Below are 138,687 nucleotides of genomic sequence, written 5' to 3'. Positions count from 1 at the left end.
GTCTCGTATGAAAAAGCTGCACCACAGCCATATTTGGGGCTCTTCCGTACACGACCACTACAAAGACCATGCTCCAAATATTACAGGGGCTCCCAAGTGCTGAGACATGAAATCTAGCATGAAAAAGCTGCACCACAGCCAGATCGGGGGCTCCTCCATATACGACCACTACAAAGACCATGCTCCAAATATTATAGGGGCTCCCCAGTGCCAAGCCATGAAGTCCAGCATGAAAAAAGCCTCAGAACTAGCAGATCAAGGGCTCTTCCGGGACTCCCCAGTGCTAAGACATGACGTCCAGCATGAAAAAGCTGCACCCCAGCCAGATTAGGGGCTCTTCCGTATACGACCACTACAAAGGCCATGCTCAAAATATTAGAGGAGCTCCAAAGTGCTAAGATATGAAGTCCAGCATGAAAAAGCTGCACACCAACCAGATCGGGGGCTCTTGCGTATACGACCACTACAAAGGCCATGCTCCAAATATTACAGGGGCTCTCCAGTGCCAAGACATGAAGTCCAGCATGAAAAAGTGCACCACAGCCAGATCGGGGGCTCTTCCGTATACGACCACTACAAAGACCATGCTCCAAATATTATAGGGGCTCCCCAGTGCTGAGACATGAAGTCCAGCATGAAAAAGCTGCACCCCAGCCAGATCAGGGGCTCTTCAGTATATGACCACTACAAAGACCATGCTCCAAATATTATAGGGGCTCTGCAGTGCTGAGACATGAAGTCCAGCATGAAAAAGCTGCACCCCAGCCAGATCAGGGGCTCTTCAGTATATGACCACTACAAAGACCGTGCTCCAAATATTAGAGGGGCTCCCCAGTGCTAGGACGTGAAGTCCAGCATGAAAAAAGCTGCACCCCCACCAAATCAGGGGCTCCCCATGTATGTCCCTTAACAAGACCACGCTACCACCATTTGGGGGGCTTCCCAGTGCAAAGACATGAAGTCCAGCATCAGAAAGCCACACAACCATCAAATCAGGGGTTCCCCAGTATACAGCTACTAAGAAGGCCATGCTCCCACAATTTGGGGGAATCCTCAGTGCAGAGACGTGAAGTCCGGCAAGGGAAAGTCCAATCCCAGCTCTAGAAGGGGCCACTGAGTGGATAGACACTCAATCCATCCTTTTTAGTCCACCTCCTTCTCAAATCAGGGGCATCCAGTCCATCATGAAGCAGCCAGGCTCCAGGTAGATCAGCCTCTACTCAGGGATACAGAGCCGAGGGAAAGCCAGCAATGAGGCCATCCAACACATAGAAGCAGACTCTCCCCTTTTCTTCTCTCAAGCTTCTTGAAAGCCAGTCTTCTCCGCTTACTTCTTCCCCCTTCATGTCTCCTGTTGTGCCTTTCTCTTCCTCCTCCTGCTGCACTTCTTTCTTCTGTCTTTTCTCTCCCTTGCCTTCTAAAGCATGGAAAAAGATTCTTTGAGATCTTTACTTTTCCCCCCCTTTAGAAGGGCTGCTTGAGGACCAGGGCTGTTCATCCAAGAGCCCAACCCAAGCAGAATGAGACCGGAAAGCTTCAGGCCGCGTCTCCTTGCCTGGCCAGAGTCCACTCACCGTCTGCCTTCGAGCCAGCAGAGCCTGCTCAGCACACCATGCTGCTTGAAGAGGTCGGGGAGGCCGCACTTCTCCGTGGGCAGGGCAGACCAAGCGGGTGGTCTGGGCAGGTCGGAGATGCCTCCTCAACACCACTCAGAGTACGAAGGGCAGAGTCAGGCAGCAAGGATTGGAGATACACACCCCCTGGCCAAATGAGGGGCTTCTCAGAGCAAAGACGTGAAGCTCGGCGCGAGGAAGCAATGCCCCCCAGCCCCCACTGGGGCGGCTCAGCGCACAGACGTAAAGCCTGGCACGAAAAAGCAACGCTCCCAGCCCCAGCCAGGGGTGGCTCAGCGCACATACCTAAGGCTCGGCGCGAGAAAGCAATGCCCTCAGCCCCAGTCGGGGATGGCTCAGGGCACAGACATGAAGCTCGGCGTGAGAAAGCAACACCCCCAGGCCAGCCCAGCCAGAGGCAGCTCAGCGCACATACATCAAGCAGTGGCACGAGAAAGCAATGCCTCCAGCACCAACCAGGGGCAACTCAGCACACATACTTCAGGTCCAGCATGAGAAAGCCACCTCCCACCCAATGGAGGGGGTCTCTGTGCAGAGATGCTTCACAGCCGGTGAAGTCCAGCATGAAAAAATCTGCACCCCAGCCAGATCAGGGGCTCCCCAGTATTTGATTATTATGAAGGTCGTGCTCCAACAATTTGGGGGGCTCCCCAGTGCAAAGACATTAAGTCCTGAATGGGAAAGCAACACCCCAGGCAAATCATGGGCTCCCCAGTGCAAAGACATAAAGTCCAGCATGAAAAACCTGCACCCCAGCCAAATCAGGAGCTATTCACTGTATGGCTACTAGTAAGGCCATGCTCCCACAATTTTGGGGGCTCCCCATTGCAAAGACGTGAAGTCCTGCATGAGAAAGCCACACCCCAGCCAAATCAGGGGCTCCCCAGTGTATGGCCACTATGAAGGTTATGCTCCCACAATTTTAGGGCTCCCCAGTGCAACAATGTGAAGTCCAGCATGAAAAAACCCCACCTCAGCCAAATAAGGGGCTGCCCCATGTACAGCCATTAACTAGACCACGCTCCCACAGTTTTAGCCCCACCCCCAGTGCAAAGACATTGATATACTCAGAAAACCAATTTCATACTGAGAGGTTTAAAACACACTATATGATAAGAACTTAATTAAAGGTTATCTCTGGAATTTCCTCTCTAGCCCCAACTGTTATCTCTGAGACTTCCTCTGTAGCTCAACCGTTATCATCGGAATCTCCTCAGCAATTTCTATTGTTATTATTTACCTACAAGTGAGATAATGTAATCATTATGTAATTACTTGCCTACGTGATCTGTAAAGTATAAAAGTCTGTTGTAAATGATGCTCGGGGTTCTGGAATTTAGACAATAGCCGACCAGAACCTTTGCTTCTGCAGAGCAAATAATAAAGCCTTTTAAACTTCTCCGCTGGTGATGTTCTTTGGCTCGCTGACCCAGTAAAAGAACCATTTGGATGGTATAGCAACATGAAGTCCAGCATGGGAAAGCCACACCCCAGCCCATTTAGGGGCTCCCCAGGGGCATAGCTAGGGGAGAGGGGGCCGTGTTCATCCCTCTCTCTGGTGGCCCCCCAGAGTGAGGGAGATAATGAAGAAGATAGGGAGGGGTGGAGCTGGAGGGCCCTCAGGAGCTGGGGGCCCATGTTCTTTGAACCATTTCACTCAATTATAGCTACGCCCCTGTGACTCCCGCATGTATGGCCACCAAGAAGGCCACGTCCCCACGTTTTTAGGGGTCCTTCAGTGCAGGGACATTAAGCTCAGCACAAGAAAGCCAGGCTCCAGGAACTCAATAGTGATACCTGGCAGGGAGAAAATCAGCAATGAAGCCATCCAATGTATAGAAGCAGAACCTTTCTGTTTCTTCTGTGAAGCATCTTGAAAAATAATCATTCCTACCTCTTCCCTTTTCATGTCTCCTGTTGCTCCTTTCTGCTTGTTCTTCTTCCTCCTCCTGCACTACTTTGTCTTTTCTCCCCTTCGCCTCCTAAACAAAGGAAAAAGCTTCATAAGTTTCAAGACCTTTACTCTTTACTCTCTACTCTCTTTTGAATGGCTTATTAAAGTCCATCGCTGTTCATTAAGGAGTCCAAGCCAAGAATTAGACCCATTTGGACGGGGCAGTATATAAATGTAATAAATAAATAAATAAGGAGAACCAGACCTGAAATCTTAAGCCTCCAGGACATACAGTATTTCCTTGCCTCATCACCATGTGCCTTCAGCCAGCCGAGCCTGCTCAGCACACCACGCTGCTTGAAGAGGTCAAGGATGCTGCTTTTCCACTGTCCTTGCTTTCTCTGTGGGCAGGGCAGACCAAGCTGATTATCTGGGCTGGTTGGAGATGCCACACTTCCACCATCCATCTTTTCCTCCACGGGCAGGGCAGACCAAGCTGACTGTCTGGGCAAGTCGGATATGCCATTTCACCACTACTCAGAGCGTACCTACTAGATGAGAGGCCATGTAGAGCAATGAGATACAGTCTAGAATGAGAAAGCTATCCTCTGACTAAATCAAGGGTTATTCAAAGCAAAAACATGGAGTCCATATAAGAAAGTAATCCTCTAGCTCCTTTGCAGGCTGCTCTGAGTAATATCTAACCTGCTTTGAAAATGCCTCACACTATTTTTTGTCAACTTTCCCTGTTAATGACCTATATTTCCTTTATTATACTGCACTAGCTCATTGGGGTTTTTTTTAGATTTTATCCTATTATTTTAGCTTTTAACCTATTTTTTTTATTTTATCCTATTTAAAGCCTATTTATTTTAGTTTTTACAAATATTTTAAGTTTGTATTTAAACAATATTCCAAGCAGCATACAGCGATAACAGGTGGGGGAAGCCATCCATAATCAAACCCTAGAAACACCCAAGCTCTTTTGAGGGAGTCACCGCCCTCCAGACAGAGGAGCCTCCTCACAGGGCTGGGCGGGGGAGATTTACAGGCTACTAAGTTGCCACTGAAGCACCAAGGGGCTCTTTTGAGGCAGCCCCTCTTCTCTCCCAGCCAGGGGCGTAACTATAGGGGGGCGGGGGGGCATGTGCACCTGGCGCCACCCCGGCGGGCCATGTGGGGGCGCGCCAAAAAGTGGCTTCCCTCCACACACCCCTGGATCGCCCGCCGAGTGTGGCGGAGAGCGTGCGGCGGCGTTGGCGATGGCCTGTAGCGGGCCGAGCGGCAGCACGGCAGATCGCCCGCCGAGGACTACTGCAGAGTGGCGCCGAGCCTGCCTGCTGGCCCGGTGCGCGTAATTGGGAAGCGGCGTGGGGCCAGCAGGCAGGCTTGGCGCCGCTCTGCAGTAGTCCTCGGCGGGCGACCCGCCGCGCTGCCGCTCGGCCCACTACAGGCCATCGCCAATGCCGCTGCACGACCGCCACTGAATCGCCGCCGAATCGCTGCCACCGCCAGCGATCTGCCGGCTGGGGGGGCACTGCGCCTCCGCCAGGTATGTGGGGGCCGAGGGGGTGGCGCCATTTCAGGGCCGGCCAGCCCTGGGCACCGTTTCCCCCCCCCCCCCGATACGCCACTGCTCCCAGCCGAAGTTGCCTCTCTCAGAGCTGTGAGGGGAGCGCTAGAAACCCTCACAGCAACCCCCCTTCCAGCATGCACGGCTCTCGAGGGGTTCCTTGCTCGTCCTCTCAGGGCCGCTTCGCGCGAGGCTGAAATGAGAGAGTGAGGAAAAAGAAGACACGCCATGAGGTCGGGGGATGGGACACGAATGCATTGCAATGGAGCCTTGAGCTAGCTAGCTGGCTGGCTGGCTGGCCGGCCGCCTTGGCTTCCCTCCCCTCGCAGCGGCGGCGCCCCCTGCTTGCGCCTTTCCTCCTCCTGAGGCAGGACTCCCCTCCCCACCAAGGCATCCTTCTCCTTCAGGCGCCTAAACTCAAATGCGAAGAAATGAGCGTAGAACCCGTCGAGTTGCCTGGGCGGAGCCAGCAGCCGGCCAATCAACGGCGAGAAGGCGGCCTCGTGCTTTCAAGTCCCTGAGAGCGTGGCCAGCAGCCAGCCAATCAACGACCATGACCAAAGTTTGCGCGCGGAGACTAGAGCGGGAAAGAAAAAAAGAGGCTGCGTGCAGCTGAGGGGGGATGGGTGGGGGGAGGGGGAATGGCCGCGACTGTGGCTTTCCCCGGCTTTATTCGCCCCCCCCCCCAGGGATACACTGAATGACTGAGCCAAGTTTCCAAGACTTGATGCCCATAGAAAGGAAACGAGGGTATCTAGTTAAGTTCCCTAGCAAGGCGCACCAAGCTTGCCAATTCTGACAGAAACTGATCCTGGAGATTATTCCCCTTCCCAACATTTCTCCACAATGTCCATTCAGCTCTCCAAGCTCCCTGGTTAGGAAACACACACCAGAGTTACCAGTTCTTTCTGATATGAATTGTTCCTGGAGATTTTGTTTCCTCCAATATTTCTCCACAGTATCCATTCAGATCTCTCCAAGCTCCCTAGCTGGGAAGCAGACACCAGAGTTAGCAACTCTTTTCTGACAGGAAGTGATCCTGGAGACTTTTCTCTCTCCAATATTTCTCCATAAGATCCATTCAGATCTCTCCAGGCTCCCTACCTACAAGGCACACACACCAGAGTTAGCTATTCTTTCTAACAGGAATTGTTCCTGGAGATTTTATTTCCTCCAATATTTCTCCACAGTACCAATTCCTAGAGACTCCAGGGGCTGGAGTGGGCAACCCTACTCTAGCAGCCTGACTGGAAGGATTTTGGGGTGGCTGAGGAGAAAAAGAGCTCCCACATATACTGGGGGGCTCTTTTGCCCAATCTAGCCACTCCACAAGGGAACAGGGGGACCCCTGCATCTGAAGAAATCTTTATTTTGATGTGTTTCGATAGTATATATTTTCCAAGGGATGTTTTCACTCGACTGAGAGAGATGTGTTCTTGACACATTTCTCTCAGGCAGTTGTTAAGAGATTCCTTGAAAAAGATGTGTCCTCAAAATGTCTTGGGATAGATATTGCTTCAGCAACTGCTCTTGTACTGTTTTTGAGGCCATCTCAGCTAATACTGATCTTCTATTTTGAATCCCTGCATCTCTGTCACGAAGAGATGCTTGAACTGCCATTTCCACTGCTAGGAACTTATTATTATTATTTTGCATTTATATCCCGCTCTTCATCCAAGGAGCCCAGAGTACTACATACTTAAGTTTCTCCTCACAACAACCCTGTGAAGTAGGTTAGGCTGAGAGAGAAGTGACTGGCCCAGAGTCACCCAGCTAGTATCATGGCTGAATTTGGATTTGAACTCGGGTCTCCCCAGTCCAGCCCTCTAACCACTACACAACGCTGGCTCCCTAACTTATGGAAATTATTGGTTTATATTATTATTAATTAAAAAATAATATGTGTTTTCCACACACAGGAATGTTCTCAAAGCAATGTGCAAAAAGTATGAGAAAATTGTTCCCTGCCCCCAAAGAGCTTACAATGTGGTGGGGGGGGGAGATGGAGACAGCAACAATAGCTGCTGAAGACATGCTATACTGGGCTGAAAGGGGACAATCACTTCCACCTGCTTAACATCAGAGCACCACAACTTTAAAAATGTGCCCCTTTGCTGCGTTCGTAGGCAGAACAGTTCCCCCTTTTGCCCTCTGGGCTTTTAAAAATATGCCACCAGACACAAAACGTGGTTTCAAACAAGCAAACAAAAGGAGTAGTTCTAAAAGAACATTTGTGTATTTCAAAAACTGAAGCCATGCACAAATTATATTATGTTAGATGGTGTGTAAAGAAGTGGCTGGTAAGAACGAGAAAAGTCAAGTTCCTGCCAGGCACCTCTCAAGCCCTGGCCCACGTTTCCACCAGAAATGTTTCCTGCAAGCTGCACGGTTACTCTCCACAGAATCTTCACCAAAGACTAAACACTCATTTGCAACAGTGTATCAGAAGTTTAGTTCTGAGGGGATCTCCCCCCACTCTGTGTAGGCTTCTAAACGTGGTGCAATAGGCTACTCAGCCTATGTGTACAGAGAAGGAAAAGGCACAGGGCCACATCACGCCCCCTTTCCCGTGCAAAGCAATTGTTTGATCCCAATGCAAATCTTTAAGCACATAAGAAAAGCCCTGCTGGGTCAGGCACAACTTGGCCCAAATAGTCCAGCATCCTGTTTCACACAGTGGCCCACCAGATGCCTCTGAGAAGCCCACAGGCAGGAGTTGAAAGGGGCCTGCCCTCTCTCCTGCAATTGCTCCCCTGCAACTCGTATTGAGAGGCATCATGTCTCTGAGGCTGGAGGTGGCCCACAGCCACCAGATTGGTAGTCTGGTGGGCCACCAATGTACATTGGTAAAAATACTGAAGTATGTTTAAATTAAAAACAAACTCACATGTATTCTTCTAAAATACATTCTTTTTAAAAACAACACCTGTTTTCACTCTTTCATTTAAAGCACATAAAACAATAGACAATGCATCAGATAAAACTAGCACACAAAATAGAACACAATTCAGCACTGCTGCTGAAAAGGGCACAGGAGCAATACTTCTTAATAAAAGAGGATTATATCTCTTTTAATTTTAATCCATGTTGTTTAGCTAGTAATTATGTTTTTTACTGTCTTGTTCTCTAATCTGCTTTTCTTTAAGCATGATGTATTAGCTATTATGTTATTTATGCTTTAATATGTGTGTTATAGCCTGTGGTGTACAACAATAAACTTATTTAACTTAACAATCAGTCAAAGTCTAAATATATAAATGGCAGCGGATAAAAGTAAAGTGGTGCAGTCAAGTGGAATGATTATAGCAATGATATTTCCTGTAAAGCATGGGCAGGTGATAGGCGTGGGAGGACAAATACAGCTTCACATGATGGTGGAAGGCCGTCAAAGAGGGGCTGAGTCATATCTGCCCCACCACTGCAGGGAGGAAGTTCCAAAGTATCTAACTATCAGGCAGTATACAAATACTTTTCAGTCCTCCGGTACAGAGCCTGATTGCAGGGATAAGTTATATATTTTAGAAAGGAGGTTTTCTAGCTATGCCCCTGGCTGGGGATGATGTTATTTGTAGTCCAACACCATCGGGGGTCCAAGTTTGAGAACTCTTGACTGAGAAACTTTCATACAGCTGTGATGAAACGGGGGTGACTCTCTGCTTTCCTGGGATCTACCCTCAGTAGAGAGATTGCTCTGAGCCCAAATCTAGGAGCACGCCGCTCCTTCAGGGTAGGCTGCCACCAGCTGAAGACTGATCTAAAGCCACTGACCAGGCTTAGACACGTCTTCAACAACCCAGAACTGTCCACCTTTGGACTTAGAGGCACTGTACAGCCAGAGTCCACACAACCCAGCTCTAGACAACAAGATAGTATTCTGAAAACAGCTCAACAATAGCGAATGACCTTATGAGGCACATGGCGACGGGTTTTGCAAGTAACCCTCCAGAACCTGTTAAATCAGACTGGAGCCACTTCTAAGTAAGGTAAAAGTAAAGTGTGCAAAGGTAAAGTGTAAAGTGTGCAAGGTAAAAGTAAAGTCGATTTCGACTCCTGGCACCCACAGAGCCCTGTGGTTGTCTTTGGTAGAATACAGGAGGGGTTTACCATTGCCTCCTCCTGTGCCATTTGAAATTATGCCTTTCATCTTCCTATCTCGCTGCTGCCTGATATAGTACCAGCAGGGATTTGAACCGGCAACCTTCTGCTTGTTAGTCAAGCATTTCCCCGCTGCACCACTTATGGTATATATGAACTTTATTAAAAAACAAGGGAATAAGGAATTGGGGGAAAGTAAAGAAAGGCACACAGGAATTCAAAAGAAAATACAAAAACCATTTACTAACTGACTAGCACTGAGTTTTACCTTAGTCTATCGGTAGGCAGGTCCTTGGCTGAGAGAGCGTTAATCTCTACACGTGGAACACCCATTTGCAGATGGAAAGGCATGAACACTGGCCAGGCCTTTGTCTAGCTTTAAAGCCATGGGCGGGGGGTGAGCTCAGTGGGTCTCACACCCGTCCGTAGTTCAAATAATTTCCGCCCCTCTGAGTGGTGAGATGCAAAGTGGCCCTATCTCCTGTGTCAGATACGATTAAGGAATTGGTGCAGCGAGGGTGGGTCCGTTAGACTTTGTGGAGTGATGCTCAAGATGATGGAGGTCTGCAGTTGTCACAACAGTTCTGAGAGCTTCAGTCTTCCAAGAGCACAAGGCACAGTGGATTATTGCCATCCAAAAACATAGCATTGTTTGATTTTATTTTTGCTCTGAACATGCTGAACTCTGCAAGTAGTCTTCCTGTATTTGATAGAATATACAAAGTAGGTCAAACAATATATTTCCTACCTTGGGCCAGCATAATAGGCATAAAGTATGCAAGCTTTTGGGTTTTCCAGAAATGTTCAGCAGGCAGAATGGAAAAATAGCAAAATCTCAGCGGTGGGGGGGGAGTGCACACTGTTGGCTAACATATTTGCTGCAACTGGGCTACTAAGCTGGGCTGAAAACATGAACTCATATTTTCAACAGGCTTTTTGCAAGATATGTCTGAACTTCTTTTTGAATTACAACATATTTGGTTGGTACGTGTGGTATCGGTTGCAATACCACAGAAACCTTAAGTCTAGGTTAAGGCTATTTTCTATTATACTCAGCAAGGTAATCTAATTACTAGGAATTAAATCTGCATGTGGATGATGTGTTGCATAGCTTTCCTTTCCAAAGAAGAACAGAGAGATTAAAAAAGGGAGAGGTTCTGGTATTTCCAGGAATAACAAACTGCCAGATTGTCTGAGAAACTTGTATGGTAAGATTATTATGGACTAAAATGGTTTCTTCAGTCACTTGTGTTTTCTCTATAGCCGATATGCCAGTACATTTTCATTCTGCCTGACAAAGAGTTCTGTGAAACCCCCAAACGTGTATACTGTTACACTTCCCTAAACTGGCACATTAAAATTACATCCCCTCATTTGCTCTATGTCGCAGTGTCAAGTGATGTCAGATGCAGGCCATATAGCTTCTCTAAGGATGTGCTTACATCCTCAGTAATAGCCAATGTTTATTAACAGGGCTTTCACCAGATTAAAGAAACCTTAGTTAAATTAATTTTAAACCATTAATTAAGCCTGTATATATTTGCATAGGACTAGAAGAGTAAATATGAGCAAAATAGGGCAGTAGCATCATCATTAACAAATGAAATATTAGAACTTTCTGTTATAGGCTGAAGCTGGATCACTTTTGGCGACAGAAGATTGAAGACAGAAGAAGATGCTACCATCTCTGACAGCTTTTTAAAACTGTAAAGTCTGTAAAGTCTGTTTGCCCAGGCTTTTAATTAATATTGTTTTAATTGTTTTAATGTTGTTTTAGAATATTGTTTAAAAATTTAAATTGTTGTTTTAAATTTCTTGTTTGTGTTTTTAACTAATGTTTTATTTTCTGTTTTGTTTTGTTTTTGTAAACTGCCCAGAGATGTGAGTTTTGGGCGGTATAAACATATGTAAAATAAAATAAAATAAATAAAATAAAATAAGTCGGTGTCGACTCCTGGCGCCCACAGAGCCCTGTGGTTCTTTGGTAGAATACAGGAGGGGTTGACCATTGCTTCCTCCCGTGCAGTATGAGACGATGCCTTTCAGCATCTTCCTCCTATATCACTGATGCCTGATATAGGCATTTCCCACAGTCTGGGAACGCGGAGATTCAAATAGTATTAGTATGTAAATATTATTTCGCCATTCTTCTTTTCTCTGGTCTGTGATCGAAATCAAGATTCATTCATTCATTCGGAACACCTTTGGACTCTTCTTCCTTGTTCCTTTCATTTCCTAAGCTAAGGTGTGTCTGCTCAGCAATAAAGAAGCTTGACAGGTGCTTTCCTTGCGGAGACACTGACTCAACCTCAGTCTGTAAACAAAATGAAGCCGTTCTCGTGGCAGGAGCAGCTTGGGAGGCCAGAGCTGACCCAAGCAACCTGTGTTGTCTGGGCCACTGGGAGGCCTCCGGACCCAGCTGCTGCAGACCTGTGTCGCACAGATCTGCCACTACCCAGACAAAAAGTGAGGCTGGAGGGGAAAGGAGTCCGTCCGACCTTGCTTTTTGGTAGCCTGCAGCACCGCTGTTCGGAAAACGGCTGCCGGGAGCAGCAGCCCTGCAGTCCAAAGGACAGCGCAGCCAGGGAGAGGAGCTCTGCCGCCTTGGCGTGGGCTACCCCTCTGCTGCTCATGCGGTGCATTGTGGGATGTGGGAGGACTTCCTTCTCCCAATCCCACTTTGGGAGGCCGCCACCATACTGGTTGTGTGGCTGCACGAGCAGCAGAGTCCCGAGGAGGCTTTGATAATTTGGGGGAATCCTGCCTCCCCTCCCCTGGATCGGTCATGTATCGGTGTATCAGTGGTGCCGCCAATATCTATCTTATTTATTTATTACATATCTATCCCACTCTTCCTTCAAGGAGCCCAAAGTGACGTACAGGATTATGTTTATCCTCACAACAACCCTGTGAGGTAGGTTAGGCCGAGACAGAAGTCAGTGGCCTAGAGTCATCCAGTGAGTTTAACGCCGGCTGAGTGGGGGTCTCCCTGGCTCAGCACTCGTAACCACTACAAACTGAACCAGAATATATGGAGGTGGCTATATCAGTAACATGACACAACCGTGAGAGTGACCTGCTCACCATGAGGCTTCGGTAATAGAAGGGAGATTCTGTAGTGTAAGTTTTACTTTTGTTGTAGCCATATAATTGGAATTAAGATCTTCACGACTGGTTAAATTGTATCAGGTCATCAAAACTAGTAGCAGGTGTCAGCCGGGTTCTCCAAGAACGTGTCCGATCCCCCTTTTGAAACCATCTGAGCGAATAGCTGCTACCACCACCACATCCTGTGTCAACACGTTCTATAGACAAATTATTTGCTGTATGAGCAATTACTTCCTTTTGTTTGTCCTATATTTCCTGCAGTCACTTTCATTGGAATGGCTCTAGAGTTACCAGACAGAGAAAACTCTCGCTCTCTGCTTTCTTCATTGCAGGCATAATGTTAGAAACCTCAATCAAGTCTCCTCTTACCTACCCACCTTTTTTCTAAACGAAAAAGCCCCAAATCTTGTAGCTTTCCCTCATTCCTCATTCCTTTCGTCTTGTGGGCTCTTCTTATGTTCTGAGAAGAGAAGAGAAGATTCCCAGTTCCTAAACGGCTCACAATCTAAAGGAAACATAAGATAGTCACCTGCAACAGCCATGTGGGATAAATGCTGAGCTGCAGCTGAATAGGGCCAGTTGCTCTCCCCCTGCTAAATATTAGAGAACCACCACTTTGAAAGGTGCCCAGAGTCAGAGAGCGATTCCAAAATGGTGTGTCCAAGAGGGCCTGAAGATGGTTTCCTGTCCCAAAGGAGTCACAGGCTAAAGAGAAACAGGAGAGAGAGAAGTCCAGCACTGCCCCTGGAGGGATGCTGTGCTGGGCATGGAGAGGGCCAGTTGCTCCCCCCTTGCTCAAACGAAGTGCACCTCCGCTTGGAAAGGTGCCTCTTTTGCCCGCTTGGGTCTGGAGATCCGCTTCCGAGGAGCCAGCGCAGGAGAGCGGGTGGAGTTTTGCCTTCGACCCGGCCTCTGCGAGGAAATTCCAGGCTGGGATGGTTGAGCCCCGCTCCAGCAGCTGCCAGTGGAGTTTCCAGGCATGGATCCTGCCAAGTGGGGCGGGAGCGAGGGAGGGCCGGAGGCGGCGGCGTTGTCCTCTGGGAGCCGAGAGCCGCTGGGAGCTCGCCGCCCGCCACTCGGCGCATGGCAGAGCGGCAGCAAGAAGAGGCGCAGCTCCGGCGCGGCTCTCTCTCATGAAGTGGCCCAGGAGGCGGCGGCGGCGGCGGCTGTGGACGGATGATCATGCCGGACGGAGACGCGGCGCTGGGGCTGCTGCTGGCATCGCTGGTGGCGCTGAACTGGGCTGCTGCTGCTGCTGCTGCGGGCGGAGGTAGGGGCTGTGCTGGGCGACGCCGTGTCTCTGCTCTGGAGGGACCCAACGGGTGGAAGGGACCCCCTCCCAAGGAAGCGCCCCTGGCCGGTGTGTGTGGGGGGGGCGCTCGGTGGGACTTACTCGCGAGTAGACCCGAGTGGGGAGGCCGCAGGGAGAGGCAGACCGAGAACGGCCGTAGGGGCGCGATCCGCTGGTGCGAGTCGCGAGAGTGGTCAGGGGCACGATCCGGAAGAGTCCCTGGGCGCTCGGCAGCACTGGGACTTACTCGCGAGTAAGCACGCGTAGAGTGCAGAAAGACAGAGTGTTGCCACAGGGGCGCGATCCGTTGGGTGCGAGAGTGACCAGGGGCCTCGATCCGGAAGTTTCATGGGGGTACTAGGACCTACTTGCGAGGAGTTAAGTAAGCCTGGGGGTTGCAGCAGAGACGGATAGAATTGCCACAGGAGCACGATCCATTGCGTGCGAGAGTGGCCAGGGGCTCGATCCGGGGAGTCTCCCAGATGCACTGGGACTTACTCGCCAGTCAGCCTGCCTGCCTAGGATTGCAACAGAGACGGACAGAATTGCCACAGGAGCAGGATCCACTTGGTAGAAAGCCCGGGAAACCACCTGTTGTTCTCAGAGGTGTGGAGCTGGTCTGGGCCAAATATTTACACTGGGGTTTGCCACCTTTCCCCCCTGGCCCTGCTCCTCTGCCTTTGATGCCAGCCTCCGCAGGAGAAACCTAGCTGGGAGAATCCCATCCCTTGTCAGGAGAAGCATCTCCTCCTAGATTTCTGCATGTTGGACTGCTGTTGAAAGCACAGGAGCTGGGCTGGACAAAGAGGTGGCAACCCTAGGATACACCGAGGACCACCTCAAGTGTCTACATCTGTTTGCCACTTTATCTCCTCTAGTTCTGAGGACAGTTTGCAAGGTTCGGACACATCAGCTCAACATAACACCAATATATAGTTTGATATACTTTGACATCCTATAATATTTAATTTACTTTTGGCTAATGTTTCATAAACAAATCCAAGTCATGCCTTGCACTCCTTGACTGTGGAAGGTGGGGAGTGATTTTTTTTTGCAAATTAAGTAACTGGGTAGAAAAGTGACTTGCACGCTTTCTCTTGCCTCTCCAGAAGCAGACAGTCAACCGAGGCCTTGCCGTGGGTGGCCATATTTCTTGCTCATTTATCTGGCGCAGAGCTGCTCAACTTCGGCCCTCCTGCACATGTTGTCCTACAACTCCCATCATCCCTGGCCATTGGCCACTGTGGCTGGGGATTATGGGCATAGTAGTTCAAAAGCAGCTGGGGGGTGGGCTAAGTTGAGCAGGCCTGATCTGGCCAGTGTTGAGCTGGGGGTGATGGTCTGATATTAACCTTTTAAAGTGGAGGTTCTCAAACTTGGGTCCCTGGGATGTTGTTGGACTACAACTCCCATCATCCCCAGCCATGATGGGTGTTGTAGTCCAACAACATCCGGGGACTTGCCCAAGTTTGCAAACCCCTGTCTTAAAGGGTGCGTGGGTGAGGAGAGCTGAACCCTCTCCCGCCTGTCACTTGGAGTTCTTTTCTCTCAGCCTGGCTCTGGTACATAGATTGCAAAACTGAGAGGGAAATGCAGGGGACAGCGTGGGGCTAAAAGGTGAGGCGAGGCAGGAGAGAGGGTTCAGCTCTCCTCACCTGAGGGACCCCTTTGAGAAATTTAGAAGCTCCCCATCCAGGCTTTCTACATGAACGGAGGTTGCAGGGCTCAGGGCAGTGGAAAAGGTGCTGCAGGATCCTGGTGAGAAACAGCAGTGCAGAGACATGGGGCCACATCCTGCCTAGAATCTCCCCTCTCCCGATTCAGCCCATGCCCCATGGTGCGCCCGCACCAGGTACAGGGAGATTCCAGGCTGGAATCTCTCCCTCTCCCCCACCGCTGGTGAGGGGCTGGTGGTGGTGGGGCGCTCAGGGCGATCCCTCTGTTTGCCCACCCCTAAGGATGGCCCTGAATGGGACAGACGCACAAATCAAAATGAAAAATGAACGATGGCTCCCCCATCGCCAACAGAGGGTCCTTGCTTTCCTTCTATAACTGGAAAGTGAATCCCATGGGGAAGGGGTCTGCAAACGAAGACGCTAGAAGGCCTGGGCCCACACAGACATTCCCCTTTGGCTTCTGACCCAGGCTGAAGGCTGACTGTGGCCGCTCAAGGCCCTTCCACAAGCCGACACCAGGGTGAATATGTGCTTATCACTGTGCATGCCCGCTGGACAGGGGGACGCAGCCAGGTCCAGCTCCTTGTAGAGAGAGCTCCATGTGCCTCTGTGGCGGGAGACACACTGTCTGCGCATGGAGTCCTGTGGCAGGTACCAAGTGGGACATTTTATGTGGACCCATAAAGATGCAATGCATGAAGCAGCTCTTCTGACTGAGAAAAAGACGTAGGGAGCTGCCGTCTACTGAGTCAGGCCCTTGGTCCACCTAGCTCAGTATTGTCTACACAGACTGGCAGCAGCTCTCCAAGGTTTCAGGCAGGGGTCTTTCCCAGCCCTACACCCTGCAGATGCTGAAGGGCCCTCTCCCGAACATCATGAATTCATATCGCTCAGAGGTATTGACTTGATTGGCCAGGAAGACCAGGGTTCAAATCCATTTCTTTCTTTCTTTCTTTCTTTCTTTCTTTCTTTCTTTCTTTCTTTCTTTCTTTCTTTCTTTCTTTCTTTTATTTAAGCAATTTATATGCCACCATTCTTCATGTATGGATGGATACATGGTGGCTTACAACAAGATTCTTTTTTTTAAAAAACCACAATACAACACAATAGTTTCTAAAATCATAAAAGCTCAGGATAAAAGAGAGTCATTAAAACAGGACAGTCAGAGAGAAGTATGGATATTATTAGGGGAAGGCTTGCTGAAAGGTGTAAGTCTTCAACTTTTGGTTAAAATTAAACAGGGAGGGAGCGAAACTCATATCAAGGGGCAGGGAGTTCCAGAGGGCCGGGATCACTGCTGAGAAGGCTTGCCTACCCATCACCAACAATTGTGCTTCAGAAAGTGGTGGAAAACAGTTGCCCCTGTTTTTGCTTCTGGTAAACATGTTTTGCAGATGTTACAAAACTTGTTTGGCTGGAGGCAAAAGAGAGCTGTGCATACCTGATGGAAAATGAAAGCTCTTGCGAGTAGCTTTTGACTCCCTGTCCATCCTTCTGGTTAACCTATGTCACAGAGCATAAAATGTGATCAGGGCTTTTGCAGTTTAGCAGTTCCGTTTGAGTCCTCCGTGGTTTAAATCTTGCCTCTGCTACAAATTCACTAGGGCAGGGGTTCTCAAATCTGGGTCCCACCAACTCCCCTCATCCATTGCCACAATGGCCAGTGTGGCACGGGATGATGGGGGTTGTAGTCCAACAACATCTGGGGCTCCAAGGTGGAGCATTGGAAAAGTAGTGACTGGCAGGAATTCTGGGTTGTCATTGTTGAGTAAATGTGTGTGAAACTCTGGCCAAAGCGGAATGCTCTGCACAGTCCCCCGGCACCATCTGGAGGTGACCATTCCCACTGTGCTGTGCTGCACTTTGCCTTTTTCCTTTAATGGAAACAGAGCACTCTTGATTGAGCTCCGGCACCATCTCGGAAGGTATGCACAGAGTGCTGGGAAGCATAGCCCTCCCAGCCCTGATAAAAGCATGATACAATACAGAGGTCAGCACAGTGGACAATACCTCCCACACTGAAGTGTGTGTGTGTGCCAAAGTTGGTAAACCATGATTACTTGGAAAATAACGAAGATCACTGTTGAAGCCTGTCCTGTCTCAGAGGCTCCTGTTGGATCACACTAGTTAAAAACAAGTTGTCCTAGGAAGAACTAACCTGCATACTTTCCGTTCACTATCTCTACAACGGGACTGAATTTGGTTCAAATTGAGGTCCACAAGTTAGCTCTCTTGCACTTAAACTGTTCATGTGTCCGCCATCTTGGATTGGGGTGGATGACATCATTACAAACTACACCATTGGGGCATCCCTATGTGAGGAGGTGCACCTAGATAATTTTGGAGCCTGGACCTAAAGGCTTTGGAGCCCCCCCCCTGCAAATTAAGCATCATCATGCTCGGCCAGGCGACCACACCACCCAGGACAGACTAAAGAGGATTTGGGGGCCCCCAGGGGCTGTGGAGGCCCTGGACTTGGGCCCCGAAGTCCAGGGATAAGAGCACTTCTGCCTATGTGTCCCAACAGCGGTAGCAAATTTGATTCCAATCAGTTAAGTAGTTCACAAGTTAGCCCTCAAAAGTTTACGTGTCCGCCATCTTGAATCGGGTTGGATGACATCATCATAAACGATGCCGTTGAGGTGTCCCTACTGGGTGGTAGAGCCCACCCAGCTCTACCTGATGAATCGCCAGCCTGCAGGCAGCACAGCTCTTGTTAATTCCAGGGCAGGGGGAAAGAGAGGGGCAAATGGAGCTGCCGGGAACCAGACAGCTGTGTTTAATTGGATGTCCCCTCCCCGGCTCGTTAGGGCGAGCTGCTTCCAATTTAATGTCCTGACTATTTTGACCAGCAAACAAAACAGATTTCAGGGTGGCCTGTGCATAGCAAAAAGAACTGATGTCAAATAGAATATCAAGAAAGAAATTCAAGAGGGAAAGCATGAGATTTTGATGGTTTTAAAAAATGGGATAAAGAGGAGATTAGCTGCATATCATACGCCTTGTAGCGGATTAGTTGGCTGATCTCTCAAGTAACTGTAAATAAATGTGTGGATTGATTCCCAGACCCTCAGAATAGGTGTCTTGTTGAGCTACTGAACAATGGGAAACAATGCCCCCTCTGTCGCCGGAAAGGAAAGCGGCTCCCACCATTTGGCTTCTATTCCTCATAAGAGGAACATCCCAGAATCAACAGGAAAATAAGCCTGTCCTTAATCCACAGCCCCACCAGTTAGCCTTTCCCCTCCCCCCACCACAAAAATAGGTCTTGCTGATTAATCAGCTAACTACTGTTGAGAAATGCACCAGTTGGGCTGCTGAAAGCTTGCAGCCCTAATAAAAAGAAAGATACCCTCTCAGAGGGACCTCTCTTTAAGTCCTTGTCGCCTGTCCTGATTGTTTGAAATTAAGCCAAGATATGCAGGTAGAGCAGTGATCTCCACTATTTTTTGAAGCAGCAAATAAATAAAATAAAATAAAATAAACCCTTCAGTTTGGGAGCTCTTCCCCACTGTGCTGAGTTCTTCTCAGTGCTGGGGAGGGCCCTTGAAAAGAGACAGAGCGGCCCTCATCTTAAATGGCACAGTGGGGAAATGCTTGACTAACAAGCAGAAGGTTGCCGGTTCGAATCCCTGCTGGTATGTTTCCCAGACTAAACAGCTATATCAGGCAGCAGCGATATAGGAAGATGCTGAACGGCATCATCTCATACTGCGCGGGAGATGGCAATGGTCAATCCCTCCTGTAGTCTACCAAAGACAACCACCGGGCTCTGTGGGCGCCAGGAGTCTAAATTGACTTGATGGCACACTTTAGCTGGGAAGGGCTACACTTCCCAGAAGTCTCAGTGCGCCTTCCAGGACGGTGCAGGGGCTCAAGAGGGCTCTGTTTTCCTTAAAGGAGCACCCAAGCACTGGAAAAAGTGAAGCACTGCATGGTGGGAACAGCAGTCCCCACTTCGGCCAAAGCTTTTCATAGACCCAATAAACAACCAGATAGCCGCCACTGGCCTCTAGGGATGTGTATGGAACCGCGGCGGGGCAGTTTGAAGGTGGCAGGGGTCTCCCTTTAAGAGCAGGGGGGAGGGTGCACTTACCCTTCCCGCTCTTAAAGGGAGACCCCCGCTTCCCTCGAACCGCCCCGCTGCGGTTCTGTGCACATCCTTAGAGGCCAGTGGGGGACCGATGCCAGCGGGGGGAAAGTGGTGGGAGGGGTAAGTACACCCTCCCCCCGCTCTTAAAGGGAGACCCCCCGCTGCCTTTGAACCAGTTCAGAGGCCCATAAAGGGCCTCTGAACTGGTTCTGTGCACATCCCTACTGGCCTCTGAGCCTCACAATGAAGAACGCTGAGCTCAAGCATCTGGAAGAGCTGAAGCCCGCAACCAAACAGTGGCATGAAGCATTCATGGAGAGCTGCGTCATGTGGAAGCATCTCCCAAGTGGAGACCTGCTCAGTTAGCAGGTCGCCTGCTAACTGCGTGAAGAGGCACCTTTTAAAAGTGGCGGTTCTCTTGACTGAGCAGGGGGAGAGCAACTGGCCCTCTCCATCCCCAGCACAGCATCCCTCCAGTGGCTGTTGCTGGGGTCTTGCTTATGTTTCTTTTTTAGACTGTGAGCCCTTTGGGGACAGGGAGCTACTTTTTTTATTTATATATATCTAGGTAAACCGCTTTGGGAACTTGGGTTGAAAAGCGGGATATCAATATCTGTCCTATTCGTATGGGGTTCAGCTCTTTGTGTCCAGTGCCTTACACATGTCTCGTTGATTTTCACCATGTGGCCACAAATTGCCCCTCTGCGGTTTGCTATGGCCTGATCAAAATAATAGTCTCTGTGGGGTGAGTGGTTGAACACCCAGGCAGATTTTATTTATTTTATTTATTTATTTTTGCATTTATATACCGCCTTTCGTTAAAAAGTTAACCCCAGATGACCACAGTGCAGCCTCAAGATGGTTTCAGTTCTGCCTGGCTGAGTGTTCCTGTTTTCTTTTTCACATGAATCGGGACAAAGGGCCTCTTTCATACATGATTTCTTAACGTGTTCACCTAATCACATAAAGTCTGCATACGGCAGGCAGGTGTTTGCAAATACAGGTATCATACCCGTCCGCCCACCAGAGCGTTGGGACTGGCTGTGTCTTTCTATTGAGGGCACACTCAGTAAACCTGGGTTTGTTGACAGCAAACCTGGGTATATTGTTACGTAATGTGTGAAACGAACATAAGTGCAGGAGAGCTGGTCTTGTGGCCGCAAGCATGAATTGCCCCCTTTGCTAAGCAGGGTCCACGCTGGTTTGCATTTGAGTGGGAGACTCCATTCAGCCATGAAACTCACTGGGCGGTTCTGGGCCAGTCACCTATCTCTCAGCCTAAGCTGCCTCACAGGGTTGTTGTGAGGATAAACATAACCATGTACACTGTTCTGGGCTCTATATCTGGGCTCAGGATATAAATGTAAAAATAAATAAATAAATGTGTGAGCACAGTACGCTATTTCCCATAGGGGATGAGCCGAGGCTGCTCTGGAAAGAGCACCTAGGTTCCAAGTTCCCTCCCTGGCAGCATCTCCAAGATAGGGCTGGGAGAGATTCCTGCCTGCAACCTTGGAGAAGCTGCTGCCAGTCTGTGAAGACAATACTGAGGTAGATGGACCAACAGTCTGACTCAATAAGGCAGCTTCGTATGTGGATGTTACAGCCAAAAGCAATTCCTATTTCAGATCACCAGCAGATGACACCAGACAGCAGATTTAGGCCTTGATTTGTAAATGTTTGTTGGCAAATGTCGAGTTAGGTCTCTTTTGTAAGGATGAATTGAGCGATGGGTCCGGAAAGAGCTTTTCTCTCCCTTTCACCCTAAAGCAATGATGGAAGCCTGTTGGAGAAGGAGCACAGCCATGCTGGATCTGTTCCCTGAACGCAAGATGCAGTAGGCTTTTTAACATGACCGTTTGCATGCTTCTGTGTCATGCTTCTGGCCATTAACGTGACCGTGTGCGTTTACGCACTCTCGGTTTTAAATTGTGTGCTTGTTACAAGCCAGGTAGGAGGTGGGGAGAGTGATCGTCCATTAAGCTTCAGCTGGGCAGGATATTTCCCACCTCGTTCAGAAGCTGGAGATGGCATTTGGGTAGCGTCACACTTCCTGTCTCCTCCCTTACCTTTTTCTCGCACACAGCCGGGAATGGGAAGGGAAGCATGCCCAGCCCCGCAAACTAGGTAGGCTGCGTGTGTGAGTAAGACTAGCCTTTAGTTGTGTGGAATAAATGCCAGGGTTCGTTTAACTGTTGTGCAACTTTGCTTTTTAATGTATGCACTCCAGATTTCCTGCTGCGGGGCCTTTGCAGGCTGCTGATCCTCACGGAAAGCCACAAAGCTCTGTGGTGGTTTGGGGCTTGTCCTGGAATTAAGTCCGGGTGATTTAATCGGGATCAGTCTATCTCAGGCAGTGTCTCTCTTTCCACACAGCTGCTTCCTGCCCCCTGCTGCCCCCCCCGCCCCCCCCGCAAGGTGGCACCGCTTTGTTTAGCAGCGTCTGAAGTTCAGGCTTGGCGGAGTAAGGACATTTTCTGCTCTTCTGCCGGCCACGGCTGAGTTAATTTAAAGTTTGGAGGGGGCTCTTTTTGTGCCGGCTCAGAGAAGAAAGCCGTCGCCAGTTCCACATTACCAGGGAGAAGTACAGTTTTGCTCCCACCCTGACCCAATTCCCTTCTCTTTCCTCTGGGGCAACCCTTTTGAGGCTTGCCTCCTGCTTTTCTCTGTAGAGAGGAGTTTCCTGGCAGGAAATGCAGCGGTGTCTCTCTGGGGCCAGAGAATCTCTGTGACGACGAGGAGGCAAAATCTCCCTGGCAGCTAAAGCCTGGTGTAGTCCAGATGTAGTTCTGAAGTTGCTGAACTACAGTTGCCATAACCCCCTGCCACAAAATCCCCATTGTGGCAGGGGATGATGGGAGCTGTAGTCCAGCCACGTCCAGGGACCCAGGTTTGAGGTGCTCTGGAGCCGCATTGTGCTTTTTGGGAAATGGCCTTTGGCCATTGTGGCAGGGGATGATGAGGGTTGTAGTCCATCAACATCCGGGGACTCAAGCTTGAGAATCTCTGATCTGGAGCCTCATTGTGCTTTTGGGGGAATGGCAGGGGATGCTGGGAGCTGTAGTCCTCCAACATCTGGGGACACAAGTTTGAGAATGGCAAGGAATCCTGTGCAAGGGAATTGGGCTTGGAGGCTGCCTGCCCAAAGAAGCATGTCCTCTGAGGCTAATTTTCATTATTGCCCTTTTGGGTTTTGCAGCTGGTAGCTATTGCACTTCCGTGCCGCTCTCTGCAACTAGGACCCCATAACAGCTCTTGGACTCTGGGTCATTTTGGAGGGGGCTTTTGAGGGGGGAGGCGGAGGGTTGTGTTTTTAAAAATGCACACAATTTTTCTGCAATCCTGTTGTGTCCCCCAGCTATACAGATAGCAGGAGGGCTATCTACTAAGATCTGCATGCACCTCATTCTATATGCAGGACCTCTTCCTCTATATTGTTACAGTAAGTGATGAGAGATGTTTATTCAGTATATATGCCCTGAAAAAGTGGACATTGTCTTCTAATGTATTCTCCTTTAGACCGCTGCTAATTGGGCAAAAAAGGCACCTTTGAAAGTGGTCTCTCTCTGACTTTTAGCAGGGGGAGAGCAACTGTCCATATCCAGCCCCAGCACAGCATCCCTCCAGTGGCTGTTGCTGGTGTCTACCTTGTGTTTCAGTCTAGAGTGTGAGCTCTTTTAGGACCTCTTATTTATTTTTCTCTGTAAGCAGGTCTGATAACCTTTTGGTTTAAAAGGGCCATATAAATATTCTTATTTAATTAATAATAAAGTATGTGTGAAATTGGAGTTTACATAAGAAGCTGCCTTAAACATAGGAAACATAGGAAACTGCCATATCTTGAGTCAGACTATTGGTCTATCTAGCTCAGTATTGTCTTCACAGACTGGCAGCGGCTTCTCCAAGGTTGCAGGCAGGAATCTCTCTCAGCCCGATCTTGGAGATGCTGCCAGGGAGGGAACATGAAGCCTTCTGCTCTTCCCAGAGCGGCTTCATCCCTTGAGGGGAATATCTTGCAGTGCTCACACATCAAGTCTTCACATCAAGTTCATATGCAACCAGGGCAGACCCTGCTTAGCTATGGGGACAAGTCATGCTTGCTACCACAAGACCAGCTCTCCTCTCCTTCTATTGAGTCAGTCTGCTGCTCCATTTAGCTTGACACTGGCTAGCAGCAGCTTTCCAGGGTTTTAGGCAAGGGTCTTTCCCATCCCTGTATGGAGATACTAGGGATTGAACCTGAGGCCTTCTGCATGCACAATAGAGTCATTTCCTGTCATTTCAAACTGGCTTCTGGGCAGGTTATGGGGTGGAGACTGCGTTGGTTGGCCTGGTGGATGATCTTCAATTGAGAATTGACAGAAGGAGTGTGACTCTGTAGGTCCTTTTGGATCTTTCAATACTATTGTCCATAGTATCCTTCTGGAACATCTGAGGGGACTGGGGGTGGGAGGCATTGCTTTGCAGTGGTGCCACTCCTACCTCATGGGCAGATGGTGTCTCTTGGAGACTGTTGTTCTTCAAAATCTGGACTTTCCTGTGATGTCCCTCAGGGCTCCATATTGTCTCAGATGCTGTTTAACATCTACATGAAACCGTTGGGAGAGATCATCAGGAGATTTGGTGCAGGGTGTTATCCTAATGATGACACCCAAATCTATTTGTCATCATTGGGAGAAGGCATAACCTCCCTAAATGCCTGCCTGGAAGCAGTAATGGGCTGGATAACAAACTGAGGCTGAATCCAGATAAGATGGAGGTACTTATTGTGCAGGGTCGGAACTCTGGAGATGATTTTGATCTGGTTCTGGATGGGGTCATGCTCCCCTGAAAGGAACAGATACACAGTCTGGGGGTGCTTCTGGATCCGAACCTCTCCCTGGTATCCCAGATTGAGGTGGTTGCCAGAGGTGCTTTTTATTGGCTTTGGCTGATACGCCAGCTGCGTCCATTTCTTGAGATGAACGATCTCAAAATAGTGGTACATATGCTGGATTACTGCAGTGGTACCTCTAGGCTGGATTACTGCAGTGCGTTCTATGTGGGGCTGCCTTTGTATGTAGTCCGGAAACTGCAGTTGGTTCAGAATGCAACAGCCAGGTTGGTCTCTGAGTCATCTAGGAGAGACTATATTACTCCTGTGTTGAAAGACTGGCTGCCGAAACATTTCCAGGCAAAATACAAAGTGCTGGTTATTACCTAAAAAGCCCTAAACAGTTTAGTCCCTGGGTATTTAAGAGAACATCTTCTTTGTCACGAGCCCCACACCTGTTAAGATAATCTGGAGAGGTTGGTCTGCGGATACCGTTCCCGGGGAACGGGCCTTCTCCATTGCAGCCCCTGGACTTCAAAATGTGCTCCCTGTTGAGATAAGAGCCTCCCCATCTCTGATAACTTTAAAAAAGGCACTGAAGATGCATTTATTCACCCTGGCTTTTAATTAGATCTATGGTTCTTTAAAAAAAAAATACTGGGTTTTAAATGTTTTTAAATGTTTAATGTTTTAAATGATTTTAATTGTTAAGTGATTTGATGTTTTGAATTGTTTTGATTGTGATGTGCCCAGACATTTGGGCAGTGTAGAAATGTAATAAAAACATAAATAAAAATGAAATAAATAAATTTCCTGTGCTCTTGTTTTAGTGACTGAGCACAGGGGTTCCCATCTAAATAAATTGTAGCAGGGATGATGTGAGTTGTAGTTGTTATTATTATTATTATTATTATTTACATTTATATCCCACTCTTCCTCCAAGGAGCCCAGATCGGTGTACTACATACTTGAGTTTCTCTTTCACAACAACCCTGTGAAGTAGGTTAGGCTGAGAGAGAAGCGACTGGCCCAGAGTCACCCAGCTAGTTTCATGGCTGAATGGGGATTTGAACTCGGGTCTCCCCGGTCCTAGTCCAGCACTCTAACCACTACACCACGCTGGCCCTGTCACCCTGTAGTTGAGTATTTATTTTATTTATTTAAAATATTTATACCCTGCCCCTCCAGTGCACTACTGTAACATCTGGAGTTCCACGGGTTGGGACCCTCCAACTTAGCAAATCTCTGCAAGTTCAGGAAGTAGTAGCAAGAAAAGAAAATTACTGCATTGGAGGATGGTTGGTACATTTCCCCACCGTGTAGATTCTGCCTACAACATCCTGGTGATTCATTTGTTTTGCCCTGCAGGCTACCCCAAAGCCAGTTTCACTTTGCATGTGTGGTGTGGATGTTCGACTTTCACTTCTGCTGCTTTGTGCTGTGTATATTGGTGATGCCATGCATAAATGATGATAGGTGATCCATTCTGTGTGGGCTGAGTATGTGAATGGGGCCTCCAGGGACAGCATAAAAAGGGCCAAACTGAGTTGGTTTCACTGCTTATCGGACTGAGCCGGAGGACAGATTCCACGAGGGTGAATCTGCAAAATATTTGGGCCCCCAGCTCTTCAGAATTGCAGGGAAAGGTGGAATAACTCAGCGTGGGAGAGGCTGGTGTCATATACCCAGTTAACAGTTTGGCTGTCCCTTTCTCCTCCTTTTGTGTAATCCCAGGGAGTGGGAGGAGGGTATTTCCTAAGGCGCAGGAAAAATGCAAGACTCTGGAAGCTGAAGCCCTTTGTTCTTTTAAAGAGGGTGCGCCTTAGATTAACTGATAGCCCAGAAGCTGAGAGCTGGGGCCAGCCCAGTAGTCAAATATAGAAATCTTGATAAAGCACACCTGCCTGGAAGACAGAAAATGCTGCTGCTCTTCCTTCAACCTCTTTTCCTGTTTAGAATAGACGCCCAGCCTTGAGTCCCCAGATGCTGTTGGACTACAGCTCCCATCATCCCCTGCCACAGTGGCCAAAGAGGGTGATGGAACCCAAGCTTGAAAACCCTTGGAATATACCACAGGTATGCTGCTCTGTGTATATTCTCAGTAAGCTCACGAGGTACATGTATTCATGCTTCCAACCCGTATAAAGGGTTTTCAACCAGTCTCTGCAGTTGTGCCTTCAACAGAGGGGCTTTATCGGCCGGAAGTAGAAGCTTTTCGTGGCATTGGGAGAAATGTTAGCGCCCCACAGCTGCAGAGCAGGCTGCTGTTAAAGCTACCACTGCAGGGACCAGTTGAAAAGCTGGATGTTCATGGCATGCACTAGCCCTTGGATCTCTTCTCACCATCCCTGGCATGGATTAGAATGGCCACTTGACACCCTCAAATCCATTGTGAGTGTGGATAAAACCTGTTTTCCTTTTGGGGTGTTGTGGGATGGGAAAGAAGTGGTAGCAAACTCTTCTCAGAATTTGGGTCCCTACTGTGGACAGGAGGCTCTTCTGGTGTGTGTGTGTGTGTGTGTGTGTGTGTGTGTGTGTGTGTGTGTGTGTGAGAGAGAGAGAGAGAGAGAGATGGGGGAGAGAAAGGAAAGAAGGAAAGAGGAAAGGAAAAGTGTGTGTGTGGGGGGGGGAGAAGTGCACAAACCATACTGTAAACTTGCAGAATTATTTTTTGTTGTTTGAACTAAGCAGTGATACTTCTCTGAGGATTTCTCGTTTGTCTTCATCCTCTGGGAGTCGGAGAACAGTGCCCACTTTAACCACACATTCCAAAATGGCACATCACAGAAGCACCTAATCCTGTTTGCCATAGATGATGCGGCTTCAGTCATGCGCTTGGGCATAAGAGCCCTTTGCTGGGAATCCTGGGAGTTGCTATTGTCTGTCAGCGGACGCCGGCTTCGGCTTGCTAGTAGGGACAGGAACGGCTGTTTGCTTGGAAATGGCTCATCAGAGGCACACAGCAGGAGAAACAAGGCAGGGTTGTGCAATCCCCGCTCACACTGGCACAGTTGTCATCTTCTCTGTATGACTTGCTTTTCAGATGCCAAAACTGGAGGCCCATTTTGCATGAGCAAAACTTGAGCAGCCTTGGGGTTGTGCAATCAGGGCCTGTTTTGAATTTTAAAAATATATATATTTGGTATAACCACCCACCCCCTGGACATTTTTGGCTAAGGTGGGGAATGTAGCCATGGTTTCACTTGCAACAGCCATAGTTCAGTTGCTCATGTCCAGAGTTGGGCTCATCATGTGACTCCCTCCCCACTCCTTCCCTCCCTTCTTGGCTAGCTCAAATTATAATCAGCCATGATATCCGAACTGGGCAAACCAAAGAATTGAAAACCACTTTCAAACCCTAGTTTTTGATTCTAGTTTGCAGACAAAATGTGGTTTTGCATAGCTTAGATGTAGCAGTGAACAGGGGTGGGTTGTTCAGCAGCGACGTAGGCACAAATTCAGAAGTGCAGGTGCTCTGCATGACAATCCCCATAGCCACACCCCAAGGCCACGCCTATCTCTATGGCCACACCCCTCACTTAGATAGAAGCAACCATTGGCGGGGGTGAGGTGTTGGTTACAAGAAGTCAAGAGTCATGTAGCGTCTTGGGAATGTACGAGAATGAATGACAGGGAATGCCCGCTGAAATGCGCTGCTTTCTTCCAAATGGCCATGGAATGAATGCGTGGAATTTCCGAATGGCCATTCAATGCATTCCATGACCATTTGGATGGAACCAGCGCATTCCAGCGGGCATTCCCTGTCATTCATTTTTAGGATGTCCTGACACTAGTCCACCAGGGTCCCAGGTTCAATCACTGACAGCATCTCTAGGAAGGACTGGGAGAGACTCCTGCCTGAAACCTTGGAGAGCTGCTGCCCGTCAGAGTGTAGGCAGTACTGAGCTAGATGGACCAAGGGCCTGACTCAGTACAAGGCAGCTTTCTATGTCCCCAAGGCAGGTCGGAGCAATGGTGGCGTGACTAACCGTGTTCCCTGTAACAGGGATTTCCAGATTATATTGACTACAAGTCTCATCATCCCCGGCTGCAACAGCCTTTGGCTGAGGATGATGGGAGTTGTAGTCAACAACATCTGGTAATCCCTGTTACAGGGCGCATGAGTGGCTGCTAGTTTTGATGACTATGGGTTCCCTCCCGGCTCAGAGGCAGATTGCCTCCACAGGAGACAGCAGGAGAGGGGCCAGCCTTCATCTCCTGGCTGTGGGCTCCTCCCGGAAGCATCTGGTGGGCCACTGCAGGAAACTGGGTGCAGGACTAAATAGGCCGTGGGCCCGATCCAGCAGGGCCGTTATGTTCTTATGCCCTGCTGGTGCCTTAGTAATCTGCCAGTGGAGGCATCTGCTTCACCGTGCCTCATCAAAGGGCTGTCCCTGGCGACCGCCAGTCAGTGTAGAGACAATACTGACTGGATAGATCAGTAGTCTGATGCAGTATTTAACAGCTTCTTGTGTTCAAACCAGGCGTCAGTCAAACCAGGAAGAAAACTGGAGTGTGCAAGGGGAGGAGGGAGCACACAAGCCCAAGCCTTGATGTGGACAATCAAACCCTATGCTCTGAGCTGCTTTAGATTATTATTATTTATTATTATTTACATTTTATATCCCGCTCTTCCTCCAAGGAGCCCAGAGCGGTGTTCTACATACTTGAGTTCCTCCTCACAACAACCCTGTGAAGTAGGTTAGGCTGAGAGAGAAGTGACTGGCCCAGAGTCACCCGGCTCGTATCATGGCTGAATGGGGATTTGAACTTGGGTCTCCCCGGTCCTAGTCCAGCACTCTAACCACTACACCACACTGGCTCTCTTATGTGAGTTCAGCCCTGCCTGGGTGCCTCCACAGCCCCCCACTCTGCATGTGCACATAGTGATCACTCCCCCACCCAGGGCATGGTCTATGGCAGGGGTGGGGAAACCTGGCCCTCCTGCGGTTGCTGAACTACAACTCCCATCTCCCCCAGGCACAAGGAGGGTGTTGCCGTTCAGGTCCATCTGGAGTACTACAGGTGGGGAGCCCCTGGTCTAAGGGCACACGACATAGCCACCATTCTGAAGCTAAGCAGGTCTTGGTGCGGTCAGTGCCTGGATGGGAGACCCATGCATGCCACCTTTGGGGATGGGGCTGTAGCTCAGAGGTAGAACATCTGCTTGGCATGCAGGAGGTCCCAGGTAGCCAGTAGTGAGCTAGATGGACCAGTGGTCTAACCTGATATAAAGTAGCTTCCTAGGCCCCTACATTCACACCTTTCACCACTGCCATGCTGTCAACTAGATAAATTAGATAAGAATTGTTGAGCATTCTGCATATTTCACAATGTCACGGAGAAATAGGCAATTTGTGTCTGGCTCAAGACCACGAGCAACTGCAAAACCATACACGGACACCATCAATTTTTTCCAGCTCCAATATGCTGTATGCATCATAAAACCAACCAGTGGTGTGTCCTGCTTTGCATTGAGGATGCCTCTTGGCTGTCCTGTAAGCAAAAGTAACTGCCATGGGCACAGTTGCCATATTCCTGTTAGCGGTTTTAATTGTAAACCGCTCTGAGCCATTTTGGAAGGGTGGTATAAAAATCAAGTAAGTAAGTAAGTAGCACTTTGGTCTTCCAATGAACTGGGGAATGGTCCTTTCTTAATGATAGAGATGATTCATCATCACCAGGAGGGTAATTTCCAGGCTGTGTCATGGAAGGCAGATGAGGTCGTTGCAAGAGGGGTGGATGGATCCCTTGACAAATCAAGTTTTTGTGGAGGCAGACTTTGTGCAGCAGCATCAATTTTGGGCTTTCCCCCACCCACACTCCTTCTGCCAGTGTATGGGCGATAAACCCGTCCCATCAGAGGGAGTCCAACTGCACCAAAATTCCCTGATGAAACAGCTGATGGTGGAGGAGGAATCACAGAAGCACAATCCCACCCCTGAACCCCAAAGGGGAAATGAAGACAATGCTGATTAGGCTGTCTCTGGAAGCCGATCGAGGGTAGATTGTAGAGTGATGAGTGAAGCCGTCCTTCTTCAAAATCCAGAAATGCCATCCTGGATATTAATTTGGCAAACACTGCACTAGAAAAATGCTCGTGTGTGTGTGTGTGTGTGTGTGTGCGCGCATGCGTGTGTGCATGGAGTGAGGGTCTACATTGCAGAAACTGCACAGTCCTTTCCACCCAGCCCAGCGTCCTACCAGTGGTGGTTGCTGGTGTTTACCTTGTGTTTCTTTTTAGACTGTGAGCCCTTTGGGGGCAGAGAACCATCTTATTTAAGTATGTTTATGTTTATGTTATTTTCATTTTCATTTATTTGTATGTAAGCCACTTTGAGAACTCATTTTGTAAGGCGCTATTTAAAGATTTGTATTGGCGCTTGCTGCAACCCTCTGCATGATCTGGCACGTGGTCAACTTTTGCGTTCCCTCTCCTAGTGCCCCTGAAGGCAACACCTGGCATTTCTGCAGAACTGAGTAGCTGACATTGACTTAATATTAACACTGACAATGTGGAGCAAGTGGGGAGAGAGGGATGTCTCTCTCTCTTTCAACACTGGAACCAGGGGTCATCCCATGAAACTGATTTGAAATGCAACTGCCTTAATGTTTTATAAACTTCTAATGACGATGCTAAATCCTGAGCCAAAGATTAAAATACAGGAAATGAGAACCATTTTAGTTACCTTTTAATCTGTCCATCCCTTCCTGCATTGGTAGCCTTTGCAGTTTTTATTGTATTCATACAGTTAATCTCTTCATTTTGGTCTCTTCAGCGTTGGGTTTGGAATGATCCCCACAGAATATAGCCGTAGGTAGCCCTGACTCCATGCACAAGAGTTATCCTTGTATCAGAGGTACTGTTAACCAGAGAAAGGGGAGGACTCTCCCTGCTGGGTTCTAGTGCTTAATATCACATGAGAATCCCACAAACCGTTCTGCAATATAGAACCATGGATATAGATACTCACTATTATCTGAACTAATTTCCCTGGCTCAAAACCCTTGAAAATACTCTCTCAATCGTTCTGGGCACAATCCACCTAAAGTTAAGGATCAAGTGTCATTGATTTTAGTGGGAAAGCGAATCTTGTGCTTAACTTCCTCCTGCTGAAATAAATTGGAATTACAAGCTGCAATCTTCTGGACACACTTACTTGGGAGCAAGTCTCATTCAATTAGGTGGGAGTTACTTCCAAGTAAATATGCATAAAGTTAGACTGAAAAGTGCTGTTGGGAAAGTTAACAGTGTAAGGAGAGGGTATTGAAATGTCAGCTCCAACATTAATTTACTGGATAGCTACAATCTCTCAACAAACTCCTCCCCACCTGAAAATATGGAGATAGTACTACTACTATGTTTGTGTGCATGTTTTATATATGATGTATACTAGATCGAAATGTTAAGGGGCCCCGCGCCCCCATAGGGACAGCCCTGCCTGTCACTTTTCAAAATGTTGGAAAGGCGCCATCCAAAGGCACAAACTGGGAGCATGATTTTACCAGGATGCATCAGAAGTAAAAGGGACAATTGGAGGATACGCACTCAACCAGCATTTTTGTAAATAAAGGAATATGACAGTGTGTGGGACTTCCCCTCTTGAAATAGCCCTAAAGTTTCCTACCATCGGCTGTCAACTGCAAAACCAAACAAGGAACAGCACAGGTATCTTTGCCAATTGCTCCAGAATAAAGGAATGTGGCCCCCAGGAATGAGACTCTGGCAAAACATGAGTTTAACGGAAACCCCCTAGTTTGGAACCCCCCACTCCAATGGAATGATGAAAGGCTTTCAGTGCCAAAGGCACGGTCCTCAAACAAAGGGCTCGGGATGTTTTCTAATGTTCACAATGGAGGTATTTATTAAAAGTTTTGCTTTCACATTTGTTTTCCCAGAACTTGCCCTGTGCCTGAGATTGTTCTAGAAGTGTCTGCCTCATTCTACCAATAATTATCTTTCCGAGTTCTAACTTGTTGCCACACTTTTATTTGCCAGGGTTGTCACTCTATTAAAGATGAACTAATTTCACTTTTGAATGAGTCGCTGTTGAGTTATATGACAAATACTTGGCTGGGGTGGCAGGACAAGGCCTTAGGGCTCTTGAGGTGGGGCATCGAATGCTGCTTTGCCCCACAACTCTGCTGGGGGGCAGCCCCCTTTCAAGCCAGTTTTGAAAGCGGCGTCAGGGTAGGAAGAAAGGAAGGTTGCTTGCAGCCTCTTTTTCACTCCTTTTGCTTCTTGCCAACTGAGGAAAGTGGGCACGGGCCAGATTTTGGTCCCAAGAAGCAACTCTGATGGCAGTGGCAGCAGCAAAGGGCATTTTGCCACCCTGCTGGCACCACAGTAATCTGCCACTTGAGGTGGCTATCTCACCTTGCCTCATAGGAACAGAGGAAGCTGCCTTCTACTGAGTCAGACCCTGGGTCCATCTAGCTCGGTATTTTCTGCAGCAGCTAAGAACATAAGAACAGCCCTGCTGAATCAGGCCCAAGGCCCATCTAGTCGAGCATCCTGTTTCGCACAGTGGCCCACCAGATGCCTCTGGGAGCCCACAGACAGGAATTGAGGGCGTGCCCTCTCTCCTGCCATTACTCCCCTGCAACTGGTACTATTGGCAGCAGCTCTCTCAGGGTCACCTGGAAATGTCAGGGAGTCAGCCTGGAACCTCAGATGCTCCTCCATTGAGCTTTGGTTCCATCCCCTCAGGGGAGTATCTTAGAGCTCATGTGCAGTCTCCCATCTAAATGCAAACCAAGGCAGACCTTGCTTAGCAAAGGGGACAACCCAGGCTCGCTACCACAAGACCAGCTCCCCTCCTCATGGAAGGACCACCCCAGGCTTGATTACTGAAGCAACTCAGAAAGGGCATTTCCCTGCCACCATGGATCCTGAAACAGTTTGTGTTAAATATGAGAACATTAAAAACAAAGAAGGAAAGGAAAGGTGCAATGATTTAATGGTTACTATCAGATCATCTTAAGTGGCATGTCAAGCTGCAATTCTGTGCTGGGATACAGAGATGGCAGCCAGGACGTAGCAAGGGTGGAGGCAATCCTGGGGCAAAATTTAAGGTCCCCCCCTCCCGACACACACCTTGCACCTGCCAGACCACCTTCATGGCCACTGCCCTTACCTGCTTCATGCCAGCTGAGCCTGATGACATCACCAAACTGGCCGTCTTTGGCCTGATCCAGCAGGGCTCTTCTTATGTTTATATCCTAGGTCAGGACAGCACAACTTTGGCCCCTGCTGATGCTGGACTACAACTCCCATCATCCCTCACTATTGGCCATGATGGCTGGGGTTGATGGGAGTTGTAGTCCCAAACAGTTGGAGAGCTGCCGTTGGGTAGCTCTGTTCTTGGTCTTCCTGGAAGGCTGGCCAGGCCCTGTTGGGTGCCACCATCACGGCACACGGCCGGAGACCAGGACTGTGCGTTGCACTGGGCTGAGGATTGGGACCCATGAGGAGATGCATACATCAATATCCACTGGGAAATGGCATTGTTTGGGTTCTGTGAAGGGGAAAGGTTGGGAGGATGAGAGTTCAAAATGTAGAAAGCTAAAATCGCTGTACTGTTTTCTCGCCTTAGGTCCTGCTGCAACCAAGATTTGTTCTGCAGAGTGCACCCAACTTGCCAAAAATCGTGTTCCCAATAAATATCTGCAAAAATATGAAAAGACCATATGCGGGAAAGCCGCTGTGATGTAAGTGCCTTTCTGTTGTTCATCCAAGACCAGCTTTGGTGGGATGCTTTACCCCAAGGGTTTCCCAGCCTTAGGTTCCCAGTGGGGGCGCAGAGACGGGCAGAGACACCGTCCTGGTACTTAACTTTCCCCCCTCCAGGGTCTCAGCAGGGATGCAAAGCCGTTGGCTTTTTACACGGAAATAACCTGCTGCTCTTGCTATTCCAAGTTTGCGACATCACTGAATATTGGATTACAACTCATTTGATTACCCTTTTTCTTGTATTAGGAAGCTGACTCATATCAAGTCAGACCTTTGGTCCGTCTAGCTCAGTATTTTCTACTCTGATTGGCAGTGGCTCTCCATGGTTTGGGGCAGGAGTCTTTCCCAGGCCTACCTGGAAATGCTGCCAGGGATTGAACTTGGGGTCATCAACATGTAACTGGGAAGCTGCCTTCTTCAGACCCTTGGTCCATCTAGCTCGGTATTGTCTTCACAGACTGGCAGCGACTTCTCCAAAGTTGCAGGCAGGAGTCTCTCTCAGCCCTCTCTTGGAGATGCTGCCAGGGAGGGAACTTGGAACCTTCTGCATGCAAGCAGGCAGCTGCTCTTCCCAGAGCAGTCCCATCCCCCAAGGGGAATATCTTATAGTACTCACATGTAGTCTCCCATTTCAATGCAAACCAGGGCAGATCCTACTTAGCAAAGAGGACAATTCATGCTTGCTACCACAAGATCGTCTCTCCTCTTAGACCAGCTGTCCTCTTAAGTTCTAGCAGGGGAGCATTCCCTTTCCTATAGGACTGTCACACCAGCAGAGGCAGAGTGATGTTTACTTGCACGCAAAAGCCTCAACAAAGCACACCCAGTGGAAGGCGCTGCCTAGTTACCTTAGAGAGCACCTTCTTCTGCACGATCCCCACCACATTTTAAGGTCATCTGAGGAGGTCCGTCTCCAGTTACCACCGGTATGTCTGGTGGCGACTCAAAGGCGGGCCTTCTCTGTAGCTGCTCCTGGGCTGTGGAATGCACTCCCGGCAGAAATCCTTAGTCTGAATTCATTGTTGGCCTTCAGGAGAGCCCTTAAGACCTACTTGTTTGGCCTGGCCTTCCAGGGTTTTTAAACTGTTTTAAATGTTTTAATTGTTAATGGTTGTTTTGTACTGATTGTTTCAAAATGGGCGATTTGTGGGTTTTGTTTTTGCTGCTGTTCACACAGAGCCATTTGGATGGGGCAGTATAGAAATGTAATAACTAACTAATAAAGAAATAATAGCCATGGGCCTTGTTTTAACTGTGGTCCAGCCATTGTCAAACACTTTGAAGCGCCTTTGATTCCAATGGGCAAAACACCCAGCACAATCTCCTAGTCCATAAGCCTCCACATCTCTGTCCATCCCACCTTTCTTCTCTTCTCTTCTTGCCTGTTATTCCCCTCCCTGCACCCTTTGCTCCTCCAACTGTCTACATTAAATAGGGCAGTTCATGTGGCCATAAACTAAGTTGGGGATGAGTCCTATCCAGTTACAGTCCTACCCAGCTGGGCACACCCATTTGGCTGAGGCAGCTTGTGCGCCCCTGTGGGAAACAGGATGTCCGATAGGGATGTGCATGAGCTGGTTCGGCATTTCCTTTTTATACCACCAGACCGGCTCGAATGCCAGCGTTTGAGCCGACTTGATGGGCAGGGAGGGGTACCTTTAAAATGCAGGTAAGAAGCTCCTTACCTGCTTTCTCTCCACTGGCACCCATTACAAACAGCTATGCTGGGCTGCAGTGCTGCTTCTTATGTTCTCTTAGCCTTCCTCCTCAACTTGAAAGCAAAGTTTGTATTAGGGATGTGCAAACCGGCTCGAGGTCGAGCCAGTTTGCTGTGGAACTGGGCTAGTTCAAGGGTTCACCCTTGAGCTGTATCGGGCCCAGTTCGGCTCGACCTTGAGCCGAACCCCCTGAGCTGGCTTGGAGCCAGTCCAGGATTTAAAACTTTTTTTTTTAACTCACTGCCAGGCCTGGGTCGTTCTGCTGCCTCCGGAGGGTGCTGCCACGGCCAGGGGTGTGTGTGTGTGTATCTGAAGCTTCCCCTCCCCCCGCTCCCTGGTCTTTTCTGGGCCAGTTTGGCCTGTTTGGGGGCCTTTCTGACCCTCTCCCAGCTCATGGTGGCCATTTTGAAAGCCGTTGCATATGCACACATTGCAAAATGGCTGCCACAAGATGGGAGAGGACTGGAAAGGCCCGGAAATGGACCAAACAGGCCCAGAAAAGACCGGGGGGCAGTGGTGGGAGGGGAAAGCTTCAGAGACACCCCCTGCAATCACAGAAGCACCCCAAGAAGGTGGCAGAACAACCAGGGTGTGAGTTTAAAACAATTTCTTTTTAACATTTCAAACCCCTGATTGGCTCAAATTCAAGCCGAGCTGTGGGGTGTTTGGAGTGTGCAAAACCGAAAATGTCCCGTCCAGTTTGAGTTCAGTCCGGACTCGAACCGAACCAGGCAAACCAGTTTTGTGCATACCCCTAGTTTGTATATGCACTTGCTGGCATTCATCCCATTTATCTCTGCCTTTGTTGTCTCTTTCAACCTACTTCTGAAACATAGATTGTAGCCACCTCAGAACAGGGGCCTGATCTCTTGCTTATTGTATTCTGTAAATCACTGGTAGTGTTATCATGGGCTGTCTTTTGCCACATGAGTACCTTGCATGCCGGGGTCATCTAAGGAGGCCCCGCTCTGTGCTCCCCTTCCATTGGAGGTGGTGGCACTGAGGCTTTGGGGATTGTTCCCAGGGAGCCTCAGCTTTCTCCTCCTTTATTCATTTTCAGACATTAGGTGACTGTAGTTTTTTCCAGTCGGCTTTTGAATTGGTGTTAACTGCTGGCATTTTTGTTGGGTTCTTGGTTTTTATTGTTTAAACTTGTTTTATTGCTTATTGTTGACAATATATTTTGATTTTTATGTAAGCTGCTTTTTGGACATATTTGGGTCCACAAGCAGAGTAACAAGAAATAAATTAAATAATAAAACATGTACCTACATCTATTTCACTGAAACTTAATGAGATTTAAAAGTGCGTGACTTAGGTGCATTTGTGCCCCTTGGTTAACTTTTTCATTGTAATTCTCCACCACACCCCTTTTCTCTTTCAGATTTACTACCAAGAAACATCTACGCATCTGTGCCAATCCAGAGCACAACTGGGTGAAGGAAGCCATGGAATACCTGGACAAAAAGAATGCACCTCCAAATGTGTCAGAAGTGTCAACGATCTTTTACAAACATGTCACTCTGTCAACTCAAACTGGGGGTCCACCTCACCCTGCTGGAACATTTACCACTCCATCCTTTGGAAGTACAACTTTGTCAGTAGTAAATGTTGTGACAGCTGGGCCAGAGATGGAAAAGTCTTCTACAGAAGCCACCCCCAAGTCGAAAGTGGTTGTTACTGGAATGACCCTTCCATCTGAAACTCTTGGGAATGGGAGCACGGTTGCTAATACCACCAGTGAGCCAAAGACATTTGGGGAACGTCTCATGCCAGTTAGTCAAGGCCCAGGGAATGTCACAGAATCTATGAATGATTTGGTGGCATCTTCTACAACTCCAGGCCCTCCTGCAACAAGCAGACTTGATTCTGGGAAGCCCATGGGATCTACACAATCAACATCCCATCTGTCCAGCACTTCTTTCACTGGGTCTACTGCAGATTCCACAGTAAACGGCATGAAGTCCACCACATCATCTGACAGGCTCCTGAATTCTGTTGATCTGCAGGGTTCAGTTCTGAGAAGCTCTGCTGCAGAAACCAGGCCAACTGTTAGCCTCACAACTGTGACCCCAGGACTGAATGTCACTGGTCAATCCAGCACACCCTCCAGTTCTGAGGAAAGCAAAACAAACTCTCCCATCAACGTTACAGATAGGTGGGGTGTTGTGAATGATTCAACAGCTGCTCTTGGAAATGCCTCAGAAAGCCCAGTGTTTACTGAAGCAAATAGAGTGACGTTCCCCAAAATTTCAGGTACTCTGCCAACTTCAGGTCATCACCAGGCTGAGAAGAATAAAGCAGAGGCACCATCCCATGCTCCCATTTCCCTGGAGAGGTATCGAACCCATTTCATCTCTTTGGCAGTCCTGGGGAGTGCTCTCTGCATAGTCTTTGCTGCCATGTGGGCATATTCCAAATACTGCATTTATGATAGAGCATCATCTCCGGAAATGATCCAAGGTCTGCTCTTCTCTCCATTGAACTCGAAGACCACAGCATTTGCCATGGACATCCTTTGACTTTCTCGTGTTTTCATTCCCCAGACTAAAAGCAGCATCTTTTGTTAAACAGGCTTTGCAACATATGGCAGATAGTGTTGTTTTTCCCCCAAAAGTGGGAATGGGGGCAGAGTGGTACAGAGCAGAGTGGTCAGCCTGTGGGCAGACAATTGCACTGTAGTGGAATGCCTGGGGAATCATAGGTTATTGCCAAGGTCTTCAGAGTGAGAGGTAGTCTTCCATAGCAAAGTGTGGGGAGCAATGAGATTCTCTCTGAGCCATGCAAGCACATGTGCAGGTACATGCGTGTTGGGTGGAGGGAGAGTTCTGCCTTAAAGGTACAAATGCACAAGTTGATTGACAGTGCTGAGACCAACCAGAAAGGACTGCAAGGAATATGCATCCCAGCATGCTTGGACAGGAGAGGTTTGGTTGCTCTATCAGCTGTATGTTATCTTCACTGGGTGTTGTTGGGTGTCGAGTCTGTTGATTTGACAAGAAGACTGAAATTGCAGGAGGACACTTGGAAGTGTTAAAATAATCCGGTGAAAGGGTGGGGCGGTCCTGCAGATGCACAATAGCACTTGTGAATATTTGGGTTGGAGCACCTAGTCACAGATATTTTTATATCAGGGCCAGGAAGGAAGGATGTCCACAGCGCTCTGTTTAAACTGGCACGAGAAGCAGGAGACAAAAACAATGCTATCTGGCAGATGCCCAAAATGCACTTTTTGCAGTCTAATTGCTGTTGATATTATTGTGTGTCTGGATATGTTCTCTGTTGTTTTATACTTTCTTACATAAATAAAAGCATAATTGAGGCAGCATGGCATCTTGAACAAAGTGCATGCCAGATCTGGCAGGATTGGTGACCCAAAACACACCACATAATGGAGCCATTGGAAAGTTGGGTACAACACAATGAGGTCATTCACACAATCAAAAGCTGTGTTCTGCCCAGGTATGGGAGCTGTGTGTGTTTTTCAGTTTTTGGTTGTATGAAAGCAAGGTAGGAAGAAAACCTGGGTAGATGTGATTGTGTGGAAGCAAGTCAGGAAGAAGAGCTACCCAGGATTTCCTCCTTGTTTCCACACAATGGAAAATTGGGAGCATACACAGCTCCCAAACCCAGATAATACACAGTTTTTGACTGTGAATGACCTCAATAACTAGTTCAGTGCAATGATTTCATTTTACTTATTGTATTTTTTAAAAACTCAATTTTCACAGCTGTCTAAAATACATAGGAATACATGTGTCTTAAGGTCTTTTTAAAAGCAACCAGAGAGGAAGAAGCTCTTCTTTTGAAAGGGCGTGCATTCCAAAGCCCTGAGGCAGCCTCAGACAAGGCACCCTAAACTCTGAATTTAAGACAAGTCCCTTAAAAAATAGAGGTTAAATTCAGGTCATACCTATTTTTATCCGAAAGGAAGAGTACTCTGATTTTAAGACGACCCCCTGATTTCTAGTATCAAAGAACCTGGGAAAACCCTAGTCTTGTATTCAGGTAAACCCAGGGCATGGTAGGAAAGAGCTGGTGCTTACGGAGTCACATCTCCAACACTGCATGCCAGCCGATGCTCTACCATTAGGGTTTCCTCCCCTATAGCGGATTGTGCCCACATGTAATCACCCATCCAAAGGCAAATCAAGTCAGACCCTGTTTAGCAAATGGGCCAGCTCATGCCTGCTACTGCAAGACCAGCTCCAATCAAAGGATGTGTGCTTTTCCTTGAAAGCAGGATCTAGTGAGCTGGAAGCCATCTCTACAGCCATCCAGAGATTGTAGGGGTCCTTCTTGGACCAGGCAGGTTTAAAAATGGGGTCCGGTACCCCACTTTAGGACAACTCAGCCCTTGTCCTTGGCCCCCACCTTCCATTTCAAAAACACGCTAGAGGGTCTGAGCCATACTATTCTAGGATGCCTTCCTTGGCTGAATGGATCTGTTATGTTCCACTGAGGCTGGAATGCCTCATTCGGTGCCTCATTGCTTGCCAATGGACTTCCTGATTGCTAAGGGCAATTCCAATGTCAGGGAAAGAAGCACAGGTAGATCAGACACTAGTGGGGGAGAATGGGAAGGGAGGGGTCCTGACAGCCGCTGCAGAGCCCATTAGAGTGAAGGCATAAAACACCCAGAGGAAGTACGTGGTAGTTCTCCGGGGGGTTTCTCAGGCCTGACCCTGCCAGGGATTATAATAGAAACCTCTATGTTTTCCCGTGTGAAGAGTCAACAGCATCTATTGTACATTTCACTTTCTGTTTTGAGTCCTAGCCATAGATGGTCAAACAACCTGTGCCCTATGACAATGACCTCACTCCTGGAATTCTTCCATTTCACAATTAAGCAATGTCCTTCCATTCAAAAACCGATTCTTTTATCAGTATAACCCTTTGCCTTAGGCACAGGCATAAGGCAAATGCGTCATCGTCTCATTTCTACATCAACACCAAAGATGCTCCACTCCACATAGCACAATGGTGCAGCTGATTAAGGACATCCGGCCCGTTTGTTTATCCTACTTCTAGCCCATCTTACTTCTGAGAAGGCCAGCACCTTGTGTATATCCTTGTTTTAGAAGTAATGCTGCGTGTCAGTTTGAATGACTGCATACTTTTAAGTAAAAAATACAGTGGTCCCTCTACTTACGAAATTAATCCGTTCTGAATGCACATTTGTAAGTCGAAAAATTCGTAAGTCGAAAAGCGGTTTCCCATAGGAATGCATTGGGAACGGATTAATGCGTTCCAGAGCCTAGAAAAAAGACCCAGACCCCCAGTAAGGCTTGCAAACTGCACAGGAACATTTCTTTTCAAGAATAAACAGGCAGTAAACAGGCAGGCAAGTCAAGGAAACCGCATGTAAAATTCGTAAGTCGAGGAAACCCCATCTAAAAATTTGTAAGTCGAGGAAACCCCATCTAAAAATTTGTAAGTCGAAAAAACCGCATCTAAAACCGGATCTAAAACTGCCGTTTGTAACTCGAAAAATACTTATGTCGAGTAGTTTGTAAGTCGAGGGACCACTGTAAAAAAGTGCTCTCTCTCTCACACACACACAAAGCTATTTCCCATCCCCTGCCAATGAATCTTCACCCGTACTCCGAGAGCATAGACCATTCCTCCTACCACTGCCACTCCAAGCCCACTGTGAGCCTGGTGCAGGGAAGACACAGTCGTCCCGTACTGGCTGAAAGTATCAAAACGTTCTACGCAGCTGAGAGCTCTGCTGTTAGTCCAACAGCCTCCCTGCAGGCGAGTATATCCACCTACTGCATAAAGGTACTTCCTTGCTTTCCTCCGTGGACACGTCTTCACTGCCTGCAGAAAACTGCTAACTTTGCTCTCTTTAGGAGATTTACAAACTTCACAGTATTGTTTTAACAAGAGTTTGAAGGGCCACCCAAAGACTGAAATCAGAAACACTTTCTATGTACTTCAACAGTCTTTGTGGGGGTAGCAAAGGAAATTGAACTGTCTCTAGTACTTCTGTATTTAACAGCCCTCCCAGACACGGAGGGTTGGGGTCTGTTCTCCATGCATGCTCTCATCCTGTTATTTGCTGTATTTCAAGTGGCAGACCACCTGGTTGGTATAAAGAAAGAACAGCAGTTGCTACAGACAGTTGATGAAATGAAATTTGCTCTAGCGTGAAGAGACTTTGTTTTAAATCCTTCATTGCTCATGATGGTCACGGTAAGTCACTTTCTTCAGCCTAAGCAGTGCCATTGTCCTCTGCTAAGTGAGCAAAGAGGACAAGGGATGATGTTCTAAACTGTCTGGAAAAACTGAAAGCTAACAAATAACCAGGGCCGGATGGCATCCATCCAAGAGTCCTCAAAGAACTCAAATGCGAAATTGCCGACCTCCTTGCTAAAATATTCAACTTATCCCTGAAATCGGGCTCTGTACCAGAGGATTGGAGAGTAGCAAATGTAACACCGATTTTCAAAAAGGGATCCAGGGGCAATCCGGGACATTACAGGCCAGTTAGTCTAACGTCCGTTCCAGGCAAATTGATGGAAAGCATCCTCAAGGATAAAATTGTAAAGCACCTAGAAGAACAGGCCCTGCTGGGAGTGAGCCAGCATGGCTTCCGCAAAGGTAAATCTTGCTTCACCAACCTTTTGGACTTATTTGAGAGTGTCAACGAGTGTGTGGATCAAGGTGATCCAGTTGACATAGTCTACCTGGACTTCCAAAAAGCTTTTGACAAAGTTCCTCATCAAAGACTCCTGAGGAAACTTAGCTGTCAAGGGATAAAGGGACAAGTACATGTGTGGATTGCTAACTGGTTGAAAGACAGGAAACAGAGGGTAGGTATAGCAATAGCAATAGCACTTACATTTATATACCGCTCTATAGCCGGAGCTCTCTAAGCGGTTTACAATGATTTAGCATATTGCCCCCAACATTCTGGGTACTCATTTTACCGACCTTGGAAGGATGGAAGGCTGAGTCAACCTTGAGCCCCTGGTCAGGATCGAACTTGTAACCTTCTGGTTACAGGGCAGCAGTTTTACCATTGCACCACCAGGGGCAGGTATAAATGGAGAGTTTTCACAATGGAGGGAAGTAAGAAGTGGGGTCCCCCAGGGATCTGTACTGGGACCGGTGCTTTTTAATTTATTCATAAATGATCTAGAAGCAGGGGTAAACAGCGATGTGGCCAAATTTGCAGATGATACCAAACTCTTCCAGGTAGTGAAATCCAAAACGGATTGTGAGCAGCTCCAAAAGGATCTCTCCAAACTGGGGGAGTGGGTGACAACATGGCAAATGTGGTTCAGTGTTAGCAAGTGTTAAGTGATGCACATTGGGACGAAAACCCCCAACTTCAAGTATATGCTGATGGGATCCGAGCTGTTGGTGATGGACCAGGAGATGGATCTTGGACCAACAAACGGAAGTACTTTTTCACAAAGGGTGACTCTGTGGGGTGGGAAGGGGATGGCCAAAGGGGGCTAACACTCCCTCAGACCAGTAGCTTCCTCCTCCACCGGGCCCCCATTTCTGCTTCAGAAATCTAACATGCTGGACCCAGCTGGCCCACCCAGAACCAGAGGTGCTCTTGCCCCTGGACTTTGGGGCCACGGTCCAGGGCCTCCACAGCCCCTGTGTAGCAGAAATCCCCCGGGTTCTCATAGACAGAGACTGGCACCAACAGTTTGAGAGAAAGCAGATTTATTGCCAGCAATTAGACTCAGCGGAATAATTTCCCAAAGGCTGAGCCCCATTTACTGTGGCTTCGCCTTTTGTATACAGAGCAATTTACATATTGTGGATACAATTCTTATTAGTAAGCAGCGTCATCTTACAATTATACCAATCAAACATTTTCTGCTAACTATAATTAAGCATTTCTCCTCCGTATGAGCTATGATAGACCAACGTCTGAGTGGTCTTCAAGCCTTCAGTGGTAATCCGCAAGCAAGGGTTGCACCCCCCCTTCCAGCCCTGACCCCTGCTCCTGGAGGGACAGGCTGGAGATGAAGCAGAAGGCCAGGAAAAGGAAATTGAGGTGGGGGAAGGTCCTGCAGCGGTGAAACAGAAACATAGTTATAGATGGGTACATTGCCCACACAGTCGAACCTAACAGACACTAGGGCCACTGGGGAGCCTGGGGGAGCGGAATGTGGGGTTACAGTAACTGAGGGTAGACCGGGGGAGCCGGTCATAGGATCCGGTGGTGCTGGCTTCTTCCTCTGTGCGTAGATCAATCCGCTTCCGGTGGGATTGAATGCAGGGAGCCGACGCTCAGAATCTTGACCTGTGTCTACTGCCAGTCCCGGTCGGCGGGTGGCAGAGGTATCGCCTTCCACCTTGGTTCCTTCTGATTGGCCTGGGGTTCGAGGGCACCTGCGGCGAAGTCGGAGTCGGAGTGGACTTTTAGGATCTAATTCAGTGGTGGTCTAATCCACCAGTTTACGTCCCTGAATTGCCTTCCCAGCTGTTGGATCTGGCCTGCCACTATAGTGTTCCCCAGTTGGGTCAGATCAGGGGTCACTCGAGAAACAATGGGTGGCGGCCTCCCATACAGGGCCTCAAACGGGGAGATGCATGTGAATTTAACTGGCCCTGATGCGGAAAAGGATGCTGGGGAGCAATTTTGGCCAGGTCAAGTGGGTCTTCTGGCATAATTTGACCAATTGGGTTTTAATCGTCCTGCTTCTGCGTTCCACTCTTGTTGAGGATCGGGGCCTATAGCTCGTGTGGAGTTTCCAGGTAATTGGAGAGCCTGGACTACCTGCTGGATGATCCTGGCCACAAATGAGGGCCCAGGACTCAATTGTGAGGGGGAGGCCAAATCTTGGTATGACCTCTTCTAGCAGGACCCTAGTGACCTCTCTCTCCTTTCCTGTGAATGTAAGGAACACCTCAACACCCCGTGAAGGTGTAAACGAGTACAAGGACACGGCGAACGGTCCCCGCCCGGGGGAGATCAGTGAAGTCAATTTGGATATTCTCAAATGGGGCTGCCCCTACTGCCTAAGCCTCAAGGGGCACAACGGGCCCCTGTCTTCATGCTGGATCTGCTTGAGTAGATCCTCAGCCGCTCTTCGGGCTGCCTGGTCAGCCCTGTGCAATCCTGCCACCACCACCCCTTTGGTGGCCTCGGCAGTGCATGACAGCCACTCGCCAGGGACACCAAACAACCTCGAGGAGGCGGAGGATCTCCTCCCTGTGTTTTATCTTCTGGCCCCCTGCGTTGATTGTGACCATGGGCTCCCGGGGGCCCATGTTGAGGGAGCCCGGTCTGTCCTAGCCTCCTCCTAGGTGGCCAGGCCGACAAAATCTCCTGGCTCCTGCCACTCAGGGGCCTCTCTGATGGGGTCATCCAACACCTGTCCCTGTGGCATCCCTCTGCCACAGCTTGTGTTGTGACCGCTGGGCCTCCCATCTTGGAGTTCCCGGTTTCTCTCGGGGCATTCATTCTTCCAGTGACCCTCCTCTACAATAGGCACATTGGTTGCGCCCCATATGTCCCTTGCCCTCCTTCCTGTAGCCTCTCTGCATTCTGACCTGCTCCTTCTCTCGCTCATCTTGCCCATGCCATCTGAAATGGTTGCCACCAAAAGGTTAGCCTTTTGCCTCTGGCCACGGGCCTTTTTGCGCTTCTCTTCAGTAGCTCTCTTTCTTTCTATCTCCTCTCTCCTGTCTGCTACTTCCCTACCTCTCCTTGCTTGCCTCTCTCCTTCTCTGTTCCCCTCCTCCCTGTTTCTCCACCTTCTGTCTGTCCCTCCTTCACTCACCTGTCTTTCACTTCCCCTTTCCTTTCAACCCCTTCTCTATCCCCCCTCTGTCTATTCTATTCATGCTGACCCTGTTGGCGATGGCCAACAGCTGGGTAGTGTTCATCCCTGCAAAACCCTCTTGCCTTTGCAGCTTCCTCCTAGTGTCAGGGGCGGCTTGGGTGACCGGTAAATCTGGGAAGATCGCCCCCATCTTCTTCGTCTGGGCCCGCGTGGACAAGGGGGAGAGCTGTATCAAGGGTCCTGGGGCCTCTTCTGGTTCCTCTTCAAGGAACCGGGGCAGGTGCTGCCTGTTGCTTTCAACAGCTCCTGAGCCATGGGGGTTGTTTGGTCATGAGGACCAACCAGGAATCTATGGGGGCCCCGGGGCCCCTGTACCACATTCCAAACCCTCTGGCTGCAAACATCTTTAGTTGGCCAGGATCAAGGTTGATCCCATAATCTCCTGCCTTTCTGGTTTTGGGTTGGAGCAGAGAGCAAACTGCTTCCTTCCTACCGTGTTCCAATTCCCACTGGCCTTGGGGATGTGGAACCTCAAGTACTTTACACGGTCCTGGCAGACTTGGGCCTTGGTTCTCGAGACTCGGTAACCACTAGTCCCTCAGAGCCTTCCTAAGCCTGACTTGAAGCTCTTCAGCATACAGTCTAGGGGTGTGCTCTTTGTGTGTTTCCCACCCATCTATCAAGACAGAGACAATGAAGGGAAGGGTGTAACAGACTGCCAGTAAGGGGTCTGGCAGTTCACACACAGGGTGACAGACAAAACAGCTGATTCACAAGCCCCCTTGAGTGACCCAAATGCACTCGCGTGATTGGGAAATGCGCTTGTGAAGGGGTCATCCGCACTCAACTTGTCAGATTCACACACAGACAGCCACACTGCTATCCCTTCCCCCACAAGCCTGGGCGGCGGTTTCGACTCCCCTGTGGAGTCTACTCGGGCCCCCGTAGGAGGTGATCAGGCTCCTCTTCTCCTTCTAAGGAAGGAGGCCAACTGTCCCGGAGCAATATCGCAGTGTCTCACCTGGTCCTGCAGCGGAGCTCCGTTTCCCTATTATGGTTTCTCTCAGCTGGTGCAATCACCTTCAAGGGCCGTTGAGGATGTGGGGAGGGCCCTCCGACCCGTTCGCCGATTTGAGCAAAGTTCAAGTGGAACTCTGGCACGCCTGGCTCTCATCAACGGGCGATGCCTGATGTCCCCCCCCCCACACACACACATGCACTCAAGGCAAGTGGGCAATAGCCCCAATCCCGGACACGAGCCCCAAGGAAATGTAGCAGAAATCCCCCGGGTTCTCATAGACAGAGACTGGCACCAACAGTTTGAGAGAAAGCAGATGTATTGCCAGCAATTAGACTCAGCGGAATAATTTCCCAAAGGCTGAGCCCCGTTTACACTGTGGCTTCGCCTTTTGTATACAGAGCAATTTACATATTGTGGATACAATTCTCATTAGTAAGCAGCGTCATCTTACAATTATACCAATCAAACATTTTCTGCTAACTATAATTAAGCATTTCTCCTCCTCCTTCTTTCTCTGCATATTGATTGCCAACTATTTCACTCCCTTCCAGATGTGGCCTTGAAAGTACTGGCCAGCCTTTGTTATCTATAGATACCAAGGGGGCCCCTTTGCCTGCATTCCAGCAGGTCAACAAGAATTATTGTGCTTTTAGCAAGTTGCAATTAGAGCAGTTTGCAGACCCTTTTAACCATTTCTTGACCACCACAAACCTGAGTCTGCCTCACCTGGAGGTCCCCAGTTCCCTCTTTAGTCTGTCCGGGGTGGCGTGGTCAGCCAGCCGAGCATGATGATGCTTAATTTGCAGGGGAGGGGGGCCAGCTTCCAAATTTACTTAGGTGCACATGTGTGTGTGTGTGTGTGTAGGGGGATGATGCTTAACTTGCAGCAGGTGGGTGGGGGTGCCTCCTAAGGCCTTTAGGTCCAGGCTCCACAATTATCTAGGTGCACCTCTGCCCAGAACCGCACGTTGCCCCTTCTTTGCCCGGCCTCAAGTTTTCTCTGCATGAGAAAAAAGAGGAACCATAAAAAGTATGAGGAAGGGAGAGGAAGTCAGAAAGAGAGGGGGAAGCTCTTCCTGTTTTCAGCTCTTCCTGATTTCACATAATGCTGGTCAGCACTTCAGGTCTGGCTGAAAATAAACCGCCTTGCCTGCCGAGGACACCTTGCAGCCGGGGACAGGGGGTTATTCAGCACGGTGGAGTTCGCTGGCAGAAGAAAAGGCACATCTTGAGCGAGACACCATGAGTCCCCAGCGGGATAAAACCCTCCTGCCTTTGATGCTTCTCATTTTCCTGACTATGGGTGAGTCTCCTTTTCCAGATCAATTTCCTCCTGCTTTAAGAATCCTGCCGTAGGTCTGGGGGTTCTGTATTCCAGAGTTCCCAACCTTGCTCCCCAGATGTTGTTGAGCACCATATTGCAGGAGGGAGGTCATGCTTTTTTTTTAATGTTCTCCTGTGGAAAACATCCCCCTGCCCACCCATGCTGCAACGCAGCTCACAGATCAGGTGCAGCCATGCATATGTACAGCAGGGTTAACAGTAGTTTTACCTGGGTTTCTAGTTCCAATCAGATTTTGTCCTGTTTTATCCAGTTCTTGGGTTGCTTTTGTGCTTGTTTTATAATTATTTATTGTTGTTTTATGCCTTTTTATTGTAAGTCAGTCCCCAAGCAGCAGTCTGCTAGAGCAGCAGGATAGAAATGTTTTAGATAGACAGACAGACAGACATTGGGTCCAATCTGGCCCTAAATTCCTTTCCGTTTTCTGTACACAACATAGAGGCTAGATGCATATTTTTGTGGCTTATTCACCCATGATTTTCTTTGGTTTATTTGCTAGTCTTTTCACACTCTTTCAACCTGTCTTTCAGAGTGCTCAGTAGAAGTTCGTGATCCTCCCCTTTTAGTGATCCAGACACCTGCCTCTCTGAATGTGACAGAAGGATCAACCCTGAGTATGCAGTGCAGGATCGAAGGAAACATCTCATCCATTTCCTCTTGGTTTATGTGGTATGTCCGTAAAACTGATGGAAAGTGGAAAGTAAATGACACTGTCCAAATATCTACAAAAAGATCTGCACAAGGGACTAATCTCACTCTGATGACAGCTGATGTAGAGGATTCTGGACACTATGAATGTCAGGCTGGTGACTCAGAGATTTCTGCTTGGAGTAATGGGACCCAAGTGACCGTCAATGGTAATTACTTGCATTTCCTCAATCTCTTTTTTGCAGGGAGATTTGAATTCTCTCACAGACGCATCTGTGCACACCTGGTAAGTGGTGTTAGCGTGGCGGCAGGTTGAGCTGGTGCCATTGCAGCTGTATGAGCTGTGATAGACCAATGTCTGAGTGGTCTTCCAGCCATCAGTTGTAATCCGCAAGCAAGGGTTGCACCCCCCTTTGGGCCCTGACTCCTGCTCCGGGAGGGACAGGCCGGAGGTGAAGTATAAGGCCAGAAAGCTGAGGTGGGGGAGGGTCCCGCAGCCGTGAAACAAAGGCATAGTTATAGATGGGTGCACTGCCCGCCCACTTGAACCTAACAGACACTAGGATCTCTGGGGAGCCTGGGGGAGCGGAATGTGAGGTTACAATAACTGAGGATAGACCGGGGGAGCCAGTCATGGGGTCCGGTGATGCTGGTTTCTTCTTTCTTCCCTCTGTGCAACAATCCGGTTCCGGTGGGATTGAAGCAGAGAGGCGACGCCCACGGACGGTTTCGACCTGTGTCCTCCACCAGTCCCGGTCGGCGGGGAGCAGAGGTCTCGCCTTCAGCCTTGGTTCCTTCGGGTTGGCCTGGGGTTTGAGGGCACCTGCAGCAGAGTCGGAGTTGGAGTGGGCTTTTAGAACCTGATTTAGTGGTCCACTCATGCGGTGCTAATTTTAGACGGGACCAGTGGATCCAGGCAGCAATCCCCCCCACTTCTTGACAGCCATCTGTGTGGCCATGGAACTGTATGAGGTCCCCTCAGAGGGGCCCGAGGGCCTGCCTCGGTCCCCTGGCCATAACGGTTGCACTGTGGCATCAAGGAGACTGGGATCTGTTCCTGGATCCACAGTTTTTGGCCCCTGGATTGGCTTCCCAGCTGTCGGATCTGGCCTGCCACTCTAGTGTTCCCCAGTTGGGTCAGATCAGGGGTCACTCAAGAAACAATGGGTGGCAGGCTCCCATACAGGGCCTCAACAGGGAGATGTCTGTGAATTAACTGGAGTGGCCCTGGTGCGGGAAAAGACGCTGGGGAGCAATTTTGGCCAGGTCAGATGGGTCTCCTGGCATGATTTGTCCAACTGGGTCTTAATCATCCTGTTCATGCATTCCACTCTCACTGAGGATCTGGGCCCTACAGCTCGTGTGGAGTTTCCAGGTAATTGGAGAGCCTGGACTACCTGCTGGATGATCCTGGCCACAAGCGAGGGCTCAGGACTCCGTTGTGAGGGGGAGGCCAAATCTTAGTATGACCTCTTCTCTCCTTCCCTGTGCATGTAAGGAACGCTTCAACACCCCATGCTGGTGTGAGCAGGTGCAGGGACTTGGCAAACGGTCCCTGCCCGGGGAAATCAGTGAAGTCAATTTGGATATACTCAATTGGGGCTGCCTCTACTGCCTGAGCCCCGAGGAGCACAACGGGCCCCTATCCTGGCATATGTCACGCAATGTGCATGAGCTTTTCCACTAAGCGGACACGTTGTGGACATGTAGGGATTCCTGCAGTAGCCTTTCTAGGGCCACTTTTCCCACATGGGTGGACTAATGGTAGTGTTCTACCAAAGCATCCCAACCCTTTGGGCACTACCTGCCTGTTGTCTGGCTGATGGAACCAGCCCCTGGTCCCTGGCTGGTGACTCAGCCATCCTGGTTTCATCCTCTGGGTATTGTGGGTCCCAGAGGTCTGGGGGTTGGACAACAGGGTCCCCTGTCGGGCTGGATTTGCTTGCAGACCCTCAGCCACTCCTTGGGCTGCCTAGTCAGCCCTCCTGTTGCCTCTTGTGCCTTCCTGCCATCCACCCTTTGGTGGCCCCTGCAGTGCATAACAGCCACCTGCTGGAAACACCAAACAACCTTGGGGAGGCAGAAGATCTCCTTACTGTGTCTTATCTTCTGGACCTCTGCGCTGATGGTGACCATGGGCTCCCATGAGCCTGAGTCGAGGGTGCCCAGTCTGTCCTAGCCCTCAAAAGGGGAGGCCAGGCTGACAAAGTCTCCTGGCTCCTGCCTCTCGGGGGCCCCTGTGATGGTGGTCTTCCAACACCTGTCCCTGTGGGATCCTTCTGCCAGGCTTGTGTTATGACCACTGGGCCTCCCAGACAGGAGTTCCCGGTTTCTCTTGGGGCACTCATTCTCCCAGTGACCCTCCTCTATGTTCTGACCTGTTCCTTCTCTTGCTCAACTTACCCATGGCATCTGAAATGGTGGCCGCCAAAAGTTAGCCTTTTGTCTCTGGCCACGAGCCTTTCCACGCTCCTCCTCCTTTCTATCCCCTCTCCCCTGTCTGCTGCTTTCCTACCTCTCTCTGCTTGCTCTTTCCTTCTCTGTTCTCCTTTTCCCCTGCTTCTCCACCTTCTGTCTGTCTCTCCTTATCCTACAATCATCCAAACATTACCTTCCTGGCTTCACAACAAGCAACTCAAAACAACATGCCAAACCTTCATTACTTCACACCTTCCTTTCCTTTCCTAAACCAGCCTCTTCCCATCTGCCTTCCAACAATTAACCAACCTTTACACCACATGCACCAAGTAAGCCTCCTGAAACATCTCTATCTCTCTGCATCTTTCCAAGTGAATCTATGCCACCCCTGCAACTTACACTTCTCCTCTTGAGATTTACCTCCATCTCTGCTAGGCAAATGGTCCCAGCCTGCTTGCCTGGGCCTCTGCCCTCATGGCTGCAGAGAGGGTTGCCTGTTGCTTGCAACGGCTCCCAAGCCATGGGGGAGGGCGTTTGGTCTCAGGGACCAACCTGGAATCTATGTAGGGGTATTGGTCTGGGTGTCCTGTAACTACATTCCACACCTTTTGGGTTACTAACATCTTCAGTTGGCCAGGATCAAGATGATCCCATAATCTCCTGCCTTTCTGGCTCTGAGTTGGGGCAGAAGCAACTGCCTCCTTCCTACCGTGTTCCTAATTCCCACTGGCCCTGGGGATGTGAAACCCCAGGTGCTTCACACGGTTCTGGCAGACTTAGGCCTTGGCTCTTGGGACTCTGTAGCCACCAATCCCTCAGAGCCCTCCCAAGTCTGGCTTGAAGCTCTTCAGCATACTGTCTAGGGGTGTGCTCTTGGGTGTGTGTGTGTTTCCCACCCATGATTCAGACAGCTATCCAGACAGACAATGAAGGGAAGGGTATACAGACTGCCAGTAAGGGGTCTGGCAAGTTCACACACATAGGTGACAGACAAAACAACTGATTCAAAAGCCCCTGTAAGCGACCCAAATGCACTTGCGTGATTGGGAAATGCGCTTGTGAAGGGGTCGTCCTGACTCAGCCCATCAGATTCACACAAACCAGTCACACTGCTATTCCTTCCCACCACAAGCCTGGGTAGTGGTTTCAGCTCCTTTACTTTGGCAGCCTACTCGAGCTCCCTTGAGGGGTGATCAGACCCTCCTTCCCCCTCTAAGGAGGGGGGTCAGTGTCCCGGTGTGATATCGCAGTGGCTCACCTGGTTCCTGTAGCACGGAGCTCCGTTTCCCTGTTCTGGTTTGTCTCAGCTGGTGTAACTAGGGCCGTTGAGGATGAGAAAGAGGGCCTCACGCACCGTCCCGGACCGGAGCAGAGCTCAAATGAGCTCTGGTGCGCCTGACTCCTATCAGGACGGTGCCCGCCACCTCCTCCACACTCCCTCAAGGCAAGTAGGCAATAGCTTCAATCCCAGACATAAGAGCCCCCAGGAAATGTAGCAGAATTCCTTAGCCCGGGTTCAGAGTGCGAGAATTGACACCAGCGAATTGAGAGAAAACAGATTTTATTGCCTGGCAATTGATCTCAGTGGAATCGCTCCCAACCTGAGATAAAGATTACATCGTGATTCCAGCTTTTATATCCATCTCAGTTACATTCAGTAAATACAATCTTCATTGGTTAGCATCACTTAACCGTCATATTACAATTACAATTATTGCAATTAGACTACATTCCTCTAGTACAATGGAGCATTTCTACTCTACATGTTGATAAGCAAACTATCTCACTCCTTTCCTTGGCCAGATGCTGTGTCCTTGAAGGTGTCATAGTTATCGCCCAGCTATCTCCAGATCCCAAACAGGGCCTCTTGCTCTGCATTCCGGCCAGTGAGATTTATGACTTCTAGCAAGTAACAATTTGCAATTAACAACAAGGCAGCTTATAGACCCTATTAACCATTTCTTGACCAGCGCAAACCTGAGTTTCTGCCTCAGGACCTTCTGCATATCTTACAGCAGGCAGCGCTCACATGTGCTCACCCATCCATATGCAAACCAAGGCAAACCCTGCTTAGCAATTTATGCTTGCTACCACAGGGCCAGTTCCCTATTCCTGGCAATACTGAAGCCAGTGCTGATTTTAAGGCCAAGTTATCTTACATTTAAAGTGTACAGCCTGTCCTTCTTTGTCAAAGCAAAGTACCATTTAATTCATGTATATACATTACCAAAAGAGCATAACAGAAATCAGACACAACTCAATCAAGCAGCAAGAGCCACTGGATTAAATAAAATACAGAGCTCATCTATTCCACATCAACAAGCAGCCAGTCACAAAGCAACACTGACAAACACAAATTCAACAGAGAGATTGCAGAAAGAGAACCCAGCAACCCAGATGTAAAACCAGAATCAGCATTTTATGTGCTACCTAAGGGAAACACCGATATTGGGCATCAGCGAGAGAGGAAGGTGCTGAAAGGCCTCATCTCATACTGCACCGGAGATGGCAATGGTCAAGCCCTCCTGTATTCTACCAAAGACAACCACAGGGCTCTGTGGGCGCCAGAAGTCGACACCGACTTGACGGCACACTTTACCTTTTAAAGGCACATCATGTTGGGGCAGGGATGGTATCAGGAGGTTGGGCATAGATCAGGGGCCATGACCATTGAAGGGCCTAGTTGACCCAGTCATCGACGTCCACTGCCAAAGCACCCGCACCTGCCTATCAGCACCCAGTAAACCTCCCTGCTGGGCCCTAGTTGCCAGGCAATGGTGGGCAGCAGTGGTAGATGTTCCTCCTAGCTCCAACATGGTTCCAACATGTCCATGCCCCTCCCCTACAAGTCAGGGCCCAATAGGGAGGTTTGCCAGCAGAGGCAGCAGATGCTCCTCGCTGTTGCCGCAGCACTGAAGGTGGAATGCCCACCCAACTCCCCCTTCCCCCCTTCCCCGGCAGCTGAGCACCAGCCAGGAGCAATGCCCATGCTCCATGGGGAACTCTGCTCCAGTTTGGGCCTGTAAGATACCAGTGAAGGAGCCTGGCCAAGGCATTTAGCAGGATCCAGGCAGAGAAACAGGGCAGAGACAACAGCTCACAGGACAAGCAGAGGACCACGGGCAGGGCCAGTGGTGTCGTGCTGCAGGGACACAGACCCAGTACTCTTTCCCCTCCAGGGTCTCAGCAAAGCCACTGGCTTTTACACTGAAATAATGTGCTGCTCTTGCTATTCTAATCATTTATTGCCATGCTTTCTCTCTCAGGAACGTAGAGAACGGCCTTATACTGTTGCTCCATCTAGCTTGGTATGGTCTACACTGACTGGCAGGGGCTCTCCATGGTTTCTGGCGGGAGTCTCTCCCAGCCCTACCTGGATTGAACCTGGGACTGTCAGCATGCAAGTCCTACAGTGGACTAGTGTCAGAACATCCTAAAACAAATGACAGGGATTGCCCACTGAAATGCACTGGTCCCTTCCAAATGGCCATGGAGTGCATTGAATTTCTGAAGGGCCAACGGCCATTCCTATGGCCATTTGGAAGGAACCAGTGCATTTCAGTCAGCATTCCCTGTCATTCACTCTAGTATATTCCGAGGAGTCTACATGATCCTTGACGTCTTGTAACAGAGCCCCCCAAATAATTGCATCTATCTAAGTGAGGGGTATGGCCATTGGAGCATGGCTGTCAGGGAGGGTGTGGCTATGGGGGCTGTCATGGAGAGTGACAATTTAATTTAGTTTAGTTTAGTTTAATTTAATTTATTTCTATACTGCCCCTCCAAAAATGGCTCAGTGTGGTTCTTCTTTCTGTCCCTGAAGTAGTGCACAAGAGTATAAGAATGCAAGATGAAATGGCCAAAGGAAAGGCAGATGTCCTTTGACTTCCCTTTTGCAAGCCCATTAATAAGAAATGCTATAACACATATTTAGTTCCTTGATCTTTCCTAGATCCACCCAAAATGACTTTACCCAGTCAATGAGGAACCTCACCTACTAGTAGGAGATAATGGTTTGGAATGACATCTGTTGGACTGGAGGCAAAAATAATCTGATGTGGAGGCCTTAGGAAGTCTTTTTCTGAACACTTTCCATTCTCTTTAAATCCATGGTTTTCTCCAGGCTCATACCTGAATTGGAACTGGGTGTAGGGCTGGAGAAAGGCAAGGGTGTGGTTGGAGGCTGGGGATGATGGGAGTTGTAGTACAGCAAAAGGTGGAGTATCTCATTTGGCCACCTCTGCTATAGCCAATTTCAGAGCTGCAACACATACAATGGCAATGCTCTTGGCCAACATGAAGTCCACCCGCCCCCCCCGCCCCTGCATTTAGCAAAGGAACATAGGAAGATGCCTTCTACTGAGTCAGACCATTGGTCCATCTTGCTTAGTATTGTCAACACAGACTGGCAGCAGCTTCTCCAAGGTTGCAGGCAGGAATCTCAACCCTATCTTGCAGATGCTTGGAACCTCTGCACGTAAGCATACAAGTCCTCTTCCCAGAACGTCCCCATCCTCTAAGGATAATATCTGACAGTGCTCACATATGTTGTCTCCCATTTGAATGCTAACCACAATGGACCCTGTTTAGCAAAGGAGAATTTGATGCTTGCTACCATAAGACCAGACCAATGGGTCAGTAGAACTTCTCAGCCTGTTCTGGCAGGCAGTTTCTCTCTACTCCAGGACAGCTGTTAGTAGAAGATCTTGACTTGGGTCTTCATTTTCTTTTGTGTTTTTATGCAGAAAAACAGTCAGACAGCAACCTTATAAGTCCTGGAGTGGGTCCTGGCACTGACGCTGGCTTTGGCATTGGCAATGGAGTACGAACTAGTGTCATAGTTACCCTCCTCTTGCTGACGATAGGTGTCTTGGTGTGGAAGTACAAGCTGAAGCCCAAAGGTAACATTCCACACACTAAAAGTCCTTTTCCTTCGAGAGATCAGAGGCTTGGTTGCATCACAAAAGCACACCAGAGAAGTTTATCAATGGCCTCTGACATGCTAAATGGGACCACCAGGTCCGGAATATACTCACTCTCTCCTCCAGGCTTCAGTGGATCCTGTTTCTGAACAAATCTGGGGGGATGGGGCGCTGAATGAGAATATTTGAAAAATGACTCAGACTTGCAGAAGCCAGGTGCAGAGATGTCAGCCACAAGCAGGATCCATGACTCACCCTGGAGTGGTGGTGAAGGCTTCCAAAGGAAAACAAATGGAGGTACTTATTGTGGGGAGTCAGGGCCTGAGAGATGGTTTAGATCTGCCTGTTCTGGATGGGGTTACACTCCCCCTGAAAGAATAAGTATGTCACCTGGGAGTGCTCCTGGATCCCAAACTCACTGTGGTTTCTCAGGTTGAGCCAGTGGCCAGAAGCGCTTTTTATCAACTTCGGCTGATACGTCAGCGATATCCATTTCTGGAGGTAAAGGTAAAGTTGTGCCCTCGAGTCGGTGTCAACTCCTGGCGACCACAGAGCCATGTGGTTTTCTTTGGTATTCTACTACCAGGGGTTCAGAATGCAGCAGCCAGACTGGTCTCTGGGTCAACCTGAAGGGACCTTAGAACACCAATTTCGAAAGAATTCCACTGGCTGGCGATTTGTATCCGAATGAAATACAAAGTGCTGGTTATTGCCTATAAAGCCCTCAATGGCTTGTGTCCAGGGCGTTTAAGAGAGTGCCTCCTCTGTCATCAACCCTGTAGTCTATTAATATCATCTGGAGAGGTCCGGTCGCAGTTGCTGCCAGCTCCTTTGGTGGCAACCCGGGGCTGGGCCTTCTCAGTGGCTGCTCTGGGCTCTGGAATAGGCTCCCTGTTGAAATAAGAGCACCCCCTTCTGTGTTTGCTCTTAGGAAGACCCTCAAGACGTACCTGTTTTCTCAGCCTTTCAACTGAAATTTAAGAACTATTCAATGTGGTTTCTTCTTCTGTGATTGTTACATTTGTTTTGTGAATTTTAACTGTTTTTGAATTGTGTTACATTTCCTGGGTTTTAAAAACTTTGTATGCTGCCTAGAGATGCATATATCAGGTGGTTTAGAAATATGATGAACAAATAAATAATAAAATAAAAGGACTGAGGAAAAGTGTTGGTCAGAAAGACAGATTGATAGGTAAAGCAGAGGATTTGGAACTGGGAAGTAGAACTACCATTGAGGAAGACCTACAGCATGCTGAACCGTGTTTGGCTTGGACTAACTGCTTTCTTATTCTCCTTTTGGGATACTACAAGACAGCTGGACCAATTCAGAGCCTTTTTGGCCAAGATAAAGGACTTCTTCTATCTTCTCTTTGAGACATTAGAAGACAGCTGGACTGACCTCAAGTTTTGAAATTATTTGTGGCATTGTCATCCTGTTTGAGAATGGTAATTAGACATTGGTAGTTTTCTGTTCATTAAAATAGAAAGGTTGTATTTGCATATGACATACCTGTTTACATTTGATGGTTTTTTCATATGTATTATCTAAGACCTTCCATGTCAAGCTTTTATATTTTATGGGAATATGCACAAATGAACTTTTATATCTTAACCTGGATACAATCTGAAATTAAATATATATGATTATAGGATATTTGTATTCTCTTTGGATTATTTGTATTCTCTTTGGATTATTCTCTTTGAATTTGACAACACCAGGTTCAGGGATTATCCCTTTCAGGACTCTGGACAGCACCAGGGAGCAGACACCTTGTTCCCAGGAGATCTGGGCATCATCTGAGCTCCCCCATCTATAGTCCCGGGCCAGCCTGCCCCCACCCTCCATGAAGTGGAAGGAGATGAATACCCTTCTGGCACTCCTTTGCTCTTTCCTACTAGGCATGTGGCCTGCTCTGGCAAGCAAGCCTTAGGGAGCCTTGGGGAATCCTGTCTTGAACTGAGGGTCTCTTTGGCTCAGAGGGATCCTGGTGCCCACTCTGGCTGAGGATCAGGGCCCAAACCCAGTGCATCCAGAGACTGCACCATGGACTCAGCTGGATTCTCTCCCTCTGTAGGCGCTTACAAAGTGATAAAAAGCCATCAGTACCAAGATACCAGTGCCAAATGTATCAAAACTACACAACGCACAAAGAGAGCACTTAAACCTCCCAGGAGAGTGTGCAGAATTAAGTTTGAGTTGGTGGTTAATTCATTGTTTATATCTGACAGAATTCTCAGCCGAGTATCTCAGAAGAGTCACAATTTGATTGAGAGGGCAGGCTAAGTCAGTGAGGTGGATATCTATGTGTAGACCTGTCTTTCATTCAATGAGAAATTGTAATGGCCAGTGAGAAATCATCAGTGAGAAATTGTCATGGCCCGGATCTGGGGCCCTACCCCATTTGGGGAAGAGTTGGATAGTTCACGGGATGATGAGCCATGGTGGGAGGTCCCTACAACCCAGACCTCCAGTGACCCTGCACCAGCAGTATTCCCACAGCAGGATGAATAGAGGCATCATCTCCACCACATCTGATCAAGGAGATCAAATGGTCAAAAGAAAGATAGCACATACCAGGTAAGAGGTTCAGTATAGGTGCTTATATGCCAGTGCCAGAAGCCTCCAAGAAAAGATGGGTGAGCTGGAGTGCTTGTTTGCTAACAAAGAAATAGATATAGTGGGCATAACCGAAACATGGTGGAACCGTGAGAGCGAGTGGGACACTGTTATCCCTGGATAGAAACTCTATAGAAAGGACAGGGAGGGGCACCTTGCAGATGAAGTAGCATTGTATGTTAAAGAAGGGATAGAATCTAACAAGCTAGAAGACCTGGGAGGGCCGGAGTCCTCCACATAAACTCTGTGGGTGGCAATACAAGGCCTGAAACGAAATGTGCTACTAGGGACCTGCTATCGCTCTCCGGATCAAAATGCTGACAGTGCCTGGGAGTTGCAGAAGGAAATAAGGGCGGTCTCAAGGAGACAGAGCAGTTGTCTGGTGAGGCCGGCTGTCCTTACCTCCGAGGACGGAGTGGTGAGAGGGCCCAAGGTGACAGGGACAGGTGGCAGCTGGGGAGAGATGGAGGAAAGACAGCCAACAGGCAGTGGAGGAGGAGCAGTGGAGGAGGAGCAGAGCCCTGATAAGACCACAGGGGAGGCGTGCGAGGATATCAGCAGCATGCCTCTCGAAGGGAGGGGGTCTGAGCATCAGGAAGGAGAAGGGGGAGAGGTACTGCCAAAAGCTGTAAGGGGTAATCAATTACAGGTAATAGAGAGGGGCGTTGGCCCCATAATTGGGGGTGGGTGATGCACAGCCTGTGAGGAGGCATATAAGGAACAGGCCGGGGATGAGAGGCTGGCTGGTGGAGAGGGGCAGGGCCTTGAAGCAATCATTCAATACTTTTTGGTAGATAATATGCTGGACACCCACACGATATAGAAACCAGAGAAATTCAGGTTAAATTTGATGCTCAGAATTGACAGGGTTGCCACTTTTCCGTTATCATACCTTTTCCTTTGGTCTTTACTTAGAAAGGACGTTTGGTCGGATCAGATAACTATGATGATAAGATGGTATTTTATTCGTGGATAATAAGTTTGCAAAATAAGTTTGCAAAATTGTTCTTATTAGTGGATATAGTGAATTTGGAGATGCAGCCTATTCTTTTGATTTTATACTATTCTTATTTTCTTTTCCCTTACTTTTTACTCTTTGCATTCTGAAAACCAATCCAATCTATTTTACAAAAAAGAGAGAGAAAGAAACTGTCATGACCTGGATGGGGTTTTTTCCCCCATTGGGGGGAGAGGTGGAGAGTTCAGGGGATGATGAGCCAGGGTGGGAGGTCCCTACAACCCAGACCTCCGGTGACCAGGCTCTGCCAGGACTCCCACAGCAGGACAACCAGAGCCAGAAGCCCCCACCAAGACCCAAGGATACAGCCCTTCCTTCACTCTCGGACTCGGGCGATTCCCCAGAGGATTGGTCAGCCCCATTCGAGGTCCCCAGCCCCACCCGAACTAGAACTGAGAAAACTGGGCAAGGTCCCTTCAAGCAACCAGGCTATCCCCAGGGGAGGGCAGGGGACCAATCCACTCTATCTGGGCAGCACTCAGAAGCGCTCCCTTTATGTTGCTATAACCAGCTCTTCTAGGACCCTGTTTGGGGCTAGCCAAGGTCCTGAAGCTTTTGCCCTTGGAGCTGTCCAATGGATGTGTCCTTCCTGAATCCCTGCCATGCCGGAGACATGGAGAGAAATTCCCTCCAGAGATGCCAATGGATTGGGGCCTGAGGGGACATTTGTACCAATAAGCCAGGAGAGGGTTTGGGCCAGTGGGGTAAAAAGCGGGGCAAGGGAGATCGCGGAGGTTGCTGCGGTGGGTGAGAGCGCAGAAGGGAGAAGATCAAACCCACCCAGTGGAGAAGCCAGGAGAGCTTGAGCAGAGGCAGAGAAGAGGCTGATATCACTCGAAGAGGGTCAAGCAGCCAAGAGAGGAGCTGGGGAAGAGATTCTCCTGGGCTGGGTCCCAGGAGGGGCTACCAGATGCACATTGTCTGTATCTGCTCATGCAACCATCAATAGCAAATGAAATGCATCTACATCACCCATTTATTCTACTTATTGGATGTCAACCAGGTGCTTTCTTTTTGGTCCCACTCATTTTTGTCTCTGTCTGCTTGTTCCATCCTCACACTGACTTCACCAAGCTACTGGGTTTTCTCAAATGATTTTGAGCTTCTGTCCCTGAGTGGATAGATGGTGGCCATAGCAGAGGACGTTGAGAAAGATTGGTGCGGAGGTGGGGTGTGTGGAGAGGAAGATGGGGAGAGGGAGAGGTTTGGAGCCTGGTGGAAGGAGCCCACACTTCTCATTACCCCCAGCAAGAGCTGTGGAAACAGACACCATTTCCCAAACTGAATGCTCAGAGTGAACTAAGCTTGCATCCTGTGGCAGGGAGTTCCATACGGTGGGTCTTCTCTGAGGAGCGTCATGGGCAAGGAGCCTCATATGGGGGGAGGGGGCAGCATTCCTTAAAGTGCCTTGTCACCGAACTGGTTTTGTTTTGTTTTGTTTTTGTTTTGTTTTAGATTTTTGCATTTATTCACTGCTTCCAGGTGAACCTCCCAAAGCGGTTTACCAAAATTGTAGCTATAGAACAATATATCAAGCCACAGGAACAGGAACATAGGAAGCTGCCATAGATTGAGTCCGACTCTTGGTCCATCTAGTTCAGTGTGGGCTACCCAGATTAGCAATGGCTTCTCTAAGATTGCAGGCAGGAATCTCTCTCAGCCCTATCTTGGAGATGCTGCCAGGGAGGGAAACTTTTTTGGGACAACAACTCTCTGCAGAGTGGTTTGTCTGCATCTCTACCTGGAGTGTGCAACCCCCCTGAAGGTGTGGAGAGCTGAGTTCGAATCCTGCTTCAGCCATGGAATTCACCAGGAGACTCTGGACAGGTCACCTATCTCTCAGCCGATTCTACCTCACTCACGGACTTGTTGTGGGGAGGAACAGAACCATGGACACTGCTCTGGACTCCTGGGAAGGACGAGCAGGATATCAATGGCAATCAACAAATGAAGGCAATGGGCAAGGTCCAACGAGAAGGCCAGATCAAGCCCAGCTTACACTCTCTCTGCACAATTCCTGTTCGGAAGTGACAAGCTGACCAGGTATCAGAGCAAAGGAGAAAGGAAGAGGTGCGTCCATGCAGACTGCCCATTCTGAAGCGATTCCTGGAGATTCCCCACCATGGGACATTCTTGTCCAATATTTTTCACCACATCAAGCCATTAAAACCTCCAAGGTTGCGTTCCACACTCACCGAATCATTGATGCTGATTCCGGCTCCATCCTGGAGCGTTGGCAACCCCAGCACCCAGCAAGGAGCATAAGATTTAGCTGGGGGAGAGTAACTGGCCCTATCCACCCCCAGCACAGCACCTCCAGTGACTCTTGCTGGTGTCTATCTTGTGTGTGTGTGTGTGTGTGTGTGTTATTATTGCGATCCATTTGGGGACAGGGATCCATCCTGTTGATTTATTATTTCTCTGTGTAAAGTGCTCTGAGCCATTTTTGGAAGGGCGGTGTAGAAATCGAACGAATGAATGAATAAGAGAGGGATGGAAGAAAGGATTCCCAAGCATAAAACTAAGCACCTTTTTAAACACTGCGTTCAAATCCACTGCCTAATGCAGGAGCTCTCAAGAAGGCATCCCCAGATTTTGTGACGCTACAACTCCCTAGCTGCACTGGTTGGCCACAGCACCTGGGGGTGATGGGTGTTGTAGTCCAACAACATCTGGGGCACCAGGTTGGAAACCCCTGCACAAGTGTCTTTCAGATTGAACAAAACACACAGGAATGACTGGATGAATTAGTAAAGGAGGATTGTGGGGTAATGGAGAATAGTAATGGAGGGGTGGAATTGGGAAGAGCAGAGGATTAGTTTCTAATTTGCAGGATGGGGCCATCACTCAGCTTCCTAGGTTCCTATTTCTGGAGAAAGGTCCCAGGTTTCATTCCTGGAAGCATCTCCAGGTAGGACAGGGAAGGTTTCCCGTCTTGAAACCTTGGAAAGCTGCTGCCATTCAGTGAAGATGATACTGAGTTAGATGGACCAGTGGTAGCTTCCGATGCTTCCGATGCTCCTATCAGATCAGGGGTTGCCAACCTTGCATTCCCAGGTGTCGTTCGACTACAATACCCATCACCCTCAGCCAGAACAGCTTCAGCCAAGGTTGAGAAGCCCCAGATTAGATGAGGAATTGGAACGTCTGACCGGGCCGGATGCTTCTCGACTTCACTCACTCTAACCCATTAACAGGTGGCTGAAAAGTCCTTGCCAGTGAACTGTGCAGGAGCAGGATTTCACCCCATTTTCTCTTCCGCACCCCACTACCTTTGATTTGCCACCACCAAGAATATCTGCCGCAAAACAAACTAGACTCAGTCTTCAGGTTTTCATCTTCTGTCATAAGCAGAAGTGCAGAAACCACCTGTCTTTATACACACATTTTTATGATGAATTAAAATGGATCATGAATGACCACAGGTATGAATTGTTTTTTGAAATACAAACTGCAGTTGTACAAGGGGGTGCGGGTGGGGAAACCCTATAAATGTGCAGATTCGACACAGGGGCGTAGCAAGGGCCCCAGGACAAAAGGTAAAGATGGGCCCCCTCCCCATCTTCTTCTTCAGAGAGGGGGAGGGAGGGAGCAGTTGCTCAGCAGCCCGGGGGGGCGGGGGGGGGGGGCTCCCTGATGGTACCAGGGACATTTTTCACCTCCTGTTCCCTGTTAGTGATGCCCCTGACTCCACATAAATATCAATCAATCAATCAATCAATCAATCAATCAATCAATCTTGATTATGATCATAGACCAGTACAAAGTATAAGGCGATTTACAAGTATGGTTAGAGGCGTGGCACAGCAGGGAAACGCTTGACTAACAAGCAGAAGGTTGCCGGTTGGAATCCCCACTGGTACTATATCAGACAGCAGCCATCTAGGAAGATGCTGAAAGGCATCATCTCAGACTGCGTGGGAGGAGGCAATGGTCAGCCCCTCCTGTATTCTACCAAAGTGATAGAAATGCAACAGCAGATACTAGGTGATGAAGCGATAAAACTGTAGAAGTATAAAGATCATAAAAGCTATCCTCTCTAATAAAACGCTTGGTGTCCGTCCGTGGATGGACACCAAGCGTGCGTTCGTGCCTCCCTCGGCCGTTCTGAGCATGCGCGGAGCGCATGCGCAGAACGGCTGAGTCAAGCACGGACAAAGGCACGAGGCAGCCATGTTTGTTGTTTTGCTGCCATGGGGAGGGAAAAAGTGGCTGCGGGAGCCGCAGGGGAGCCCGCAGGGAGGCCAAAGGCACCAGGCAGGAGTGGACAAAGGCGGCTACGGAGAGTGGACCAGGAGTGGACAGGGGCGGCCACGGGGAGGGAAGAAGCGGCTGCAGCAGCTGCAGGGAGCCACAGGCGGCGGCGGCGGCTCCAGGCCACCCACGGGAGGCAGTTGCTTGACTGGCCGCAAAACTGACACAGGCGGGCACTGGAAAAGCAAAGACGGCAGCAGCTGGCCCGCCCCCAGAGACAACTAAGACGACAATGGCAGGCGCGTAACAATGATAGGGCAAGGGGAGACAGTTGTCTGGGGGCCCCACTGCCTGGAGGGGCACCCCAGAGGCACCTCATGTGATTCCCCATTGCCCCCTGCCCAGCCCCATAGCCTCTCAGCCGCTTGCCCTCTTCGCCGTCTCTCCTGCTTGTTCTGCTGGCCGCAATGGAAGCAGCAGCCCAGCTGCAAAGAGCTGCTTTCCTCCCGCCTCTCAGCTGATCGGCGGGTGGGCGGGGCTTCCACGGAGGCCTCGTGTAGGCCTCTGTGAAGCCTGATTTCGAGTAGGGCCCAAGCAAGCCAGGAAGGAGGAGGCAGCCAGAGTGTTCTCTGCAGCAGAAGACCCCTTGCTGCCCTGCTTAATCCAGACCAGCATTTGCCAGGTAGAGTGTGGTTACCTTTCCCGCCCCCCCCCATATATAGGGATCTGCTTGCCATAGGGCTTGGATATGGGGGGGGAGGGACTGAGAAGTCTCTGAATATTTATTTTGAAATAGCTTGGAAAATTTGCTGACTTAAAAAAAACTATCTAAAAAGTCCTATAAGTGGCTTGTTTCATGGCAGAAAATTGCAAAAAATTCTGGAAAAGTATTTTATTAATTTTATTTATTCATTCATTCATTTATAAATGCACTTATGTTCAAGTTGTTTTGCAACCCAGAAGGTCTGAGTGAGAACTGTGAAGCATGTGTGGTGCTTTTATTTTATTTTTCTTGTGTGTGAACTGCTCCCCAATAACTCGCAGGGACTTCAGGGTCAATCTGGCCCACCTGTGAATGCAGCACCTCCATTCCAGAGGAGGAGAGGTGTGTTAAAGGGCTTTAAAAGCCTCCTGTGAAAAACCTCCTGCAATCAAACTTGACTGAATTTGTTGAGAATTCTGAGAAAAAAAACATAGGCTCACCCTGCATGGTTGAAAGTCTCCTTTGCTAATCTGCAGCGAGGGGCCCATTGTAATCATTCATCTTTCTAGTGTGTTCTAGGCATTAAAAGTAATACAAATGTATAGTACTCAATGTATATCACTATATATTGTGACGTGTGTGTGTGTGTATTCAGTGAAATGTATTTGCAGGCAGCATACTTATTTTGGAATATCAGACTTAAATCCTTGGGGGCCTGGGGTGTGCGGAGGCCCTGGACTTTGGGGGGGGGGCCCATTTTAAAATCTTGTCTCTGGGCCCACTCCAACCTTGCTATGCCCCTGGACAATGGGGAGGGCAGAAGCGGCTGCGGCGGCCGCAAAGAGGCAGAGGCGGCATCGGATCCAGCCCCGCCTGTGTCAGTGCTGGCGGAGCAAGGAAGCGGAGGGGACTCCACAGTCCCGAAGCCCACTCCCGGGCCGGGCAAGCTCCCCTTACCGGAGGGAGGAGCAGCACGCAGAGGGCGGCCCGCAGCAGCAGCGGCTGCCCCCAAGCCACAGGGGCATCAGAAACAGCCCCCATTCTCCTTCTTCCACTGGCCTGCCACGGTGAAGACAGATGCAGCTGCGGCAGCCGCCTGGAAACAGAGACGGCACCGGGACCATCCGCAGACAGCAGTCAGAAAAGCGGCTGTGTCAGCCACTGTAAGGCGGAGGCGGCGGAGGCAACAAAACACCCGCGGAAACAAAAAATTACCAAAAGTAGCACTAAGCACTACACAAACCCCCCAAACACAAAAAGTAACATAAAGTAACACAAAGCACTACACACAGAAGAACAGAAGTCCCCACCCCCCTCGAAACGGCCAAGACCGGGAAAATCAGTTGAAGAATTGACGCATGCGCACCGGAACTCTTGCCGCCGCCTCTACCCTCCCCTTTCCGGCTTCCCTGCCGCCTCCTCACCCCATCCGGCAGCGGCCGCAGCGGCGCCTCTGCACGGCTTCTTCCTCTGCCTCTTTTTCCGGGTGGGGGGGTCCTCTTCCCCCCGCCCGGCTTTCTCGGTGCCGCCAGAACAAGTCGGGGGGAGGGTAGAGGCAGCGACAAGAGGACCGGCCATGCGGGGAAAGTAGAGGCGGGGAACAAAGTAACACACAAGCACACACACACACCCAAATGAACAAACTGTATGAAAACATGTAAAACACACACACAGTGCCGCAAACAAAAGTGTTCCCCGCCAGCTCAGCCGCCCGAAATCGATCCCCTCCCCCGGCAGAAACCGGCGAGGGCAGAGGCGGCAGCGGCGGGACCAGCCCTGCCGCTAAAACTAATAAGAAGCGTGGACCGGGGAGGGCACTGACGGCAGAGGCGGGTGGGTAATAATTGACAGTGACTCCAGCCGGTTGCAAGGAACACACACACACACACATACACAAAGTTTGCATTAAGCACTACACCCCCCGCCCGCCAAAACAGCAACTTGAGTGTGACGGAACTCAAGACAGCACACATGGGGCCCCATCCTGGCACTGACCAGACCTTATATGTTGATCTGTATATACTGCTTTTCAAATAAAGTTATCAAAGTGGCTTACACAGGAAAATAGAACAAGACGCCATAATAAAACGAAAATGGTTCCTGTCCCAAAGGCACAATTTAAGAAGCAACACAACAGCCTCTGAGAGGGATGCTGTGGTGGGCTGAAGAGGGACAGTTGCTCTCCCCTTGCTAAACAAACGCGTTTGTTCACAACCACTTTGAAAGGTGACCCTTTGCCCACCGAGTCGGGACTGAGACCTGCTTCGCTTCAGCGCAGCAAAGCGGCTGCTGCACGTGTCCTCAGGTTCTGCCGAGAAAGGTGATGCTGCCACCCAAGATGTTACGGATAATAAGGCCACTGCCCTTATCAACTGTATACATTTGAATGCTGCATGCAAGTGTCACAAACCTACAGCTGCTGCCCTTTCTGTTCCATAACCTTTTGGTCCCTCACCTCTGTATCCATATGCAAGCAGTCCTCAGCTTAAAAAAACCTGGCTGACAAACATTGCTGACAAAAAGCAACCACCACCACCCCGCCCAAATCCATACCATAAGACTGAGGAAAATGTCCCAGATCGAACCAGCAGCAGCAAATTCAGTCTGATGGGAGGAGGGAGTGTCCAAAAGAACTCAATCCCCTCACCTCTCAATTGAGGCTTTTGTGGAGAGAAGTAGCGCTGCCCCCCTCCCATGTTTATTTTTGCTATGTTGCGTTGGTTTAAAAAAACAAAAAAAAAACCATTCTGTCCTGCATTTCTAAAAAGCTAAAGCAGTTATTTAGCAGACTTAAGTTCAAAAAGTGCATGGTACAATGGGCAGGTCTGCATGGTCTGCCAAAAAGTAAGTTGGAGGGAAGCGGAAAAGATACCTCCTCAACATTACGTTCAAGGGACTGAGGGAGGAAGGCAAAGACAGAGAGAGAGAAGGGGGGGTGGGGGAGACAGGACAATAGAAAGATGGAAAGAAGGAAAGAAAGAAGGAGAGAAAAGAGAGAGAAGGAAAGGAAAAGGACAAAAGAAACAAGGAGGGAGGGAGGGAGGGAGGGGAAGTAGGAAAGAGAGAAGTAAGGAAAGAAGGAAGAAGGAAGAAAAAGGAGAAAGGAATGAGGGAGAAGGACAAAAAAAAAAAAAAAAAAAAAGACAGAGGGGAGGGAGGAGCAGCCAGCCCCAAAGAGCGAGCCCGTTAAAGAAAGAAAAGAGGAAAAGAGAAATAAAACAGAAAGACGGGAGTGAGAAGAGGTGGAAGAAAGGAAGGAAAGGAGAGAGAGGGAGAGAGAAGAAAGGAAGGAAAGAAAACAAAGGAAGAGGGAGAGAAAAGGAAGGAGTGAAAGAGAGAGAGAGAGAGAAAGAAAAAAGGAAAGGAGGGCGAAAGAGAGAGGGAGAAGGAATAAAGGAAACAACAACAACAAAAAGGGACTAGCGCCCGTTATTTTAACGGGCTTAAAAATACTAGTTATATTAATAAAACAGTCAATGCATAGTCACAAAGCTGTTAGGCTGGTGGAGCACATGTCTTTCATGAGGCTGAATATTACATGGTCACTAAATATTGATCTGTATCCCAAAGAAAGACTTGTGTTCTCTTCACTCTGGTGGGAAATAAGGTGGTGAAGAGCTCTTCATTCTTGTGCTCTACAATTACAATCCATTTAGCCACATGGTTTCCCCTGCCTCATTGGGGGGAGCCCCCGGATTCCACCCGGATTGACGTGGATTTCAAATGTGCTTTTTACTCTGGATTTTACTCCGGATTTTACTCTGGATCCAATCACATGGGAGGGTAGAGAAGGAGGGTATACAAATCTGTCCAATCAATCAATCAATAATGCAAATTAGTTGTCTGTAATCTGCATAATCTGCAAATCAGGCCACCCGGATTTGGGAAGCTTGAATATGGTAACCCTAAGTGGTACAGTCCTTCACAGCGCAGACAAAAGTGGGGTATTTTCTGGCTAAAGTGACTACAGCAGTCAACGACTTCTGTTTGAGAGAGTTAGCTAGGTCACATGATCCCCACCTGTGTAGGTGGAGCACCCAGCCAAGGTAAGAGAGCCAGGTGCACTCCTGAACCAGGGTTGTGTGAATTCCAAAAGCTAGGTAGGAGAAGAGGGGAGTGGTCAGATGGGAAGTGAGAAATGGGTCAGATGGATGCACCTATCCAGATTCTCTCACCAGCATTTGGAACCTTGGAAAGATGCTGCCAGTCAGCTTAGATGATACTCAATGAGATGGATCAGTGGTCTGACTCAGTACAAGACAGCTTCCGATGTCCCTATCAGATTGGGGTCATTTGGGGTGGATGACAACACCATTAGACAGTTAGATCTACCTGTAGAATCTCTTGGGCGCAAGTGGCTTCATGAGTGTTTGACCCACATAACAGCAAGCCAGTTGGTGGGGACTAGAGACAGGGTCTTCTCGGTCTTCTCGGTGGTCTTCTCGGTTGTGGCCCCTCGGTTTGGAATGCCCTCCTGGAAGAGCTTTGCCATGCTCACTCCCTCAGTGTTTTAAAAACAACAACCACGATAACATATCTTTTAAAAGATGCTTTTTAATTTCTTATCTGCTGCTTATAGCTTGGTAGGTCCTTTAATTTTTTAGTTCTTAGTTTTAAGCGGTTTATTAATAACTTTTAATGTGAAACTTTAAAAATTTGTCATTTTAAATATGGTTTTAGCTTGATCTTTTCACTTCTTCAATTTTATTAATCTTTTACTTTAGATTATATCTATTTTACTAACTGAGCCACCCCAAGCAGAAGTGTACTGGAGGGGTAGGGCACAAATATAATTGATTGATTGATGCCAAAGAGGAAAGCTGAGAGGATGGCTGGACTTCCATTCAAGCCCCAAAGAGACTTCTAGTGGCCAAACAGACTTGAAATGGACTCTGCGGAACTTGGGTCTGGTCTCCCCTTCTGAACGTCTAAGTGAAGAAGATGGATGGTTTGATGGATGGCTTGATATCGGTAGAGAGCCTGTGTGAAGATGGCCATGACATCATCTTGCATCATCACGACCCGCTTCCGACATTCTTCTGCCCCCCCCCCCACCAGCTGCAGGTCGCCATAGGGACCGCGATAAACAATGACGCATCATCGGGCTTCAGTTGCCCACTCCCTAACCGACTTTCCAGCGGTTTAGGAGTACGGACAGCAGGCTCCTCTCACTGGAGAGATTGCCTGGTCTGCTCTCGCCAGAGAGAACATCTTCTTGTCCTTCTTGTTGTTGTTTTAGTTGTCCAGTGGACTTCTTTAGACGTTGACAGTCATCATGGCAGGTAGGAAATGGTGCCATCCAGGAGGAAAAAGAAAGGGAAGGTTGTGAGTTGGTGTCGATTCCTGGAGACCACAAAGCCATGTGGTTTTCTTGGTAGAATAAAGGAGGGACTCGGTGGCAATTCATTTGGATGGATTGTGCCCTGTGTCTGCTCTTGGGTCACATTTCCCTTGCTTTCCTTTATCTGACTTTATACCACACCTTCCCTTTCCAGTTTGTTCTACCTTCTGTCCAAAGAGGTTATCCCCTTCCCCCAGCCTTCTTATATAGTTCATTCTTATCTGGAATCATCGATGGCCCCTTCCAAAGTCTTACAGGCACGAGGCAAGGAAGTCAACAATCTAGATTTTGCCAGTAGGGGTGACCATGCATAACAGAGGAGGTAGGGGGCAGTCTTTCCTCAAACAGGGATGCCCAGACGTTGTTCACTGCAACTCCCAGCATCCCCAGCTGCAATGGCTTTCGGCTAGGGATTCTGGGCATTGTAGTCAACAACATCTGGGAATCCCTGTTTGAGGGAGGCAATGGTCATTGAAAGGGAGGCTACAGCAAGGCCTGTTTGAAGTACTCCATTTCCATTCAGAAAGAGGAGCGGAGTGCCCTCTAACTCTAACAGGGAGGGGGCTCTTTCTGCTGAAAAGACCCACAAAATCAGTCCCTGCTTGAGTGACTGCAGGCTTTTCAAAGAGCTTCTTGCAATGGCCCCACAGGAAAACATCTGCCATGGTGCTTATGTGACATATGAAGGGCACAGAAGGGGTGAATCTCCAAGGCTTAATGGAGAAAGTGGACCTAGAACTAGAATCAGAAAGGTGGGGTGGGGGAGAAACTGGGGTAAGGGTTAATTCATGATGCAATAATTCATGCAGGACAGAAAGGACATCAGGGTTGAAAAAGGAAGATGAAAATTATTCAGAGTCATTAGTGAATGAATTACGTTTCTTGTCAGTCCTAATCAGAATCCTAATGAAGGGGAATGTAATAGGGGTGTGTTTGAACTAGTGTCCAGGACGGTGCCGAGTATCCAAAAGAATCGACTCCTGCTTGGGAGAGGCTTTCCATAGGCAGAATGGGTGCAAAGGGGTTCTTTCACTGGTTCTGCTTAATTTCCTCCCCGGTTCGCCTGGGAGGGCCTCTTTCCTCCCAGGGCTGCCCCTTCAGCTCAGGCTAACTGCCTCTCACTCTGGAATCCGATTCGAACCACAACATTCTCTGGCCTCCTGGAACCAAGAGTGCTCAGAGGGGAGCAGATTTCTCTGTGCTCTGCATCCCCCAGGTCCCAGGCAAAGTTCTTAGCATCTTCGCTTAAAGCAGGCCTGCTCAGCTTTGGCTCCCCAGCTCTTTTTGGACTACAACCCCCATAATCCCCAGCCAGCCACAGCGGCCAACAGCCAGGGATGATGGGAGCTGTAGGCCTACATCGACAGGAGGGCCAATGTTGAGCAGTTGGGGGAACCCCAGACCTTGGAGAGCGACTCTTTGCTGTTGCAGACCATAGCAGGGGAGAGACAAGTGCCCTGACTGTGGCAGCTGCATGCACATCATCCACCTAATCTGGCCTGCTCAAACTCAATGAGATGCAGGAGCCCCTCTGGAAGTCCTCCAGGACTAAGAGGCGGAGCGGGGCATGAGTGCCGCTAGTTCTCCACATCAGGGTTATTGGGCTTCCTCACCTGAAGAGTGGGACAATACTCCGAGCGTCCCAGCAGGGAGGTGGGTGCCTCCTTCCAAGTGACTGAAGCCATGGGTTCAGAGGGAGGCCTCGGGGCAATTGGGTAGTTGCCTCTTCCCTTCCCATCAGCAAGGCATCAGTTGGGCCTCCTTTGCAGGGCTGTTGTAGGAATGACAGAAATCAAGGTGCCCCCTTCCTTTTTCTTACAGATGAGTCGACTGAAAAGAGGCCGTCTGCTGGCTCTGCCTGTACGAGCGCGAGCTCGGCCGGGGAAGGAGGCGGTTCGCCCAGCAGCTTCCTCGAGACACCGACGGCGACCATTGGTTCCACCTCCATGTGGTCCTCGGTCTCTGACCTCTCCCTTCAATCCATCGAAGGGAGGGACAGCAGGGACCACAGAGACCCAGCAGAGGGAGATCTGCGGAAGCCACAACGGGAGCACCAGCGGCCTGGCTCGCCGGCGGCATCCCCCTACCATCTCCCCGGACCCTTCTTTGGGCCGCTGGCCCCCAGCCGTCCCACTGCGGGCCCCATGGCCCCATTCTTTGGCCATCCATCCTTTGGCCAGCTGCGACCTCCAGAGCCGGAAGAGTTCCCACCATTCTTGCATAGGGTGAGGGAGGCTCCTGGCTACAGACATGCCACGCTTGCCCCCATCCCTCCTGCGGAGACAACATCTCTGGCCCAGCTTGCCCCCATCCCTCCTGCTGCAAGAACATCTCTGGCCCAGCCGGCCAGGGCGGACCCGGCGCGCAAGAGGAATCTGGTCCTGCTGGCCCACCGGCTGCAATCAGAAGGCAGCAGCACCACCGCTGCCGCTGGGGGGTTCCGCCCAGCCCCACCGGATCAGCCCAGGAGCGGCAAGCCGACGGACATTCGCCGTGCGTCCAGAGGTGAGTGCTGATGCTGGGAAAGGGGCGTCCTGCCGCCTAGGGCTCCCTGTGTCCTTCCCACGTGTCAGGCGCCATCCTTCTCCTGAGGCCATGGTCTTCGCAATAGATTCTTCGGAGCCCTGATCTTCTCCAGCGAGGAAGAAGATCAAGAAGCATTCCCCGGCTCTTTGCCAAGAGGGCCAACAATTCTCCCCATAGACAGCTCTCTCACCACTGCCCCTCATCCCTGTAGCCATGGGGCTGCATTTCTAGAGTACACCATCTGCTCCCACTCCACACAGGGGGGCACCTTTCCAGGCCTGGCCATAGGAACAGAGCATGCATTCTGAAACACAGCCCAGAGTTTTGGGAAATGTGCAAGAGCTGATCACTGGATGACTCAATGTCTGCCCTGATGTGCAGTGTTTGAAAGCTGTCTTCGGATGAGAATTCCTGCTGCCCTCACCCCTTAACCCACCCATCCGTGACTGCTCGAGCCCCCTAAGGAGTCAGCCCTGCCACCTTCCCACGCCCTCCCTCAGGACTGACATCCACCACCTCCCCTTACCACACGGCAGGGCTGGCTCTGGATCAGATCCTGACCCATCCCCTGGTCATCCTCCGTCCTTCTCTTTCAGTCTTGATTCCTGCCACTGAGCAGACACTGGCCATCCAAATCAAGGAGCCTGCAACTCAGAAGGCAGAAGGCTTCAGCACCGGTGCTGCACGAAGAATGAAGATCCCAGAGTTGGGACCACACAGAGGTGGGTGTGCACCATTGTGGGGGAAGGACAGTCCCGTGACTGGCCCCACCAGCCCTTCGAGAACCTTGTGCTTGAACAAGAGTTGAAGAGTGGAGGTCTGATGTGGGTTGGGGGGGAATGCCACTCCCTCAGCATCTGTGCCTTGGGATGGGGGAAAGCTGCCCACAAAGAATGAGCCAGATGAAGTTACAGACTTGCTCTGTCTTTCCCCAAAAAACTGACTTCTCTTCTTCCTTTCTAGCAGGGACCCAGGAGCGCCACCCACCATCTCCTCCGCAGCTGCAGGGCCGAGGCCTGGCCAAGGGAGGAACAGCCCCGCCCACTGGGGGGATCCAGCTTCCAAATCGGAAGAAGCTCCTTGTTCAGAAGCAGGAGTTGCTTCCGGAATTCCTCTTCCCGCCTCCTCCACCAGAGCCCACCAAAGTGCTCGCCAAGGGAACGGCTTCCCACCTGGTAGCCCCAGGAGACAAGGGCACCCAATGCGCCAAGCCAAGGGTGCAGCTCTTTGACTTTTTGCCGCCCATCTCCTTGGCGCCCAAAAAGACCAAGGACCGTACATATGGGGAGTTGGTGGGCAGGAAACTCCCAGCAGAGAACAATGGAAAGAGGGCAAGGGCAGCAGGGGCAGAGAGCGTGCCAGCACCCAAGGTGCCACGGGGAAGCCCAAAGGCTGAGGGGGAGGCGAGATCGGGAGAGACGGCCAAAGCACCCCTGGAGCAGAAGGAAGGGAGAACCGCACAGAAGATCCCCACTTGCCATCTGGAGCTGGCCGTCCAACCCCATCAGCCCACCAAACCAGCAGGTAGCATGCCAGGCCAGAAGCTGCTGAGAATGCCTCAGGTCCTGCCAGGAAGGGGGAAAGCACGGCTGCTACCACCTGAAGCCGAAGCTGGGGACACCAAGAGGCAGAAAGTGGGGGCAGAGTCCAGGGGATCCGCCCAGGCTGTGCCCCCGACTCCGAGGAGCAGCCTGGCCAGAATGATGCGGGACTCCGTGCAGGTGTTCCATGCCCTGGGCCCCCCGGCAAAATCCAAGAGTGCAGAGGGACATCCCGGGCAGAGCGTGCCCCAAAAGACACCAGCGATGTCCATGGGAAGGCCACCATCGGGAAGCACAGCCGAGCCACCACCAAGGCCTTTGGCAGCCCTGCCAAGCAGACCAGCGGGGAAGGCACCGCCCAGCTCCATGGCCAGGCCAGCAGCCATGCCGATGGCCAACCTCCCCCCTAGCTCCCTGGCCCACCCACAATCAACGCCAGTGTGGAGGCCGCCGGGATCCCGTCCCTTCATGCTCCGGCCCTCCTCCCTGGCGCAGGCAAATAGCTTGCGGATGCACGGTCTTGCTGGGAGGACCTTTGGCCAGCCCCCGCCGGCCCCTCAACCACAGCCACAGCCTTGGGGTCCCACACCAACCCACCGACCCGTCCTCCCTGCCCACCAAGCCTCCACGGAGCATCCGGTCCTTCCACCTGGTCCCCAGCGCACGACAGCAGAGCAGGAGTTTAAGGGGGACACGTTCATCCCTTGGAGGACGCCCCCGGCCCACCTGGAAGTCTCCCGGCCCATGACGGAGGAGCAACGGCCCGTCCGGGAGCTGATGCGGCGGCGGGCTCAAAGAGCGAGGGAAGAGGCGGCTCAGTGGACATCAGCCGGCCGGAGGCAGTATTTCGTGGAGCGGGAGGAGGAAATGGACATCTCCCTTCAGTATGGCTACCCCTGGCGCCACTGAGAGGCAAGTCTCGTCTCTCGCTGGGTGTCCTCCTAAGCAGCAGGACTGGAGACGGCCTGCTGGGGAGAACTCTGACGGGCCCGTCTTCACCCTGTATATTACAGCTTCCCCCCTCCCATATGATCGCAAGTTATATCACTTCATTTTTAAAATCGGTAAATCTTAACATTTTACGTGTTGTCTTCTGGTGTTGATAATTTTAAAATGATGTTGTTTTAACATTAGTACAGATTGGGTTGAGGTATAGAGGTTAAGGCTAGAGTTCTGCATCTTCATTGATCAGAATATTTCTTTCTTTTGTATTTTGCTTAGGTCCTTTTGCGAAGAGCCAGACAAGCTGCCCCCAAGAAAGAGAAGCAAGCCACACGGGATGCCCCTCCCCTTGGCCTCCTGCGGAGGGGAGGGAGTTTGTCCCAGCCACGCTCCGCAGGAGGCCCCAAAGGGACCTGATTGGCCCGTTCAGTTTTGCGGCCGGGGCTTGGGCCCTTGCTGGGTTCCCCCCCCCCCCAGCTCTTCAGTTTGGGCTGAGCATCCCTGGAGGAAGGAGCTCTTCCATAGACCTTTTTCTTGGCCTGAACCGGAGCGGGCGGGGGGCGGGGTGTGCCCGAGGATGGGAAGAGTGGTATATTTTGGTGGGTAGCATCGACCTGCCGAGCGGCGGCTTCCCCGGACATCGGCGGTCATTTTAGCGGCCTGAGGGGGCATCGGCCTGCGGCTGGAGTGCGGCGGCATCGGCCCCGGGGCGGCATCTTCGGGGCTTGGGGCCTTTGGTTTGTCCGGGTTGGGCCTTCCTGGCCTGGGGCGTATTGGGCAGCCTAACTGGGCGGGACTGGTGGTTGCTCTGATTGGTGGCACCTATTTGGGGCCCTGCCGCTCCCTGCGTTTGGGTGGGGGTGTTGGTTGGCCTTGGGGTTACTGGCATTTTTTGTGACCTTCTTCTCTTCCGTTGGCTTCTTTGGGGGGTCGGAGTGGGGGTCTCTCAGGAGGGCAGCGAGTGGCTCTCTGGGCGCTCTTCTCTCCACGCCCGTCGTGTTCTTTTGCCCGTGGGGTTTTCGGGGTTGTTTTTGGTGGCATTGGGGGTTGGTGATTCTGGGCCCCTGCAATTCGCCCACATGCCTAGGAAAGCCAAGGAGAAAACCGGTGGTCAGCCTATCAGGGGGCCAAGCGGCCTGCACCTCCAGCTTCTTCCTCTGATGAGGATGATGGGGAGATGGTTCTAATTAGGGGCCTGATCAACAGAATGGAAGCTCTGGAGAAGGCCAAGGCTTCCATTCTGTTGGAAGCAAGGGGGCTGGCCCGTCTGGAGTGCCGAAGGAAGTTCCTCGACGCACGCGTGGTGCTGCTGGAACACAGTTACGAAAATCTCTCTCTGACAGGTTAGGAGCTCTTGAAAAGGGCGAGGGCCCGCCCGGCCCAGTGCTGCCTGCAGAGCCGGCTGATCCTGTGTTGCCAGTGCCTGGCGTTCCTGTTCCTGCGATGCCTTCTCCTGCGGTTCCGGAATCCCCGCTGCCATTGGATCAACCCCCTGTGGATCCATCTTTGCCTCCGTCCCCGGGTGAGCCTATTGCACCGACGCCACCCGGCGGCACCGGCCAGTGGCCCTCTGGACCCTGGCCGATGCCTGCCATGGGTGGATGGGGACCTGCCCCATTTGGGGCACCTTACACACAGCCTTGGGGCATGGGTCCTCCGTTGGGTTTTCCGGTGATCACTGCAGGGCTCCAAGGGGCGGCAGAGCAGGTGTGGCTGGGTAACAGGCCGGCTTTGGCCCCTGGAGGGGGCGGCACTGCAACTCCGCCGACAGCAATCTCAGGTGCAGGGGGGACCTCTGGGTTTTACCCCATGGGAATTTTGCCTTCCCCCCATGGTGCTATGGGTCTGCCCTTGGGTGACCATCTGCTCCCGGCTACCCGGGAGAAGATCCTCAAGGGCGAATATGTGGCTATATTTAGCCTTTTCTTTCGGGAACCGGCAGTCAAGCATAAGGAGGGAGAGTCGTGTAAGGAGCATGAAGCCGCGAAACGCAAGCCTTGCGGCGTTACCTGGATCTTGGGCCCTTTCCGGAGGGCTGCCTTTTTGTGCACGAGGACAAGGCAAACCCCTCACCCAGTATCAGTTCCTGGCAGTTACACAAAGGGCCTTGACTTTGGCCGGGGTTCCCTTGGAGGGACTTACACTGCACTCCTTACGGATTGGGGCTGCCACCACGGCTGCTCGCATGGGGCTGAGAGAGGACGTCGTTCAAAGGAGAGGGCGATGGAAGTCCTCGGTGGTGTGGCGCTACGTGTGCTGAATGGAAGGTGGCAGTGCCCACTCTGACCTTTTGTTTTCTTGGCAGGTGCTGGCGGATCGGCGGCTCCTGTTCGGGTCCTGGTTTGCGGCCATTCGTCGGTCTTTGGGGCCTTCAAGAGGGCCAGCTCCTCCCATTGGGGCGCCCAGTTGGGTTTTGGGAAGCGTGCTTCCGTTTCTTGGTTGGGTAGGAGGGGCATGTTATGGAGCCAGTTGCTCCCTGCCATTTGGGATGATTGAGCTAGGTTCCCTGGGCCTGATGTCATTGTGGTTCGCTTGGGGGGAAATGATTTGGGCGGGCGGGCTGGTCTCTCTCTTATTATTATTACTATTTCCCTGCCCCAGCTCTTCCGTTTGGGCCGAGCATCCCCCTCCCTCCCTTCCCTGGAGCAGAGCGGGTCTAGTGACTGGTCGCCCTTCTGGGGCCGAGTAGGAATTTTTGGCTCTCAACGCATTGGCCACTGTTGGGAGTTTTTTCGCCTACTCCGTTCTGCGTTGGGGGTTTGAGTTAGAATTAGGCTGGTCACATGGTTATTATGGGTTATTAAGGGTTATTATCGGTTATTATTGTTATTGGTGAATAAAGTTGTGGCCCTTTTCACCCAAACTATGTCTCTGTGTCTTTGGGGGGCTGGGGACAAGCCACGTTGCTCTGCAGCTGCCAGGGTCCTGGCCTCTGGATGGAGCTCTCCTTTTCAGTTCATTGGATAGCACCAGTTAGCACTCATCCCTATGGATGAGGCCATCAGTGATTAACTAGCCAACTAATTGGATTGGCTTCTAAACAAAGCTCTTGTACATTTGTGGTAGTCTTTTTTTAATTCTTAAATTCAATTGACCAGAGAAAAACTGCATTTAATTTCAGATTACTTTACTCCACTGCTTCCCTTTATCTACTCCCCCCACCCCCCGCCCTCAGTTTGCCTTGAAGCAATCATTCAAAACTTTTTGGTAGAAAATATGCTGGACACCCACACGATATAGAAGCCAGAGAGATTCAGGTTAAATTTGATGCTCAGAATTGACAGGGTTGCCACTTTTCCGTTATCATACCTTTTCTTTGGACTTTACTTAGAAAGGACATATGGTCAGATCAGATAACTATGATGATAAGATGGTATTTTATTCGTGGATAATAAGTATATAGTAAGTTTGGAGATGCAGACTATTCTTTTGATTTTATACTATTCTTATTTTCTTTTTCCTTACTTTTTACTCTTTGCATTCTGAAAACCAATCCAATCTATTTTACAAAAAAGAGAGAGAGAAAGAAACTGTCATGACCTGGATGGGGTTTTTTCCCCCATTGGGGGGAGAGGTGGAGAGTTCAGGGGATGATGAGCCAGGGTGGGAGGTCCCTACAACCCAGACCTCCGGTGACCAGGCTCTGCCAGGACTCCCACAGCAGGACAACCAGAGCCAGAAGCCCCCACCAAGACCCAAGGATACAGCCCTTCCTTCACTCTCGGACTCGGGCGATTCCCCAGAGGATTGGTCAGCCCCATTCGAGGTCCCCAGCCCCACAAGAACTAGCACTGGGGAAACTGGGCAAGGTCCCTTCAAGCAACGGAGCTATCCCCAGGGGAGAGGAGGGGCCAATCCACTCTATCTGGGCAGCATTCAGAAGCGCTCACCTTATGTTGCTTTAATAACCAGCTCTTCTAGGACCATGTTTGGGGCTAGCCAAGGTCCTGAAGCGTTTGCCCTCGGAGCTGTCCAATGGATAGCACTATAGCAATAGCACTTACATTTATATACCGCTCTATAGCTGGAAGCTCTCTAAGCGATTTACAATGATTTAGCATTTTGCCCCCCAACATTCTGGGTACTCATTTTACCGATCTCGGAAGGATTGAAGGCTGAGTCAGCCTTGAGCCCCTGGTCAGGATCGAACTTGTAACCTTCTGGTTACAGGGCAGCAGTTTTACCACTGCGCCACCAGGGGCTGTTGAGGGGCTACCAGATGCACATTGTCTGTATCTGCTCATGCAACCATCAATAGCAAATTAAATACATCTAAGGAATCCCTGCCATGCCGGAGACCCCGCCTCAGGAGAGAAATTCCCTCCAGAGATGCCAATGGATTGGGGCCTGAGGGGACATTTATACCAATAAGCCAGGAGAGGGTCTGGGCCAGTGGGGTAAAAAGGGGGGCCAGGGAGATCGTGGAGGTTGCTGCGGTGGGTGAGAGCGCAGAAGGGAGAAGATCAAACCCACCCAGTGGAGAAGCCAGGAGAGCTTGAGCAGAGGCAGAGAAGAGGCTGATATCACTCGAAGAGGGTCAAGCAGCCAAGAGAGGAGCTGGGGAAGCGATTCTCCTGGGCTGGGTCCCAGGAGGGGCTACCAGATGCACATTGTCTGTATCTGCTCATGAAACCATCAATAGCAAATGAAATACATCTACATCACCCATTTATTCTACTTACTGGATGTCAATCAGGTGCTTTCTTTTTGGTCCCACTCATTTTTGTCTCTGTCTGCTTGTTCCATCCTCACACTGACTTCACCAAGCTACTGGGTTTTCTCAAATGATTTTGAGCTTCTGTCCCTGAGTGGATAGATGGTGGCCGTAGCAGATGACGTTGAGAAAGATTGGTGCGGAGGTGGGGTGTGTGGAGAGGAAGATGGGGAGAGGGAGAGGTTTGGAGCCTGGTGGAAGGAGCCCACACTTCTCATTACCCCCAGCAAGAGCTGTGGAAACAGACACCATTTCCCAAACCGAATGCTCAGAGTGAACTAAGCTTGCATCCTGTGGCAGGGAGTTCCATACGGTGGGTGCTGTCGCAGAAAAAGTGGTGCTGTCTCACGTGGCCCTCTCACGCGAATCTCAGAAAGCAAAGGAGCATGTCAAAGGGTCAAAGGAGCATGTCAAAGGAGCATGTCAAAGGGGCATGTCAAAGGAGCATGTCAAAGGGTCTCCTCTGAGGAGCGTCATGGGCAAGGAGCCTCATATGGGGGGAGGGGGCAGCATTCCTTAAAGTGCCTTGTCACCAAACTGGTTTTATTTTATTTCATTCTATTTTATTTTATGTTTTTGCATTTATTCACTGCTTCCAGGTGAACCTCCCACAGTGCTTTACAAAAATCTTAGCTACAGAACAATATATCAAGCCACAGGTTGACATCTTCAAGGTTGGTATTCCCTGCCCCACTGCCTCCTTAGGGAACACTGAAAACCCTGATATCCGGAGCTAATTGGCACCTTGCACGGTCAGCAGTTGATCCTTCCTTGTTCTCCACAGTGCTGAAGGGAGAATGAGGCTGTGAGACTTCCCTGGGGGGAAAGGATGGGTTAGACAGGGATCAGGGAACCGGGGTCCCCAGATGTTACACAGGAACATAGGAAGCTGCCATAGATTGAGTCCGACTCTTGGTCCATCTGGTTCAGTGTGGGCTACCCAGATTGGCAAGGGCTTCTCTAAGCTTGCAGGCAGGAATCTCTCTCAGCCCTGTCTTGGAGATGCTGCCAGGGAGAGAACCTTTTTTGGGACTACAACTCCCATCACCCCTAGCCACAATGGCCAAAGTTCCCAAGTTTAGGACGCCCTGAGTTAAAGCATGAAGAGCTGGCCCGCTTTGAAAGAATCATTGTTCAAAGGCACTTCCAGGACTACGAAACACACAACCAACATTCAACATGCAAGCATTTAAAACGGAGCCTAACTGACAAACCTCTCCTTGCAGCTCTCACGTGTCCTAACCGGTGGATTTGCTAAGAGATCCGTGAAATTCTCTCCTGGTTTCAAGGTCCCAAGGAAGGAGACAATGGGGAGGATTCCTTAGCATTTCTCGGCAGAGTGGTTGGTCTGCATCTCTCCCCGGAGCGTGCATCCCCTCTGAAGGTGTTGCAGTGCTGAATCCATGCACACTCCACCCCTTGGGACGCCTAAAAGAGAAGGAGCCCAGCAACGAAGGGCTGCTCTTTATTTATTATTTTCATTTTTATTCCACTTGTTTGCATTTCTAGCCCGCCCTATACCCAAAGGTCTCAGAGTGGGTTACAATAAAACCAATATAAAACATCATTACAATTCACATCATGAATTTTAAAAAACAGTTAAAAAAAAATACAGTGCCTGGGAGGGGAAGAACCACCACATCTCTAGTGAAGGGAAAGGCCAGGCTAATGACAATTCAAAACAGCAGCCATCACATGATAGACAATTACAGAACTTTAAAAGCCGCTGTGAACAAGTCGATTACAAAAACTCGCCTTCTTCTAAGAAAGATGGAGGACGCCCTCGCTTATTGGGGAACCATATTTCCTACACCATTGAGAAGACTTCTCCCCGCTCACCACCCTCCTCATTTCACCTGGGGAGGCACCTGGAGACTTAAACTTGGTTCATACAGGAGCCATTTAATCAGAGGCGTAACTAGGGAAAACGGCGCCCGGGGCAAGCACTGAAATGGTGCCCCCCCGCTGCCCCCCCCACACACATCTGATGATACATCCCACATTACACTTAGGTTTTTCCTCACAACAACCCTGTGAAGTTGGCTTGTATCTCAAACACCAGAATTATGATGCAATGAATAATGAAACATCCTACATTGCACTTAGGTTTTTCCTCACAACAACCCTGTGAAGTTGGCTTGTATCTCAAACACCAGAATTATGATGCAATGAATGATGATACATCCCACATTACACTTAGGTTTTTCCTCACAACAACCCTGTGAGTGACTGTATAGTATAAACAAAAATCAATTAAACTATTACTATAGCTTTCTCATGTAATATCCTGCACCAAGAGGCTCAGGTCAGTTCTAAAATGCTTCAAATGTTCCCTCAGAACATTTCAATAAATTGACCTTATGTTGTGTACATTGAAACCTTACTAATATGAGTTCACATTCCAAAAGAGCAGAAATCACTTGTTTCGATCTCTGCGTTGTTTTGATGAGCAAAGTATTATGCCAAGACCTAGAAGTGAGAGAGAAAGCCTCTGAACAATTAGGGGCTCTTCTTTCCCTACTTCTGCTATGCAATGAGAATAGCTATAAACCAAATGCGGAAAAAGATGCAAAGTAGAAGTATCTTAAACTGTCATTAATAATTGATTAGAGCACTGCTAATGAGAAAAGCACATTACATTACTGTATTTTTCCCCACAGCACCCCTGTAAGGTAGGCTACTATTTATAGGTGGGGATCTAAGGCAAAGAGATACTTGTCTAAGGCTCATGAATGAGGATGTGCCATCTGGATTAGACCATGTTTCTCAAACTCACAGGGCTTTCTTTACCTCAGTGGCACTTACATTTATTTAGGAACCAGTAAAAAAAACTTTTATGATGATATGCTACATCTGCCTCAGTGCAGTTAATCCTTCTTTTAGTACCTAATCTGGAATTCAATGTGTTTATGGGTTTTAAATATATATATTATTCAATTGCACCAATCCTGTACAATTTCATATTTTATTGTAACTGTAAATCATTGGATTATCTTTATAGGTTCATTTTTATATTTCTTATATAATGAATTGTGTCTTGCTTGATCCACCACCTAGCACTAAGCTGAAATACTTGGATCTAAATTTATTTAGTCCAGTTGGCATAACAGGAATATTCCAGATTAAAACCAGGCACTATACCTTAACTACAGAGTGAGCCAGGCTTCTTGTCTCATTTTAGTTAATACTCTTACTTAAAAAACACTGACTGACTGACTGACTGACTGAAAAAAATAATAATTCTATCTCTGACTTAAGACCTTGTCTTATCTAAATGAAAGGGTAACAGGAAAAATATTGAAACAGAAATAGTTAATCTCCCTCATCTATACATGTCATGTTCAATAAGGAATCTATGAGTCCTCTTAAAGCTCTCCTACCTATCTTGTCATATCTGAAAATATAACTGTACATCCTCTTTTTTTTTTTTAAAGAATCCAGCACTGCATATTTGTACCCATCATTTCCCCTCCTTTCTATTACCAGAATATGGTATTTTGATTCACAGGGGAAGTTGTCAGAGCAAAACACAAGACATGAACTCTAGCACTTTTTAATTTTATTTTAATTTTTGGTCTGTTGTTTTAATCACACTGGTTTTTTTCTTCAGGGTTAAAAAAAAAGTTAGAAGTCTATTATTTACAATTTATAAAACAACCCTCTGTTGGGTCCCATTTCCACCCATTTCATGCAGCCCCTTGATTTCACTGAACACAAACAACAGCCCCTGGAAAAGTTTCTAGATGCATATCTCTAGGGAAATCAGGAGAGCTCCTTCTAAAGAACAAACATTATAATCAGGAAAATCCAAAACTTACCTTTCCAAAAGGACAGGAACAAGGATGCCCAAGAAATAGCATCATCAAACTTCTTTCAGCTGCCTGCATACAAGGCTGAGAGGCAGGCAGGCAGGCAGGCAGGAAGGAAGTGGCTGGGCGTGGCAGAACGGGAATCGGGGGTTTTCTTATGGGAGGGTACTTTTACAATCAGTTGGAGGGTTTCTAGATTGTTTTGCCAATATGCTGTATTTAAATATAATGTATACTATGGTAAAAGAACCCATCCCTTACACGAATGTCACAAAATCAGTGTGTTTTTCTACTGCACTCGGACCATTCCAACATATACGCTTGGTGCAGTTGATAATGGGAAGACGTCCTGCAATTTTGAGTAGGGGTATGTACCTGTAGTTTCATTATGACAGAAGTCGTGCTGGGTTATATCTTCAGCAAGGAGGGACAGGGACGGGAGGCCGAGACTGCCTGGAAACCCTCCTGTAGCGCTGTGTGGATGGAAGCACATTGCTCTGCCTTTCACTCTACCACCACAGCACGTGCTCCGGCATAAAAGGCGCTGAAAGGCGACTCCGGCTCCTCCTCCCCTGCCTCGGCTGCTCCATGGGTTACGCTCCGGCTTTCTGCTTCAGCTCACACCCATCCGGCTGGCTGGGCCTGGTGGTCGTGACTCTGCTCCATACCTTCCATGCTGACGAGGGAGGGAGGGAGAAGGAGCCCCAGGAGGAGCAGCAGGCGCGCTGCGCCCCTGAGTCCCGCAGACTGAGCCATCAGTCACTTGCAGCAGAATCACTTGGGGGAGGCGGGGGAGCAAGCATGCCGATGATGGGCTCCGTTCTGGCAGAGGCGTAACTAGGGAAAACGGCGCCCGGGGCAAGCACTGAAATGGCGCCCCCCCCGCGCCCCCCCAACATACTACATTAGGTTTTTCCTCACAAGCGCCCGCCGTCACCAAGCCAGGCCACTGACTGGCCGCCAGGCGCCAGCAAAGCAATGGGGGGGGCACGGGCGGCGCGGAAGGGACCGCTCGTGAGGGAGGGGGCGCTGATGCGCTCCCTTGACTGCTGCAGCGCTGCTGCACTGAGCAGGAAACATTTGTATTAACAAAAAAAATTAAAAAAATTTTAAAAAAATATTTTTTTGTCATGGTGGCGCCCCCCACGTGACCAGAAAAGATGGTGCCCGGGGCACGTGCCCCCCTGCCCCTCCTATAGTTACGCCTCTGCGTTCTGGCCATTTGAATGTCTACTGCAGACAGTGCAAACCTATTTGGGACTTGGAAGCCGCTTGTATTGTGCACACGCCACACAATCTTTCCCCCTCGAGATTGCCTTAAGCTTTACTCGCGCGACGGGCTTAGCAACTCCCAAGACCCGCATTCCTTTTTGTCTGCTGATGTCATTGGCGTTTCCCGGGTAATGAGCCGTGATGTCATAGGAGGGGGGAGCGCGAGCACGCGCATGGAGGCGTTGAGACTTTTGCAAGCGCCTGGGCGCAGTTGCTCTGGGAACCTAAGCTTGTGCTAAAAGCAGGTTGGCTGGAAGCCCCCGCTCCCACCGGTCTCAAATCCAAACAGGGAGGGAACCCTGGGGTTACGGGGTCCTGCTGGTCGCCATTTTCTCTCCTGCCCAATGCTGGCCCACAGAGCCCAATAACGCCGTGGCTTGAAAACCTCTCACTCCCCGTTTGCTTTCTTCTCGTCCCTCTCCCCGTCTTGTGTGTCTACCGCACCCCAAAGCTTCTCGGACTGAATAAAGGTTGACTCGCTCCCCGCTCCCCCCACACCTTTGTCCCGATTCTATGCCCCAAAGAGCAAGGGGCGCTGGCTGCCCCATGGCCCGTTCCCGACGCCAAAGGCGAGCTCCAAGTAACTTCAATATTTTGCACACCGGAAAGATCCGCTGCCGCCACCCTGTCTCTCTCCCCACTTCACCTAGCGCCTCGCGTCCCTCCTTGCCCCCACCCTCCCGTGTTCCCACCTCTCTACTCCTTCACACAAGCCGCGTTTCCCTTCCTTGCCCGATCCCCTCCCAGTCACGCTCTCTCCTCCCGCTCGCCACCCGCCCGCCCCCCGCGCTCGATGCGAGGACAGCGAGAGTGCTGCAGCCTGCGGGCGCGGAAGGGACAGCTCGTGGGAGGGGGCGCCGACGCGCTCCCTTGCCCGAGAAATTTGTATTTAAAAAAAAATTTTTTTTAAATCTTTTGGGGATCGGCAGGGGTCATGGCGGCGCCCCCCCACGTGACCCACAAAGATGGCGCCTGGGGCACGTGCCCCCCCTGCCCCCCCTATCGTTACGCCTCTGCATTTAATGGAGGGCTTCAAAGGCGGAAACAATCAGCAGCTGGAAGTGAGCCTGGAAAGGCCGTGACAGCCAGCTCTGACCTTTTACGATCAGAGTTATGGGATCCCCCTTCGGGGAGCGTTAAGATGGGCAGTTTGGCTCTCCGTCGCCCCACTCCCTCCTCCACCCCCCGAGCTCTGGTAGTTGAAAGCCAAGTCTTTTCTCTCCTTGAAGCCTTAACTTCAAATCTCCAAGGGCAGAGACAGGACTCAAGGTCCGGCAGTCTGCTCAGCCTCAGAGGCACTGCTGCTTTCCCTGTTTCATCTGTTCCCTCTAAAGAGAGAGAGGGTTGGACTTGGACCTGGGAGAGCCGAGTTCGAATCCTGCTTCAGCCATGGAATTCACCAGGAGACTCTGGACAGGTCACCTATCTCTCAGCGGAGTCTACCTCACTCACGGACTTGTTGTGGGGAGGAACAGAACCATGGACACTGCTCTGGACTCCTGGGAAGGACGAGCAGGATATCAATGTCAATCAACAAATGAAGGCAATGGGCAAGGTCCAACGAGAAGGCCAGATCAAGCCCAGCTTACACTCTCTCTGCACAATTCCTGTTCGGAAGTGACAAGCTGACCAGGTATCAGAGCAAAGGAGAAAGGAAGAGGTGCGTCCATGCAGACTGCCCATTCTGAAGCGATTCCTGGAGATTCCCCACCATGGGACATTCTTGTCCAATATTTTTCACCACATCAAGCCATTAAAACCTCCAAGGTTGCGTTCCACAGTCACCGAATCATTGATGCTGATTCCGGCTCCATCCTGGAGCGTTGGCAACCCCAGCACCCAGCAAGGAGCATAAGATTTAGCTGGGGGAGAGTAACTGGCCCTATCCACCCCCAGCACAGCACCTCCAGTGACTCTTGCTGGTGTCTATCTTGTGTGTGTGTGTGTGTGTGTGTTTTATTATTGTGATCCATTTGGGGACAGGGATCCATCCTGTTGATTTATTATTTCTCTGTGTAAAGTGCTCTGAGCCATTTTTGGAAGGGCGGTGTAGAAATCGAACGAATGAATGAATAAGAGAGGGATGGAAGAAAGGATTCCCAAGCATAAAACTAAGCACCTTTTTAAACACTGCGTTCAAATCCCAGATGTCGTTCGACTACAATACCCATCACCCTCAGCCAGAATAGCTTCAGCCAAGGTTGAGAACCCCCAGATTAGATGAGGAATTGGAACGTCTGACCGGGCCGGATGCTTCTCGACTTCACTCACTCTAACCCATTAACAGGTGGCTGAAAAGTCCTTGCCAGTGGACTGTGCAGGAGCAGAATTTCACCCCATTTTCTCTTCCGCACCCCACTACCTTTGATTTGCCACGACCAAGAATATCTGCCGCAAAACAAACTAGACTCAGTCTTCAGGTTTTCATCTTCTATCATAAGCAGAAGTGCAGAAACCACCTGTCTTTATACACACATTTTTATGATGAATTAAAATGGATCATGAATGACCACAGGTATGAATTGTTTTTGAAATACAAACTGCAGTTGTACAAGGGGGTGCGGGTGGGGAAACCCTATAAATGTGCAGACTCGACACAGGGGCGTAGCAAGGGCCCCAGGACAAAAGGTAAAGATGGGCCCCCTCCCCATCTTCTTCTTCAGAGAGGGGGGAGGGAGGGAGCAGTTGCTCAGCAGCCCGGAGGGGGGGGCGGGGGGGGCTCCCTGATGAAACCAGGGACATTTTTCACCTCCTGTTCCCTGTTAGTGATGCCCCTGACTCCACATAAATATCAATCAATCAATCAATCAATCAATCTTGATTATGATCATAGACCAGTACAAAGTATAAGGCGATTTACAAGTATGGTTAGAGGTGTGGCACAGCAGGGAAACGCTTGACTGACAAGCAGAAGGTTGCCGGTTCGAATCCCCACTGGTACTATATCAGACAGCAGCCATCTAGGAAGATGCTGAAAGGCATCATCTCAGACTGCGTGGGAGGAGGCAATGGTCAGCCCCTCCTGTATTCTACCAAAGTGATAGAAATGCAACAGCAGATACTAGGTGATGAAGCGATAAAACTGTAGAAGTATAAAGATCATAAAAGCTATTATATTAATAAAACAGTCACTGCATAGTCACAAAGCTGTTAGGCTGGTGGAGCACATGTCTTTCATGAGGCTGAATATTACATGGTCACTAAATATTGATCTGTATCCCAAAGAAAGACTTGTGTTCTCTTCACTCTGGTGGGAAATAAGGTGGTGAAGAGCTCTTCATTCTTGTCCTCTACAATTACAATCCATTTAGCCACATGGTTTCCCCTGCCTCATTGGGGGGAGCCCCCGGATTGATCCACCCGGATTGACGTGGATTTCAAATGTGCTTTTTACTCTAGATTTTACTCCGGATTTTACTCTGGATCCAATCACATGGGAGGGTAGAGAAGGAGGGTATACAAATCTGTCCAATCAATCAATCAATAATGCAAATTAGTTGTCTGTAATCTGCAAAATCTGCAAATCAGGCCACCTGGATTTGGGAAGCTTGAATATGGTAACCCTAAGTGGTACAGTCCTTCAGTTCCACACTGCCAAGATCAGAAGGGAATCAACAAAGGAAGCAGCGCAGACAAAAGTGGGGTATTTTCTGGCTAAAGTGACTACAGCAGTCAACGACTTCTGTTTGAGAGAGTTAGCTAGGTCACATGATCCCCACCTGTGTAGGTGGAGCACCCAGCCAAGGTAAGAGAGCCAGGTGCACTCCTGAACCAGGGTTGTGTGAATTCCAAAAGCTAGGTAGGAGAAGAGGGGAGTGGTCAGATCTAGCTGTAGAATCTCTTGGGCGCAAGTGGCTTCATGAGTGTTTGACCCACCTAACAGCAAGCCAGTTGGTGGGGGCTAGAGACAGGGTCTTCTCGGTCTTCTCAGTGGTCTTCTCGGTTGTGGCCCCTCGGTTTGGAATGCCCTCCTGGAAGAGCTTTGCCATGCTCACTCCCTCAGTGTTTTAAAAACAACAACCACGATAACATATCTTTTAAAAGATGCTTTTTAATGTCTTATCTGCTGCTTATAGCTTGGTAGGTCCTTTAATTTTTTAGTTCTTAGTTTTAGGCGGTTTATTAATAACTTTTAATGTGAAACTTTAAAAATTTGTCATTTTAAATATGGTTTTAGCTTGATCTTTTCACTTCTTCAATTTTATTAATCTTTGACTTTAGATTATATCTATTTTACTAACTGAGCCACCCCAAGCAGAAGTGTACTGGAGGGGTAGGGCACAAATATAATTGATTGATTGATGCCAAAGAGGAAAGCTGAGAGGATGGCTGGACTTCCATTCAAGCCCCAAAGAGACTTCCAGTGGCCAAACAGACTTGAAATGGACTCTGCGGAACTTGGGTCTGGTCTCCCCTTCTGAACGTCTAAGTGAAGAAGATGGATGGTTTGATGGATGGCTTGATATCGGTAGAGAGCCTGTGTGAAGATGGCCATGACATCATCTTGCATCATCACGACCCGCTTCCGACATTCTTCTGCCCCCCCCCCACCAGCTGCAGGTCGCCATAGGGACCGCGATAAACAATGACGCATCATCGGGCTTCAGTTGCCCACTCCCTAACCGACTTTCCAGCGGTTTAGGAGTACGGACAGCAGGCTCCTCTCACTGGAGAGATTGCCTGGTCTGCTCTCGCCAGAGAGAACATCTTCTTGTCCTTCTTGTTGTTGTTTTAGTTGTCCAGTGGACTTCTTTAGACGTTGACAGTCATCATGGCAGGTAGGAAATGGTGCCATCCAGGAGGAAAAAGAAAGGGAAGGTTGTGAGTTGGTGTCCATTCCTGGAGACCACAAAGCCATGTGGTTTTCTTGGTAGAATAAAGGAGGGACTCGGTGGCAATTCATTTGGATGGATTGTGCCCCGTGTCTGCTCTTGGGTCACATTTCCCTTGCTTTCCTTTATCTGACTTTATACCACACCTTCCCTTTCCAGTTTGTTCTACCTTCTGTCCAAAGAGGTTATCCCCTTCCCCCAGCCTTCTTATATAGTTCATTCTTATCTGGAATCATCGATGGCCCCTTCCAAAGTCTTACAGGCACGAGGCAAGGAAGTCAACAATCTAGATTTTGCCAGTAGGGGTGACCATGCATAACAGAGGAGGTAGGGGGCAGTCTTTCCTCAAACAGGGATGCCCAGATGTTGTTCACTGCAACTCCCAGCATCCCCAGCTGCAATGGCTTTCGGCTAGGGATTCTGGGCATTGTAGTCAACAACATCTGGGAATCCCTGTTTGAGGGAGGGAGGCTACAGCAAGGCCTGTTTGAAGTACTCCATTTCCATTCAGAAAGAGGAGCAGAGTGCCCTCTAACTCTAACAGGGAGGGGGCTCTTTCTGCTGAAAAGACCCACAAAATCAGTCCCTGCTTGAGTGACTGCAGGCTTTTCAAAGAGCTTCTTACAATGGCCCCACAGGAAAACATCTGCCATGGTGCTTATGTGACATATGAAGGGCACAGAAGGGGTGAATCTCCAAGGCTTAATGGAGAAAGTGGACCTAGAACTAGAATCAGAAAGGTGGGGTGGGGGAGAAACTGGGGTAAGGGTTAATTCATGATGCAATAATTCATGCAGGACAGAAAGGACATCAGGGTTGAAAAAGGAAGATGAAAATTATTCAGAGTCATTAGTGAATGAATTACGTTTCTTGTCAGTCCTAATCAGAATCCTAATGAAGGGGAATGTAATAGGGGTGTGTTTGAACTAGTGTCCAGGACGGTGCTGAGTATCCAAAAGAATCGACTCCTGCTTGGGAGAGGCTTTCCATAGGCAGAATGGGTGCAAAGGGGTTCTTTCACTGGTTCTGCTTAATTTCCTCCCCGGTTCGCCTGGGAGGGCCTCTTTCCTCCCAGGGCTGCCCCTTCAGCTCAGGCTAACTGCCTCTCACTCTGGAATCCGATTCGAACCACAACATTCTCTGGCCTCCTGGAACCAAGAGTGCTCAGAGGGGAGCAGATTTCTCTGTGCTCTGCATCCCCCAGGTCCCAGGCAAAGTTCTTAGCATCTTCGCTTAAAGCAGGCCTGCTCAGCTTTGGCTCCCCAGCTCTTTTTGGACTACAACCCCCATAATCCCCAGCCAGCCACAGCGGCCAACAGCCAGGGATGATGGGAGCTGTAGGCCTACATCGACAGGAGGGCCAATGTTGAGCAGTTGGGGGAACCCCAGACCTTGGAGAGCGACTCTTTGCTGTTGCAGACCATAGCAGGGGAGAGACAAGTGCCCTGACTGTGGCAGCTGCATGCACATCATCCACCTAATCTGGCCTGCTCAAACTCAATGAGATGCAGGAGCCCCTCTGGAAGTCCTCCAGGACTAAGAGGCGGAGCGGGGCATGAGTGCCGCTAGTTCTCCACATCAGGGTTATTGGGCTTCCTCACCTGAAGAGTGGGACAATACTCCGAGCGTCCCAGCAGGGAGGTGGGTGCCTCCTTCCAAGTGACTGAAGCCATGGGTTCAGAGGGAGGCCTCGGGGCAATTGGGTAGTTGCCTCTTCCCTTCCCATCAGCAAGGCATCAGTTGGGCCTCCTTTGCAGGGCTGTTGTAGGAATGACAGAAATCAAGGTGCCCCCTTCCTTTTTCTTACAGATGAGTCGACTGAAAAGAGGCCGTCTGCTGGCTCTGCCTGTACGAGCGCGAGCTCGGCCGGGGAAGGAGGCGGTTCGCCCAGCAGCTTCCTCGAGACACCGACGGCGACCATTGGTTCCACCTCCATGTGGTCCTCGGTCTCTGACCTCTCCCTTCAATCCATCGAAGGGAGGGACAGCAGGGACCACAGAGACCCAGCAGAGGGAGATCTGCGGAAGCCACAACGGGAGCACCAGCGGCCTGGCTCGCCGGCGGCATCCCCCTACCATCTCCCCGGACCCTTCTTTGGGCCGCTGGCCCCCAGCCGTCCCACTGCGGGCCCCATGGCCCCATTCTTTGGCCATCCATCCTTTGGCCAGCTGCGACCTCCAGAGCCGGAAGAGTTCCCACCATTCTTGCATAGGGTGAGGGAGGCTCCTGGCTACAGACATGCCACGCTTGCCCCCATCCCTCCTGCGGAGACAACATCTCTGGCCCAGCTTGCCCCCATCCCTCCTGCTGCAAGAACATCTCTGGCCCAGCCGGCCAGGGCGGACCCGGCGCGCAAGAGGAATCTGGTCCTGCTGGCCCACCGGCTGCAATCAGAAGGCAGCAGCACCACCGCTGCCGCTGGGGGGTTCCGCCCAGCCCCACCGGATCAGCCCAGGAGCGGCAAGCCGACGGACATTCGCCGTGCGTCCAGAGGTGAGTGCTGATGCTGGGAAAGGGGCGTCCTGCCGCCTAGGGCTCCCTGTGTCCTTCCCACGTGTCAGGCGCCATCCTTCTCCTGAGGCCATGGTCTTCGCAATAGATTCTTCGGAGCCCTGATCTTCTCCAGCGAGGAAGAAGATCAAGAAGCATTCCCCGGCTCTTTGCCAAGAGGGCCAACAATTCTCCCCATAGACAGCTCTCTCACCACTGCCCCTCATCCCTGTAGCCATGGGGCTGCATTTCTAGAGTACACCATCTGCTCCCACTCCACACAGGGGGGCACCTTTCCAGGCCTGGCCATAGGAACAGAGCATGCATTCTGAAACACAGCCCAGAGTTTTGGGAAATGTGCAAGAGCTGATCACTGGATGACTCAATGTCTGCCCTGATGTGCAGTGTTTGAAAGCTGTCTTCGGATGAGAATTCCTGCTGCCCTCACCCCTTAACCCACCCATCCGTGACTGCTCGAGCCCCCTAAGGAGTCAGCCCTGCCACCTTCCCACGCCCTCCCTCAGGACTGACATCCACCACCTCCCCTTACCACACGGCAGGGCTGGCTCTGGATCAGATCCTGACCCATCCCCTGGTCATCCTCCGTCCTTCTCTTTCAGTCTTGATTCCTGCCACTGAGCAGACACTGGCCATCCAAATCAAGGAGCCTGCAACTCAGAAGGCAGAAGGCTTCAGCACCGGTGCTGCACGAAGAATGAAGATCCCAGAGTTGGGACCACACAGAGGTGGGTGTGCACCATTGTGGGGGAAGGACAGTCCCGTGACTGGCCCCACCAGCCCTTCGAGAACCTTGTGCTTGAACAAGAGTTGAAGAGTGGAGGTCTGATGTGGGTTGGGGGGGAATGCCACTCCCTCAGCATCTGTGCCTTGGGATGGGGGAAAGCTGCCCACAAAGAATGAGCCAGATGAAGTTACAGACTTGCTCTGTCTTTCCCCAAAAAACTGACTTCTCTTCTTCCTTTCTAGCAGGGACCCAGGAGCGCCACCCACCATCTCCTCCGCAGCTGCAGGGCCGAGGCCTGGCCAAGGGAGGAACAGCCCCGCCCACTGGGGGGATCCAGCTTCCAAATCGGAAGAAGCTCCTTGTTCAGAAGCAGGAGTTGCTTCCGGAATTCCTCTTCCCGCCTCCTCCACCAGAGCCCACCAAAGTGCTCGCCAAGGGAACGGCTTCCCACCTGGTAGCCCCAGGAGACAAGGGCACCCAATGCGCCAAGCCAAGGGTGCAGCTCTTTGACTTTTTGCCGCCCATCTCCTTGGCGCCCAAAAAGACCAAGGACCGTACATATGGGGAGTTGGTGGGCAGGAAACTCCCAGCAGAGAACAATGGAAAGAGGGCAAGGGCAGCAGGGGCAGAGAGCGTGCCAGCACCCAAGGTGCCACGGGGAAGCCCAAAGGCTGAGGGGGAGGCGAGATCTGGAGAGACGGCCAAAGCACCCCTGGAGCAGAAGGAAGGGAGAACCGCACAGAAGATCCCCACTTGCCATCTGGAGCTGGCCGTCCAACCCCATCAGCCCACCAAACCAGCAGGTAGCATGCCAGGCCAGAAGCTGCTGAGAATGCCTCAGGTCCTGCCAGGAAGGGGGAAAGCACGGCTGCTACCACCTGAAGCCGAAGCTGGGGACACCAAGAGGCAGAAAGTGGGGGCAGAGTCCAGGGGATCCGCCCAGGCTGTGCCCCCGACTCCGAGGAGCAGCCTGGCCAGAATGATGCGGGACTCCGTGCAGGTGTTCCATGCCCTGGGCCCCCCAGCAAAATCCAAGAGTGCAGAGGGACATCCCGGGCAGAGCGTGCCCCAAAAGACACCAGCGATGTCCATGGGAAGGCCACCATCGGGAAGCACAGCCGAGCCACCACCAAGGCCTTTGGCAGCCCTGCCAAGCAGACCAGCGGGGAAGGCACCGCCCAGCTCCATGGCCAGGCCAGCAGCCATGCCGATGGCCAACCTCCCCCCTAGCTCCCTGGCCCACCCACAATCAACGCCAGTGTGGAGGCCGCCGGGATCCCGTCCCTTCATGCTCCGGCCCTCCTCCCTGGCGCAGGCAAATAGCTTGCGGATGCACGGTCTTGCTGGGAGGACCTTTGGCCAGCCCCCGCCGGCCCCTCAACCACAGCCACAGCCTTGGGGTCCCACACCAACCCACCGACCCGTCCTCCCTGCCCACCAAGCCTCCACGGAGCATCCGGTCCTTCCACCTGGTCCCCAGCGCACGACAGCAGAGCAGGAGTTTAAGGGGGACACGTTCATCCCTTGGAGGACGCCCCCGGCCCACCTGGAAGTCTCCCGGCCCATGACGGAGGAGCAACGGCCCGTCCGGGAGCTGATGCGGCGGCGGGCTCAAAGAGCGAGGGAAGAGGCGGCTCAGTGGACATCAGCCGGCCGGAGGCAGTATTTCGTGGAGCGGGAGGAGGAAATGGACATCTCCCTTCAGTATGGCTACCCCTGGCGCCACTGAGAGGCAAGTCTCGTCTCTCGCTGGGTGTCCTCCTAAGCAGCAGGACTGGAGACGGCCTGCTGGGGAGAACTCTGACGGGCCCGTCTTCACCCTGTATATTACAGCTTCCCCCCTCCCATATGATCGCAAGTTATATCACTTCATTTTTAAAATCGGTAAATCTTAACATTTTACGTGTTGTCTTCTGGTGTTGATAATTTTAAAATGATGTTGTTTTAACATTAGTACAGATTGGGTTGAGGTATAGAGGTTAAGGCTAGAGTTCTGCATCTTCATTGATCAGAATATTTCTTTCTTTTGTATTTTGCTTAGGTCCTTTTGCGAAGAGCCAGACAAGCTGCCCCCAAGAAAGAGAAGCAAGCCACACGGGATGCCCCTCCCCTTGGCCTCCTGCGGAGGGGAGGGAGTTTGTCCCAGCCACGCTCCGCAGGAGGCCCCAAAGGGACCTGATTGGCCCGTTCAGTTTTGCGGCCGGGGCTTGGGCCCTTGCTGGGTTCCCCCCCCCCCCCAGCTCTTCAGTTTGGGCTGAGCATCCCTGGAGGAAGGAGCTCTTCCATAGACCTTTTTCTTGGCCTGAACCGGAGCGGGCGGGGGGCGGGGTGTGCCCGAGGATGGGAAGAGTGGTATATTTTGGTGGGTAGCATCGACCTGCCGAGCGGCGGCTTCCCCGGACATCGGCGGTCATTTTAGCGGCCTGAGGGGGCATCGGCCTGCGGCTGGAGTGCGGCGGCATCGGCCCCGGGGCGGCATCTTCGGGGCTTGGGGCCTTTGGTTTGTCCGGGTTGGGCCTTCCTGGCCTGGGGCGTATTGGGCAGCCTAACTGGGCGGGACTGGTGGTTGCTCTGATTGGTGGCACCTATTTGGGGCCCTGCCGCTCCCTGCGTTTGGGTGGGGGTGTTGGTTGGCCTTGGGGTTACTGGCATTTTTTGTGACCTTCTTCTCTTCCGTTGGCTTCTTTGGGGGGTCGGAGTGGGGGTCTCTCAGGAGGGCAGCGAGTGGCTCTCTGGGCGCTCTTCTCTCCACGCCCGTCGTGTTCTTTTGCCCGTGGGGTTTTCGGGGTTGTTTTTGGTGGCATTGGGGGTTGGTGATTCTGGGCCCCTGCAATTCGCCCACATGCCTAGGAAAGCCAAGGAGAAAACCGGTGGTCAGCCTATCAGGGGGCCAAGCGGCCTGCACCTCCAGCTTCTTCCTCTGATGAGGATGATGGGGAGATGGTTCTAATTAGGGGCCTGATCAACAGAATGGAAGCTCTGGAGAAGGCCAAGGCTTCCATTCTGTTGGAAGCAAGGGGGCTGGCCCGTCTGGAGCGCCGAAGGAAGTTCCTCGACGCACGCGTGGTGCTGCTGGAACACAGTTACGAAAATCTCTCTCTGACAGGTTAGGAGCTCTTGAAAAGGGCGAGGGCCCGCCCGGCCCAGTGCTGCCTGCAGAGCCGGCTGATCCTGTGTTGCCAGTGCCTGGCGTTCCTGTTCCTGCGATGCCTTCTCCTGCGGTTCCGGAATCCCCGCTGCCATTGGATCAACCCCCTGTGGATCCATCTTTGCCTCCGTCCCCGGGTGAGCCTATTGCACCGACGCCACCCGGCGGCACCGGCCAGTGGCCCTCTGGACCCTGGCCGATGCCTGCCATGGGTGGATGGGGACCTGCCCCATTTGGGGCACCTTACACACAGCCTTGGGGCATGGGTCCTCCGTTGGGTTTTCCGGTGATCACTGCAGGGCTCCAAGGGGCGGCAGAGCAGGTGTGGCTGGGTAACAGGCCGGCTTTGGCCCCTGGAGGGGGCGGCACTGCAACTCCGCCGACAGCAATCTCAGGTGCAGGGGGGACCTCTGGGTTTTACCCCATGGGAATTTTGCCTTCCCCCCATGGTGCTATGGGTCTGCCCTTGGGTGACCATCTGCTCCCGGCTACCCGGGAGAAGATCCTCAAGGGCGAATATGTGGCTATATTTAGCCTTTTCTTTCGGGAACCGGCAGTCAAGCATAAGGAGGGAGAGTCGTGTAAGGAGCATGAAGCCGCGAAACGCAAGCCTTGCGGCGTTACCTGGATCTTGGGCCCTTTCCGGAGGGCTGCCTTTTTGTGCACGAGGACAAGGCAAACCCCTCACCCAGTATCAGTTCCTGGCAGTTACACAAAGGGCCTTGACTTTGGCCGGGGTTCCCTTGGAGGGACTTACACTGCACTCCTTACGGATTGGGGCTGCCACCACGGCTGCTCGCATGGGGCTGAGAGAGGACGTCGTTCAAAGGAGAGGGCGATGGAAGTCCTCGGTGGTGTGGCGCTACGTGTGCTGAATGGAAGGTGGCAGTGCCCACTCTGACCTTTTGTTTTCTTGGCAGGTGCTGGCGGATCGGCGGCTCCTGTTCGGGTCCTGGTTTGCGGCCATTCGTCGGTCTTTGGGGCCTTCAAGAGGGCCAGCTCCTCCCATTGGGGCGCCCAGTTGGGTTTTGGGAAGCGTGCTTCCGTTTCTTGGTTGGGTAGGAGGGGCATGTTATGGAGCCAGTTGCTCCCTGCCATTTGGGATGATTGAGCTAGGTTCCCTGGGCCTGATGTCATTGTGGTTCGCTTGGGGGGAAATGATTTGGGCGGGCGGGCTGGTCTCTCTCTTATTATTATTACTATTTCCCTGCCCCAGCTCTTCCGTTTGGGCCGAGCATCCCCCTCCCTCCCTTCCCTGGAGCAGAGCGGGTCTAGTGACTGGTCGCCCTTCTGGGGCCGAGTAGGAATTTTTGGCTCTCAACGCATTGGCCACTGTTGGGAGTTTTTTCGCCTACTCCGTTCTGCGTTGGGGGTTTGAGTTAGAATTAGGCTGGTCACATGGTTATTATGGGTTATTAAGGGTTATTATCGGTTATTATTGTTATTGGTGAATAAAGTTGTGGCCCTTTTCACCCAAACTATGTCTCTGTGTCTTTGGGGGGCTGGGGACAAGCCACGTTGCTCTGCAGCTGCCAGGGTCCTGGCCTCTGGATGGAGCTCTCCTTTTCAGTTCATTGGATAGCACCAGTTAGCACTCATCCCTATGGATGAGGCCATCAGTGATTAACTAGCCAACTAATTGGATTGGCTTCTAAACAAAGCTCTTGTACATTTGTGGTAGTCTTTTTTTAATTCTTAAATTCAATTGACCAGAGAAAAACTGCATTTAATTTCAGATTACTTTACTCCACTGCTTCCCTTTATCTACTCCCCCCACCCCCCGCCCTCAGTTTGCCTTGAAGCAATCATTCAAAACTTTTTGGTAGAAAATATGCTGGACACCCACACGATATAGAAGCCAGAGAGATTCAGGTTAAATTTGATGCTCAGAATTGACAGGGTTGCCACTTTTCCGTTATCATACCTTTTCTTTGGACTTTACTTAGAAAGGACATATGGTCAGATCAGATAACTATGATGATAAGATGGTATTTTATTCGTGGATAATAAGTATATAGTAAGTTTGGAGATGCAGACTATTCTTTTGATTTTATACTATTCTTATTTTCTTTTTCCTTACTTTTTACTCTTTGCATTCTGAAAACCAATCCAATCTATTTTACAAAAAAGAGAGAGAGAAAGAAACTGTCATGACCTGGATGGGGTTTTTTCCCCCATTGGGGGGAGAGGTGGAGAGTTCAGGGGATGATGAGCCAGGGTGGGAGGTCCCTACAACCCAGACCTCCGGTGACCAGGCTCTGCCAGGACTCCCACAGCAGGACAACCAGAGCCAGAAGCCCCCACCAAGACCCAAGGATACAGCCCTTCCTTCACTCTCGGACTCGGGCGATTCCCCAGAGGATTGGTCAGCCCCATTCGAGGTCCCCAGCCCCACAAGAACTAGCACTGGGGAAACTGGGCAAGGTCCCTTCAAGCAACGGAGCTATCCCCAGGGGAGAGGAGGGGCCAATCCACTCTATCTGGGCAGCATTCAGAAGCGCTCACCTTATGTTGCTTTAATAACCAGCTCTTCTAGGACCATGTTTGGGGCTAGCCAAGGTCCTGAAGCGTTTGCCCTCGGAGCTGTCCAATGGATAGCACTATAGCAATAGCACTTACATTTATATACCGCTCTATAGCTGGAAGCTCTCTAAGCGATTTACAATGATTTAGCATTTTGCCCCCCAACATTCTGGGTACTCATTTTACCGATCTCGGAAGGATTGAAGGCTGAGTCAGCCTTGAGCCCCTGGTCAGGATCGAACTTGTAACCTTCTGGTTACAGGGCAGCAGTTTTACCACTGCGCCACCAGGGGCTGTTGAGGGGCTACCAGATGCACATTGTCTGTATCTGCTCATGCAACCATCAATAGCAAATTAAATACATCTAAGGAATCCCTGCCATGCCGGAGACCCCGCCTCAGGAGAGAAATTCCCTCCAGAGATGCCAATGGATTGGGGCCTGAGGGGACATTTATACCAATAAGCCAGGAGAGGGTCTGGGCCAGTGGGGTAAAAAGGGGGGCCAGGGAGATCGTGGAGGTTGCTGCGGTGGGTGAGAGCGCAGAAGGGAGAAGATCAAACCCACCCAGTGGAGAAGCCAGGAGAGCTTGAGCAGAGGCAGAGAAGAGGCTGATATCACTCGAAGAGGGTCAAGCAGCCAAGAGAGGAGCTGGGGAAGCGATTCTCCTGGGCTGGGTCCCAGGAGGGGCTACCAGATGCACATTGTCTGTATCTGCTCATGAAACCATCAATAGCAAATGAAATACATCTACATCACCCATTTATTCTACTTACTGGATGTCAATCAGGTGCTTTCTTTTTGGTCCCACTCATTTTTGTCTCTGTCTGCTTGTTCCATCCTCACACTGACTTCACCAAGCTACTGGGTTTTCTCAAATGATTTTGAGCTTCTGTCCCTGAGTGGATAGATGGTGGCCGTAGCAGATGACGTTGAGAAAGATTGGTGCGGAGGTGGGGTGTGTGGAGAGGAAGATGGGGAGAGGGAGAGGTTTGGAGCCTGGTGGAAGGAGCCCACACTTCTCATTACCCCCAGCAAGAGCTGTGGAAACAGACACCATTTCCCAAACCGAATGCTCAGAGTGAACTAAGCTTGCATCCTGTGGCAGGGAGTTCCATACGGTGGGTGCTGTCGCAGAAAAAGTGGTGCTGTCTCACGTGGCCCTCTCACGCGAATCTCAGAAAGCAAAGGAGCATGTCAAAGGGTCAAAGGAGCATGTCAAAGGAGCATGTCAAAGGGGCATGTCAAAGGAGCATGTCAAAGGGTCTCCTCTGAGGAGCGTCATGGGCAAGGAGCCTCATATGGGGGGAGGGGGCAGCATTCCTTAAAGTGCCTTGTCACCAAACTGGTTTTATTTTATTTCATTCTATTTTATTTTATGTTTTTGCATTTATTCACTGCTTCCAGGTGAACCTCCCACAGTGCTTTACAAAAATCTTAGCTACAGAACAATATATCAAGCCACAGGTTGACATCTTCAAGGTTGGTATTCCCTGCCCCACTGCCTCCTTAGGGAACACTGAAAACCCTGATATCCGGAGCTAATTGGCACCTTGCACGGTCAGCAGTTGATCCTTCCTTGTTCTCCACAGTGCTGAAGGGAGAATGAGGCTGTGAGACTTCCCTGGGGGGAAAGGATGGGTTAGACAGGGATCAGGGAACCGGGGTCCCCAGATGTTACACAGGAACATAGGAAGCTGCCATAGATTGAGTCCGACTCTTGGTCCATCTGGTTCAGTGTGGGCTACCCAGATTGGCAAGGGCTTCTCTAAGCTTGCAGGCAGGAATCTCTCTCAGCCCTGTCTTGGAGATGCTGCCAGGGAGAGAACCTTTTTTGGGACTACAACTCCCATCACCCCTAGCCACAATGGCCAAAGTTCCCAAGTTTAGGACGCCCTGAGTTAAAGCATGAAGAGCTGGCCCGCTTTGAAAGAATCATTGTTCAAAGGCACTTCCAGGACTACGAAACACACAACCAACATTCAACATGCAAGCATTTAAAACGGAGCCTAACTGACAAACCTCTCCTTGCAGCTCTCACGTGTCCTAACCGGTGGATTTGCTAAGAGATCCGTGAAATTCTCTCCTGGTTTCAAGGTCCCAAGGAAGGAGACAATGGGGAGGATTCCTTAGCATTTCTCGGCAGAGTGGTTGGTCTGCATCTCTCCCCGGAGCGTGCATCCCCTCTGAAGGTGTTGCAGTGCTGAATCCATGCACACTCCACCCCTTGGGACGCCTAAAAGAGAAGGAGCCCAGCAACGAAGGGCTGCTCTTTATTTATTATTTTCATTTTTATTCCACTTGTTTGCATTTCTAGCCCGCCCTATACCCAAAGGTCTCAGAGTGGGTTACAATAAAACCAATATAAAACATCATTACAATTCACTTCATGAATTTTAAAAAACAGTTAAAAAAAAATACAGTGCCTGGGAGGGGAAGAACCACCACATCTCTAGTGAAGGGAAAGGCCAGGCTAATGACAATTCAAAACAGCAGCCATCACATGATAGACAATTACAGAACTTTAAAAGCCGCTGTGAACAAGTCGATTACAAAAACTCGCCTTCTTCTAAGAAAGATGGAGGACGCCCTCGCTTATTGGGGAACCATATTTCCTACACCATTGAGAAGACTTCTCCCCGCTCACCACCCTCCTCATTTCACCTGGGGAGGCACCTGGAGACTTAAACTTGGTTCATACAGGAGCCATTTAATCAGAGGCGTAACTAGGGAAAACGGCGCCCGGGGCAAGCACTGAAATGGTGCCCCCCCGCTGCCCCCCCCACACACATCTGATGATACATCCCACATTACACTTAGGTTTTTCCTCACAACAACCCTGTGAAGTTGGCTTGTATCTCAAACACCAGAATTATGATGCAATGAATAATGAAACATCCTACATTGCACTTAGGTTTTTCCTCACAACAACCCTGTGAAGTTGGCTTGTATCTCAAACACCAGAATTATGATGCAATGAATGATGATACATCCCACATTACACTTAGGTTTTTCCTCACAACAACCCTGTGAGTGACTGTATAGTATAAACAAAAATCAATTAAACTATTACTATAGCTTTCTCATGTAATATCCTGCACCAAGAGGCTCAGGTCAGTTCTAAAATGCTTCAAATGTTCCCTCAGAACATTTCAATAAATTGACCTTATGTTGTGTACATTGAAACCTTACTAATATGAGTTCACATTCCAAAAGAGCAGAAATCACTTGTTTCGATCTCTGCGTTGTTTTGATGAGCAAAGTATTATGCCAAGACCTAGAAGTGAGAGAGAAAGCCTCTGAACAATTAGGGGCTCTTCTTTCCCTACTTCTGCTATGCAATGAGAATAGCTATAAACCAAATGCGGAAAAAGATGCAAAGTAGAAGTATCTTAAACTGTCATTAATAATTGATTAGAGCACTGCTAATGAGAAAAGCACATTACATTACTGTATTTTTCCCCACAGCACCCCTGTAAGGTAGGCTACTATTTATAGGTGGGGATCTAAGGCAAAGAGATACTTGTCTAAGGCTCATGAATGAGGATGTGCCATCTGGATTAGACCATGTTTCTCAAACTCACAGGGCTTTCTTTACCTCAGTGGCACTTACATTTATTTAGGAACCAGTAAAAAAAACTTTTATGATGATATGCTACATCTGCCTCAGTGCAGTTAATCCTTCTTTTAGTACCTAATCTGGAATTCAATGTGTTTATGGGTTTTAAATATATATATTATTCAATTGCACCAATCCTGTACAATTTCATATTTTATTGTAACTGTAAATCATTGGATTATCTTTATAGGTTCATTTTTATATTTCTTATATAATGAATTGTGTCTTGCTTGATCCACCACCTAGCACTAAGCTGAAATACTTGGATCTAAATTTATTTAGTCCAGTTGGCATAACAGGAATATTCCAGATTAAAACCAGGCACTATACCTTAACTACAGAGTGAGCCAGGCTTCTTGTCTCATTTTAGTTAATACTCTTACTTAAAAAACACTGACTGACTGACTGACTGACTGAAAAAAATAATAATTCTATCTCTGACTTAAGACCTTGTCTTATCTAAATGAAAGGGTAACAGGAAAAATATTGAAACAGAAATAGTTAATCTCCCTCATCTATACATGTCATGTTCAATAAGGAATCTATGAGTCCTCTTAAAGCTCTCCTACCTATCTTGTCATATCTGAAAATATAACTGTACATCCTCTTTTTTTTTTTTAAAGAATCCAGCACTGCATATTTGTACCCATCATTTCCCCTCCTTTCTATTACCAGAATATGGTATTTTGATTCACAGGGGAAGTTGTCAGAGCAAAACACAAGACATGAACTCTAGCACTTTTTAATTTTATTTTAATTTTTGGTCTGTTGTTTTAATCACACTGGTTTTTTTCTTCAGGGTTAAAAAAAAAGTTAGAAGTCTATTATTTACAATTTATAAAACAACCCTCTGTTGGGTCCCATTTCCACCCATTTCATGCAGCCCCTTGATTTCACTGAACACAAACAACAGCCCCTGGAAAAGTTTCTAGATGCATATCTCTAGGGAAATCAGGAGAGCTCCTTCTAAAGAACAAACATTATAATCAGGAAAATCCAAAACTTACCTTTCCAAAAGGACAGGAACAAGGATGCCCAAGAAATAGCATCATCAAACTTCTTTCAGCTGCCTGCATACAAGGCTGAGAGGCAGGCAGGCAGGCAGGCAGGAAGGAAGTGGCTGGGCGTGGCAGAACGGGAATCGGGGGTTTTCTTATGGGAGGGTACTTTTACAATCAGTTGGAGGGTTTCTAGATTGTTTTGCCAATATGCTGTATTTAAATATAATGTATACTATGGTAAAAGAACCCATCCCTTACACGAATGTCACAAAATCAGTGTGTTTTTCTACTGCACTCGGACCATTCCAACATATACGCTTGGTGCAGTTGATAATGGGAAGACGTCCTGCAATTTTGAGTAGGGGTATGTACCTGTAGTTTCATTATGACAGAAGTCGTGCTGGGTTATATCTTCAGCAAGGAGGGACAGGGACGGGAGGCCGAGACTGCCTGGAAACCCTCCTGTAGCGCTGTGTGGATGGAAGCACATTGCTCTGCCTTTCACTCTACCACCACAGCACGTGCTCCGGCATAAAAGGCGCTGAAAGGCGACTCCGGCTCCTCCTCCCCTGCCTCGGCTGCTCCATGGGTTACGCTCCGGCTTTCTGCTTCAGCTCACACCCATCCGGCTGGCTGGGCCTGGTGGTCGTGACTCTGCTCCATACCTTCCATGCTGACGAGGGAGGGAGGGAGAAGGAGCCCCAGGAGGAGCAGCAGGCGCGCTGCGCCCCTGAGTCCCGCAGACTGAGCCATCAGTCACTTGCAGCAGAATCACTTGGGGGAGGCGGGGGAGCAAGCATGCCGATGATGGGCTCCGTTCTGGCAGAGGCGTAACTAGGGAAAACGGCGCCCGGGGCAAGCACTGAAATGGCGCCCCCCCCGCGCCCCCCCAACATACTACATTAGGTTTTTCCTCACAAGCGCCCGCCGTCACCAAGCCAGGCCACTGACTGGCCGCCAGGCGCCAGCAAAGCAATGGGGGGGGCACGGGCGGCGCGGAAGGGACCGCTCGTGAGGGAGGGGGCGCTGATGCGCTCCCTTGACTGCTGCAGCGCTGCTGCACTGAGCAGGAAACATTTGTATTAACAAAAAAAATTAAAAAAATTTTAAAAAAATATTTTTTTGTCATGGTGGCGCCCCCCACGTGACCAGAAAAGATGGTGCCCGGGGCACGTGCCCCCCTGCCCCTCCTATAGTTACGCCTCTGCGTTCTGGCCATTTGAATGTCTACTGCAGACAGTGCAAACCTATTTGGGACTTGGAAGCCGCTTGTATTGTGCACACGCCACACAATCTTTCCCCCTCGAGATTGCCTTAAGCTTTACTCGCGCGACGGGCTTAGCAACTCCCAAGACCCGCATTCCTTTTTGTCTGCTGATGTCATTGGCGTTTCCCGGGTAATGAGCCGTGATGTCATAGGAGGGGGGAGCGCGAGCACGCGCATGGAGGCGTTGAGACTTTTGCAAGCGCCTGGGCGCAGTTGCTCTGGGAACCTAAGCTTGTGCTAAAAGCAGGTTGGCTGGAAGCCCCCGCTCCCACCGGTCTCAAATCCAAACAGGGAGGGAACCCTGGGGTTACGGGGTCCTGCTGGTCGCCATTTTCTCTCCTGCCCAATGCTGGCCCACAGAGCCCAATAACGCCGTGGCTTGAAAACCTCTCACTCCCCGTTTGCTTTCTTCTCGTCCCTCTCCCCGTCTTGTGTGTCTACCGCACCCCAAAGCTTCTCGGACTGAATAAAGGTTGACTCGCTCCCCGCTCCCCCCACACCTTTGTCCCGATTCTATGCCCCAAAGAGCAAGGGGCGCTGGCTGCCCCATGGCCCGTTCCCGACGCCAAAGGCGAGCTCCAAGTAACTTCAATATTTTGCACACCGGAAAGATCCGCTGCCGCCACCCTGTCTCTCTCCCCACTTCACCTAGCGCCTCGCGTCCCTCCTTGCCCCCACCCTCCCGTGTTCCCACCTCTCTACTCCTTCACACAAGCCGCGTTTCCCTTCCTTGCCCGATCCCCTCCCAGTCACGCTCTCTCCTCCCGCTCGCCACCCGCCCGCCCCCCGCGCTCGATGCGAGGACAGCGAGAGTGCTGCAGCCTGCGGGCGCGGAAGGGACAGCTCGTGGGAGGGGGCGCCGACGCGCTCCCTTGCCCGAGAAATTTGTATTTAAAAAAAAATTTTTTTTAAATCTTTTGGGGATCGGCAGGGGTCATGGCGGCGCCCCCCCACGTGACCCACAAAGATGGCGCCTGGGGCACGTGCCCCCCCTGCCCCCCCTATCGTTACGCCTCTGCATTTAATGGAGGGCTTCAAAGGCGGAAACAATCAGCAGCTGGAAGTGAGCCTGGAAAGGCCGTGACAGCCAGCTCTGACCTTTTACGATCAGAGTTATGGGATCCCCCTTCGGGGAGCGTTAAGATGGGCAGTTTGGCTCTCCGTCGCCCCACTCCCTCCTCCACCCCCCGAGCTCTGGTAGTTGAAAGCCAAGTCTTTTCTCTCCTTGAAGCCTTAACTTCAAATCTCCAAGGGCAGAGACAGGACTCAAGGTCCGGCAGTCTGCTCAGCCTCAGAGGCACTGCTGCTTTCCCTGTTTCATCTGTTCCCTCTAAAGAGAGAGAGGGTTGGACTTGGACCTGGGAGAGCCGAGTTCGAATCCTGCTTCAGCCATGGAATTCACCAGGAGACTCTGGACAGGTCACCTATCTCTCAGCGGAGTCTACCTCACTCACGGACTTGTTGTGGGGAGGAACAGAACCATGGACACTGCTCTGGACTCCTGGGAAGGACGAGCAGGATATCAATGTCAATCAACAAATGAAGGCAATGGGCAAGGTCCAACGAGAAGGCCAGATCAAGCCCAGCTTACACTCTCTCTGCACAATTCCTGTTCGGAAGTGACAAGCTGACCAGGTATCAGAGCAAAGGAGAAAGGAAGAGGTGCGTCCATGCAGACTGCCCATTCTGAAGCGATTCCTGGAGATTCCCCACCATGGGACATTCTTGTCCAATATTTTTCACCACATCAAGCCATTAAAACCTCCAAGGTTGCGTTCCACAGTCACCGAATCATTGATGCTGATTCCGGCTCCATCCTGGAGCGTTGGCAACCCCAGCACCCAGCAAGGAGCATAAGATTTAGCTGGGGGAGAGTAACTGGCCCTATCCACCCCCAGCACAGCACCTCCAGTGACTCTTGCTGGTGTCTATCTTGTGTGTGTGTGTGTGTGTGTGTTTTATTATTGTGATCCATTTGGGGACAGGGATCCATCCTGTTGATTTATTATTTCTCTGTGTAAAGTGCTCTGAGCCATTTTTGGAAGGGCGGTGTAGAAATCGAACGAATGAATGAATAAGAGAGGGATGGAAGAAAGGATTCCCAAGCATAAAACTAAGCACCTTTTTAAACACTGCGTTCAAATCCCAGATGTCGTTCGACTACAATACCCATCACCCTCAGCCAGAATAGCTTCAGCCAAGGTTGAGAACCCCCAGATTAGATGAGGAATTGGAACGTCTGACCGGGCCGGATGCTTCTCGACTTCACTCACTCTAACCCATTAACAGGTGGCTGAAAAGTCCTTGCCAGTGGACTGTGCAGGAGCAGAATTTCACCCCATTTTCTCTTCCGCACCCCACTACCTTTGATTTGCCACGACCAAGAATATCTGCCGCAAAACAAACTAGACTCAGTCTTCAGGTTTTCATCTTCTATCATAAGCAGAAGTGCAGAAACCACCTGTCTTTATACACACATTTTTATGATGAATTAAAATGGATCATGAATGACCACAGGTATGAATTGTTTTTGAAATACAAACTGCAGTTGTACAAGGGGGTGCGGGTGGGGAAACCCTATAAATGTGCAGACTCGACACAGGGGCGTAGCAAGGGCCCCAGGACAAAAGGTAAAGATGGGCCCCCTCCCCATCTTCTTCTTCAGAGAGGGGGGAGGGAGGGAGCAGTTGCTCAGCAGCCCGGAGGGGGGGGCGGGGGGGGCTCCCTGATGAAACCAGGGACATTTTTCACCTCCTGTTCCCTGTTAGTGATGCCCCTGACTCCACATAAATATCAATCAATCAATCAATCAATCAATCTTGATTATGATCATAGACCAGTACAAAGTATAAGGCGATTTACAAGTATGGTTAGAGGTGTGGCACAGCAGGGAAACGCTTGACTGACAAGCAGAAGGTTGCCGGTTCGAATCCCCACTGGTACTATATCAGACAGCAGCCATCTAGGAAGATGCTGAAAGGCATCATCTCAGACTGCGTGGGAGGAGGCAATGGTCAGCCCCTCCTGTATTCTACCAAAGTGATAGAAATGCAACAGCAGATACTAGGTGATGAAGCGATAAAACTGTAGAAGTATAAAGATCATAAAAGCTATTATATTAATAAAACAGTCACTGCATAGTCACAAAGCTGTTAGGCTGGTGGAGCACATGTCTTTCATGAGGCTGAATATTACATGGTCACTAAATATTGATCTGTATCCCAAAGAAAGACTTGTGTTCTCTTCACTCTGGTGGGAAATAAGGTGGTGAAGAGCTCTTCATTCTTGTCCTCTACAATTACAATCCATTTAGCCACATGGTTTCCCCTGCCTCATTGGGGGGAGCCCCCGGATTGATCCACCCGGATTGACGTGGATTTCAAATGTGCTTTTTACTCTAGATTTTACTCCGGATTTTACTCTGGATCCAATCACATGGGAGGGTAGAGAAGGAGGGTATACAAATCTGTCCAATCAATCAATCAATAATGCAAATTAGTTGTCTGTAATCTGCAAAATCTGCAAATCAGGCCACCTGGATTTGGGAAGCTTGAATATGGTAACCCTAAGTGGTACAGTCCTTCAGTTCCACACTGCCAAGATCAGAAGGGAATCAACAAAGGAAGCAGCGCAGACAAAAGTGGGGTATTTTCTGGCTAAAGTGACTACAGCAGTCAACGACTTCTGTTTGAGAGAGTTAGCTAGGTCACATGATCCCCACCTGTGTAGGTGGAGCACCCAGCCAAGGTAAGAGAGCCAGGTGCACTCCTGAACCAGGGTTGTGTGAATTCCAAAAGCTAGGTAGGAGAAGAGGGGAGTGGTCAGATCTAGCTGTAGAATCTCTTGGGCGCAAGTGGCTTCATGAGTGTTTGACCCACCTAACAGCAAGCCAGTTGGTGGGGGCTAGAGACAGGGTCTTCTCGGTCTTCTCAGTGGTCTTCTCGGTTGTGGCCCCTCGGTTTGGAATGCCCTCCTGGAAGAGCTTTGCCATGCTCACTCCCTCAGTGTTTTAAAAACAACAACCACGATAACATATCTTTTAAAAGATGCTTTTTAATGTCTTATCTGCTGCTTATAGCTTGGTAGGTCCTTTAATTTTTTAGTTCTTAGTTTTAGGCGGTTTATTAATAACTTTTAATGTGAAACTTTAAAAATTTGTCATTTTAAATATGGTTTTAGCTTGATCTTTTCACTTCTTCAATTTTATTAATCTTTGACTTTAGATTATATCTATTTTACTAACTGAGCCACCCCAAGCAGAAGTGTACTGGAGGGGTAGGGCACAAATATAATTGATTGATTGATGCCAAAGAGGAAAGCTGAGAGGATGGCTGGACTTCCATTCAAGCCCCAAAGAGACTTCCAGTGGCCAAACAGACTTGAAATGGACTCTGCGGAACTTGGGTCTGGTCTCCCCTTCTGAACGTCTAAGTGAAGAAGATGGATGGTTTGATGGATGGCTTGATATCGGTAGAGAGCCTGTGTGAAGATGGCCATGACATCATCTTGCATCATCACGACCCGCTTCCGACATTCTTCTGCCCCCCCCCCACCAGCTGCAGGTCGCCATAGGGACCGCGATAAACAATGACGCATCATCGGGCTTCAGTTGCCCACTCCCTAACCGACTTTCCAGCGGTTTAGGAGTACGGACAGCAGGCTCCTCTCACTGGAGAGATTGCCTGGTCTGCTCTCGCCAGAGAGAACATCTTCTTGTCCTTCTTGTTGTTGTTTTAGTTGTCCAGTGGACTTCTTTAGACGTTGACAGTCATCATGGCAGGTAGGAAATGGTGCCATCCAGGAGGAAAAAGAAAGGGAAGGTTGTGAGTTGGTGTCCATTCCTGGAGACCACAAAGCCATGTGGTTTTCTTGGTAGAATAAAGGAGGGACTCGGTGGCAATTCATTTGGATGGATTGTGCCCCGTGTCTGCTCTTGGGTCACATTTCCCTTGCTTTCGTTTATCTGACTTTATACCACACCTTCCCTTTCCAGTTTGTTCTACCTTCTGTCCAAAGAGGTTATCCCCTTCCCCCAGCCTTCTTATATAGTTCATTCTTATCTGGAATCATCGATGGCCCCTTCCAAAGTCTTACAGGCACGAGGCAAGGAAGTCAACAATCTAGATTTTGCCAGTAGGGGTGACCATGCATAACAGAGGCGGTAGGGGGCAGTGTTTCCTCAAACAGGGATGCCCAGACGTTGTTCACTGCAACTCCCAGCATCCCCAGCTGCAATGGCTTTCGGCTAGGGATTCTGGGCATTGTAGTCAACAACATCTGGGAATCCCTGTTTGAGGGAGGCAATGGTCATTGAAAGGGAGGCTACAGCAAGGCCTGTTTGAAGTACTCCATTTCCATTCAGAAAGAGGAGCGGAGTGCCCTCTAACTCTAACAGGGAGGGGGCTCTTTCTGCTGAAAAGACCCACAAAATCAGTCCCTGCTTGAGTGACTGCAGGCTTTTCAAAGAGCTTCTTGCAATGGCCCCACAGGAAAACATCTGCCATGGTGCTTATGTGACATATGAAGGGCACAGAAGGGGTGAATCTCCAAGGCTTAATGGAGAAAGTGGACCTAGAACTAGAATCAGAAAGGTGGGGTGGGGGAGAAACTGGGGTAAGGGTTAATTCATGATGCAATAATTCATGCAGGACAGAAAGGACATCAGGGTTGAAAAAGGAAGATGAAAATTATTCAGAGTCATTAGTGAATGAATTACGTTTCTTGTCAGTCCTAATCAGAATCCTAATGAAGGGGAATGTAATAGGGGTGTGTTTGAACTAGTGTCCAGGACGGTGCCGAGTATCCAAAAGAATCGACTCCTGCTTGGGAGAGGCTTTCCATAGGCAGAATGGGTGCAAAGGGGTTCTTTCACTGGTTCTGCTTAATTTCCTCCCCGGTTCGCCTGGGAGGGCCTCTTTCCTCCCAGGGCTGCCCCTTCAGCTCAGGCTAACTGCCTCTCACTCTGGAATCCGATTCGAACCACAACATTCTCTGGCCTCCTGGAACCAAGAGTGCTCAGAGGGGAGCAGATTTCTCTGTGCTCTGCATCCCCCAGGTCCCAGGCAAAGTTCTTAGCATCTTCGCTTAAAGCAGGCCTGCTCAGCTTTGGCTCCCCAGCTCTTTTTGGACTACAACCCCCATAATCCCCAGCCAGCCACAGCGGCCAACAGCCAGGGATGATGGGAGCTGTAGGCCTACATCGACAGGAGGGCCAATGTTGAGCAGTTGGGGGAACCCCAGACCTTGGAGAGCGACTCTTTGCTGTTGCAGACCATAGCAGGGGAGAGACAAGTGCCCTGACTGTGGCAGCTGCATGCACATCATCCACCTCATCTGGCCTGCTCAAACTCAATGAGATGCAGGAGCCCCTCTGGAAGTCCTCCAGGACTAAGAGGCGGAGCGGGGCATGAGTGCCGCTAGTTCTCCACATCAGGGTTGTTGGGCTTCCTCACCTGAAGAGTGGGACAATACTCCGAGCGTCCCAGCAGGGAGGTGGGTGCCTCCTTCCAAGTGACTGAAGCCATGGGTTCAGAGGGAGGCCTCGGGGCAACTGGGTAGTTGCCTCTTCCCTTCCCATCAGCAAGGCATCAGTTGGGCCTCCTTTGCAGGGCTGTTGTAGGAATGACAGAAATCAAGGTGCCCCCTTCCTTTTTCTTACAGATGAGTCGACTGAAAAGAGGCCGTCTGCTGGCTCTGCCTGTACGAGCGCGAGCTCGGCCGGGGAAGGAGGCGGTTCGCCCAGCAGCTTCCTCGAGACACCGACGGCGACCATTGGTTCCACCTCCATGTGGTCCTCGGTCTCTGACCTCTCCCTTCAATCCATCGAAGGGAGGGACAGCAGGGACCACAGAGACCCAGCAGAGGGAGATCTGCGGAAGCCGCAACGGGAGCACCAGCGGCCTGGCTCGCCGGCGGCATCCCCCTACCATCTCCCCGGACCCTTCTTTGGGCCGCTGGCCCCCAGCCGTCCCACTGCGGGCCCCATGGCCCCATTCTTTGGCCATCCATCCTTTGGCCAGCTGCGACCTCCAGAGCCGGAAGAGTTCCCACCATTCTTGCATAGGGTGAGGGAGGCTCCTGGCTACAGACATGCCACGCTTGCCCCCATCCCTCCTGCGGAGACAACATCTCTGGCCCAGCCTGCCCCCATCCCTCCTGCTGCAAGAACATCTCTGGCCCAGCCGGCCAGGGCGGACCCGGCGCGCAAGAGGAATCGGGTCCTGCTGGCCCACCGGCTGCAATCAGAAGGCAGCAGCACCACCGCTGCCGCTGGGGGGTTCCGCCCAGCCCCACCGGATCAGCCCAGGAGCGGCAAGCCGACGGACATTCGCCGTGCGTCCAGAGGTGAGTGCTGATGCTGGGAAAGGGGCGTCCTGCCGCCTAGGGCTCCCTGTGTCCTTCCCACGTGTCAGGCGCCATCCTTCTCCTGAGGCCATGGTCTTCGCAATAGATTCTTCGGAGCCCTGATCTTCTCCAGGGAGGAAGAAGATCAAGAAGCATTCCCCGGCTCTTTGCCAAGAGGGCCAACAATTCTCCCCATAGACAGCTCTCTCACCACTGCCCCTCATCCCTGTAGCCATGGGGCTGCATTTCTAGAGTACGCCATCTGCTCCCACTCCACACAGGGGGGCACCTTTCCAGGCCTGGCCATAGGAACAGAGCATGCATTCTGAAACACAGCCCAGAGTTTTGGGAAATGTGCAAGAGCTGATCACTGGATGACTCAATGTCTGCCCTGATGTGCAATGTTTGAAAGCTGTCTTCGGATGAGAATTCCTGCTGCCCTCACCCCTTAGCCCACCCATCCGTGACTGCTCGAGCCCCCTAAGGAGTCAGCCCTGCCACCTTCCCTCGCCCTCCCTCAGGACTGAAATCCACCACCTCCCCTTGCCACACGGCAGGGCTGGCTCTGGATCAGATCCTGACCCATCCCCTGGTCATCCTCCGTCCTTCTCTTTCAGTCTTGATTCCTGCCACTGAGCAGACACTGGCCATCCAAATCAAGGAGCCTGCAACTCAGAAGGCAGAAGGCTTCAGCACCGGTGCTGCACGAAGAATGAAGATCCCAGAGTTGGGACCACACAGAGGTGGGTGTGCACCATTGTGGGGGAAGGACAGTCCCGTGACTGGCCCCACCAGCCCTTCGAGAACCTTGTGCTTGAACAAGAGTTGAAGAGTGGAGGTCTGATGTGGGTTGGGGGGGAATGGCACTCCCTCAGCATCTGTGCCTTGGGATGGGGGAAAGCTGCCCACAAAGAATGAGCCAGATGAAGTTACAGACTTGCTCTGTCTTTTCCCAAAAAACTGACTTCTCTTCTTCCTTTCTAGCAGGGACCCAGGAGCGCCACCCACCATCTCCTCCGCAGCTGCAGGGCCGAGGCCTGGCCAAGGGAGGAACAGCCCCGCCCACTGGGGGGATCCAGCTTCCAAATCGGAAGAAGCTCCTTGTTCAGAAGCAGGAGTTGCTTCCGGAATTCCTCTTCCCGCCTCCTCCACCAGAGCCCACCAAAGTGCTCGCAAAGGGAACGGCTTCCCACCTGGTAGCCCCAGGAGACAAGGGCACCCAATGTACCAAGCCAAGGGTGCAGCTCTTTGACTTTTTGCCGCCCATCTCCTTGGCGCCCAAAAAGACCAAGGACCGTACATATGGGGAGTTGGTGGGCAGGAAACTCCCAGCAGAGAACAATGGAAAGAGGGCAAGGGCAGCAGGGGCAGAGAGCGTGCCAGCACCCAAGGTGCCACGGGGAAGCCCAAAGGCTGAGGGGGAGGCGAGATCTGGAGAGACGGCCAAAGCACCCCTGGAGCAGAAGGAAGGGAGAACCGCACAGAAGATCCCCACTTGCCATCTGGAGCTGGCCGTCCAACCCCATCAGCCCACCAAACCAGCAGGTAGCATGCCAGGCCAGAAGCTGCTGAGAATGCCTCAGGTCCTGCCAGGAAGGGGGAAAGCACGGCTGCTACCACCTGAAGCCGAAGCTGGGGACACCAAGAGGCAGAAAGTGGGGGCAGTGTCCAGTGGATCCGCCCAGGCTGTGCCCCCGACTCCGAGGAGCAGCCTGGCCAGAATGATGCGGGACTCCGTGCAGGTATTCCATGCCCTGGGCCCCCCGGCAAAATCCAAGAGTGCAGAGGGACATCCCGGGCAGAGCGTGCCCCCAAAGACACCAGCGATGTCCATGGGAAGGCCACCATCGGGAAGCACAGCCGAGCCACCACCAAGGCCTTTGGCAGCCCTGCCAAGCAGACCAGCGGGGAAGGCACCGCCCAGCTCCATGGCCAGGCCAGCAGCCATGCCGATGGCCAACCTCCCCCCTAGCTCCCTGGCCCACCCACAATCAACGCCAGTGTGGAGGCCGCCGGGATCCCGTCCCTTCATGCTCCGGCCCTCCTCCCTGGCGCAGGCAAATAGCTTGCGGATGCACGGTCTTGCTGGGAGGACCTTTGGCCAGCCCCCGCCGGCCCCTCAACCACAGCCACAGCCTTGGGGTCCCACACCAACCCACCGACCCGTCCTCCCTGCCCACCAAGCCTCCACGGAGCATCCGGTCCTTCCACCTGGTCCCCAGCGCACGACAGCAGAGCAGGAGTTTAAGGGGGACACGTTCATCCCTTGGAGGACGCCCCCGGCCCACCTGGAAGTCTCCCGGCCCATGACGGAGGAGCAACGGCCCGTCCGGGAGCTGATGCGGCGGCGGGCTCAAAGAGCGAGGGAAGAGGCGGCTCAGTGGACATCAGCCGGCCGGAGGCAGTATTTCGTGGAGCGGGAGGAGGAAATGGACATCTCCCTTCAGTATGGCTACCCCTGGCGCCACTGAGAGGCAAGTCTCGTCTCTCGCTGGGTGTCCTCCTAAGCAGCAGGACTGGAGACGGCCTGCTGGGGAGAACTCTGACGGGCCCGTCTTCACCCTGTATATTACAGCTTCCCCCCTCCCATATGATCGCAAGTTATATCACTTCATTTTTAAAATCGGCAAATCTTAACATTTTACGTGTTGTCTTCTGGTGTTGATAATTTTAAAATGATGTTGTTTTAACATTAGTACAGATTGGGTTGAGGTACAGAGGTTAAGGCTAGAGTTCTGCATCTTCATTGATCAGAATATTTCTTTCTTTTGTATTTTGCTTAGGTCCTTTTGCGAAGAGCCAGACAAGCTGCCCCCAAGAAAGAGAAGCAAGCCACACGGGATGCCCCTCCCCTTGGCCTCCTGCGGAGGGGAGGGAGTTTGTCCCAGCCACGCTCCGCAGGAGGCCCCAAAGGGACCTGATTGGCCCGTTCAGTTTTGCGGCCGGGGCTTGGGCCCTTGCTGGGTTCCCCCCCCCCCCCAGCTCTTCAGTTTGGGCTGAGCATCCGTGGAGGAAGGAGCTCTTCCATAGACCTTTTTCTTGGCCTGAACCGGAGCGGGCGGGGGGGGGGGCGGGGTGTGCCCGAGGATGGGAAGAGTGGTATATTTTGGTGGGTAGCATCGACCTGCCGAGCGGCGGCTTCCCCGGACATCGGCGGTCATTTTAGCGGCCTGAGGGGGCATTGGCCTGCGGCTGGAGTGCGGCGGCATCGGCCCCGGGGCGGCATCTTCGGGGCTTGGGGCCCTTGTTTTGTCCGGGTTGGGCCTTCCTGGCCTGGGGCGTATTGGGCAGCCTAACTGGGCGGGACTGGTGGTTGCTCTGATTGGTGGCACCTATTTGGGGCCCTGCCGCTCCCTGCGTTTGGGTGGGGGTGTTGGTTGGCCTTGGGGTTACTGGCATTTTTTGTGACCTTCTTCTCTTCCGTTGGCTTCTTTGGGGGGTCGGAGTGGGGGTCTCTCAGGAGGGCAGCGAGTGGCTCTCTGGGCGCTCTTCTCTCCACGCCCGTCGTGTTCTTTTGCCCGTGGGGTTTTCGGGGTTGTTTTTGGTGGCATTGGGGGTTGGTGATTCTGGGCCCCTGCAATTCGCCCACATGCCTAGGAAAGCCAAGGAGAAAACCGGTGGTCAGCCTATCAGGGGGCCAAGCGGCCTGCACCTCCAGCTTCTTCCTCTGATGAGGATGATGGGGAGATGGTTCTAATTAGGGGCCTGATCAACAGAATGGAAGCTCTGGAGAAGGCCAAGGCTTCCATTCTGTTGGAAGCAAGGGGGCTGGCCCGTCTGGAGCGCCGAAGGAGTTCCTCGACGCACGCGTGGTGCTGCTGGAACACAGTTACGAAAATCTCTCTCTGACAGGTTAGGAGCTCTTGAAAAGGGCGAGGGCCCGCCCGGCCCAGTGCTGCCTGCAGAGCCGGCTGATCCTGTGTTGCCAGTGCCTGGCGTTCCTGTTCCTGCGATGCCTTCTCCTGCGGTTCCGGAATCCCCGCTGCCATTGGATCAACCCCCTGTGGATCCATCTTTGCCTCCGTCCCCGGGTGAGCCTATTGCACCGACGCCACCCGGCGGCACCGGCCAGTGGCCCTCTGGACCCTGGCCGATGCCTGCCATGGGTGGATGGGGACCTGCCCCATTTGGGGCACCTTACACACAGCCTTGGGGCATGGGTCCTCCGTTGGGTTTTCCGGTGATCACTGCAGGGCTCCAAGGGGCGGCAGAGCAGGTGTGGCTGGGTAACAGGCCGGCTTTGGCCCCTGGAGGGGGCGGCTCTGCAACTCCGCCGACAGCAATCTCAGGTGCAGGGGGGACCTCTGGGTTTTACCCCATGGGAATTTTGCCTTCCCCCCATGGTGCTATGGGTCTGCCCTTGGGTGACCATCTGCTCCCGGCTACCCGGGAGAAGATCCTCAAGGGCGAATATGTGGCTATATTTAGCCTTTTCTTTCGGGAACCGGCAGTCAAGCATAAGGAGGGAGAGTCGTGTAAGGAGCATGAAGCCGCGAAACGCAAGCCTTGCGGCGTTACCTGGATCTTGGGCCCTTTCCGGAGGGCTGCCTTTTTGTGCACGAGGACAAGGCAAACCCCTCACCCAGTATCAGTTCCTGGCAGTTACACAAAGGGCCTTGACTTTGGCCGGGGTTCCCTTGGAGGGACTTACACTGCACTCCTTACGGATTGGGGCTGCCACCACGGCTGCTCGCATGGGGCTGAGAGAGGACGTCGTTCAAAGGAGAGGGCGATGGAAGTCCTCGGTGGTGTGGCGCTACGTGTGCTGAATGGAAGGTGGCAGTGCCCACTCTGACCTTTTGTTTTCTTGGCAGGTGCTGGCGGATCGGCGGCTCCTGTTCGGGTCCTGGTTTGCGGCCATTCGTCGGTCTTTGGGGCCTTCAAGAGGGCCAGCTCCTCCCATTGGGGCGCCCAGTTGGGTTTTGGGAAGCGTGCTTCCGTTTCTTGGTTGGGTAGGAGGGGCATGTTATGAAGCCAGTTGCTCCCTGCCATTTGGGATGATTGAGCTAGGTTCCCTGGGCCTGATGTCATTGTGGTTCACTTGGGGGGAAATGATTTGGGCGGGCGGGCTGGTCTCTCTCTTATTATTATTACTATTTCCCTGCCCCAGCTCTTCCGTTTGGGCCGAGCATCCCCCTCCCTCCCTTCCCTGGAGCAGAGCGGGTCTAGTGACTGGTCGCCCTTCTGGGGCCGAGTAGGAATTTTTGGCTCTCAACGCATTGGCCACTGTTGGGAGTTTTTTCGCCTACTCCGTTCTGCGTTGGGGGTTTGAGTTAGAATTAGGCTGGTCACATGGTTATTATGGGTTATTAAGGGTTATTATCGGTTATTATTGTTATTGGTGAATAAAGTTGTGGCCCTTTTCACCCAAACTATGTCTCTGTGTCTTTGGGGGGCTGGGGACAAGCCACGTTGCTCTGCAGCTGCCAGGGTCCTGGCCTCTGGATGGAGCTCTCCTTTTCAGTTCATTGGATAGCACCAGTTAGCACTCATCCCTATGGATGAGGCCATCAGTGATTAACTAGCCAACTAATTGGATTGGCTTCTAAACAAAGCTCTTGTACATTTGTGGTAGTCTTTTTTTAATTCTTAAATTCAATTGACCAGAGAAAAACTGCATTTAATTTCAGATTACTTTACTCCACTGCTTCCCTTTATCTACTCCCCCCACCCCCCGCCCTCAGTTTGCCTTGAAGCAATCATTCAAAACTTTTTGGTAGAAAATATGCTGGACACCCACACGATATAGAAGCCAGAGAGATTCAGGTTAAATTTGATGCTCAGAATTGACAGGGTTGCCACTTTTCCGTTATCATACCTTTTCTTTGGACTTTACTTAGAAAGGACATATGGTCAGATCAGATAACTATGATGATAAGATGGTATTTTATTCGTGGATAATAAGTATATAGTAAGTTTGGAGATGCAGACTATTCTTTTGATTTTATACTATTCTTATTTTCTTTTTCCTTACTTTTTACTCTTTGCATTCTGAAAACCAATCCAATCTATTTTACAAAAAAGAGAGAGAGAAAGAAACTGTCATGACCTGGATGGGGTTTTTTCCCCCATTGGGGGGAGAGGTGGAGAGTTCAGGGGATGATGAGCCAGGGTGGGAGGTCCCTACAACCCAGACCTCCGGTGACCAGGCTCTGCCAGGACTCCCACAGCAGGACAACCAGAGCCAGAAGCCCCCACCAAGACCCAAGGATACAGCCCTTCCTTCACTCTCGGACTCGGGCGATTCCCCAGAGGATTGGTCAGCCCCATTCGAGGTCCCCAGCCCCACAAGAACTAGCACTGGGGAAACTGGGCAAGGTCCCTTCAAGCAACGGAGCTATCCCCAGGGGAGAGGAGGGGCCAATCCACTCTATCTGGGCAGCATTCAGAAGCGCTCACCTTATGTTGCTTTAATAACCAGCTCTTCTAGGACCATGTTTGGGGCTAGCCAAGGTCCTGAAGCGTTTGCCCTCGGAGCTGTCCAATGGATAGCACTATAGCAATAGCACTTACATTTATATACCGCTCTATAGCTGGAAGCTCTCTAAGCGATTTACAATGATTTAGCATTTTGCCCCCCAACATTCTGGGTACTCATTTTACCGATCTCGGAAGGATTGAAGGCTGAGTCAGCCTTGAGCCCCTGGTCAGGATCGAACTTGTAACCTTCTGGTTACAGGGCAGCAGTTTTACCACTGCGCCACCAGGGGCTGTTGAGGGGCTACCAGATGCACATTGTCTGTATCTGCTCATGCAACCATCAATAGCAAATTAAATACATCTAAGGAATCCCTGCCATGCCGGAGACCCCGCCTCAGGAGAGAAATTCCCTCCAGAGATGCCAATGGATTGGGGCCTGAGGGGACATTTATACCAATAAGCCAGGAGAGGGTCTGGGCCAGTGGGGTAAAAAGGGAGGCCAGGGAGATCGTGGAGGTTGCTGCGGTGGGTGAGAGCGCAGAAGGGAGAAGATCAAACCCACCCAGTGGAGAAGCCAGGAGAGCTTGAGCAGAGGCAGAGAAGAGGCTGATATCACTCGAAGAGGGTCAAGCAGCCAAGAGAGGAGCTGGGGAAGCGATTCTCCTGGGCTGGGTCCCAGGAGGGGCTACCAGATGCACATTGTCTGTATCTGCTCATGAAACCATCAATAGCAAATGAAATACATCTACATCACCCATTTATTCTACTTACTGGATGTCAATCAGGTGCTTTCTTTTTGGTCCCACTCATTTTTGTCTCTGTCTGCTTGTTCCATCCTCACACTGACTTCACCAAGCTACTGGGTTTTCTCAAATGATTTTGAGCTTCTGTCCCTGAGTGGATAGATGGTGGCCGTAGCAGATGACGTTGAGAAAGATTGGTGCGGAGGTGGGGTGTGTGGAGAGGAAGATGGGGAGAGGGAGAGGTTTGGAGCCTGGTGGAAGGAGCCCACACTTCTCATTACCCCCAGCAAGAGCTGTGGAAACAGACACCATTTCCCAAACCGAATGCTCAGAGTGAACTAAGCTTGCATCCTGTGGCAGGGAGTTCCATACGGTGGGTGCTGTCGCAGAAAAAGTGGTGCTGTCTCACGTGGCCCTCTCACGCGAATCTCAGAAAGCAAAGGAGCATGTCAAAGGGTCAAAGGAGCATGTCAAAGGAGCATGTCAAAGGGGCATGTCAAAGGAGCATGTCAAAGGGTCTCCTCTGAGGAGCGTCATGGGCAAGGAGCCTCATATGGGGGGAGGGGGCAGCATTCCTTAAAGTGCCTTGTCACCAAACTGGTTTTATTTTATTTCATTCTATTTTATTTTATGTTTTTGCATTTATTCACTGCTTCCAGGTGAACCTCCCACAGTGCTTTACAAAAATCTTAGCTACAGAACAATATATCAAGCCACAGGTTGACATCTTCAAGGTTGGCATTCCCTGCCCCACTGCCTCCTTAGGGAACACTGAAAACCCTGATATCCGGAGCTAATTGGCACCTTGCACGGTCAGCAGTTGATCCTTCCTTGTTCTCCACAGTGCTGAAGGGAGAATGAGGCTGTGAGACTTCCCTGGGGGGAAAGGATGGGTTAGACAGGGATCAGGGAACCGGGGTCCCCAGATGTTACACAGGAACATAGGAAGCTGCCATAGATTGAGTCCGACTCTTGGTCCATCTGGTTCAGTGTGGGCTACCCAGATTGGCAAGGGCTTCTCTAAGCTTGCAGGCAGGAATCTCTCTCAGCCCTGTCTTGGAGATGCTGCCAGGGAGAGAACCTTTTTTGGGACTACAACTCCCATCACCCCTAGCCACAATGGCCAAAGTTCCCAAGTTTAGGACGCCCTGAGTTAAAGCATGAAGAGCTGGCCCGCTTTGAAAGAATCATTGTTCAAAGGCACTTCCAGGACTACGAAACACACAACCAACATTCAACATGCAAGCATTTAAAACGGAGCCTAACTGACAAACCTCTCCTTGCAGCTCTCACGTGTCCTAACCGGTGGATTTGCTAAGAGATCCGTGAAATTCTCTCCTGGTTTCAAGGTCCCAAGGAAGGAGACAATGGGGAGGATTCCTTAGCATTTCTCGGCAGAGTGGTTGGTCTGCATCTCTCCCCGGAGCGTGCATCCCCTCTGAAGGTGTTGCAGTGCTGAATCCATGCACACTCCACCCCTTGGGACGCCTAAAAGAGAAGGAGCCCAGCAACGAAGGGCTGCTCTTTATTTATTATTTTCATTTTTATTCCACTTGTTTGCATTTCTAGCCCGCCCTATACCCAAAGGTCTCAGAGTGGGTTACAATAAAACCAATATAAAACATCATTACAATTCACTTCATGAATTTTAAAAAACAGTTAAAAAAAAATACAGTGCCTGGGAGGGGAAGAACCACCACATCTCTAGTGAAGGGAAAGGCCAGGCTAATGACAATTCAAAACAGCAGCCATCACATGATAGACAATTACAGAACTTTAAAAGCCGCTGTGAACAAGTCGATTACAAAAACTCGCCTTCTTCTAAGAAAGATGGAGGACGCCCTCGCTTATTGGGGAACCATATTTCCTACACCATTGAGAAGACTTCTCCCCGCTCACCACCCTCCTCATTTCACCTGGGGAGGCACCTGGAGACTTAAACTTGGTTCATACAGGAGCCATTTAATCAGAGGCGTAACTAGGGAAAACGGCGCCCGGGGCAAGCACTGAAATGGTGCCCCCCCGCTGCCCCCCCCACACACATCTGATGATACATCCCACATTACACTTAGGTTTTTCCTCACAACAACCCTGTGAAGTTGGCTTGTATCTCAAACACCAGAATTATGATGCAATGAATAATGAAACATCCTACATTGCACTTAGGTTTTTCCTCACAACAACCCTGTGAAGTTGGCTTGTATCTCAAACACCAGAATTATGATGCAATGAATGATGATACATCCCACATTACACTTAGGTTTTTCCTCACAACAACCCTGTGAGTGACTGTATAGTATAAACAAAAATCAATTAAACTATTACTATAGCTTTCTCATGTAATATCCTGCACCAAGAGGCTCAGGTCAGTTCTAAAATGCTTCAAATGTTCCCTCAGAACATTTCAATAAATTGACCTTATGTTGTGTACATTGAAACCTTACTAATATGAGTTCACATTCCAAAAGAGCAGAAATCACTTGTTTCGATCTCTGCGTTGTTTTGATGAGCAAAGTATTATGCCAAGACCTAGAAGTGAGAGAGAAAGCCTCTGAACAATTAGGGGCTCTTCTTTCCCTACTTCTGCTATGCAATGAGAATAGCTATAAACCAAATGCGGAAAAAGATGCAAAGTAGAAGTATCTTAAACTGTCATTAATAATTGATTAGAGCACTGCTAATGAGAAAAGCACATTACATTACTGTATTTTTCCCCACAGCACCCCTGTAAGGTAGGCTACTATTTATAGGTGGGGATCTAAGGCAAAGAGATACTTGTCTAAGGCTCATGAATGAGGATGTGCCATCTGGATTAGACCATGTTTCTCAAACTCACAGGGCTTTCTTTACCTCAGTGGCACTTACATTTATTTAGGAACCAGTAAAAAAAACTTTTATGATGATATGCTACATCTGCCTCAGTGCAGTTAATCCTTCTTTTAGTACCTAATCTGGAATTCAATGTGTTTATGGGTTTTAAATATATATATTATTCAATTGCACCAATCCTGTACAATTTCATATTTTATTGTAACTGTAAATCATTGGATTATCTTTATAGGTTCATTTTTATATTTCTTATATAATGAATTGTGTCTTGCTTGATCCACCACCTAGCACTAAGCTGAAATACTTGGATCTAAATTTATTTAGTCCAGTTGGCATAACAGGAATATTCCAGATTAAAACCAGGCACTATACCTTAACTACAGAGTGAGCCAGGCTTCTTGTCTCATTTTAGTTAATACTCTTACTTAAAAAACACTGACTGACTGACTGACTGACTTAAAAAAATAATAATTCTATCTCTGACTTAAGACCTTGTCTTATCTAAATGAAAGGGTAACAGGAAAAATATTGAAACAGAAATAGTTAATCTCCCTCATCTATACATGTCATGTTCAATAAGGAATCTATGAGTCCTCTTAAAGCTCTCCTACCTATCTTGTCATATCTGAAAATATAACTGTACATCCTCTTTTTTTTTTTTAAAGAATCCAGCACTGCATATTTGTACCCATCATTTCCCCTCCTTTCTATTACCAGAATATGGTATTTTGATTCACAGGGGAAGTTGTCAGAGCAAAACACAAGACATGAACTCTAGCACTTTTTAATTTTATTTTAATTTTTGGTCTGTTGTTTTAATCACACTGGTTTTTTTCTTCAGGGTTAAAAAAAAAGTTAGAAGTCTATTATTTACAATTTATAAAACAACCCTCTGTTGGGTCCCATTTCCACCCATTTCATGCAGCCCCTTGATTTCACTGAACACAAACAACAGCCCCTGGAAAAGTTTCTAGATGCATATCTCTAGGGAAATCAGGAGAGCTCCTTCTAAAGAACAAACATTATAATCAGGAAAATCCAAAACTTACCTTTCCAAAAGGACAGGAACAAGGATGCCCAAGAAATAGCATCATCAAACTTCTTTCAGCTGCCTGCATACAAGGCTGAGAGGCAGGCAGGCAGGCAGGCAGGAAGGAAGTGGCTGGGCGTGGCAGAACGGGAATCGGGGGTTTTCTTATGGGAGGGTACTTTTACAATCAGTTGGAGGGTTTCTAGATTGTTTTGCCAATATGCTGTATTTAAATATAATGTATACTATGGTAAAAGAACCCATCCCTTACACGAATGTCACAAAATCAGTGTGTTTTTCTACTGCACTCGGACCATTCCAACATATACGCTTGGTGCAGTCGATAATGGGAAGACGTCCTGCAATTTTGAGTAGGGGTATGTACCTGTAGTTTCATTATGACAGAAGTCGTGCTGGGTTATATCTTCAGCAAGGAGGGACAGGGACGGGAGGCCGAGACTGCCTGGAAACCCTCCTGTAGCGCTGTGTGGATGGAAGCACATTGCTCTGCCTTTCACTCTACCACCACAGCACGTGCTCCGGCATAAAAGGCGCTGAAAGGCGACTCCGGCTCCTCCTCCCCTGCCTCGGCTGCTCCATGGGTTACGCTCCGGCTTTCTGCTTCAGCTCACACCCATCCGGCTGGCTGGGCCTGGTGGTCGTGACTCTGCTCCATACCTTCCATGCTGACGAGGGAGGGAGGGAGGGAGAAGGAGCCCCAGGAGGAGCAGCAGGCGCGCTGCGCCCCTGAGTCCCGCAGACTGAGCCATCAGCCACTTGCAGCAGAATCACTTGGGGGAGGCGGGGGAGCAAGCATGCCGATGATGGGCTCCGTTCTGGCAGAGGCGTAACTAGGGAAAACGGCGCCCGGGGCAAGCACTGAAATGGCGCCCCCCCGCGCCCCCCCCAACATACTACATTAGGTTTTTCCTCACAAGCGCCCGCCGTCACCAAGCCAGGCCACTGACTGGCCGCCAGGTGCCAGCAAAGCAATGGGGGGGGCACGGGCGGCGCGGAAGGGACCGCTCGTGAGGGAGGGGGCGCCGATGCGCTCCCTTGACTGCTGCAGCGCTGCTGCACGGAGCAGGAAACATTTGTATTAACAAAAAAAATTTAAAAAATTTAAAAAAAATTTTTTTTTGTCATGGTGGCTCCCCCCACGTGACCAGAAAAGATGGTGCCCGGGGCACGTGCCCCCCTGCCCCTCCTATAGTTACGCCTCTGCGTTCTGGCCATTTGAATGTCTACTGCAGACAGTGCAAACCTATTTTGGACTTGGAAGCCGCTTGTATTGTGCACACGCCACACAATCTTTCCCCCTCGAGATTGCCTTAAGCTTTACTCGCGCGACGGGCTTAGCAACTCCCAAGACCCGCATTCCTTTTTGTCTGCTGATGTCATTGGCGTTTCCCGGGTAATGAGCCGTGATGTCATAGGAGGGGGGAGCGCGAGCACGCGCATGGAGGCGTTGAGACTTTTGCAAGCGCCTGGGCGCAGTTGCTCTGGGAACCTAAGCTTGTGCTAAAAGCAGGTTGGCTGGAAGCCCCCGCTCCCACCGGTCTCAAATCCAAACAGGGAGGGAACCCTGGGGCTACGGGGTCCTGCTGGTCGCCATTTTCTCTCCTGCCCAATGCTGGCCCACAGAGCCCAATAACGCCGTGGCTTGAAAACCTCTCACTCCCCGTTTGCTTTCTTCTCGTCCCTCTCCCCGTCTTGTGTGTCTACCGCACCCCGAAGCTTCTCGGACTGAATAAAGGTTGACTCGCTCCCCGCTCCCCCCACACCTTTGTCCCGATTCTATGCCCCAAAGAGCAAGGGGCGCTGGCTGCCCCATGGCCCGTTCCCGACGCCAAAGGCGAGCTCCAAGTAACTTCAATATTTTGCACACCGGAAAGATCCGCTGCCGCCACCCTGTCTCTCTCCCCACTTCACCTAGCGCCTCGCGTCCCTCCTTGCCCCCACCCTCCCGTGTTCCCACCTCTCGACTCCTTCACACAAGCCGCGTTTCCCTTCCTTGCCCGATCCCCTCCCAGTCACGCTCTCTCCTCCCGCTCGCCCCCCGCCCGCCCCCCGCGCTCGATGCGAGGACAGCGAGAGTGCTGCAGCCTGCGGGCGCGGAAGCGACAGCTCGTGGGAGGGGGCGCCGACGCGCTCCCTTGCCCGAGAAATTTGTATTAAAAAAAAATTTTTTTTTAAATCTTTTGGGGATCGGCAGGGGTCATGGCGGCGCCCCCCCACGTGACCCACAAAGATGGCGCCTGGGGCACGTGCCCCCCTGCCCCCCCTATCGTTACGCCTCTGCATTTAATGGAGGGCTTCAAAGGCGGAAACAATCAGCAGCTGGAAGTGAGCCTGGAAAGGCCGTGACAGCCAGCTCTGACCTTTTACGATCAGAGTTATGGGATCCCCCTTCGGGGAGCGTTAAGATGGGCAGTTTGGCTCTCCGTCGCCCCACTCCCTCCTCCACCCCCCGAGCTCTGGTAGTTGAAAGCCAAGTCTTTTCTCTCCTTGAAGCCTTAACTTCAAATCTCAAAGGGCAGAGACAGGACTCAAGGTCCGGCAGTCTGCTCAGCCTCAGAGGTACTGCTGCTTTCCCTCTTCCGTCTGTTCCCTCTAAAGAGAGAGAGGGTTGGACTTGGACCTGGGAGAGCCGAGTTCGAATCCTGCTTCAGCCATGGAATTCACCAGGAGACTCTGGACAGGTCACCTATCTCTCAGCCGATTCTACCTCACTCACGGACTTGTTGTGGGGAGGAACAGAACCATGGACACTGCTCTGGACTCCTGGGAAGGACGAGCAGGATATCAATGTCAATCAACAAATGAAGGCAATGGGCAAGGTCCAACGAGAAGGCCAGATCAAGCCCAGCTTACACTCTCTCTGCACAATTCCTGTTCGGAAGTGACAAGCTGACCAGGTATCAGAGCAAAGGAGAAAGGAAGAGGTGCGTCCATGCAGACTGCCCATTCTGAAGCGATTCCTGGAGATTCCCCACCATGGGACATTCTTGTCCAATATTTTTCACCACATCAAGCCATTAAAACCTCCAAGGTTGCGTTCCACAGTCACCGAATCATTGATGCTGATTCCGGCTCCATCCTGGAGCGTTGGCAACCCCAGCACCCAGCAAGGAGCATAAGATTTAGCTGGGGGAGAGTAACTGGCCCTATCCACCCCCAGCACAGCACCTCCAGTGACTCTTGCTGGTGTCTATCTTGTGTGTGTGTGTGTGTGTGTGTGTTTTATTATTGTGATCCATTTGGGGACAGGGATCCATCCTGTTGATTTATTATTTCTCTGTGTAAAGTGCTCTGAGCCATTTTTGGAAGGGCGGTGTAGAAATAGAACGAATGAATGAATAAGAGAGGGATGGAAGAAAGGATTCCCAAGCATAAAACTAAGCACCTTTTTAAACACTGCGTTCAAATCCACTGCCTAATGCAGGAGCTCTCAAGAAGGCATCCCCAGATTTTGTGACGCTACAACTCCCTAGCTGCACTGGTTGGCCACAGCACCTGGGGGTGATGGGTGTTGTAGTCCAACAACATCTGGGGCACCAGGTTGGAAACCCCTGCACAAGTGTCTTTCAGATTGAACAAAACACACAGGAATGACTGGATGAATTAGTAAAGGAGGATTGTGGGGTAATGGAGAATAGTAATGGAGGGGTGGAATTGGGAAGAGCAGAGGATTAGTTTCTAATTTGCAGGATGGGGCCATCACTCAGCTTCCTAGGTTCCTATTTCTGGAGAAAGGTCCCAGGTTTCATTCCTGGAAGCATCTCCAGGTAGGACAGGGAAGGTTTCCCGCCTTGAAACCTTGGAAAGCTGCTGCCATTCAGTGAAGATGATACTGAGTTAGATGGACCAGTGGTAGCTTCCGATGTTCCTATCAGATCAAGGTTTGCCAACCTTGCATTCCCAGATGTCGTTCGACTACAATACCCATCACCCTCAGCCAGAATAGCTTCAGCCAAGGTTGAGAACCCCCAGATTAGATGAGGAATTGGAACGTCTGACCGGGCCGGATGCTTCTCGACTTCACTCACTCTAACCCATTAACAGGTGGCTGAAAAGTCCTTGCCAGTGGACTGTGCAGGAGCAGGATTTCACCCCATTTTCTCTTCCGCACCCCACTACCTTTGATTTGCCACGACCAAGAATATCTGCCGCAAAACAAACTAGACTCAGTCTTCAGGTTTTCATCTTCTATCATAAGCAGAAGTGCAGAAACCACCTGTCTTTATACACACATTTTTATGATGAATTAAAATGGATCATGAATGACCACAGGTATGAATTGTTTTTGAAATACAAACTGCAGTTGTAAAAGGGGGTGCGGGTGGGGAAACCCTATAAATGTGCAGACTCGACACAGGGGCGTAGCAAGGGCCCCAGGACAAAAGGTAAAGATGGGCCCCCTCCCCATCTTCTTCTTCAGAGAGGGGGGAGGGAGGGAGCAGTTGCTCAGCAGCCCGGAGGGGGGGCGGGGGGGGCTCCCTGATGGTACCAGGGACATTTTTCACCTCCTGTTCCCTGTTTGTGATGCCTCTGACTCCACATAAATATCAATCAATCAATCAATCAATCAATCAATCAATCTTGATTATGATCATAGACCAGTACAAAGTATAAGGCGATTTACAAGTATGGTTAGAGGTGTAGCACAGCAGGGAAACGCTTGACTGACAAGCAGAAGGTTGCCGGTTCGAATCCCCACTGGTACTATATCAGACAGCAGCCATCTAGGAAGATGCTGAAAGGCATCATCTCAGACTGCGTGGGAGGAGGCAATGGTCAGCCCCTCCTGTATTCTACCAAAGTGATAGAAATGCAACAGCAGATACTAGGTGATGAAGCGATAAAACTGTAGAAGTATAAAGATCATAAAAGCTATTATATTAATAAAACAGTCACTGCATAGTCACAAAGCTGTTAGGCTGGTGGAGCACATGTCTTTCATGAGGCTGAATATTACATGGTCACTAAATATTGATCTGTATCCCAAAGAAAGACTTGTGTTCTCTTCACTCTGGTGGGAAATAAGGTGGTGAAGAGCTCTTCATTCTTGTCCTCTACAATTACAATCCATTTAGCCACATGGTTTCCCCTGCCTCATTGGGGGGAGCCCCCGGATTGATCCACCCGGATTGACGTGGATTTCAAATGTGCTTTTTACTCTAGATTTTACTCCGGATTTTACTCTGGATCCAATCACATGGGAGGGTAGAGAAGGAGGGTATACAAATCTGTCCAATCAATCAATCAATAATGCAAATTAGTTGTCTGTAATCTGCAAAATCTGCAAATCAGGCCACCCGGATTTGGGAAGCTTGAATATGGTAACCCTAAGTGGTACAGTCCTTCAGTTCCACACTGCCAAGATCAGAAGGGAATCAACAAAGGAAGCAGCGCAGACAAAAGTGGGGTATTTTCTGGCTAAAGTGACTACAGCAGTCAACGACTTCTGTTTGAGAGACTTAGCTAGGTCACATGATCCCCACCTGTGTAGGTGGAGCACCCAGCCAAGGTAAGAGAGCCAGGTGCACTCCTGAACCAGGGTTGTGTGAATTCCAAAAGCTAGGTAGGAGAAGAGGGGAGTGGTCAGATCTAGCTGTAGAATCTCTTGGGCGCAAGTGGCTTCATGAGTGTTTGACCCACCTAACAGCAAGCCAGTTGGTGGGGGCTAGAGACAGGGTCTTCTCGGTCTTCTCAGTGGTCTTCTCGGTTGTGGCCCCTCGGTTTGGAATGCCCTCCTGGAAGAGCTTTGCCATGCTCACTCCCTCAGTGTTTTAAAAACAACAACCACGATAACATATCTTTTAAAAGATGCTTTTTAATGTCTTATCTGCTGCTTATAGCTTGGTAGGTCCTTTAATTTTTTAGTTCTTAGTTTTAGGCGGTTTATTAATAACTTTTAATGTGAAACTTTAAAAATTTGTCATTTTAAATATGGTTTTAGCTTGATCTTTTCACTTCTTCAATTTTATTAATCTTTGACTTTAGATTATATCTATTTTACTAACTGAGCCACCCCAAGCAGAAGTGTACTGGAGGGGTAGGGCACAAATATAATTGATTGATTGATGCCAAAGAGGAAAGCTGAGAGGATGGCTGGACTTCCATTCAAGCCCCAAAGAGACTTCCAGTGGCCAAACAGACTTGAAATGGACTCTGCGGAACTTGGGTCTGGTCTCCCCTTCTGAACGTCTAAGTGAAGAAGATGGATGGTTTGATGGATGGCTTGATATCGGTAGAGAGCCTGTGTGAAGATGGCCATGACATTATCTTGCATCATCACGACCCGCTTCCGACATTCTTCTGCCCCCCCCATCAGCTGCAGGTCGCCATAGGGACCGCGATAAACAATGACGCATCATCGGGCTTCAGTTGCCCACTCCCTAACCGACTTTCCAGTTTAGGAGTACGGACAGCAGGCTCCTCTCACTGGAGAGATTGCCTGGTCTGCTCTCGCCAGAGAGAACATCTTCTTGTCCTTCTTGTTGTTGTTTTAGTTGTCCAGTGGACTTCTTTAGACGTTGACAGTCATCATGGCAGGTAGGAAATGGTGCCATCCAGGAGGAAAAAGAAAGGGAAGGTTGTGAGTTGGTGTCGATTCCTGGAGACCACAAAGCCATGTGGTTTTCTTGGTAGAATAAAGGAGGGACTCGGTGGCAATTCATTTGGATGGATTGTGCCCCGTGTCTGCTCTTGGGTCACATTTCCCTTGCTTTCCTTTATCTGACTTTATACCACACCTTCCCTTTCCAGTTTGTTCTACCTTCTGTCCAAAGAGGTTATCCCCTTCCCCCAGCCTTCTTATATAGTTCATTCTTATCTGGAATCATCGATGGCCCCTTCCAAAGTCTTACAGGCACGAGGCAAGGAAGTCAACAATCTAGATTTTGCCAGTAGGGGTGACCATGCATAACAGAGGAGGTAGGGGGCAGTCTTTCCTCAAACAGGGATGCCCAGATGTTGTTCACTGCAACTCCCAGCATCCCCAGCTGCAATGGCTTTCGGCTAGGGATTCTGGGCATTGTAGTCAACAACATCTGGGAATCCCTGTTTGAGGGAGGCAATGGTCATTGAAAGGGAGGCTACAGCAAGGCCTGTTTGAAGTACTCCATTTCCATTCAGAAAGAGGAGCGGAGTGCCCTCTAACTCTAACAGGGAGGGGGCTCTTTCTGCTGAAAAGACCCACAAAATCAGTCCCTGCTTGAGTGACTGCAGGCTTTTCAAAGAGCTTCTTGCAATGGCCCCACAGGAAAACATCTGCCATGGTGCTTATGTGACATATGAAGGGCACAGAAGGGGTGAATCTCCAAGGCTTAATGGAGAAAGTGGACCTAGAACTAGAATCAGAAAGGTGGGGTGGGGGAGAAACTGGGGTAAGGGTTAATTCATGATGCAATAATTCATGCAGGACAGAAAGGACATCAGGGTTGAAAAAGGAAGATGAAAATTATTCAGAGTCATTAGTGAATGAATTACGTTTCTTGTCAGTCCTAATCAGAATCCTAATGAAGGGGAATGTAATAGGGGTGTGTTTGAACTAGTGTCCAGGACGGTGCCGAGTATCCAAAAGAATCGACTCCTGCTTGGGAGAGGCTTTCCATAGGCAGAATGGGTGCAAAGGGGTTCTTTCACTGGTTCTGCTTAATTTCCTCCCCGGTTCGCCTGGGAGGGCCTCTTTCCTCCCAGGGCTGCCCCTTCAGCTCAGGCTAACTGCCTCTCACTCTGGAATCCGATTCGAACCACAACATTCTCTGGCCTCCTGGAACCAAGAGTGCTCAGAGGGGAGCAGATTTCTCTGTGCTCTGCATCCCCCAGGTCCCAGGCAAAGTTCTTAGCATCTTCGCTTAAAGCAGGCCTGCTCAGCTTTGGCTCCCCAGCTCTTTTTGGACTACAACCCCCATAATCCCCAGCCAGCCACAGCGGCCAACAGCCAGGGATGATGGGAGCTGTAGGCCTACATCGACAGGAGGGCCAATGTTGAGCAGTTGGGGGAACCCCAGACCTTGGAGAGCGACTCTTTGCTGTTGCAGACCATAGCAGGGGAGAGACAAGTGCCCTGACTGTGGCAGCTGCATGCACATCATCCACCTCATCTGGCCTGCTCAAACTCAATGAGATGCAGGAGCCCCTCTGGAAGTCCTCCAGGACTAAGAGGCGGAGCGGGGCATGAGTGCCGCTAGTTCTCCACATCAGGGTTGTTGGGCTTCCTCACCTGAAGAGTGGGACAATACTCCGAGCGTCCCAGCAGGGAGGTGGGTGCCTCCTTCCAAGTGACTGAAGCCATGGGTTCAGAGGGAGGCCTCGGGGCAACTGGGTAGTTGCCTCTTCCCTTCCCATCAGCAAGGCATCAGTTGGGCCTCCTTTGCAGGGCTGTTGTAGGAATGACAGAAATCAAGGTGCCCCCTTCCTTTTTCTTACAGATGAGTCGACTGAAAAGAGGCCGTCTGCTGGCTCTGCCTGTACGAGCGCGAGCTCGGCCGGGGAAGGAGGCGGTTCGCCCAGCAGCTTCCTCGAGACACCGACGGCGACCATTGGTTCCACCTCCATGTGGTCCTCAGTCTCTGACCTCTCCCTTCAATCCATCGAAGGGAGGGACAGCAGGGACCACAGAGACCCAGCAGAGGGAGATCTGCGGAAGCCGCAACGGGAGCACCAGCGGCCTGGCTCGCCGGCGGCATCCCCCTACCATCTCCCCGGACCCTTCTTTGGGCCGCTGGCCCCCAGCCGTCCCACTGCGGGCCCCATGGCCCAATTCTTTGGCCATCCATCCTTTGGCCAGCTGCGACCTCCAGAGCCGGAAGAGTTCCCACCATTCTTGCATAGGGTGAGGGAGGCTCCTGGCTACAGACATGCCACGCTTGCCCCCATCCCTCCTGCGGAGACAACATCTCTGGCCCAGCTTGCCCCCATCCCTCCTGCTGCAAGAACATCTCTGGCCCAGCCGGCCAGGGCGGACCCGGCGCGCAAGAGGAATCGGGTCCTGCTGGCCCACCGGCTGCAATCAGAAGGCAGCAGCACCACCGCTGCCGCTGGGGGGTTCCGCCCAGCCCCACCGGATCAGCCCAGGAGCGGCAAGCCGACGGACATTCGCCGTGCGTCCAGAGGTGAGTGCTGATGCTGGGAAAGGGGCGTCCTGCCGCCTAGGGCTCCCTGTGTCCTTCCCACGTGTCAGGCGCCATCCTTCTCCTGAGGCCATGGGCTTCGCAATAGATTCTTCGGAGCCCTGATCTTCTCCAGGGAGGAAGAAGATCAAGAAGCATTCCCCGGCTCTTTGCCAAGAGGGCCAACAATTCTCCCCATAGACAGCTCTCTCACCACTGCCCCTCATCCCTGTAGCCATGGGGCTGCATTTCTAGAGTACGCCATCTGCTCCCACTCCACACAGGGGGGCACCTTTCCAGGCCTGGCCATAGGAACAGAGCATGCATTCTGAAACACAGCCCAGAGTTTTGGGAAATGTGCAAGAGCTGATCACTGGATGACTCAATGTCTGCCCTGATGTGCAGTGTTTGAAAGCTGTCTTCGGATGAGAATTCCTGCTGCCCTCACCCCTTAGCCCACCCATCCGTGACTGCTCGAGCCCCCTAAGGAGTCAGCCCTGCCACCTTCCCTCGCCCTCCCTCAGGACTGACATCCACCACCTCCCCTTACCACACGGCAGGGCTGGCTCTGGATCAGATCCTGACCCATCCCCTGGTCATCCTCCGTCCTTCTCTTTCAGTCTTGATTCCTGCCACTGAGCAGACACTGGCCATCCAAATCAAGGAGCCTGCAACTCAGAAGGCAGAAGGCTTCAGCACCGGTGCTGCACGAAGAATGAAGATCCCAGAGTTGGGACCACACAGAGGTGGGTGTGCACCATTGGGGGGGAAGGACAGTCCCGTGACTGGCCCCACCAGCCCTTCGAGAACCTTGTGCTTGAACAAGAGTTGAAGAGTGGAGGTCTGATGTGGGTTGGGGGGGAATGCCACTCCCTCAGCATCTGTGCCTTGGGATGGGGGAAAGCTGCCCACAAAGAATGAGCCAGATGAAGTTACAGACTTGCTCTGTCTTTCCCCCAAAAACTGACTTCTCTTCTTCCTTTCTAGCAGGGACCCAGGAGCGCCACCCACCATCTCCTCCGCAGCTGCAGGGCCGAGGCCTGGCCAAGGGAGGAACAGCCCCGCCCACTGGGGAGATCCAGCTTCCAAATCGGAAGAAGCTCCTTGTTCAGAAGCAGGAGTTGCTTCCGGAATTCCTCTTCCCGCCTCCTCCACCAGAGCCCACCAAAGTGCTCGCCAAGGGAACGGCTTCCCACCTGGTAGCCCCAGGAGACAAGGGCACCCAATGCACCAAGCCAAGGCTGCAGCTCTTTGACTTTTTGCCGCCCATCTCCTTGGCGCCCAAAAAGACCAAGGACCGCACATATGGGGAGTTGTTGGGCAGGAAACTCCCAGCAGAGAACAACGGAAAGAGGGCAAGGGCAGCAGGGGCAGAGAGCGTGCCAGCACCCAAGGTGCCACGGGGAAGCCCAAAGGCTGAGGGGGAGGCGAGATCGGGAGAGACGGCCAAAGCACCCCTGGAGCAGAAGGAAGGGAGAACCGCACAGAAGATCCCCACTTGCCATCTGGAGCTGGCCGTCCAACCCCATCAGCCCACCAAACCAGCAGGTAGCATGCCAGGCCAGAAGCTGCTGAGAATGCCTCAGGTCCTGCCAGGAAGGGGGAAAGCACGGCTGCTACCACCTGAAGCCAAAGCTGGGGACACCAAGAGGCAGAAAGTGGGGGCAGAGTCCAGTGGATCCGCCCAGGCTGTGCCCCCGACTCCGAGGAGCAGCCTGGCCAGAATGATGCGGGACTCCGTGCAGGTGTTCCATGCCCTGGGCCCCCCGGCAAAATCCAAGAGTGCAGAGGGACATCCCGGGCAGAGCGTGCCCCAAAAGACACCAGCGATGTCCATGGGAAGGCCACCATCGGGAAGCACAGCCGAGCCACCACCAAGGCCTTTGGCAGCCCTGCCAAGCAGACCAGCGGGGAAGGCACCGCCCAGCTCCATGGCCAGGCCAGCAGCCATGCCGATGGCCAACCTCCCCCCTAGCTCCCTGGCCCACCCACAATCAACGCCAGTGTGGAGGCCGCCGGGATCCCGTCCCTTCATGCTCCGGCCCTCCTCCCTGGCGCAGGCAAATAGCTTGCGGATGCACGGTCTTGCTGGGAGGACCTTTGGCCAGCCCCCGCCGGCCCCTCAACCACAGCCACAGCCTTGGGGTCCCACACCAACCCACCGACCCGTCCTCCCTGCCCACCAAGCCTCCACGGAGCATCCGGTCCTTCCACCTGGTCCCCAGCGCACGACAGCAGAGCAGGAGTTTAAGGGGGACACGTTCATCCCTTGGAGGACGCCCCCGGCCCACCTGGAAGTCTCCCGGCCCATGACGGAGGAGCAACGGCCCGTCCGGGAGCTGATGCGGCGGCGGGCTCAAAGAGCGAGGGAAGAGGCGGCTCAGTGGACATCAGCCGGCCGGAGGCAGTATTTCGTGGAGCGGGAGGAGGAAATGGACATCTCCCTTCAGTATGGCTACCCCTGGCGCCACTGAGAGGCAAGTCTCGTCTCTCGCTGGGTGTCCTCCTAAGCAGCAGGACTGGAGACGGCCTGCTGGGGAGAACTCTGACGGGCCCGTCTTCACCCTGTATATTACAGCTTCCCCCCTCCCATATGATCGCAAGTTATATCACTTCATTTATAAAATTGGTAAATCTTAACATTTTACGTGTTGTCTTCTGGTGTTGATAATTTTAAAATGATGTTGTTTTAACATTAGTACAGATTGGGTTGAGGTATAGAGGTTAAGGCTAGAGTTCTGCATCTTCATTGATCAGAATATTTCTTTCTTTTGTATTTTGCTTAGGTCCTTTTGCGAAGAGCCAGACAAGCTGCCCCCAAGAAAGAGAAGCAAGCCACACGGGATGCCCCTCCCCTTGGCCTCCTGCGGAGGGGAGGGAGTTTGTCCCAGCCACGCTCCGCAGGAGGCCCCAAAGGGACCTGATTGGCCCGTTCAGTTTGGGGGCCGGGGCTTGGGCCCTTGCTGGGTTCCCCCCCCCCCAGCTCTTCAGTTTGGGCTGAGCATCCGTGGAGGAAGGAGCTCTTCCATAGACCTTTTTCTTGGCCTGAACCGGAGCGGGCGGGGGGGGGCGGGGTGTGCCCGAGGATGGGAAGAGTGGTATATTTTGGTGGGTAGCATCGACCTGCCGAGCGGCGGCTTCCCCGGACATCGGCGGTCATTTTAGCGGCCTGAGGGGGCATCGGCCTGCGGCTGGAGTGCGGCGGCATCGGCCCCGGGGCGGCATCTTCGGGGCTTGGGGCCTTTGGTTTGTCCGGGTTGGGCATTCCTGGCCTGGGGCGTATTGGGCAGCCTAACTGGGCGGGACTGGTGGTTGCTCTGATTGGTGGCACCTATTTGGGGCCCTGCCGCTCCCTGCGTTTGGGTGGGGGTGTTGGTTGGCCTTGGGGTTACTGGCATTTTTTGTGACCTTCTTCTCTTCCGTTGGCTTCTTTGGGGGGTCGGAGTGGGGGTCTCTCAGGAGGGCAGCGAGTGGCTCTCTGGGCGCTCTTCTCTCCACGCCCGTCGTGTTCTTTTGCCCGTGGGGTTTTCGGGGTTGTTTTTGGTGGCATTGGGGGTTGGTGATTCTGGGCCCCTGCAATTCGCCCACATGCCTAGGAAAGCCAAGGAGAAAACCGGTGGTCAGCCTATCAGGGGGCCAAGCGGCCTGCACCTCCAGCTTCTTCCTCTGATGAGGATGATGGGGAGATGGTTCTAATTAGGGGCCTGATCAACAGAATGGAAGCTCTGGAGAAGGCCAAGGCTTCCATTCTGTTGGAAGCAAGGGGGCTGGCCCGTCTGGAGCGCCGAAGGAAGTTCCTCGACGCACGCGTGGTGCTGCTGGAACACAGTTACGAAAATCTCTCTCTGACAGGTTAGGAGCTCTTGAAAAGGGCGAGGGCCCGCCCGGCCCAGTGCTGCCTGCAGAGCCGGCTGATCCTGTGTTGCCAGTGCCTGGCGTTCCTGTTCCTGCGATGCCTTCTCCTGCGGTTCCGGAATCCCAGCTGCCATTGGATCAACCCCCTGTGGATCCATCTTTGCCTCCGTCCCCGGGTGAGCCTATTGCACCGACGCCACCCGGCGGCACCGGCCAGTGGCCCTCTGGACCCTGGCCGATGCCTGCCATGGGTGGATGGGGACCTGCCCCATTTGGGGCACCTTACACACAGCCTTGGGGCATGGGTCCTCCGTTGGGTTTTCCGGTGATCACTGCAGGGCTCCAAGGGGCGGCAGAGCAGGTGTGGCTGGGTAACAGGCCGGCTTTGGCCCCTGGAGGGGGCGGCACTGCAACTCCGCCGACAGCAATCTCAGGTGCAGGGGGGACCTCTGGGTTTTACCCCATGGGAATTTTGCCTTCCCCCCATGGTGCTATGGGTCTGCCCTTGGGTGACCATCTGCTCCCGGCTACCTGGGAGAAGATCCTCAAGGGCGAATATGTGGCTATATTTAGCCTTTTCTTTCGGGAACCGGCAGTCAAGCATAAGGAGGGAGAGTCGTGTAAGGAGCATGAAGCCGCGAAACGCAAGCCTTGCGGCGTTACCTGGATCTTGGGCCCTTTCCGGAGGGCTGCCTTTTTGTGCACGAGGACAAGGCAAACCCCTCACCCAGTATCAGTTCCTGGCAGTTACACAAAGGGCCTTGACTTTGGCCGGGGTTCCCTTGGAGGGACTTACACTGCACTCCTTACGGATTGGGGCTGCCACCACGGCTGCTCGCATGGGGCTGAGAGAGGACGTCGTTCAAAGGAGAGGGCGATGGAAGTCCTCGGTGGTGTGGCGCTACGTGTGCTGAATGGAAGGTGGCAGTGCCCACTCTGACCTTTTGTTTTCTTGGCAGGTGCTGGCGGATCGGCGGCTCCTGTTCGGGTCCTGGTTTGCGGCCATTCGTCGGTCTTTGGGGCCTTCAAGAGGGCCAGCTCCTCCCATTGGGGCGCCCAGTTGGGTTTTGGGAAGCGTGCTTCCGTTTCTTGGTTGGGTAGGAGGGGCATGTTATGGAGCCAGTTGCTCCCTGCCATTTGGGATGATTGAGCTAGGTTCCCTGGGCCTGATGTCATTGTGGTTCGCTTGGGGGGAAATGATTTGGGCGGGCGGGCTGGTCTCTCTCTTATTATTATTACTATTTCCCTGCCCCAGCTCTTCCGTTTGGGCCGAGCATCCCCCTCCCTCCCTTCCCTGGAGCAGAGCGGGTCTAGTGACTGGTCGCCCTTCTGGGGCCGAGTAGGAATTTTTGGCTCTCAACGCATTGGCCACTGTTGGGAGTTTTTTCGCCTACTCCGTTCTGCGTTGGGGGTTTGAGTTAGAATTAGGCTGGTCACATGGTTATTATGGGTTATTAAGGGTTATTATCGGTTATTATTGTTATTGGTGAATAAAGTTGTGGCCCTTTTCACCCAAACTATGTCTCTGTGTCTTTGGGGGGCTGGGGACAAGCCACGTTGCTCTGCAGCTGCCAGGGTCCTGGCCTCTGGATGGAGCTCTCCTTTTCAGTTCATTGGATAGCACCAGTTAGCACTCGTCCCTATGGATGAGGCCATCAGTGATTAACTAGCCAACTAATTGGATTGGCTTCTAAACAAAGCTCTTGTACATTTGTGGTAGTCTTTTTTTAATTCTTAAATTAAATTGACCAGAGAAAAACTGCATTTAATTTCAGATTACTTTACTCCACTGCTTCCCTTTATCTACTCCCCCCACCCCCCGCCCTCAGTTTGCCTTGAAGCAATCATTCAAAACTTTTTGGTAGAAAATATGCTGGACACCCACACGATATAGAAGCCAGAGAGATTCAGGTTAAATTTGATGCTCAGAATTGACAGGGTTGCCACTTTTCCGTTATCATACCTTTTCTTTGGACTTTACTTAGAAAGGACATATGGTCAGATCAGATAACTATGATGATAAGATGGTATTTTATTCGTGGATAATAAGTATATAGTAAGTTTGGAGATGCAGACTATTCTTTTGATTTTATACTATTCTTATTTTCTTTTTCCTTACTTTTTACTCTTTGCATTCTGAAAACCAATCCAATCTATTTTACAAAAAAGAGAGAGAGAAAGAAACTGTCATGCCCTGGATGGGGTTTTTTACCCCATTGGGGGGAGAGGTGGAGAGTTCAGGGGATGATGAGCCAGGGTGGGAGGTCCCTACAACCCAGACCTCCGGTGACCAGGCTCTGCCAGGACTCCCACAGCAGGACAACCAGAGCCAGAAGCCCCCACCAAGACCCAAGGATACAGCCCTTCCTTCACTCTCGGACTCGGGCGATTCCCCAGAGGATTGGTCAGCCCCATTCGAGGTCCCCAGCCCCACAAGAACTAGCACTGGGAAAACTGGGCAAGGTCCCTTCAAGCAACGGAGCTATCCCCAGGGGAGAGGAGGGGCCAATCCACTCTATCTGGGCAGCATTCAGAAGCGCTCCCCTTATGTTGCTTTAATAACCAGCTCTTCTAGGACCATGTTTGGGGCTAGCCAAGGTCCTGAAGCGTTTGCCCTCGGAGCTGTCCAATGGATAGCACTATAGCAATAGCACTTACATTTATATACCGCTCTATAGCTGGAAGCTCTCTAAGCGATTTACAATGATTTAGCATTTTGCCCCCCAACATTCTGGGTACTCATTTTACCGACCTCGGAAGGATGGAAGGCTGAGTCAACCTTGAGCCCCTGGTCAGGATCGAACTTGTAACCTTCTGGTTACAGGGAAGCAGTTTTACCACTGCGCCACCAGGGGCTGTTGAGGGGCTACCAGATGCACATTGTCTGTATCTGCTCATGCAACCATCAATAGCAAATTAAATACATCTAAGGAATCCCTGCCATGCCGGAGACCCCGCCTCAGGAGAGAAATTCCCTCCAGAGATGCCAATGGATTGGGGCCTGAGGGGACATTTATACCAATAAGCCAGGAGAGGGTCTGGGCCAGTGGGGTAAAAAGGGGGGCCAGGGAGATCGTGGAGGTTGCTGCGGTGGGTGAGAGCGCAGAAGGGAGAAGATCAAACCCACCCAGTGGAGAAGACAGGAGAGCTTGAGCAGAGGCAGAGAAGAGGCTGATATCACTCGAAGAGGGTCAAGCAGCCAAGAGAGGAGCTGGGGAAGCGATTCTCCTGGGCTGGGTCCCAGGAGGGGCTACCAGATGCACATTGTCTGTATCTGCTCGTGAAACCATCAATAGCAAATGAAATACAT

At 50.7% G+C, this 138,687-nt stretch overlaps 7 protein-coding genes and 1 long non-coding RNA gene across 27 annotated transcripts in view; 6 read left to right on the top strand and 2 right to left on the bottom strand.

The window, feature by feature from the left end:
• The window catches only part of LOC128334243 (histone H3.v1-like), a 13,530-nt gene extending 8,756 nt beyond the window's left edge, over positions 1 to 4,774 (bottom strand). For 2 of the 6 annotated variants that reach the window (XM_053270708.1, XM_053270710.1), the window contains exons 1-3: positions 3,834 to 4,774; positions 3,529 to 3,616; positions 1,332 to 1,417 (exon numbers count right to left, since the gene is read on the bottom strand). In XM_053270708.1, coding sequence (XP_053126683.1) covers positions 1,332 to 1,417; positions 3,529 to 3,616; positions 3,834 to 3,995 — 336 coding nt within the window. In that variant the 5' untranslated portion in view covers positions 3,996 to 4,774. Of the gene's footprint in view, positions 1 to 1,331; positions 1,418 to 3,528; positions 3,617 to 3,793 lie in introns of all 6 variants that reach the window. The other 4 variants (XR_008311231.1, XR_008311230.1, XR_008311229.1 and 1 more) reach the window with 4 other exon arrangements.
• Positions 4,775 to 13,395: 8,621 nt separating this feature from the next.
• CX3CL1 (C-X3-C motif chemokine ligand 1) lies at positions 13,396 to 38,953 on the top strand. Of its 2 annotated transcripts, XM_053270404.1 has the most exons (3): positions 13,396 to 13,574; positions 33,774 to 33,888; positions 37,013 to 38,953. In XM_053270404.1, exons 1-3 carry the CDS (start codon positions 13,481 to 13,483, stop codon positions 38,148 to 38,150), a joined length of 1,347 nt encoding a protein of 448 aa, XP_053126379.1. In that variant the 5' UTR covers positions 13,396 to 13,480; the 3' UTR covers positions 38,151 to 38,953. The 2 variants fall into 2 exon arrangements, with proteins under 2 accessions (XP_053126379.1, XP_053126380.1); XM_053270405.1 differs by lacking the exons at positions 13,396 to 13,574; positions 33,774 to 33,888 and adding an exon at positions 36,081 to 36,219.
• An 8,578-nt stretch (positions 38,954 to 47,531) lies between these two features.
• On the top strand, positions 47,532 to 57,389 carry LOC128334517 (uncharacterized). 3 transcript variants are annotated; one of them, XM_053271417.1, is made up of 4 exons: positions 47,532 to 47,710; positions 48,280 to 48,606; positions 55,561 to 55,716; positions 57,053 to 57,389. In XM_053271417.1, the coding sequence occupies exons 1-4, from the start codon at positions 47,650 to 47,652 to the stop codon at positions 57,109 to 57,111; spliced, it is 603 nt and encodes a 200-aa protein (XP_053127392.1). In that variant the 5' UTR covers positions 47,532 to 47,649; the 3' UTR covers positions 57,112 to 57,389. The 3 variants fall into 3 exon arrangements, with proteins under 3 accessions (XP_053127392.1, XP_053127393.1, XP_053127391.1); XM_053271418.1 differs by having other exon boundaries at positions 57,049 to 57,389; XM_053271416.1 differs by having other exon boundaries at positions 55,561 to 57,389.
• Positions 57,390 to 64,117: 6,728 nt separating this feature from the next.
• LOC128334592 (nascent polypeptide-associated complex subunit alpha, muscle-specific form-like) lies at positions 64,118 to 77,482 on the top strand. Of its 2 annotated transcripts, none has more exons than XM_053271546.1 (7): positions 64,118 to 64,248; positions 68,994 to 69,551; positions 71,432 to 72,115; positions 72,733 to 72,858; positions 73,103 to 74,589; positions 74,899 to 76,141; positions 76,925 to 77,482. In XM_053271546.1, exons 2-5 carry the CDS (start codon positions 69,545 to 69,547, stop codon positions 74,584 to 74,586), a joined length of 2,301 nt encoding a protein of 766 aa, XP_053127521.1. In that variant the 5' UTR covers positions 64,118 to 64,248; positions 68,994 to 69,544; the 3' UTR covers positions 74,587 to 74,589; positions 74,899 to 76,141; positions 76,925 to 77,482. The 2 variants fall into 2 exon arrangements, with proteins under 2 accessions (XP_053127521.1, XP_053127520.1); XM_053271545.1 differs by having other exon boundaries at positions 73,100 to 74,589.
• Positions 77,483 to 79,213: 1,731 nt separating this feature from the next.
• On the bottom strand, positions 79,214 to 124,320 carry LOC128334164 (uncharacterized). Of its 6 annotated transcripts, none has more exons than XR_008311205.1 (5): positions 122,423 to 124,320; positions 119,819 to 120,032; positions 100,173 to 100,386; positions 80,548 to 80,761; positions 79,214 to 80,149 (listed from the first exon to the last, which is right to left on the bottom strand). It is a non-coding gene; the product is annotated as an uncharacterized LOC128334164 (long non-coding RNA). The 6 variants fall into 6 exon arrangements; XR_008311200.1 differs by having other exon boundaries at positions 122,789 to 124,320; XR_008311201.1 differs by lacking the exons at positions 119,819 to 120,032; positions 122,423 to 124,320 and adding an exon at positions 103,143 to 103,887.
• Positions 88,636 to 97,107, top strand: LOC128334161 (nascent polypeptide-associated complex subunit alpha, muscle-specific form-like). 2 transcript variants are annotated; one of them, XM_053270494.1, is made up of 6 exons: positions 88,636 to 89,192; positions 91,056 to 91,739; positions 92,357 to 92,482; positions 92,727 to 94,213; positions 94,523 to 95,766; positions 96,550 to 97,107. In XM_053270494.1, the coding sequence occupies exons 1-4, from the start codon at positions 89,186 to 89,188 to the stop codon at positions 94,208 to 94,210; spliced, it is 2,301 nt and encodes a 766-aa protein (XP_053126469.1). In that variant the 5' UTR covers positions 88,636 to 89,185; the 3' UTR covers positions 94,211 to 94,213; positions 94,523 to 95,766; positions 96,550 to 97,107. The 2 variants fall into 2 exon arrangements, with proteins under 2 accessions (XP_053126469.1, XP_053126468.1); XM_053270493.1 differs by having other exon boundaries at positions 92,724 to 94,213.
• LOC128334162 (nascent polypeptide-associated complex subunit alpha, muscle-specific form-like) lies at positions 105,508 to 116,753 on the top strand. Of its 2 annotated transcripts, none has more exons than XM_053270497.1 (7): positions 105,508 to 106,554; positions 108,261 to 108,817; positions 110,698 to 111,381; positions 111,999 to 112,124; positions 112,369 to 113,855; positions 114,165 to 115,412; positions 116,196 to 116,753. In XM_053270497.1, exons 2-5 carry the CDS (start codon positions 108,811 to 108,813, stop codon positions 113,850 to 113,852), a joined length of 2,301 nt encoding a protein of 766 aa, XP_053126472.1. In that variant the 5' UTR covers positions 105,508 to 106,554; positions 108,261 to 108,810; the 3' UTR covers positions 113,853 to 113,855; positions 114,165 to 115,412; positions 116,196 to 116,753. The 2 variants fall into 2 exon arrangements, with proteins under 2 accessions (XP_053126472.1, XP_053126470.1); XM_053270495.1 differs by having other exon boundaries at positions 112,366 to 113,855.
• Positions 122,572 to 136,894, top strand: LOC128334160 (nascent polypeptide-associated complex subunit alpha, muscle-specific form-like). 4 transcript variants are annotated; one of them, XM_053270492.1, is made up of 7 exons: positions 122,573 to 122,780; positions 128,410 to 128,961; positions 130,842 to 131,525; positions 132,143 to 132,268; positions 132,510 to 133,999; positions 134,309 to 135,553; positions 136,337 to 136,894. In XM_053270492.1, exons 2-5 carry the CDS (start codon positions 128,955 to 128,957, stop codon positions 133,994 to 133,996), a joined length of 2,304 nt encoding a protein of 767 aa, XP_053126467.1. In that variant the 5' UTR covers positions 122,573 to 122,780; positions 128,410 to 128,954; the 3' UTR covers positions 133,997 to 133,999; positions 134,309 to 135,553; positions 136,337 to 136,894. The 4 variants fall into 4 exon arrangements, with proteins under 4 accessions (XP_053126465.1, XP_053126464.1, XP_053126467.1 ...); XM_053270491.1 differs by lacking the exon at positions 122,573 to 122,780 and adding an exon at positions 126,492 to 126,696; XM_053270490.1 differs by lacking the exon at positions 128,410 to 128,961 and having other exon boundaries at positions 122,572 to 122,780; positions 132,513 to 133,999.
• The last annotated feature ends 1,793 nt before the right edge of the window (positions 136,895 to 138,687 follow it).

This window comes from Hemicordylus capensis, chromosome 9 (assembly GCF_027244095.1).
Source record: "Hemicordylus capensis ecotype Gifberg chromosome 9, rHemCap1.1.pri, whole genome shotgun sequence".
NCBI classification, from domain to species: Eukaryota; Metazoa; Chordata; class Lepidosauria; order Squamata; family Cordylidae; genus Hemicordylus; species Hemicordylus capensis.
Note: the sequence above shows the minus strand (reverse complement) of the source record. Positions and strands in the feature narration are given on the sequence as shown.

Coding starts and splice junctions, on each gene's coding strand:
- LOC128334161 (XM_053270493.1), top strand. Junction 91,740..92,356: donor CATTCGCCGTGCGTCCAGAG/GTGAGTGCTGAT, acceptor CTTCTCTTTCAG/TCTTGATTCCTGCCACTGAG. Junction 92,483..92,723: donor AGAGTTGGGACCACACAGAG/GTGGGTGTGCAC, acceptor CTTCCTTTCTAG/CAGGGACCCAGGAGCGCCAC.
- LOC128334162 (XM_053270495.1), top strand. Junction 111,382..111,998: donor CATTCGCCGTGCGTCCAGAG/GTGAGTGCTGAT, acceptor CTTCTCTTTCAG/TCTTGATTCCTGCCACTGAG. Junction 112,125..112,365: donor AGAGTTGGGACCACACAGAG/GTGGGTGTGCAC, acceptor CTTCCTTTCTAG/CAGGGACCCAGGAGCGCCAC.
- LOC128334592 (XM_053271545.1), top strand. Junction 72,116..72,732: donor CATTCGCCGTGCGTCCAGAG/GTGAGTGCTGAT, acceptor CTTCTCTTTCAG/TCTTGATTCCTGCCACTGAG. Junction 72,859..73,099: donor AGAGTTGGGACCACACAGAG/GTGGGTGTGCAC, acceptor CTTCCTTTCTAG/CAGGGACCCAGGAGCGCCAC.
- LOC128334160 (XM_053270489.1), top strand. CDS start 122,624: ATGCTGTATTTAAATATAATGTATACTATGGTAAAAGAACCCATCCCT. Junction 122,781..130,841: donor TCCTGCAATTTTGAGTAGGG/GTATGTACCTGT, acceptor TTTTTCTTACAG/ATGAGTCGACTGAAAAGAGG. Junction 131,526..132,142: donor CATTCGCCGTGCGTCCAGAG/GTGAGTGCTGAT, acceptor CTTCTCTTTCAG/TCTTGATTCCTGCCACTGAG.
- LOC128334517 (XM_053271416.1), top strand. CDS start 47,650: ATGAGTCCCCAGCGGGATAAAACCCTCCTGCCTTTGATGCTTCTCATT. Junction 47,711..48,279: donor TCTCATTTTCCTGACTATGG/GTGAGTCTCCTT, acceptor CCTGTCTTTCAG/AGTGCTCAGTAGAAGTTCGT. Junction 48,607..55,560: donor GACCCAAGTGACCGTCAATG/GTAATTACTTGC, acceptor GTTTTTATGCAG/AAAAACAGTCAGACAGCAAC.
- CX3CL1 (XM_053270404.1), top strand. CDS start 13,481: ATGATCATGCCGGACGGAGACGCGGCGCTGGGGCTGCTGCTGGCATCG. Junction 13,575..33,773: donor TGCTGCTGCTGCGGGCGGAG/GTAGGGGCTGTG, acceptor TTCTCGCCTTAG/GTCCTGCTGCAACCAAGATT. Junction 33,889..37,012: donor TGCGGGAAAGCCGCTGTGAT/GTAAGTGCCTTT, acceptor TTTCTCTTTCAG/ATTTACTACCAAGAAACATC.